A 144,179-nucleotide genomic window follows, 5' to 3' on the forward strand; every position below is an offset into this window, starting at 1 on the left:
CTGATGATTTTCCAGTGAGTATTTGTCAGGTCAGAGTCTGAACCGCCCGGCGGTCTCCTCTCCTCTCTCCCCGGGTTATTTATTACCTCTCTCCCCCGGCGGCAGCGCTGCGGCTCCGGAGCCGCTGCCAACAACTGAGCGGAGGCGGGGTAGGCACTAGGGGGGTTCTCGATAAGCGACGAAATACTGTCGCTGGCTCAGACTAGTTATATCTTATAAACTTGGAAACCATCTAAGAGTTATTGTAAGGAATATGATGAATGGTGATTCTAATCTTCTTGATTTATTTTTTCATTTTTCTAAATGTTTGATTGATAACACAATCCACCAGAATCGCCAAATAAATTAAACCCAACACTTTATTTTAAAATAAAATATGAATACGATTTCATAGAGACATCAGTTATGTTATAAATGTCTTCGGCATGTTGCTAAGCAGCTACCTCTTTTGTTTTATTATGTTCTAACTTTAGACAGCGGATCTCTGGTGTGTCTGTAATCAGGTCCCGGATACCACAACCAGAGTTCAGCTTGTCTATTTTACAACAAAAAATATACACCCCTATAGAACGAATGCATCTGCCTGTTGGGATTCAGTTTCAGTCACAATGGGTAAGACAGCAAATCTGACAGTTGGCAGTCCTGGCGTGCCGACACCCTGTTGGCAGTGTTTGGCAGGAGTTTTTTTTCTCACATGTGTCATAGGGGAATCTACTCTTTGCTAAAGAGAGGGCTTGCCTACTCAAACAGGATGTGGAAACAAACAAAACAAACTGCAGCACTGACAGCTGGTCCCGTCCACTTCCTGGTGACCTTTGAACCTGCGCTGACGCACCCAGTCGGGAACTCCTCTGTCGGCAGAGGTTTTACTGGCACCCTCATTAACGGAAAAGGTTAATCACAAGCCCTATTGCTCCAGGGGTGGGTGTGTGGTTTGGGTTTGGGTTTGGGTGGGGGTGGGGAATGCCCTTCAAGGAGCCCCATCACACCAGTGCATCTGATCTCAGGTGCAGACATAAGAACATAAGAACATAAGAAAGTTTACAAACGAGAGGAGGCCATTCGGCCCATCTTGCTCGTTTGGTTGTTAGTAGCTTATTGATCCCAAAATCTCATCAAGCAGCTTCTTGAAGGATCCCAGGGTGTCAGCTTAACAACATTACTGGGGAGTTGATTCCAGACCCTCACAATTCTCTGTGTAAAAAAGTGTCTCCTACAATTAAACATGTGTAACCCTGCAGCACTAGAGCACCTGGGGAAAGTGACAAAGGGCAAAAGATCAAGGCACACTGACTGCACTGAGTCACAAGATTCCCTCTCCTGGCAGGGTGAAACACTGCGTCTTTTTGTGCATCTGGGTGATGCAATGAGGAGGTTTTTAAAAGGGCTTCATGCAAGAAGGCTAACTTGCATCTTCCAAGCCGTAATACCTTTCTTGAAGTGGAACAAATTGAACTTTGAGATTTCAGGTCACTGTCTGCTAGAAGCGATCCCCTCAATGATTGAACTTTCTTCGGCTGTCTAAAGTTACTGTACGCCAAGCTAAAATCCCAATTAAAGTACTAGCAGTTACAGCTTGTGGCCACGAGTGGTGCTGTGTAACCAAAAGCAGTATTAAAGGACAATGCACATTTGCTATAATACAGTATAAGTGGTTGTTTTGCAAGTTTATTAGTCACTGCAACTGATTCCAGACTCTATAAACCTGTAAGCATAGCAAATATATTGTGCAATACTGTGGTACTATTGTTTCAATTTTAGTTCACTCTTGTTGTTGCAATACCCTTTTGGAAGAGTTGACAGTATTGCAATAATAGCGGCCCTCAAATATCTAATATCTGGATGGGAAATGTATGGACAAACATTGCAGTAACCATCTGCATTATTGCAACACACAGTGTAACAAGTGGCACCCACTGTATAATGCATGTCGTCCTGTCCGCTAAGAGCACCGCACACGCTGGTTATCTCGAAAGGGCTTTGAAAAGTGATGATGAGGGAAACACCTGGTGTTGAACTTCCCAAAGAGTTAGCTATCAGCTGCTGGAATAATCCTGGACTCCTAGTGCCAGTAAATATTTCCAAGGATATTCTGCTAAAATACATTGACACTCGCTGGGTAGCATATTGGAGTTATATAGATATATAGACACGATTAGACCTTTGCTGTGGTAAACTTACTGTATAATCACTGTGTATCTATCAATCGTAAAACACAATATAATACGTTTGTATTTAACTTTTTAAACAATGTTTTTTAGGAGATTGCTGTGTATGGTGTTTTTTCTCCTTGTATCTGAATATGTTTACAGCTGTAGAACAAGCAGCAATTTTGAACTATTTAAAACTATTTTAAAACTACCCTTTTTCGCTTAACTGCAAAATTGAAAGAAAATATCCAAATACGGTGTTATTAGTAAGAAAACAGATCATGCTACTATGCTTTTTGCTTTGCAGTGAAACAACGAAGGCGTCAGTCGCGCACCCCCTTGTCCATTTTCGCGCCCGCAAACCCTCTGCAGTTTAAATGGGCCAAGTTAGAGAAGCGGCGGAGAGTGCAAATTTTGTTTGGTCTGGGTCTCTGAACTAAAGCGTGACTTTAGAGAAAAATACAGGGTTAAAATAATATTTAAAAAGCCTATAAAACACCCCAACAGTTCCAGAAAGCTACTTGCGATAAGCACTTTTAAAACCAGACATTTATGGATTTGTATTGATACTTGTTATGCGAGAAAAGGGGGAGGAAATAACTTTTATAAGACTGGTGTAAATGAAAAATATTGCACGTTGCAGGTAGAACGCTCAACCCTATAAAGTAGACTGACTTGTGGTGTTATACGAAGGGACACTGACAAACAGAATTATATATATAAACACCACTGGCCAATTCGTAAGGAAAGGGAAATAAGAAGGCTATCAGTTTGAAAAATCCTTCTGCCCAGAGGTAGGTCGATGCGGGATCAATAAGCATTTTAACAAACGTAATGTCTGCGGCAGCAGGGACCTCTCCGAGATGTCAGATATTAGTCCTGAGAGCCACATTAACAGGCAGGAGTGCAGCGAAATCCACGGAGAGATCGGAGCGCTAAATCCTTTGATAAACGAACCTAAAGAAAACTGTGCGCTTAGAAATGACAAACTCCTGCTGAACACTTTCTTACAAACTGAGCCGGTACCCGGGCGTAAAAAGTGGCGCGTCTGGGAAGCAGAAACTGACAAACTCCAAAAAGAAGACGACCAAGTTGGATCGGAGGAGCTGCTGATTACTTGTTACAGGCGTGTGGCTTTGACTAACATGCCTGCTATCAAAAAGGAGAGACTGGACGGGGAGGAGATGGCTCTGGCTGCTTTTAATCAGCCCATGGAGACTCTGCCAGAATACCTGGCTCCTTTAAATGCCGCAGCTATCCCGGTGGTGACCCCCCACCCGCCACCGTACGATCAGATTTTTGCCCAACACCGTGCTTACTTGGGGCTGCATGAGACGCACCATCGCCACCACCACCATCCCGACGACCTGATGCTGGAGAGGTTTTCGTCAGCCCCTGATTTCCAACCTCTTTTCGACAACGGGGAGCACTGTATCGAGGTGGAATGCGGGGAAAACAAGGCTTTGCTGTATATCAACAAACTGTGCCAAGGCAGTAAAGGGCCATCCATCAGGTACAGGGGAGAGTGGCTTACCCCGAACGAGTTCCAGTTTGTCAGTGGAAGAGAAACTGCCAAGGACTGGAAACGCAGTATCAGGCACAAGGGTAAGCTGAAAGAATTGCGGTGTTAGAGTAATAATACGCATAGCTTTTTAATTAACAGCGATATTCTACGACTGAGTCAGAGGGGCCTGCTGTTGGAATTAAAGGGTTACAAATACAGTACCTTACGTAGTTTATCAATGAAAAGCGAGACGAAAAATAAAAAGCGCAGCCAGTTATTGTACCTTTTGGAGAAGTGCATGTGGCGATGATGAAATGCGACTGCAGGAATCCGCATTTTGGAAACGTGGAGATTATATATATATATATATATATATATATATATATATATATATATATATATATATATATATATATATATATATATATTTTGGGAAAACCAGATTTCAGACTTAAGGGGTGAAACGAAAAGGAAACCCAACCAGAAAGCGGCTGCTGTGGGGAGGTGCAGCATATAGAACACTTTGCAAACGAGTTAAACGCAAGGGATAGAAGCAATGGCACGGTAATGTGAATACCGGAAAGCGCATACATAGTGTTATTTATTTCTCTCTGGGAGTTACTTTTTAGTGAACAGAAATGAAAAAAAAAACAGGGGAAGTTATATGCATTGCCATTCGTTTGTGTGTATACAGTAAGGTAGTGCTACCCAAACACTGGAACTCCTGGGAGTTCTAATTTAGACATTATATGAACTATTAAAAGTTCCAGGCTGGAGGTATGATAAGGACTGTAAATTGATAATATTTTGTTATACAGAATTAGACCATGGACTCCAGCACAATTTAAAACAGTTTTAAGCAGGCAGCCAAGAGTTGTTGGTCTGTATACCGCGGACAGCAAAACTCCCAGTGGATGCGGCTTGAGAGACGTGACTTTATGCGGTTCATTCCGAATACAAACATTGCACCCCCATGTGTCCCGGGTACAGAGCACTGCAGACAGCCCTGTCTGGAAAAACTGGTGTTAAGACTGTGGCTGGGAAAATGGATCCAGTTTGAAATCGGGTTTTGAAATTACTTGTTTTGAGTGAGGATTGAAGCAGGAAGTGGTGAGGACCGGGTCGCTGTGAGATGGTTTAAAAGTGCTAGCGGGGTCGCGCAGCTAAACGAGAGATTGAGAAAGTGATTGGCGCGGTCTGTTCTTTATCGATCAGAAAAAAAGTATCAGTACCGACTCGAGGTATGTCTGTTTTCTGCTGTTTTTTTTTTTTTTTTTTTAATTTTTTTATTTAATAAAAGAAAGTTTACGTATTCTGGGCGGCCGAGTAGCATAGACACCAGTGAGCCGAAGTGCGTTGTGCCTTTAAAAATGTAACCCAATTCCGGACTGGCATGGTCAAAACGATTAATGGAAATGCAACGGTCATTTTCCATGAAAGCGATGTACACGGAAATATTTTTATTTATTTATTTTTACTGTGCGTGTGTGTGTGTGTGTATATATATATATATATATATATATATATATATATATATATATATATATATATATATATATATATATATATAGAGAGAGAGAGGATATGACAATAAATGTTGTGGGGTCTATAACCAAAGTTTTCAAAAAAAAGTAAAACTGTAATCTTTTCTTAAAATTTTTATCGTCGTTGTGGTTTGACGGTCCTTTTGCGGGAACTAATTGTATGTTGTGTGTCTAATTGCAATCACACTTATATTAATATATATATTTCCCTTTTTTTGTTGTTTCTTTCCAGGAAAAAGTTTGAAGACTCTTATGTCCAAAGGAATCTTACAGGTACATCCCCCAATCTGTGATTGCCCTGGGTGTCGAATTTCGTCTCCAGTGGTAAGATTATTGTTAAAACGAGTGTTTGAATCCCTTTTTGTGCCTTGTGGTGCTTTTGTGGATTTAGATTTTTAGAGACCCGTAACTTTGCTGAACCACAGTGAAAACTTAGTGTTTGTGAACTGATGGCATGCACATCTCCCATAAAGTAGAAGCATGAGAGCTTGCAGCTTGTGTATATGTCTGTGGCTTCCAATTCAGAATAAAGTTTTTAAAAACTTGCACGGTCAACTTAATGCACTCCGTATTGCGCTAGAGGTCAGCTGGATTTTACGGTATTGTTGTTGTGAGCTGGGGTGTGCAAAAAGATTTGGGGGAATGTCTGGAACGGATCTTGTCTCGTGTGTGACGGACAGTAACAAATTGATTTCGGTGGCGAGGTCAGGGCTTTGAAGGTAAACTTTCACCCCATGACCTCATTGGACCGTGTTTCATGTTTTCACTCCGCCGGTCAGGCTAAACCACCGTTATTGATCCTGGTGTGCTTGGGTGGGCCTTATTTAGTCAGCTTCTATTTGCAGGAATTAACGTTGCCTGTATTTAAAATTAGTAAGGCGTTCACTTGCTCGGATCTGTGGTTTGAGTAATACGCATGTCAACTGTATAGATGCTATGGGCCTTTTAGCTACAGCGACTCGCAATCATGCTCAATTTTACACTAATATCGTTTATCACAAAACAGACACAGTTGACAGTCCAGTTTGTTTGCATTCCCCAAAAGTTGTTTAAACTGGACTCAATTTTACCGACTGAAACTTGAGCTTAGCAGACATCTTGCAGTCATAGGAAGCCGTAACCTGTAACCCCTTCTTAAAAATGTAAATTACAATATTTCGAAACTTGGATAAAACTATAGAAAAGAGAGATGTTATTATGATACAGTCAAGAAAACACTATGAAATAATTTTAATTGCTAGGTGTTTAGTATACTCTACTTATAAGTTTGCACCATAGATGTTTTGCATTCTTCAGCAAGCCCTAAGATATGGTAATTGATAACTTGGACTATACTTGCTTCTCATATTTTGTTTCATATTAGGAGAGCAAGCTCTCAACAATTAGCCTTTTATTTGGGATGGTTCTGTTTTTATTGATATCTATTTTTGTTATGCTGGTTGTGTATTTGGTTGTTTCTGATGTTGGTAACAGAAATGTGATGTGAAATAAAGGTTTGTTATTGATAAAGACTTCAAATTGAAACGCATGGCATGTCATTTATTCTGTTTCATTTAGCATTTCTAAATTCAGCACTATTGGGTGTCTTATAAATCACTGATTTAAAAAAAAAAGTTTCAACAGATATCAGTGGATTACCTAATACATTTGACTTCATAGCATTATTGTATGAACTGGGATTTTGTCAAGTAAACAAGGAGGGAAAGTTATAATAATCTGTTCAGTTGTAAACAAAAATGTGTTTATTAAGCTTTGAGCCTTTTTGTATACAATTTTGTGGATTTTAGCTAATGATCATGGCTTAACTATTTTTTAAGGGTCTGGTACTTGTTCAACTCAATTTGAAATTAACTGTAGTTTTGATTCCTTATAAAAAGAGGGCAAAAAACTAGAAACTGCTGCTGTAAAAAAAAAAAAAAAGGTTTATGTTCAGCAATGATTTAGTAAAATGTATGTCCGTCTTCACCAAAGTAGCGTTTTCAGTCCCTGGCTATGTGAAATGCAGAAGGCAAAGCTTTGCAGTGTCACGGAGACGTTGGAAGGAAGGGGAGGGAGGGAGGGGAGGGATAGAGTCGCCAGAGATTATCGAGTAGGTTTATCATTGTGAAAGAGGTGTTGCTTAGGGTTCCTAACAGCCGTATAGAGATCCAGGGTGAGGATGAATGAAGGTTGAGCAAAAGCGCTTATACAGGTTCCTGAAAACACAATGCAACAGTAAAGAGAGATGATGCAAAAGACTGGTAATACAGTTGTAAGGTTGCTTAAATTCTCCAGAGTCCTCCATACAAACTCTGAGCAATGACCCAGGGGGGGTGTTAATTTTGTAAACATATAACATGGGGGCAACTGAGCTCGCTTCTGGTGACTATTTTTTTTTTATTATTATTATTCGGTGTTGAAATGACCTTACCACTGTATAAAAACAATTGTTTACAAACACTTTAAAAATAAATAAACAAGCATATCATGAACCAGTTTAGTATTCCCCCCCCCCTACCTCTAACGTGTCGAGTAACATCTTTAAATACCATAGTTTTTTGGGTAGATATGCATTATCCTTTTAAAAACATTGCTTTAGAGCAATGCCGTTCAGTTAAGGAATGACTGCGCATTTAAGAACAACACTTTTGGTGAGCTGTGAGGGTGAATGGGGTGCCTTCTGGACTTGGTGATCGTCTAAGACTTTCTATTGTTTGTCAGAGGTTGTGGTGGTCCTTGTCATTTTATTATGTTTTTTAGTAGGAAGGTTTTTTAGTCTCCGATCCCCAGTGGAGTCACCCCTTGGCTGTCGAGTGTGGTTGAAGTTTTATGATCTTTTTTGCTCCTGTTTCTGCAGCCCCTCCCTCTCTCTCTCTCGCTCTCTCTCTCTCTCTCTGTGCAGCTGCAGACAGCGCCCCTGTGAGCTCTCTTTCGCTCTCTCTCTCGCTCGCTCTCTCTCTCTCTCCCACTCCCACTGGTTTCCTGAGAGGCAGAGGAGCAGCGGGCTGTGTCTCGCCTGCCTTGGTGTCCCCGTCCCCCCCCCCCCCCCAGCAACACCAGCACACACTCAATAACACATCCATAATAAATACACACAGACGCACGCTCACACAGGAGGAAGAGCTCGGGACAGGAAGCTCTCCGTCTCGGTCGCAGGCGACTGTTTCATGACGCTGTCTGGGAATTCGCTCAAACAGTTCCTAGCGTTGGCTCTGTTGGAACTCCTGTTTCTCGTTGTTTCTGTAGAAGTGCGCACAGTCAAGTTCTCCTTCCGAATGGCATTGTTGCAGTGATCATGTATTCAGTTTGACAATGCAAATCCTCCCACTCTAGAATTCACAATCCTGTGATGCAGGAGATCATAAACATACTTTTCCTAAACTACATGAAGCTATGAAGATATTACAGCTTTTTATAGATTATCATCTTTCCACTTAGTCCCCGGTCCCTTTTCTTTTCAGGAGGAATAATTGCTCTTAAGTGTTGTTGACTCCTAATAATCACCCAATGTAGTGTACTCCATGTTTCTAAATGTAATGCTCTTTCCCTGGGGCAAAATAAGCATACACTGCCAATATCACATCCATAATAACAACAGCCTGCAGGCAGGTAGCCAAGACATCTTTAAAACAGTGACACTGGAATCTAAACTTGTAAAGTTTAAGTGTAGGTTAAAAAATGGACTTGTAAACTTGGCCGACCAAAATCAATGAAAGATGTACGCTAATGGGAACAGATACACAAAATCTGAACTTCATGAAAATGAAGCCAGACGTGGTGTTAAGATCCAACAAAGCAGGCAGGCTTTAAAGGAGGTTCAAGACCAGACTGTTTCTGATCATGAACATTAAATCCGTTGTTTGTTTGGTAAACTGCAAAAAAAAAAAAAAAAAAAAACCTTTTAAACTCAGGATCTGAAACTGCGAAAGGCAGGATGTCGATGAAACGTTATAGGAATGGCTATTCGTATTTTAGTAAGTAGTCTTTGTAAGCTTCAGCGCGCTGCTCTGCTAGTTTAACACGCCTTACCCCAGTTACATTACAACAAATAACATTGTTGAGAGAGTGATTTTGAAATCTATGCCTAATAAATAAATTAAATGAAAACCCTTTCAAGGAATCACCCATTCTCCAGCAACAAGAAGAAGCCAATAACATGTATATAAATAAATAAACAGGTCAGAGACTATGGAGGAGAGGGGAGGGGGCTGGCTATGTGCTCAAGCACGGGATGTGTGTAACCTAAGCCATTTAATACATTTTAGAACTGCATTAAATATTTAAGTTTGCCTTTTGTTTATTTTTTTTGGGGGGGGGATTCATATACTGTAGCTATCCATACATGTTTATTACTTTTTCTACAAGTGTCCTTATCCAGAATCCAAAACCTTGAAACACAGTGCCTAAACAGACATGCTTTTCACCTAGTTTACTGAAAAAAAAAAATGAACACAGAAACAAATAAACCGGCTGTCGTGTGAGGATATAGTTGGGAACAAAACTGAATTTGCAGACTAAACACATGGCGTGTGTGTTTGGAAGAACATATAGCCTACAGTATTTCCTTGTGCTGCTTCTGTATCTTTTTGATCACAGAAAAATCTGGTTCCTAAATTCTCTACATCCTGTACAAAGTACCTCATAATTTACCAGGCTCTATAGGATTCTCATTTCCGTTCAGTTTATACAACCTTTTTACATCAGTCGTCATTTGCTAAATAGTTTGTTTGAATTAGCCATGCCCTAGGTAAGCTATACACTATATAAATGTCCCAGAGTCTGGTGTAGTTTGTTCACCAGCGTCATGTAAACAGTGTGCAATGCAACGGCTACAACTGCCTTGATTTCACAGCAAAATATTGCTTTTCTTTTCGGTTACTGGTTCGTTCCTTTACATAACCCGGTATATATAGTTTTTACATCTTATTTTTACCTTTTGGAGGAATGTCGATTTTGTGAAAACAGAAATGCGAATCTAAATTTAAAAATGCCTGCCTTTTTTGATTTGTGTTCATTGCTTTGTGAGAAATGGAAAAAAAAAAAAAGTTTTTAAGTTGAACCTAAAATGTATGATGCAAAAAAAACAAACAAAAGGGGGGGATCTTGTCTCTTTAAGAATACTCTTTGCCTGACCAGTGCTCTCCTCCTCTCTGGAGAAATGCGTTTCCTTTTCTCTGTTGTTTCAGTGGAACCTGTGGAGGCAGATAGGAAATTATACTCTCCTCCGGACCATAAATATCTTCTGATATTGGGTTTCACTAAAAGGTGTCCCTTAAAAATCTTGGGGGTGGAAAAGGAAAAGGGGGCTGTTGCTAAACTCCCAAACTTCAAAACGGTCTACTCGAGTTTCTAAGCTGGCAACACATGAAGCCTGGGGAGTCGAGGAAAGCCACTGAATCGCAACTGAAAACGGTCAGCTGCTGCTAGCTAGTAAATCATCTCATAAAATATAAACAGCTTTCAAGTGCTACCTGTTTTTTACGAGTTCAAATCTTTTAAAGGAAACCCCAGAGATACTGAGAGTGAACAACGTTGTATTTCTCCCTGTATACTGTGATATTTTGACAAGACTGCCGCAGCAGCAGCTCCACAATAAATTCTAAATCTGAATCCACGAATGAGGTACGTAATTTGGAACTGAGAACGTGTGACACATAAGGTCTGTTCAGTCTTGTTGGCTGCAAAACGCCGACTGTGATGGGTCAGCTGACCAAGTCTTTTCCGTGCCAGGCTGTGACACTTCTGCTTGTGGTAACGCACTGACTGAGCTGTGCAGTCCCCCCCAACAGAGTTCTCTGCCTCCAGTTTGATACATGCGATGGAGTTGGTACCAAGAGCTAGAAGTCCCATGGTACTGATGCTGTGCTGCCATGGCAACAAGAACTCCTCAAGACAGGAAAGGCTGCAACCTGTTAGTATCAGTGATTTAAATGGAATTAGGTTAAATTAGATAATCCGGATTCTCAGTAGATTGACGCCAGCTCTTTATTTAATAAGTACATGTCAATCCCTTAGTTAGTACACCATGATGAAGGCCAATGCTACAAGAAGTGGTAAACCTGAATGTGCCTATACCCAAAATAGAAGCACAGTAAAACAGCTCTGAAATCATCCTGTACATGGGTGGTTTTATCATTGTACTCCTTCCGAGTAGTACTGTACACGTATGCACTGTGAATTTAGCAAAATGTATTAAATATCAGAAGTCTGTAAAGACTGCAATGGTTAAAGTTATGGTCATTGGTATTTTTTGTTTTTTACAATTTTCCTGATGTATTTTACATAATGTGTGATTAACCACCTTTCTCCTACTGCTAGTGTTTTAAGAAACTGTTTTACGAACAAACACAAAAGCACACAAACGAACACAGAAAATAGGGGTAGGAAACTAGAAAATTATTTTAAAATAATAATAAAAAATAAATCTCATGAAGCAGGTGTGAAGAACATACGCAGAGACGAGGGGAGTGAATATGAGGGCCTTTAGGACCGCGCAGAGGCCCCACTGGAACGCCTTCTCGCAGCCCAGCACCAAAGCGTGTTTACGCCTTGTGGATTTAGACTAATGAACAGAGGCGTTGGTCTTCAGATGCTTCTGTGGTTTCCAGCTATAATAACCAAGTCTGCTTTCTACACCTGGCTGCTGTTCGAGTCAACAATCCACGTCTGGCTGTTATTAAAGCCAGGTCTTAAACTTAAATCTTCGCCTTCTTGGCTGCCAGGTTACGGATGTGGGCGGGATTTATTTTCCTGATTGTCGTGTGTTTTGCCAAGGCTTGCACCTCCTTGTACAAATACATCTACTTGCACACTTTGTTTGCCCTGAACGATCTTCAAAAGATATCTATGTACTAAACAATGATAACGTTACGACAGTGAGAAATAGGCTTACTTCCCTGGTCCATTTATTGAAAGGTTACTGGTGCAATTTACAAGCATCCCAAAAAGTAAACTAATCGTTACAGTTTTATTAGTTTTTTTTTTTCTATAACGTTGGTAAACAGAAAGTCGGTAGGTGACTAAACGTAATTTTACTTTGCTTAGAAAAGAATACGGTAAAGTAGCACAGAGGAAAGGAACGTATATTCTAGTTCCTATACCTATTATTAATTAATAATAATAATAATAATAATAATAATAATAATAATAATAAGGTCATGAATTATAGGTAAACTCCTTTTACTTTCTAATATTATTTTTTTATATACATTATTTGTGTGTAATTTCCTTTATTACATATTTATTATGCTGCATTTTGCAAATCCTAGGTACGTTTCTTATTGGTGCAAAGTGATTATGACATGGACGAATTCATATTTTTAAAATGCTGCTCTCACACACACGCCTCTCTCTGAGTGTTGGACACTGTTTTGGCTTCTTCCATTACCTGTCCGTAACATCGTTTCGCTTTTGACCTTTTGGAGCTTCAGTACAAACACCCAGGCAGGCAGGCAGGCGCTTCCACGCACCACGAAGCAGCTACTGACCTCCCAGGGAGCCAGATAAATGAAGCACTGTATTTGGAAACGCTAAACCCTGTTTAGATTTGCAAACTTTGCAGCCGAAACAGCCATTTCAACTGCAGTGAGCTTCACGGTAAAAATGAAATTTACCAGGCAAATGCATTAATACAGTAATTTGGTTTATTGTATAAAGGCATTTTAATTATTATTTTTTACACGACCTAGTAGTATAATATATAATCTGCCCCAAAAGCTTTGTAGTACAAGGGAATTCTTTGCAATATAAATTGGGGAATGAAACCATAACGTTCTGTTGCAAATATGTGAATGAATTGCATTGTCCGTTTTGAACAACCTACTGTTCCCAGTAATTGGATAATAAAAAATATTAAATAATACAGCAGTAATGCAATTTTTTCTGACCCCAGCCCTTTCTGTGCGCCCTCATTTATTTAATTGAAGTACACCAGCCGGCCCTGTGTGGCAACCCCCTCCCGGAGCTCGCGCGAAGTCTGCCCGCCGTTCCGCCCACGAGCTCACACACAGAGAGGTTAAGGCCGACTGGCGCGCGTGACTCATTAAGGCATTCATCCCCCGGGGAGAACGCCGGGGGGGGAGCGTGCAAGAACTATGCAGCTGCAAAGAGTGTCACAGACTGATGCATGCGTGTAGTGTAATAGCAGTTCTGTGTTTTTAGCACATTGTACTTTTAATTGGTTATTAAAAAGAATGTACCCTAAATTTCAGCAGGTATGGGGGACAAACTAAGTTGTATTCAAGGGTGAACTGTGATATTATGATACATTCTTATTGAATCACAATAAAAGAAAATGGTGAACGTTTCCAGTCTAGAATTAGAATGTAACAGTAAATCATTTTATTGAGTTTAATGTAACCTATTTTTAAAAGTAACAGCAAATGTTTATGAACAGTACCTTTTGATGTTTAAACTGTACGTTTCCTGTAAGTTTTAAATGCAGGGCGACAGGATGCAAAATACAGTATATACAGCTCTGGAAAAAATTAAGAGACCACTGCAAAATTATTAGTTTCTCTGGTTTTACTATTTATAGGTATGTGTTTGGGTAAAATTAACATTTTTGTTTTATTCTATAAACTACTGACAACATTTCTCCCAAATTCCAAATAAAAATTTTGTCATTTAGAGCATTTATTTACAGAAAATGACAACTGGTCAAAATAACAAAAAAGATGCAGTGTTGTCAGACCTCGAATAATGCAAAGAAAATAAGTTCATATTCATTTTTAAACAACACAGGTTTTCAATGGGGTTCAGGTCTGGCAATTGGGCTGGCCATGACAGGGTCTTGATCTGGTGGTCCTCCATCCACACCTTGATTGACCTGCCTGTGTGGCATGGAGCATTGTCCTGCTGGAAAAACCAATCCTCAGAGTTGGGGAACATTGTCAGAGCAGAAGGAAGCAAGTTTTCTTCCAGGACAACCTTGTACTTGGCTTGATTCATGCCAAAACTGCCCGATTCTTCAAGGTTGTCCTGGAAGAAAACTTTCTTCCTTCTGCTCTGACAACTCTGCTTCCCCAACTCTGAGGATTGGTTTTTCCAGCAGGACAATGCTCCATGCCACACAGCCACGTCAATCAAGGTGTGGATGGAGGACCACCAGATCAAAACCCTGTCATGGCCAGCCCAATCTCCAGACCTGAACCCCATTGAAAACCTCTGGAATTGATCAAGAGGAAGATGGATGGTCACAAGCCATCAAACAAAGCCAAGCTGCTTGAATTTTTGCGCCAGGAGTGGCATAAAGTCACCCAACATCAATGTGAAAGACTGGTGGAGAGCATGCCAAGACGCATGAAAGCTGTGCTTGAAAATCAGGGTTATTCCACCAAATATTGATTTCTGAACTCTTCCTATGTTAAAACATTCGTATTGTGTTGTTTAAAAATGAATATGAACTTATTTTCTTTGCACTATTCGAGGTCTGACAACACTGCATCTTTTTTGTTATTTTGACCAGTTGTCATTTTCTGTAAATAAATGCTCTAAATGACAATATTTTTATTTGGAATTTGGGAGAAATGTTGTCAGTAGTTTATAGAATAAAACAAAAGCGTTCATTTTACCCAAACACATACCTATAAATAGTAAAACCAGAGAAACTGATAATTTTGCAGTGGTCCCTTAATTTTTTCCAGAGCCACATGCCGTGTGTGTGTGTGGTGTGTGTGTGTGTGTGTGTGTGATATATATATCACAGAATACTGACCACTTACCACTAAATAGAAAGACAAAATAAGCATAATTACCGTTGCGCTATAGAAGGTAGGTAATGTACGACCTAAAGCATTCACATATTGCAGTGCAGTGTAATGCAAAAATGTATGAAAACGGAAATACAAAACAACAGCTTGAATTAGCCCTGGCAAAATAGGGGGTCTGGCCTCTTAGCGGTTATGTTGGTTAATTATTGAGTGGTGTGTGTGTGTGTGTATAAATACACACACACACTCACATCCCACTTGACAACTTTTGCATGTACTTAAAATGTGAGCGGGCCTATTTGTAGCTCTATAGGAAAGTTTTTTTTTTGTGTGTTTTTTTCCATGTCCGTCAAAACGTTTGACCACACTCTACAAAACAAAGTTGAGATTGTAATCGTTCTTTTTTTTTTTTTTTTTTAATATATAACTGCACAGTCTCCATGTGTGGGTAGCTAGTTCTGGTTTTAGTTTTCTGTTTTAGAGAGTCTTTCTGTGGTGGAAGTGTTGCCGGAAATAGAGTGAAGCCACCCCCAGCGGTGCGTCATTGCAGGGAGAGGAGAGGAGAGGCAGGTGGGTGGCCGGGCAGGCTCCCCCTCACTAGAGCAGTCACCGGCTCTCGGTGATGGAATGAGTACCGAGCATCCTGCCTCCTCAGTGTTGCTTTTCACAAGGGCTCTTGTTTTGGAATATGCCCCCCCCCCCCCCCCCCCCCCACACACACGTTTGTTCTCACTGAAGAAACACAACATCAGTTGTTTAGAACTGTGTTTTCTGTTGCTTTCTCTCTGATCTGACTGCTTTAGATTTAACATTCAAAACCATTAAATATATTGTTCCAGATTCTTGAAAAAAAAATTATTCACTTGACAAATTTTGTGACGCGGTTAAGGCCGTATAAATGTAAAAAGGCTTTTTAGCTGAATTTTGAAAATGGCCTGGTCATCTTTTTAATTAGTGTCGTTCAAATGCACTTTAGGTGTTTAATTTCTTTCAAAGCAGATTTTAATTAGTAGTAAGATGTGGGAATTACTTATTCCACACTGATAACACTAGTAGTGTGGGTATATTCTTACACATCTTGCCAAATCCTACTTCTCACCTAAGAGACTATAGGGAGCTTTATTTCCTAGGGGTACAGTTGAATTGGTAAGGCCTTTTTTTATTGAAGTGGTGCATAACTGAATATGCTTTAAGCCCCTGGGACTTTACCAGAGCTATTGTGTGGTAGACAAGAGCTCATATCCCTAGCTATGACCTATGGGCCAGCCCATCACAGCATAGCCCAGCATGCTTATAAAATATCCACTTACATGACGCTCATCTCCTCAGATCGTCGCCAGAGCTGCTGCTGGAATCGTGGTCCAGGGTTTTTATTGGATTGTTAATAGGGCGTGTGATTGGTTGTAGAAACCAATTGAAGAAAATTAACTCCTATTTTTTTTAAAGGAGAAAAATTAATTTTGCAAAATGAGAAAAAAACACACACAGCTTGAACTTGGATCATGTTAAGCTGTTTGGTTCCAGTTTTGTAAAATTAACAGTCAGTGTTGCCTCTATCAAAAAATAAGGGTCCATGAAAGACTGGAGTTGAATGCTTTGAAAATATGTCAGATTTTAACGCGACATAATATATCAAGATCAAAATGGCTTATTTATTATAAATGAAAAAGTAGCTAATCCTCTTCTAAACTTAAAAAAAAAAAAAAAAAAGATTATCTAAGTTAATGCAAATAAAACTTTAAAATTACTAATACACTGGAAATAGCTCGCATTTCATTTAAAAAAAAAAAACGTTTCTTCTGTCAGAATTGTGGCTACAGAAACATAAAGGTGCAGAAATGAAAAAAGCATGTGAGACATACATGTAATCCTCTTTTCAATGGATTAATTTCCACATTATGGCTGAAAAGTGAATCCCATTGATTTACTCCACACTGGCGGTTCTCTTTTGGTTTTAAATATAAAGAAAGGGCATACTGCATACCGTGGTCAAGGGGGCATCAGAGCAGTTTTGTTATTTCGACTTTAACAAGCTACCGCTCTTGAAGACCTCATCCAGGACTTGTCGTTTATCATGTGGGTTTAATTAGAGCAAGAAATGCAGCTAAGCCTTGTTAATAAGAACGCTTACACCAGAAGAAGCTATTATCTGCCATGTGAGCCTTTTGAGGTTTCACCATTTATAAAACTACAGAGGATGTTGCTTACAGAACCCCATTGACTGAGCTCCTATTAAAGAGAGCTATTTAAAAGCCCTGCTGTACAGTCTTGCCTTCTGGAAGTGTAAATTAATCCTTTCTGAGATTGCAGAATCTTGCAGTGAAATGAACAGCTCCAAATGAGCGACTTCCTTCAGATGTGGAAAAGATTTTGCATTTCCAAAAAAATTAAAAGGGGCATGTTTACATCGTCCTTTCGGTTCCAGAGTCTGTAGCTTCCTAGATTAGTGAAACTTTTGTAAAGCAATTTACTTTTAAGCAGTGTTCCTGCTGTAGAAAGTCTGCATAGATGAACATCCTTGGTGTGTTGTGTGTGTGTGTGTGTGTGTTGGTTTTCAAAAAAAATATCTGCTGGGGCTGCACCTGTTTTAACTGTTGGCTAGAGTTTCTGTTCCCTCGCCCTTCCACTCCTGTCATTAAATAGCCTAGAGGACATGCCAGGCTGGGGAGCTCTGCATCGCAGAGAACCACTCGGAACACGGCAGGAATAAGCTTCAAGCCAATCCGTTCCAAAATGTGGCTCGGCCTCCCTGCTTGTAAAGCTGTTCAGCTGCATCGACCTGTCCCTGTGGGTTTTTCTTTTTGTTTTGGCCCCAGGGTGAATAGTTCTCTTGTTTTTTCTTTCTGGGGCGTGACGTAAAGAAAAGAACATCTTAATCTTGCATCTTTACTTAAAGAAGTGAAGCTGGTGGGGGGTGGGGTAAACTGCCTATATCCCCCACTAAAGTGGGCACTAAGACCCATTGAATCTTGAAGTTTGCAGGAGGTAGAGCAGCTCCCTCATCTGCAAATCATGTGACAGGTTTAAGGGCTGGATGTGCAGGAGTGAGGTTTTTTAAGGTGACGTGGTGAGGCTACGCTCCAAGGCAAAAGTTTAATAAAGTTGTAGCATGTAGGAGGAAGTGATGTAAATGAGAAGACTTTCAATGCAGAGCAGTAGACACATTCCCCTCTGTTAGAGAGAAAAATACTCAGGGTCTTTCTTGTGTATTATAAAATAGAATTAGGGCTGAATAATAAATCAGATGTCAAAATGAGACCAGAAGCATACTGTGTGTGTGTCTGTGTGTGTGTGTGTTTTTATTGTTTGTAAGAAATGGAATTTGATCTATATTGCATTCTCAATAGTGATACAATGTCTGTTTTTTTTTATTTGGATTGGAGCAATGTTACACCCTAGCAACTTGTTATTGATGTGTACACCATATAGAGTAGAACTGTCCCTTTACAGTTCTTGTGTTATTTGCTTTGTTTTCAGCTTTTAGGCGGTTTGATGACGGTTGGACTAAAGATTGTAATTGATTTGCATATAATACTTTTGTACTTGGCTTATTTGTTTAGCATTAGGACTCTGCTGATCGCTTCTGGCTCTAGTTTCTGAGGCGTTGTCAGCATGTGGATGAATGGTAGTAAATCAATCCTGGTATTATAGGTCCCAGGTCGGTCATTCTGAGTAAGTAACTGTCTCAAAAGTACAATAATGACCATAAAGTGATTTTATTATAGGCCGCAAATTTGTGTGCTTGTCTGCTGGGGTTTCCAATTGGAAGCGGAAATCCCAATATTTTGGAAGAAATGTTTTATATGGTAGTATCTTCATGTTTTCAAAAGTATTTACTTGGTATTTTTTTGAAAATAAATAGTAGAGCCTGCTGTTTTAGAGGTGCGAGAGAGTTCAAGGTGCTCAATTGAACAACATTGCCCATTTTACATTGCATTTCGTAAGAATTGTCTCTAGTGTACTTCTTTTATTGGTTTAGTCACTGTGCTGTATTTGTATTGATTCATTTGCCACAGAATAACTGCTGAGCTGCTGTTACCTTTATCTAGGCCTTAATAGAAATAATGCATGTTATGGCCATTCCAATAAACAGTAACGTTTTCTCTTTAAAATGTTTACCTGAAGTGTTTTAGTTAGTTCAGGTAACTTTTTAAAATTCTTTTGTCTTCAGAGATTAGCCTAAACTGGAGTGAGACTACTACTGCGAACACACCCCAGTAAACGTTTCATAAAACAAAATGACAACAGAGGCTTTGCTTTCTGCTGCCTACCATACTGTACAACATCAATGCAAGGCTTTCAAATGAAACCTGCAGGCTGTATGTGTGATCTGTAGGAGGACTGAGTGGAAGATGACATGCTGAGACCCTGTACCCCTTTTTAAAATGTCCTTTTCAGAATCGTGGGCGCTTGGCGGAGAAGAGAACGATCCCACTACCCCCAACCCGAATCCCTAAGAGAGAGCTGTCTTCAATCTTCAGCAGCGACGAGAGTGAAGAGAGTGAAAGGGCAAATGGTGACAACGCTGAAATAAAACAGGAGGACGATATCCACATCAGTATAATGAAAAGGAGGTAATCTTTCAAACCCACACACGCTACAGCGTGCGCTTTCTTTACTCCATCGCGGTTATTACATTTGTCGAGGTGTGACTTTAAAAAAGGAGCCCTTTTACCCTGCTTTGCATTGCTGTCTGAAATCAAAGTTTTTAAACGATTCCTGGGTTTTTCAATGAATTTGCGTTAACTGTCAGCATCAAAAGGTTAACCCAGGTTTACTGTGAGATTTCTGTCTGGAATGGAAAGTTTAGAACATTTTCTTCACCTCATTTTAACCTTATGCTGCCACTGAATCTTAGTATAAATTCATCACAACATTGAGCTTGATTTAATTAATGATTTGACAGAATCAGAGAGAGAAAGCAGGTATGCTACAGAAGAAATGCATTTGATCCAATTCCCTTAGCTACCACAGCAAATGCTATGTTCTCAAAAACTTGCTTACTAATCTAGTACACATCCCAGATTAATTTATGATGGCATACGTAGACGCTTTGGAAATATTCGTAATCTTGTAGACTAAATGCATTATAAACGGTGCTGTTTGCACTTCTTATTTGTGCCAACTTCCCAAAGCAGCACAATCCCAACTCAAAAAAAGTAAACTACCAAGAAATAACTCTGCAAATTTCTTACTACATGAATTGAGTGGTTGATATCTCAAGCCTCTCCACTCTAAACGTTTAGCAGTAGTCCTCTAATCTTTTTTTATTATTATTATTTGTAAACAACAAATAAAAAGACAATTGAAAGCTAACAGTTTAATTTATTTCTAAATAATAATAAAAAAAAAAAAAAATAAAAAAAAAAAATAAAATGGCTAAAATCACCACTGCATTATGGTTCTCTTAAAGGGGATGTCGAACCTAGATTTACTTTTATTTTGTCGCTCCATATGTTTGCGTACGATATTCAACCAGACCTGTCCCCGCTCACGCAATAGAAACACAAGCAGTGCTAATAAGAAACTCTGTATTGCATTCAGGCAGATGCTGAGATGAGAAGTATTAATGTGTTATAAATAAACATAAATCCGTATACAGGCTTTTGACACGAGATGCAGGGCAAAGCAGCGATTGGGATGGTCTGTTTTGAGTATGGGCTGGAAGTAGGCCAGGGCTTCAGGAAGCTCCGTTTGATCTAATGAGGATTAAAGGTCAGTAGGAAAAGGAAATGGCTACTTATTTGTTAGCAATAGCCCAAGATTAAAATGACAGACCGTGAAACAACAGGCTTCCCTGTTGGCGGAATAAATAACTGGCAGGCAGTGTTGGGGTGGGGGGGCTGGGTAATAGGATAGAGCCGGGACTATGAGATGAATAACACTTGAACACAAAAAAAAAAGAACATACTCCGGAAACCAGAATGATGTTGTTTGCTGAATTTGTTTGTTAATCAGACAGAAAGCCGGCCAGAATACATGACGTACTTCTCAAAGCGTTTCTTGATCACCGTTATTTGTCTGATTTTTTTACAAGCAGGTTTTTAAAAAAAAATAAAAATCTATCTTGTTGTCCTTTCTGTGTACCTGCAAGTCATTAAGGTGTTTTTAGAAGTTTATATTATTAAAAAAATAATAAATAAAAAAATAAATAGCTAATCCCAAAGCTGCCTTTTCCATATGGGACTTGTTCTTAATTGCAGCGAGTTTTTAAATAGCTAAATGAAGTAAAGACACAGTGGGGTTTCCCTAGACACACTCCTTTGAAACGCATGAACCCATCAGCTTCTGTGAACCACACAATTTTGAATCGAATAATAGAGGAAGCAGTATTCCATTAAAACCGTGGCTAACCTTGTTAGGCTCATTTTCGAAACACCTTTGTTGCTCACAAGTAAAGATGTTAATGAATTTACCGAACACTTACTGGCACTAATCGCATGGGTTTCGTGTGTAGGAGACGGCGGGAGTTATGGTGCCGAGGCTCCAGCACATTTTGAGAAGCTGTTCTTTGACCGTACGATGGGGAAAATAAAGGGCTGGCTGGAGAAGATAATAGGATGTACAATCTATGAAATTCGATTTGCATTGAATTTAGACCAGCAAGTGAGATGCAGAGAGGTCTGTACAAATTGAATTTGTTTGTCGGATTGCAAAAAAAATAAATAAAATAAAATAACTCTAAATGGACTTTTTTTTTTAAATAGCAACATAATTTGTTACAGCTACAATAATCTTGATATATATTTGTATCTATTATATATATATATACACACACACACACACACACACACACACACACACACACAACACACACCAGCTAAGTGAAAGGGTAACCATACAGAAACTTTTTTTTGACAGAAGTTTTGAAGTACAGAATACTTCACAATATATTTTAATATAGAAATGAAATGGCTGTGGTGACTGAAAACACACAAGAGCTGTTACAGAACTTATGTTTAGCTAACAACTACTAAAGTATCTACACATATCTAGATCATTAGGGTGTTACATGTAAGCTTATTTCAGTGGTAAGGTGACAGCATTCTGCTACAGCAAGAAGATCAAGGACAATATAGCGCTGATGGTTTTAAATGCCAAGGTTCTCAGCTTGAAACTGTCTGCAAAGTTATTTATCATTTATTTTACAGAGGGGGGGGGGGGGGGGAAAACCTGCCTGAACAGAGTTCCAATGAACACATAAGATTACACAGCTTCAATTACAATTTGCTGACGGAATCTTTTATGTGTCCTTTTTATGGAGCAATAACTGAGCTTCAATCATTTCTACTTCCTGACGCTAGGACGTCCCTTGGACACAGGTTTAGTTTCCGAAGATGTCAAAAGAATGTATGCGATTATGTAGGCTGTTTGTTTATCTGTTTTATTAATATAGATATATATGTATATGTTTATTGTTCTCTCTTCAGACCATGTGTAATGTCATTCTGTTCGATTTTAAAAATTAGTGAGGTAGGTGCTTGCAGAAGTGGGGGTGCTCGAGTATAGACTACGACTTTCCTTGTCCCCTGAACTTGTACTGCTACTCGGACACCAGCTCTTAAATCCTTGCTATAAATCTAGCTGCGTGTCGGAAGAAGGGTTTAACCTGTCTGCATTTTACAGGCCTGTGGGGTGTTAAGAGCTGAACTCCAAACCGCAGAGGCCCGCTGGCGCTGCCCTGCACCCAATGGCTGATGTTAAATGGTGTTTAAGGCAGAACCTGGAGAGAAGCAGCTTGTGTTCTAAGACCAGGCTGTATCCTTGGTTACAGGATGTAGCACTGTGCCTGTGCAGCAGAGGTCCAGCATTGTGCAGAACTGGATTTAGTTTTTGGTTTTGTATACTTGAGCTGTTTAGCACACGCTGCTCAACTGGCACAGGGAATGCGAAACCGGGGGCTCTTGAGGAGATTGCGTTTGTGAATAACCTTCTCGGTAATTAAAAAAAAAATAATGTACATATTAAAGGAATGTTTTATTTTTTTATTTAGCAGTCGCCAATTATTTGTATTATTTTCTCCCAATTTAGAATATCCAATTATTTTTAGGCTCAAATCACCGCTACCATCCCCACGCTGGGAGCGGCGAAGACGAACACACGCTGTCCTCCGAAGCGTGTACCATCAGCTGATCGCTGCTTTTCATGCTGCACACTGGCCATGCAGCCTCCTACAGCGTCAGAGGACAACGCAGCTCTGGGCAGCTTACAGGCAAGCCCGCATGTGCCTGGCCAGACTACGGGGGGGTTGCTGGTGTGCAGTGAGCCGAGGACACCCTGGAGAAAGCACTTGTTATTTTGTGGGCTTCAGTGTTTTGTCCTTTATTCAGTTTTTTTTTCTAGTTATAACTGGAATTGACAGCCTGTCTTCCGTTTTCAAATGCATGCATTTATAATTGGCAGTGATTCCTAATAAAAAAAGGATTTAGGATACAGGAAGCGGTAAATCCCTGCAAAAACTGAAAGGCCAAAATATGTGGGAGAAAAGAACAAAAAAACGCTCTAGCGGTAATTAAAGTTCTAGCAAACCATTTTTTTCCCTTGCTCTACGTTTTATTAAGGGATAATTTTCATGGTGTTATTGAGATTTTATGTTTACATCTGATAAAAACTGAGCCGGTTGTCAAGATCCAAGCAGGTTGTTGCATAAACAATGGTGGTGCCGCTAGGCGATCCGATAATTTTAAATCATGCGTACAAACAAAGATTAGGCGTTATTGCAAAAACAGAAATAGCTAACTTAGTTCGTATCCCTTACTTTTGATAACCAACAGAGTTGAAGTGACTAAAGAGCTATCGTTCCGGAGTAGCACTGGTTTACTGAAAATGGTTTTGTTGAACACAGCTTGGTATTTAGGGCTCTTGAGTGTGTAATTGTAGTAGACGGGGAAACGCAGTCGATAACATTGTGCTGCTTCGTATCAAACACATCGAAATGCATCTGATTCTTTACCCCGTTTTACTTCTTCGGAAGCCCTTGAAGCATCTGGTATCTGCCACCCTGCTGTTGATCATCTTCTGAGTTTTCATGTTTATTTTTAGTTGGAAGCAGGGAAATTACCGCAGTCTTGTCAAATGGAAAAGACCCAGTTTCATGACTACTCCCACGTGAAGAATGCCTCATAGGAAGGATTCCCCCGTCCCTTTGATGAGAAATCTGCTTCTTTCAAGTGGGGATCCCCCGCCTCCGCCCCCACTCCCACCCTCAGATTTAAGGAAAGTTTTTTAAACTCTGATGCTAAAAGAGGTTAGGTGGGTAGAAATTATACTGTGTTTTGTTGGTATTTTAAAAGCTGTTTTGTAGAACATGCTGTTGAGGTGTTTTATTCCGAAGTGCAATTTTGCACCAGTGTGCAAACTCTTAATGTTGCAGAATAAGTAACAGTCCACTAAAAAGGTTCATGCATTCCCTGTAGCCTACCTTTGTCAGACAGCTAATTATTACCATTCTGAAACAGTCACACTTCAGGTGGAACAGCTGTAAGATTTCTCTGCGTGGAGAAAAAAAAACGAAGAGGAGCGGCTTTTATTACTCATAACAGGGCCCGTGAGTAGTGGCTTGGCTGTTCTTGCCCTATTCTTTTCTTACTTTGTCATCAGATCAGTAGAACTGTGATGAGTCAAAGGGATTTTGGTCTGTGATTCAGCCTCCCGACAGTAGATGGCATCAAACCAACTCGGGACTTCCCTTACCAAGATCTCGTGACCATGGCAAAAGTCATCTTTGAGGGGCGGCACCTTGGTGAGGGGCGGAAGTACGAGTATGTAAATTCCAGCCACTGGAGTCAAGTGAAGGATAAGGACACTTGTCAGTTGGGGATTGGTGTTCCACTGACTACAGAGGCGGGACATTACATACTAAAGGGAACGTACTACTGTGTTCGGGGTTGGTCTGAAAGTAAAATAGGAGGAGTAACGGGTGGAGGGAGAGACTAGTTTGGCGCAGCGGGATTTTAAAAAAAAAACACTAACATTTCTTTTGTCTTTTTTTGTTTATGTATGGTTCGCCACGACAACGATTAAAGATGAGTTCTCACGGTCTGTTTTGGATTTCACCCCTGCACTCCTTCCCTCACACCATTTTGTTTTCTTTTGTTATTTAATTATTTTGTTGTGTATAGATAATAAAAATAAATTATTTTATTTCTGTACACATAAATTACTGTCTGGACATTCCATTTAATACACTCTCGCCTCACAAGAACACTGAGGGGCAGATGCACTAAAGTGTTGCGCTTGTCACAATAGTCTCAAACGAGTTGGAAGTCTAGGGTGAAATGTACTAAACAAGCACAATGCTGTTAGCGACTTTTTATGAAATGCTTTGCAACAGCAGTTTTTCTTTGCGGTTCAGCCTTAGATGAATATGGAATTCTGGGCGTTCCTGCGGACATTCGCAAAAAGGGGGTGGGGATAGAGCAAATGAGGGTTCTTAAATATTATAATGAGATTCACTAAAGCTGCCGGCAATTGCGACACTTACAATTGCGTCAGTTTAAGAACTTTTTGAAAGCATGTTTTAAACAGTGGCGACTGTTGCTGGCATTTCCCAGTCTACTTTTTCTCGTGTGTTGCCAGTTGTGCTCAATGCATTTGAAGCAAACACCTAGATACCTGTTTTCCCACATTTTCCACATTTAAAATAAAATACATTGAGCATTATAAGTGCGTTTCATGTGTCTGCCTCTCGTCATTTATTCGAAAAACAGGCCTCGCTAAGATGACACAACAAATATTTAAATTGGTGTAGTGCGGCTGTCTTTATTAACATATTTTCTCTTCATACATACGACAAAATGTATACTTTTGCGAATTGTTGCAACAGAAATGCATATTGCGGTTTGTTTGTGCTGCGACTGGCCCATCTTAGTACATCTACCCCTGAGTGCCTCACATTAGCAAGCCATTGCTTTTGCTGAGGAAAGAGGTTTATGACAAAAGGTGCCTGGCTACCCGTGAGATCGGCTCTGCTGTTGGAAACATCAGTGTGAGGACTGTAAGTGGGCTGCCGTGCTTTCTGGTAACGAGGGAAACATTCTGTTATTGCAACTACAACTGAGAGGAACAGCAGCATTTGCTGGGTATGTGGCCCAGCTCTGAGTTACCGATAAGGGATGGGATTAGAAAAGAAAGAGAGAAAAATGGAAAGAATTAATTTTCTGCTATTAGTGAGGGCCTCCATTGAGCTGTGCTGTGAATATGCCCATAGTAAACCATTCCAGATATACTGGGAGAGAACTAATGATCTCGGCACCCAACACTGTACTAAACTAGAATACATTCAATTACCTTTAGCAGAAAATACCTCTGAGAGATTGATTTTCTTTTTTTGTGCATGTTGGCTGTTTGTGGTCCTAAGTGAAATGAGTTTAGTGGCTTCATTATACTTTCTAGTGGGCTGCATGGGCTGGGCACTAATGCTTAGAGCGTCTTAATGTTAGTCATTCGTTGGATCTGGTTGATATGGCGGGGGTACAAAACCACTCTCTTATCCAGTTGCTTTTAACAGTTGTGGTACGCTGGCTTGGCAGTGTGACCATGATAGTGTTTGACATGGACTGCAGTTTGCAACACTGCAGATCAAATGCTTTTAGCAAGCATTACACATAAATCAACAAACATTTAAAATTCAAAATAAATAACAATTACAACAAAAAAGACCCAGATCCCATTGCCTATATAGAAAAAGAGAATACATATTTAAGTTAGCTATTTTTCTTTTTTTTTTTAAGGTCATATACAGGGAAAATACTGGCTCAGACTAGTAACAGATGCAACACAGTGTGCCAATGCTATGAAATCCTATACATTTTCATATGTGTTGCATTAGCAGGAGAACAGTTGTGTCCATAAGTGCCGGGTATTACATATTTGTCTGGATCGTATATCCTGGGGAAATGTCTTTATACATAATTTAGTGGAATGAAATCTTTTCAGTCACCTGATGGGCTCGAGTTACTGAAACAATCACTCTGTTGCCTGCACCTCCTTTCTGAACAGGCTTAGGCTCGTTAATATTGAGGTCGTTATGTGCGCTGGTTGATTTGGGATGAAGGGTATTGACAGTTTAGGATGTGATTATGAAGATTTTCTCATGGTGTGCATGGTGATAAGACAGCTTGATCGGCCTTAGCTGTCACTGCCTTGATCCAGATCCTTCCCCCCTCTGCTGAGTCAGGGACCCGGGTGTTACCTGCTTTGACGCAGATTTTGACCTTGTCTGACCGTCCGGGCGCTCTCATTAGCAGCCCGACAGCAGGAGGAGGGACAAACTGGGGCAGCACAGTGAAAGTATGTTAGTTTGTCCTCTATTAGCTTACTATATATATAAATATGTGCACAAGAGAACATTTGCCTTTTTTGTTGTAACTTTCTGCAGTCTAGACAGTCAGGACTTTATTACAATATCTTGTTCGACTTTAATATTTTAATATTTCTCTTTAACAGATGTCGGTGCACATGGACTACAAGAGTCAATCGTTTACCATGCTTTTCATTTTAAATGGCATAGCGGGCAGATTGACCCTTGTAAGCATTCAGCTTGTTTTAATCTGCTGAATTAATGCATATTATTTTCCACCGTCATTTTTTTTTTTTTTTTTATAAATCAGGGTGTAATGAGACACAGATATCTGGATCTGTATGTCTGTTCATTTTTACTTATTTTGCCCAGTGATTTATTTTACATTATAGTCTTTTTCCTCATGTTTTTTTGTGCTTGCTGATTTGAGGGATTCAGGACATTAACTCAACAATCATTAGAGGAGCAGCAGCAGCTTCGGAAACTAATTAAAGGGGCTGCCAATAGCTGTTCCCAGGAGATGCTTTTAGGGCTTTAACTGGTCCAATAATAAATCTATTACATTTTTTTTTTGCATCGACAGGATTTAAAGAGACAGTACAGTGCTACATAGCACTGTATATTCCAGCTACTGTTATAAAACAGTACGTGCAACAGAAAACGCTATTTCTAAAAAGGTTCTTTGTGTGTGTGTAATTGTAGAATTGTAGCTTTGGCCATGCTGCTTTATAATTACTGTATACTGTGGGATGCTGTCTTGCAAACGACAAGAGCCTGGTAACCAGACTTGGTCTGAAGAAATGTTTTTCTTTTTTGGTCTGAAGAAATGTTTTTCCTTTTTACAGCATGCAAGCATGATGGCTATCTATTACCCCGTTGGGTTTGTGAATTGCATTTTGCGAACAAGAATTCTGGTTGTAATAAAGTGCTGCAGCTGGCGTATTAAAGAACAGCTTGGGATCCTGTTTTAAAATTCAGCTTAGTACTTTATTCCTTTTGCCGTACAGAGAAGACTTTAATATCTGCTGTTTTGTTTTTTCATTACCCTGTGAGAGATGCTTCCTAATATTAACCCATAATCCGGTATTTTATAACATTATGCTAGTTAAGGGGATCAGTGTTATAATCTGATTTTGATCAAATACCCCTATGACACACTTCTTAGTACTTGACAGGACATCATGGTGGTGCAGCCTTGCACTGTGAATATCCCAGTTTTAATCTTTAAACCCAAGTTCAGCTTACTAGTTAGAGCTACAGACAGGCAGCATAAAGAGTTTCAATTCTGGCTAACAGTCGCTTATTCTTCATTATGCTTCAGTATAACCCCAGCTACAAAACCTAAAGTTTCACTGTTCATTTTGCATCCTTTGCTTGTTTTTGCATGTAAAGAGTTGCTCTCCCCTTTAGAAGCTTGCGTGTTATAATTTGTATCTAGCAGGGCTGAGGGTTCTTCCGCTGCAAATTTTCCCAAGCAATGCAAGAGAAATGTTGAGCCCAGATTTCCAGTTTATTTCACTAGGAGCACCTGCATGTTTTACGTGACCCCCCCCCATGGTGCTACAGCGACCCCAAAGCTGTTTGAGGTGCACTCCTGTGCAGGTGGCATAATGTTGATAATGTTCTCCCCAGCATGACCAGACCAGCCCTTGTGTCTACAGTAGGGGTTCTTAACCCTGTCATTGTATAAGATTGGCAGCATACGTTATGTATTGCATGCACAGTGAATGAGTCATTGACAGTCGTATTAAAGCAGCCCACAATGAAAAATATTTTTCTAATTGGAATAATAACTCTTGCTTTTCTTAAACAATATCTTTCCTAGATGTTTTTTTAGTATGAAATAAATGATTTGAATACGGCATATTATAATGTGTAGCTCTAGTAATACGCTTGAAGTATTTAACACTTGATTTGCAGTAACAATCCTTTTTTTTATTATTGCCGATATCTTTTTAAGATGACTCTTATCCAAGCTTGTCCTCTGCACTTGACATCCAGTTATTGATTGGGGTGATTAAAGAACCCATAATCATTTCATTTTAAGCTCCTAAACTTATTATAAACCCTGCATGTGTTGATTAACGCATCTTAAGGTGGCAGATAAGATGGGATAACACACAGAATTGCTTGGTGCAGGAGTCTGTGTTTTTCCTTAAGTCCATTTATATGATTAAAATTATGCTTGCATTATGGCTTTTGAAAGGAGGCGTCTGTTAGCAAAAACGGTTTAGCATGTGCTGGGAGATGCATTCTCCTTAAGCAGCCACTTTTTAAAACGACAAGCAGGAGGCCTCAGACGTTGGAGGGGGGATCGCAGTGCTGCGAATGGAAGACAGTCTGCAGACAGATACCAGCTAAATGTACTGATTGTCTAGAGACTTTGTCACTAACATATCTGATTAACAGAGAGCTAAACAACAGATTAGTGGCACTCCGCACCGGGTTTAGAAGTGTTTAAAACGGCACGGGTCGGGAATATTTTCAGCACGTTGCACTAAGATGGTGTTTAGGCGCAGCGGTCTTATATAGGGCAGGAGCTGACATTGAATAGATCGTTTGGGTTCACTGCCATGTGTTCTCTGATGGTCAGACGTGAGCAGTGCACACTGCTACTGTGAGTAAGAGTTTGTGTGCCAAGTTTGATTTATACTGTCTAAGGATTTACCTTAAGGTGTCCAAATGAGTATTTCCAATGGAAAATACATTATTTAAAAAACGGCTTTTGAAGTATTAATCAACCTTATTCTTTTAAAATATTTGTTGGATGAAAGTTTTTACTCTACATCAATAAAATAAGGAGACGAGCTGTTTTTTAAAACTGGTCTCAGTGAACAAGCATGATTTAAATGCTCAAACCTTAATTGCTGATACACGATAAGAAAATGGAAGGCTTTGCCCCTCGTTACTGGAGGATGTAATTACACTGCCTTTAGATGTAAGCAAGGTACTAGGAGTGCACCATACAGCAGCAAGTTTAGGTTGACGGGCGGATGAAAAGATTATAATTTTGTCCTGAAGTGTTTGATACTTGTCAAGAGTACAGATAGCTTATTGGAGCCCTAGCTTATGGGAGGGGGGGAAGAACTATTGAACATATGGTCAGAGATTAGAATTTCTTACCTGGATACTTCTGTTTCATTGCAGCCGGGACAGTGATCTTTCGACTATCATCTCCAACCTGCATCAGAGCCGACACTTCGTTATGCCAGAGAGCCAATCCCGCAGCGAAATCAAAAGGAATTGCATTGATATTGGCTCAGGATCAGCAGGTAGGACACAGGGCTTTTAATATCTTATATATTTGTATTTCCTTTTTCTTAAATATAGATCTGTTTGCTTTTTAGCTGTTTTTTCAATTTGCTGACTGGTCGGTTTGCTGTGTGTGTTTTAATTTGCATCTGCAAACTTTAAAGGAAAGGTTAGGCCACCTAGAAAGCAGTGCTGATAGGAGGGCATAGCTGCTGTTTGGCACTCTTAAAAACCATAGGGTACAGAGTAAGTAAAGTTTGCCCCCATAAAACTATTTTAATGCTGGCAAGAAAAGTACAGGTAACTGCTATTTACCATGTCCTGCCTGCAAAGTTTTTTTTTTTTTTTTTCTGAAACAAATTGGGCAAACTTTTAACCTTCAATGTGGGCCCTAAAGGTATTTGGGTGGTGATAGTGGTCTATGACTTGCAACACAGAATGGATGTTTTAAAAATTCTGCTAACAGTTTACTGGTGTTATACGAGCCAATGTAATACTGTCAAGTGTGGGGTTAATTTCACAAGCATGATGGTTATTCAAGACGCACCGATTTGTCCGTTCGTAGAAAGTATAATGTTTCCACTTTAAAATAATGTATGCGTCTTGTATCTGAAAGATTGCATGTCTCTGGGTCCCTGGTTTCGTTTGGTGTCTGCTTATGGAATGAGAAAAATAAGCAGAAGGCCATGTGTTGATAAAATCTAATTGCTCTATCGATCTGCCTTGGAGCCAGTGATCGCAACCTTAGTAATTGAGATATTCCTCTGAGTGTGTGTTGAGTGGTGCCTTTTCTCTGTACGCACCTACTCTGTCTTCTCAAGGAAGGTCTATAAGAAGGTCTAAGGTCTTCAGAAAAAAAAACAAACAACCAAAGCAATATTTTTGCATTGAGCATGGGATGAGAGTGTTATGACATTGTGATTTTAATGGTGTGATGTGCTGTAAAAGACAGAACTTCATTGTTAATGTATGTTTAAACGGAGACCATCTTATTATTCAGTCAATCTATAAAACTGTAAAAATGTTGCAAGGCTTTTCTTGGGTTGCCAGTGAGAATGGAGGGATTGTGGAAAAATCTTAATTTAATTTAGAAACAAACACACAAGATGAGCGGGCAGGGCTCGCTCAATGGAGTAGGGCAGCAAATCTGACGGTTTGGGCACTACCCAGCTTTAGAACCTATTTAAGTATCTGTAAAGAGGTCCAATCCTCTCACCCAGTCTGTCTAATTCTGTGTGCCGTGAATTGATGGAGACAGGGACATGACCAAGGTACAAACTGAGCGTCATTTTATGTGTGCTGCTTTCACAGTGACTGAAAGGAAGTGTAAAGAGAAGTCAGAAACCTGAGCAAATGGCTTCTTTTTAAATGAAAATAAGCTGCTTTTTTTTTTTTTTTGGAAGCCTGAAGTAATTCAAAGGACAATCCGGTTTTGATTTTCTGCGACTTCTTCTGTGTAAATTTCTAGTGGTACAAGTCAGAGCGTAGAGCTTTCGCTGGAGGCAGTAGCGGATGCTGGCACACAGCAATACAGTTTTCTAGTTTTGCAGTTGATGTGCATCATATTTTCTTTGCTTCAGACACACATACTTGTGAAGGTATAATACAGTAAATGCAAACGCACCTGTGCAGTGCGTGACAGCACACTGCAATTACAAGGCTGCCGAAGGAAACGTTGTGTCAATATTGAGGCCAGGCTGCACATTGACGGCAATCTAGGCATTAAACTTTGTTCAAACAAACCATTAGCACAGAGAGAAGTATTGGAGGTGGCCTGTTTGCACTGTATGAAGGGGCTTCCGTACGTCTTAAGTCATGAAATTGACATTGATTAGCTTTGCCCTTTTTAAAAGCAATTGGATGCCAGCAGTACCTGTCTAGCAGGCAGGCACCTCCGTGCAGACAGCGTTAATGTGAGGCTCGGAGACAGAGAGGTCCCAACAGCAGTAGGGAAGGGAAGGAGAGGCCTGATGGTGAAATATCCGTTAATTACGTTTGAGAGAAAAGACATTAGAGACGACCCAGGCGTCGGCAGTAAGTGACTGGAACGGCCTTAGTCGCAGTCTTTGGTATTGGATTGGCTGGGAGCTGACAGATACTGTCTGGAGAGCAGGCTTATCAGCGGCTTTATGGGCAGGGCTGGAGACTTTCATGGGCTGCGCAAGGTGTTGTTTTTCATGGATAGTGCCTTCCTGGGGGAGGGCTAGTCAATTAACCCCTTTGTAGGTCAGTTGAGATATTGGCTACTCTGCTGCTGCACCTGTGTGTGTGTGTGTGTGTGTGTCACTCTCTCTCGCTCTCTCTCTCTCTCTCTCTCTCTCTCTCTCTCTCTCTCTCTCTCTCTCTTTTATCTCACTGTGGCCTGTCGCAGGCGACAAACTGGTAATTGCTTCTCGATGTCATGGGATGCCAGCAAGCATAAGCGATGATGGTAATGGTTGACTGCAACCTCATTTTCTTTATCAGTGTGTTAGAGGTTACTTATTTTATTTATTTAATCATTTATGTATGCATTCATTTATTCAGCTAAGGTTCATGGTAATAGACGCAAGTAAATGTTATTTTAGATATTTGTTATTGTTTTTTTTAATATCTTTTAAAGATTTGAAAGGCATTTTTTTAAGTGATTTTTTTTTTTAATGGCGAGTTCTTCCAGTGTTCTTTGGAAATATTATCAGTCACTTGTCCGAATGTGAAACTACAGCTGACTGAATTTCACTCCTGTTTGGCAGTTACACTTTCATTTAAAATTGCTAGCAGGGCACATGCGTGAGCATGACTAATTTAAAAAATAAGGGTTTGGTGGTGCTAATTTTTTTGTCACCTTTTTATACATATGTTTATGCAAATATTATAAACACATATTTATCCACATGCGTGCTGTGTGAACATACATACGCTGGGCGGGTGTATGTGTGCTGACACGCACACGGTAGAATCCTGTATCCCTCCCTTACCTTAGTTTCTTAGTGCTGCCCAGGTACACTGTATATTGTGTGTGTGTTTTTTGTTGCCCCTGACATTCTCTATTTAGCGAGTCCTGCCGCTGTCTTGTGTTTACTTAGCCCTCTCCAAGTCCTTCTCGGAGGAGACCGTTTCCAGACTGTGCCCTGTCCCAGAGGAGGTCTCTCTCTCTCTGTCTCTCTCTCTCTCTCTCTCTCTCTCTGTCTCTGTGCCTTCAGCCAATCAATGGGAGCCTCTCAACCTCAGCAGGGCCCTGCAAACATGAGATCAATAAGTTATTAGCACCATTCTGTCAGCTGTAATGTGGGGATTGATCGGGGCAGGGGCTTCTGCACGCTGCCTGGCACTCCCCCAGCCTGATAAAGATGACAGATTGAGGGAATAAGAAAAGGGAATTAAGGAGTCTGGCTGTCAAAGCTGTCACTGGCTGGGGAAGAAGAAGAAGGAGCAGCACTGCTGCTTTTATATTTATTTATTCTATTTTTCCCTTTACCCTGGGCGTTTAGAATGAGTGCAGTCAGTCTTTAAATGGTTTTAAGGGTTAGATCCCGCTGGGGCAAAGTTAGGCTTGAGCCCCTGATTGTTTTACTGTGGAATGAGCAGGAAAAGCTGAATGGGTTTAATGGAAGATCAGCAAAAACCTCTGGAGCTTATCTGGGTGTTTCAGTGTATTACTCAAGATCTTTTTAAGTGGGTGTATATGTGTGTGTGTGTGTGTGTGTGTGTGTCTATCTCTCTCTCTATCTATCTATCTATCTATCTAGCTGAGAATTTTAAGATTTTACATCATTTGCTTGTTAACCGTTTGATTTCTGTTTGGATTTGTTACACAAAAATACATTTGGACCAAATGAGTACAAGGTTCCTTTTTGGCAACCATACAAATACATTTATACTTTTCCCCAGCAACTGAGCTGTATTTTATGCACACGTGTAATATATGTGGTCCAGTTGAAACTGTTTATAACAAGCACTTGTTTTGCTTAAAATGAAGCATCTGCACTTTTAAGAAGCAACATTTAATAGGTATTAAAGTATTTCAGGCTCTGCCACGTAGGCAGATATTCCATGGAGGGGGATAGGGGAATCTCTAAAGGCTTTTGATGCTGGGCATCGCTGTCTACGTTTCTTGGCTTTACTGCCGTCAGAGTAATATTCAGTCCTACTGGGGTTCTGTACCAAAGAACCACTCCAAAGTATCTGGGACCAGGAGATTTGGGAGGCGTCTCTTATTTAAGGAGTGCTGGCAGAACTAAGTTTGCATTGGCTCAGGTATTCTAATTTACCAGGGGTGGGCATAAGAATCAGGATTTGATGATTTATTTATTTTTCTTAAACAAACAAAATCCAATCTAAATGTGCTAATATGGAAAAAGCCATCTTGGCAGAATCATACAAAAACACACGACACGCTTAAGATTCATGCAAAAAATACTTTTGCAGATTGAGACCCAGGTGAAAGCACTATATTAGAGAATTGCAGGATTTCTGTTTTGGAGAGCATTGTTCAGTGTCCTTTTGGTCTTCAGAGGACCATGTTGGGGGTTGGGTTTTGGGGTGCATTGTGTAAGGGTTAGGGGTTTGCAGCTGTGTTTTCGCCTGTGTTTATGTGAATGTAAAGCATGTGTTATTGATCAGCTGTCATTCTTATGCTTTTCACTGTATTTTGGGGGCTCCCGAGTGGCGCATCCAGTAAAGGCGCTCTGCGTGAGTGCAGGGTGCGCCCTATAGCCTGGACGTTGCCGGTTCGAGTCTGGGCTTGTGAATGAATGAAGGCTTGTGGGATGAGCTAGCAAAGTTTCAAGGGAGTCAGCAAATCTCTCTTGGTTCGAAACAGGAAACAGGCTGATTTTACAACGTGTGCAGGAAGTATTAACAGCCCTTTAAAAATGGGATGTGGTATATTGCCGATCCCGGAATTATAAGAAAGGAAACGATTTGGGGAAGTTTAAGATTACAGAGCTCGCTTCTGATCAATATGCGGCTGATCAGAATTCCTTCCTGCTTTCTTGTTCAGCAGCAGCCAACGCTCGCTTCGCTGAAACACAGAGGCGACAGCGATGTGACAAAGGAATCACAAGGCTGTGATTTTGCACCGTTCCGCATCCATCTCATTTTCCATTGCTTATTGAATGGGAGAACTAAGTGATCAGTCACTTTTTTTTTTTCCCAGCTCTTGAGCGTAGGCAAGAGTCAATCTAGCCACATTAGAAAGGCTTTCACACTGGCCTGTGCCTCGAATGGGAATAATAGTTTCCTCTTGTGATTACATCAAAAGGGGTCATTAGCGAGCCCCCCTTGCCGCCTGGCTTGCTCAATAGCTGTACAGTGTTGCGCTGTTGCTATAGAATTTCTTTATGTGCTTTTCCTATTGAAATACATTGATGGGTGGAAACTGTACTTTGCAGGGTGTTACGTGTTGGAAAACTATCAGGCGAGATGTCTTTCATTAGAACAGCATGCATGCATACTGCAGAGAAGATTGGCACAAGTAACGGCTCTGTATTGTACTTAATACAAGGCAAACTATATGCTGCACACGACAAAGTGCTTGTTGTGTCACCCGCCTCTACATGGTAAAAAGAGAGATGTCAGGTGGCTTTCTTCAGGTTCAAGATAATCATGTCCTATTCATCGAGGTAGCAGCCTGCACAAGGGGGCTGGTTTCCTGCTCTTGTGCTGCTTCTCCTTTTGTGTATCTGCTGCAAACAGCAGTTTATTCCCGAACGCTCAGTCAAAATGCAGATGCCAGTTAAAGATAATGCATGTACGGCAACTGCTGTGGCTGTACCCACTTTGAAAATGGCAAGTCGTACGTGCATCCATCTCTGTGGCTTTGTGTCCTTTTGTTTTAAGGTTGCTGCTTTTGAATTTTAACATTTTGATACTACATCATAATAAAATGGGAGGGCTCTGTGTCTTTAAGCCCGGGGTTAGTTGAATACGATGACAAACAGTCTCTTCCTGCTCACATGCAGCATCATGCTTTCAGTTTCCACAGTGTTATTAGGGGGGTATTGATTTTAAAGCTGTTCAGCGGGATGCTGTAATTGTACACTAGGCGTTTGGTGTTGCTGTGGAGCGCAGTGTTAATGCAAGGCTTATGCATTTCCATATACTCCAATGGGAGGGGAATTGCAGAGGACCTCAGGGCTTTGAGAGAAAGAAAAGGGAGGACTTGATAAAAGAGATTCACAAGGGGCTTTAGCTTTAGAAAGAGAACCACAAGCAAAGAAGCCTAAAAAAAAACAGGTAGTGGAGCATATGAGGAGGAAACTCAGTAGGAAGTGAACTGCAGCCTCAGATTGTGTAAGAATTCAGGAAAGCGTGCTTTTCTTTCCATTATTCTTTTTCAAACTTATTGTTAGACCATTTGAAGCCACAGTACTTGTGTGATTAGCTGAAAAACAGAGCTAAGCAAAATGATTTGCTGATTTTAATTTCCAGTTACCATTTTGGTGGTGTTTCAGCTGTGCTCTTGTCTAAATTCTTAGTAAACACTGAAACTGAATCCAAACTAATGGTAATTCCTTCCTTTTCTAGATGAAATCCTAGGCAAAAGAAGAGTATATTCACCTAACAGCAGCAGCGAGTGTCCTTCAGAAAACAAGAAATCAAGAAGCGTGTCCCCCAAAGGTGAGTGTGTGCGTGTCTGTGTCTGTGCGTGATGTGCTTGTGTGTTTTTTTTAAAAGGATGATGTTCGTTTAAGAGGGGGGAGGAGATTTTGATCCTATTTAGCCTGCTAATGGTGCACTTGAAGCTAGATTGACTAGTGAGCGGTGATGCTGAGGCAGCCTCCGGTGATGCTGAGGCAGCCTCCTGCATTGCTCATTGTGTGATGAAGCATCCCGAGCCTGCTTGAGTTCACACATGGGTGGGGCTTGCTAGCTGGAGGAAGTAATTAAACGGAAACAAATGTGAGTGTTTGAGTTCCACAAGGCCACGGAGTTGACGTGGAACTGGGGAGAGGGTGGGGTACAGGACTGTTTCCAGATCGATCTCCAAGTTAGTGCAACGTCTTGAGCATTTCAAGTCTGTGTGTTGGGGTTGCAGTAGCATGATCTATATTCGTGTTTTGGTTTAGTGTTTTGGTCAGTGCTCTTACCAGGACAGAGGTTGCTGCTGGGCGGTTGAGACCAGTTTTATTGTGGCTCTTTGCATGGAACTTGTTTAGCTGTTTTGACACTATTATATTGCACTGATATGTTGTTTTTATATATATTTTTAGTTGATATGAAAACTTTTAAACACACATTATAATTAATGTGTGCTCTCATTTGACTACAGTTTAATGTTTTGCACATGTTGTTGTTGTTATTATTAATAATAATAATAATAATATAAATAATAATAATAATAATAATAATAATAATAATTTTAGACGTTTTAAATATACTATAGAAAAAAAATGTATCTAGCACTTTATCACTTAATATAATTTTTACAGTTTATTTTAAGAAGGACCTATCCAGTCCCAAGATTATAAATGTCTTTGTGATGTCCCATAACTGACCATTCATTTTAATGAAGCTGCCCCAGGTCAGTCTGGAAGCTGCTTCAGCACACCCTATGGGTTTGCTGTTGGTGTGCAGGCACCACTTCCCTCAATTAAGAAGTGAGGTCATCAGCATGTGAAATGAGGTCATCGGCATGGCTGCCACGCCTCAGAATGTGCTGCTGTGCAATAATTCATTTTTACTAGTAATTATTCTTTGTTGTTTGACTTGAAATGGACAGTAAAATACATCTACTGCAGTGCAGAGTCACACTGCCACACTGGTATTGTCTGTAACATTAGCCTGGGTCACAACTGAAACTACAAACTGGCTGAAATCTTTTCTGCTCCTTCACTAATTTTCACTTAAAGTAAGTCAACTATCTGAAAGAAAAAAACAGTTACAGAAACAGTTACTATCCAGTCAGAATTATTATTATTTTTTTTTTAATTCATGTTGGATACAGAAGGTCGATACTATGAATCCATTACTAATTTGTAGATGGAATTGCCACTTCTCTGTCTGAAAAGTTGTTTGTAAGATGTTAAGCCATCACAAGATTTACCAGTATGTCTGACAAGGGATTTAAGTCTGAGCATCTGAAGTTGGAGTCAGATTTAATTGAACCAGCGAACTGGCGACCAGATTTCAGCTTAGAGATGATTAAGACCCTAGCCCGACAGATCTTGTAAATCAAGCCTTTTGTTGTCTTAACGACTGGTGAGTGCTTTTCACAGTTATTACGATGCTGAGTGTGTTATGGACAGTTTGTTGGTTGTCTGAAAAAAAAATGTCCAATCTCCTTCACACACCTCATTGAAAGACAGCACAGAAAAGGGCAGCGCTGTAAGTTCAAACCCCAGAATGATTTTAACAGCGATGCTTATAAATGAATGATGACTCTTACTATTTAGCGCTATAAATAATAGATGATACAAATTTTAAAAGCATTGATTGGAAAGTGCGTGTGAGTGTGTGGGAGAGGCTGGGAGGGGGTGGGGTGATGAATCAAATGTTTAGGCTGGTATTTTACGCTACATATGAGGAAAAACAATGTATAGACTGATGTGTAAATGAATTGCTAGGATAGAGCACAGTTTGTATATGGGTTTTAAAAGAGTTCTGCAGTAGAACACCTGGTCAGTAGCGTTGTACTAGAGCACCATAAAGTAATCCCATTGTAGGTAAGAACTGTGACTGGAAATAATGCATATGAGATGCTGGCTTGCAAATAATACATATACACCTGTATATTTGCAATGGCTTGATTTATAGTGACTACAAAAGGTAAGGTACAGAAAATGTTTAGCTTTAAATAAAATGTTCAGGGATAATGTAAAGCATATTGGATTAACTAACAATCCTTTTAATATACAGATTTATACTGAGGTTTGAAACACATCCTCTTAGGCAGTACACATGCGTTAATAAAGACAGAAAGAAGGGTACATAGTGTGTGTGTGTGTGTTTGTGTTCTGATCCCTGTGTGTTAATAAGTGCGCTCCTTCGATTTTTCTCTACCTGCTTTACATGTTAAATAAATTGTGAAATACTGAGTGAATTAGTGAGCGGTCCTTGCATGCTGAAGTATACTAGCTGTACAATTTACTCAGCATGATTGACAGAATTTGAGAACTATGGAAACAAGGGAGTATTATTATTATTATTATTATTATTTTATTATTATTATTATTATTATTATTATTAGTATTAGGTTTCATTTAAAGTTGTGCAATGTGTTTTTGCAATAAGTTTGCGCTCTAGCTAAAGGACTAGAGCAGATTATAAAGCAGCTATAATGATCTAAACTCCCCCCACCCCAACAGTTCTGAAGAAAACATTTTCTGTGCAAAGGAGGCAGGAGGGGAGACAGGCAGATGCTGCTGTCTGAGTTCAGACTATATCAAGCGCATCTTGCATCACACCTGGTTGACGGAGAGATTTAGTAGGATCAGAGCCTGGTATGACAGAAGCAGACAAAAAAGCTACAATGAGCTGGAATTATCACTGGCTGAGCTGAGCAAAATCTTCCAACTTTAACGTGGAATCCAACTTTTTTTTTTTCGGCGCCCCGTGGCTCTCTCACACACACACACCCGAAACCTGCTCAGTCTGCCCGGCTGCCTGATTTAGACGTGGTTAGAAGTAAGCGGAGAGGGCGAGCGCTGTTCCCTTCCAGCCAGCGACATGTGTCGGGTTTCAGTGACTATGCTAAAAATAACCCTGCCGGTAAAATCCCTGGTTGATTTACCGCTGCTGCTCCTCCTGCTAGTCACTTATGTGCAATACGACTGATTTGCATGATACAAAAAAAACCAAAAAAACCCAAAAATATATATATATATATATATATATATATATATATATATATATATATATATATAAAGTTAAAGGTACAAAAGTTCTGTTATCTCCTTGAGAGACATGACTGCCCATGTGCTCTATTAATTTGACTTTCATGGTGTGCTGCAACACGCACACGAAACAAGGTTGTTTTTTTTTTGTTTGTTTGTTTTTTGTTTTGATCGATTTTTATTTTTCTAGATACTTTAAGCTTACCTAAAGCAAGAAAGCAGAAATGAGTGTGGATTTACAGAAAACACACATGCTATGAGCACAAAAAAATAATGGTCTTGCATTCTCATAATTAAAAAAAAAAAAAAAACTGTAAATGTTTACTTCTTGGTGTTTTTAAACTTGACGTTACTCCCACAGAAATCTCCCACACTCCTGTGCATGAGGAGCTGGCGTTTCAGATGACCCCTGAGGAACACTACAGGCGGATGATGTCTGCGTTGAACGAACATGGCTCGTACGAGGAGCAGCAACAGCGCTTGTACCAGCTGGCAAACAGCATGGGCGTGCCCAGCCATGGAGGTAAGGGACCACGCCTGGGCTCACTTACAATCGCAACGATGCAATTCCTAATTCAATGCAATTGCAATGTAATTGTAGTTGAAGACCCTGACACACCTGCGTAATTGTAATTGTCATGTAATTGATGAATTATAGTTGAATTATGCTGGGTAGAATATATATGTTAATGTGGGTAGTTTATTCTACTTTTGAGTAGATTTGTAATTGTAATTGAACACTGTAATTGTAATGTCAGTAAACAATTCTGCTGTAATTGATTAGAAGTATAATTGACCCCTGTATGAGACTTTTTAATTAACAGGAAAAAAAAAAAAAAAAAAACATTTCCTACCAGTTATCGGAAGCCCCAAGAGTGGAAACGCACAGTATTTTGCTACATGATTAATGACTCTATCTGGCTTCTTTACAAGGAAACATCAATTTTTTTATAGGAGGACAAAAAAAAAAAAAAAAACACAACAATATATAGAGTAATAAAAAAAGAGTCTGCAGAAAAGAAAATGCTTGCGTTGGGGAGTGAAGGGCATGACAGAGCTTTATAACAGCTAATTAAAGCATGTGAAGGACTGAAGCGAGAGGTGCCAGCACCACCTGTCCATTTTGAACAGGAATCCTTTGCGTTGGCGGGTTTGCTGGGAGCTGTTTGTGGCGCACAGGTTCCTCGTGGGGGCTCGGTGTGGCGCGCATTGCTGCAATCAGGGTGGTGTTTGATATGCGCTGATGGTCCTGTTTAAAAGGGTTAACACTGTGCAGTGCTGAAAGGTGATTGCAACTGCATTTCTGTTTGTTCATTCTCGTAGCTAATAGACGAGGCTCTCTCTGTCCATCAGTCCTGAAGAAGCCACCCAGTGAAAATGTGCTTTAAAATGTATTACCCATTTCTATTCCTGGAGCCATCCTACCCAATGTCAAAATGTCAATCAGTGTGATTTCCTACTGTCAGAGTGCAGCGTTGTAAATAACAGACCCATCTGGGGTTTGTGCTGGTGAAGGATCGATGTAGCCTCTCTAATTGGCTGCAAGCCAGTCTTCTAAATTACCGATGCCATAGCAACTCCAAGTAGAGCCGTGCACCCCCTCTCTCTTCATATAATTAATTTATTAATACGGAAAGGGGGGGGGGGGGGGGGGGGGGGGGGGAGGCTTGGAAATTACAATAAAATACAAATTCTGATTCCAGAAATGTTAGCACCACATTATTTGGGCTGGAAACCTTCACCTCCCCCTTTTTTAAAACAGTATATATGCTTTTTTTTATTGTTTTAAGCATACAATCCCTGTAATCAATCCAAATTCCATTAAGATATCACTTGACATTAATTTGAAAAGCCTTAATTGCTTAACAGAAATCATACTCTTGATTTGCAATTATATTTGGAAACTATTGCATGACCTTTTGAGTGACGCTGAAATACTGGATACAAAGTCTGCTCGTGTAAAAAGAACCCGTCTAGCTGCTCTCTCTCTCAATCTCTCTCCCGACCCCCTTCCTCTCTGCATCCTTGTGCTGTGCTGTGTTTGCGTGCAGCCCCTTCAGAGCGCACCTGCATTCCGGCTAAAACTCTTTCATAAGAACATAAGAACATAAGAAAGTTTACAAACAAGAGGAGGCCATTCGTCTGGTTTGTTTTGGCAGGTGCTCCTCCAGCCCTGCCGTAGGGAAGCCGAATGCAGATTATTCATGCTGCGAAAGAAACTTCAGAGCGGCTGGCTGAGCCCGCAGAGCAGACTCTGCGCCTGTGCTGAGAGGGACGTGCCACTCCGAGCTGCACTGAGCCTTGGCTGAAGCAGATGTTTCAAGGGTGGTGGTGATGACAGAAGACTAAACAAAAACACTTGTCAAATTTAAAGAGACCAATTTGATCATAAACACATTGATTTTTAAAGATATTAGACACAATAACGAGGAGATTTATGAGCATTCAGGTCTGCTGAACAGTGGACCCTTAATTTTAAATAGCCCACCATGCCTTCAGGCTGTGTTTCCGTGAAGCAAATGGCATTAGCTTTGTTGCTTGTTAGTGTCAGGCACGTAATACACAGTTGGGTATGTCTCCCTCACACCCGACGCAGAAAATGTTGCGTGTAGTTTTAAGCTTTTAAACGCAGGGTGTTTCTGAATGGATCAAAGCAGAACTTTGCCGGTATCTGCCTTTACCGATTTGGTATCTTGTTCTTTGTTTTAGCAACCTCACTTGTGATAACACTGCAGTTTATCTTTTCACTTCCTGCCACCTTGTCCCAGCATGTGGAGAAGAGCTTGACAGCATTTAAATAGATAGGGATCTGGGCAGGGTGCCGCAATGTTGTCCCAACTCTCATGTGTACAGTACCTGCACCTGGGCTTGTGATTTAAGTCAGAGTAATCTTGATCTGGTGGCCGTCTGTCTCTCCTTTCTTTCTTTCTTTCTTTTTTACACGTTGAAATTTAAATTCATTCCAGTGCTCACGTCAAGAGGATCTCCACGACAGGCAGCAGCCACAAGGAGAAATCTGTATTTATTATTTTAATTGGTATTTAGAATTATATTACTGTAAGACCAGAGGGGGGAAAAAAGACACAGATCAGTATAGATATAGATTTGGATGGTTTTTGACCTGACCAGCACTTAAATTGAGCAATCTTCCAACTTCAGTTCTATTTTTTTAAAATACTTTTTAAATTAACTTCTAGTTGCAGGTTCAAATGCACATTCTCATAACCTTGTAATTCTGTGCATAAAAATACCTTTTGAGTGTGTACAAAAGTGAGCGACATATAGTGTGAGTTTAGAGCATGATTGGGGTATTTAAAGTTGTCATGAATGAATAAACATACATGTACGTAAAGACAAGGGACAGCAGTTGAGAATAGCAGGCAGTTGGTAGCTGAAAATACATGTAATTAATGGCTCAAATACAGGATCTGATTCTAAAGGATTCCTCACAGCACAAGACATAATGCATGACTACAAGGGCTGACCACAGTACCCCAGCCTCCCAGAGAACAGCAGGCTCTGCAGCACAAGTTTTCCATTGCAGATCCCTACAGAGCATCCTTTCATGCTTTTGAAGCTCAGACCAAGTTGAAAAGCCTGCGATGGATAGAAGTGATCTGCAGTGCAGTGTGCAGTACGCTCCTCTGTGGTGCCAGTACTGAGGGCCCCTGGATGCAGGTTGAAAGGGAAAAACAGTCTTGTGTGAAGGCAGGGAGGTCCCACAGGTTTAGTGTAGCTGAATCCCCTGGGAGAACGAGCCCAGCGCTTGATTCTGCCGGCGAGACGCCGAGGCAGAAAGTAAAACCTGTGGCTTACAGGAATAGCGGCATGCAGTGGGGGAGGGGAATCTCTCTCTGTGGTTACAATGAGGAGAGCACCTACAGCACAGGCTTCGTGGGTCTCTTCCCCAGAGGAGGGAGGGCTGGGGGAAACCAGTAAGTAGGTTACTTACCAAGGCGCTTTCCCTTAAGTTTCAGCCAACAAAAGCAATATTCACGTTAGAATATTACCATGAACAAGTGGGCACCTGTAACACATACATTACCATTGGTTAGTCTATCAACTATTCCATTGTTTAAAAGATACAGAAATAAAGACAGTATACTAATCACAGGTCCTTTTAAGGACTTAATAGTAAGTTTAGTGTTGTCACTATTGAGGGTATTACTCTATAATGGTGTGTGTATATATATATATATATATATATATATATATATATATATATATATATATATATATATATATTATTTATTTTTTTAAAATTCATTTTAAAAGATTTTCATGTATTATTCCAAGTTGGCATGTGTAGCTGGAACGAGTGACGACAGTGCTGCACACACAGTTCAGTTTCCTTGCTGAAAACGCTATGCAGGTGTATGTTTTCGTGTTCAGGGAAACCAGAGATTATGGGATAAATTCCTCAGTAATGCTGGTTAAAACGGATGAAGAAAAAGACACGAGAAAGAGGATGAGCAGAGGGTATTGGAATGCACGAGCCAAATCCAATAACCCTGGACAATGCTGTGAAGAAATGGAAGCTGTAAGTCCCGTGGCTTTTCATATGCAGGAACGGCAGCAAAAAAGAGCTCAAGTTGTCAAAAGAAATGCAGAAAGGGAAATGAGGTCTCTTTCAAGTCGCTGCGTTTTACCTTTCTTGCAGGCAAGAACCATCAACAGATATTTGCTGTGCAAAGATACAAAAACAGCACACTATTTATATCATTTTCTACCTTGGTTTTAATTTCTGGATTTTTAAAGGCCCAGACTCAGGAAACAAACTTCATAGTTATGCCATGGATTTTCTTTATAGATGTGTGTTGCTTTTTGGACTCTGAAGCTGTACAGCACAGGTTAATGGGAGAGTAAGCCAGAGAGGAGCGCTGACTGTACAGTCTGCTCACTGTGGAGGCGGAGCAGCTTTTTAAAGGTTGCCCTTTTTGCTTTCGCAGCTCAAGGCTAAGACCAAGGCATAGCTCTGAGTAGTGCAAATGAGTCACTGCTATAGATTAAAGAGAATAATAGAAATCGCTGAAGCTGCCACCAGCAAGGCACGAACCAAGGGGAGCAGGGCTTTTTAATTGAATTTTATTTTGAAGCTAGCGAACACCTTTTTAAAATAGCAATTCCCATCATTAGTGAACAGGGTACATACACATTGTATGTTCAGCAGGGTAGTGATAATGTATAGACATCCAATATATAAGGCTGATTTTTCTTCCTCGATTTTCTATATTGTGGATTGTGTGTGCTGTGCAAGGTGCTGGAGAGGTTATTGGCGCACTAGCCAACTTCTGCCATTAGTGAAATAAAAAGATCAATATCTGGGGTTCTGTACTGTAATATTTGTGTGCTGCTGGAGCCAATTCGCTTGTCTTTTTATATGCGTGGTGCGGAGACTCTGGAGTGCCTGTGTGCCTGTGAGATTTCCCAAATTAAAAAATATAATACAGAACAGGGAGGATTTTCCATTTAACGCCCTTTTTATTAGCTGCACAACTTATTTTCTTTGCAAGGCTAAATGGGTAATTATCTAACAGTGCTTCATACCCGGGCTCCTCTTCACCAGTAGACAAGCAAGTCCATTTATAAATCTTAAAAAATTGAAAATGACTTTTTGGCTTGTAAACTTAATTGAAACATAACAGCGCATCTTCTAAAACTCCTCTTTTTAACCGCTCCGTCTTTTTATTTTCTGAAATCTTTTTTTCATTTGCGCTCCGATGCAGGGATTTACTATAATACCCGACACAGAGGGAATTTGCAAAGATAGAAAATCGAAGCCCTTTCTTGTGGTGCGTTGGATAGGAGGTTCATAATTGCTATTATATTATTTAAATACAGCTTTTATTATTCTGCTGTCCTTGCAGTGCTCTGAATGTCCATAGGTTGTAATAATGCATTAAAATGAATTCATAGTACTAAGAACTAGTAATTTAGAATACTCTGGAAAAGCAGTTTGATTGTTGCCTGCCTGACGTGCAACTGTTTAATGCTTCAATTAACAAGAAGTGGGTTTCACGCATTCAGTGTGTTCTTAGTGTGCACCTCTGCATTAAACAGTAGGTGTGGAAAACCCCTGTAATCTTCTTTTGAAAAATCAATGTTGATTTACAAAAATGACTCAATTAAACAGAATTGACATTTAATGCAGGTTCAGATGTTCTGTTCAACCCTGCATGAAGGTGGGGAAGTGGGTTATATGCACAGTACTTCCAATAAAATCAACACAGAGGTGTGAAATCTGGGTTTACAGCTTGGACAAACAAGTCCTCCAGACTGCACAGTAAATACATTCGCGACCAGAACTGTTCATGTCATTTGGGTTTAGGGCAAGCTTGGCACGGAGTGAAGGCTGGGAATCTTATATAAATGAAAAGCTTGGTGGGGTTGTGGTTTGGGAGGTAGCTATGAAAATTGCCCTTGATGGTATATCCATGCGTTCTGAATGCAGTTGTAATGTGGTTGACATACAAGGCAGTAATGAATTGAAATTCCACTTCTCTCTCTTCTAGACATCTTGCGGGCCCGTCAGGAAGCAGCGGTAAGGAACTCCAATGCCATGGAAGCTCATCTCCCTTCGGGCACCAACTCATCCAGCCAGAGGAGAAAGCAGGGTCTGCCCCAGCACCGCGACGCACACTTCTCAGAACGGTACAGCTTCACACTGCTTTATTTTACCAGGTGTTGCCTTATTTGTCATCCACATGTCCTGACCGAAGCTTTCCAGATCTCTGTGCGAGGTTTGTCAGATTGCATTTAAGATCTAACACCATTTACATGTATTAGGACTTGTATTCTGGGATGCAGTCTTTAATATTGTGAGAACCTGTAATATAGCTGGCTTTTGCATTTCAGATGTGCATTCTATATACAGTATATCTTATTTATCTTATGCCATGTTGTATAATATGACTATTTAACACAGTACTGCCAAATGCATCCCTGACATAAACCATCTACTGAAAATTAAAGAGACGTTAAAGCTCTCTTAAAAGTTTTGATTTCAGCATGTTTATGCAAAAAAAAAAACAATGCAGCGATCCTTAATTTGTATTCTTGTGCAAGTGGAATTCTATACATATAATCTGTACCTATGATCAATGTTACATACTGGAAGTTATACATAATGTATTATTATATACATATAAATGGCCGAAACAAACAACAGTAAAAAAAAACTCCAGTTAATAGGATGTGCCAGTTGGCCTCTCCACTCTGCATTCCTGTTCAGTTTCATCTTGTCCAGCTGTATTTATAAGACTCTTAACACACCAGTGCTTGGGGCAATATGCTGACAACTAGCCCCCTGTATTAGTGTGTGTCAGGCACTCAGAATTCTCTCTGCCTCTCCTGTACACCTCCTGAACAGAGTAAATGCAGCGGGAGAAGCTGGGTAATTGTCAGTCGATTATTTATGTAGTGCAGGGAACGAAAGTATCAATAATGGGAGAAGCAAGGGGCTGTGAGCCGCCCAGTGTGGTGGTGTTAAATTTCCATTTGTGCTTCCTGTCGGCAGCTCTGCGGGGATCAGGTTGGGCTGTGAACCGCTGCGGGTTTGCTGAATAGAATAATTAGCCACATAGGACTTTGCTGTATTAGCTAGTGCTAGAAAACTGGAGGTGGGAGTGAGAGCGTTTTTTTTTTCTTTTTTCTTTTACCCTTTCAGCGCCTGGCTTTTGTGAACTCTTTGTCCAAATGGGTTTGAAAAATGAACCGTTGTCTACCTTTTTACTATATAAACCAAAGACAAGGCTTGATTTTGTTTTATTGTTTTGTTTTTTGTTGTTGTTGAACAGCGTGAAGAGAACCTAGTTTCCAAGTTACAAATGATTTTAGAAATATGTTCGGTACACATTTTGTTTACCCGTTGGGGTTGGTCATTCATGTTTTTTTTTTAGTTCCGCAGACAACAAAATTAACATTTCAGTCTCTTGGATATAAGGACTGCAGAATTTAATAAAAAACACTAGCCATGCTCTCTCTTCAGAATGAGTTGTACCTTGTTCAACTGTGGTTACATTGGATACATTTATCCAATGTAAAGTGGACCATATTGCCACTCATCTGCATGAGGTAGTAAAGATCTAGTTAGTGTCCGAGCTGAGCAGCTTTACAGTGAAACGTGTGTTTGAAAGGAAGTGGAAGACTGGTATTTAGATGGTTAAAGAAAGAAGCTCTCTTCCTATCCTTCACCAGAGCCTAACCTGGCATTGATTTTTCGCAGTTGATTATCTGAAGGCCATTAGCACTTATTGTTAAAAACAAATCATTACAGGAGTCAATACTTTTTAAAGCCATGCAAACCATTTGTCTCGGATTAAATGGCATATCGCATTTAACAACCTGCGGGCAAATCCTAATGCATTCAGCCTGTGAGCTAGCAGTTTAAACACATACTGGTCCACCAAAACAACACAAAAAAAACCTCAGACATTTTTATAAGTCGGATTTCTTGCTGAAGACATGTTTTTAAATGTGTTTGTGCAGAAATATTTCTTTATACTTGGAGATTTTCTGGTTGAGGACTGTAAGCTTATCACTATAATGCCATTTAAGACTTGGCTTGACAGAGCTGTTCTGTTATATATATATATATATATATATATATATATATATATATATATATATATATATATATATATATATATATATATATATATAAATAACATTATATAATATTATATAATTAAGATTTATTTTTTATTATTATTTTAAAATAATTTTCTATTTTCCTACCCCTATTTTATGTGTGCATTTGTGTGCTTTTGTGTAAAACGCTTTCTTAAAACACTAGCAGTAAAGAAAAGATGTGCTTCAGATCACCAGCAACACAGTCACTGCGGTGAAACGGTTAAATGCTGCCTGATTCCTAAAATGCTTCCTATGAAACTAACAGCACGTCTGGCGGGGACGTCTCCCCATGATTACAGCTAATTACGATCGAACGGACGCCTCCTCGCCTCCGTCCTGCAGCTTTAATTGACCGTTATTCATCTACAGGCTGTCCGGGGCGGCAGAGTGCTTGGCAGCCCTGGCGACCGTGGCCTTGGCTAATTGTGAGGCCTCAGGGATTAGGCCAGGTGATTACACACTTCACAGTGTAATTACATAAGCATCGCTTGGCTGCTGCCCCGGCTCGGAGCCGAAGGTCATGGGCTGCGTTCCCCGAGATTAATTGGAGCTGCCACTGAAGTGCCAGCCACTGGCGGAGCGGTTATACGATTAGCATTAACATTTCAGCAGCAGTGGATCGATCGATGATTTTCTCTCCCTCCCTTTCCCAGACAACAATCAGTTTAGAAGTGAGCAAGGAGGAACATTTATTATTAGGGTACAATTTGGATTCTGATGATTTTTTTTTTTTTTTTCACGCTCTTTAATTTTAAATTTTTTTAACCCAACCTAGTGGCCAGACTCCTGAAACAGAAATAAATAGCAAAGCACTTAAGTGATATGAGAAATACTTTTTAAAGGGTACTAATGTGTTAAGATGAGTTTTTTTTATTTGTTTAGAAAAAAAAGGGATTTAAACGGGGCTTGTAATGGGATTTCAGAGACGCGCACAGCTGTTCCAGGCAACTCGTCATCCACTGGATGTTGCTTTGGGGTGCCCAATTATAAACTGGCCCTAGAGGGTTAAATATGCCATTTCAGCTGTAAGAAACTGATCTTTCTTTCACTCCCCCCCTCTCTGCAAGCCCCCGGTCTCTCATGAGAGAGGCAGCTGTGGAAGAGTAGAGGAGCCAGTCTTGGGGAAAATGATTGTAATTACTGGTCTGTAAGGGACTGCAAGATACCACCTTTTCATAGGCTTAACTCAGGGGGGTGGAAAGAGTTGTGTTAATTAAGAAACCCTTAAGCTTGCAGCTTGGGTAAAGGCAGCGGCATTCTTCCTGCTGCCAGAGTATGACAGGCTCTAATTGTGTATTCAGAGCTCATTACAGGTGGTGGGGAAGGGGGGGGGCTTATAGAGGTTTCCTTTTTTTAATTTCTGGATAGGTTTGAAAACTTTGTGCATGAACAGCCTGTAGCCAAGACATGACAAAACTAATCTCCAGTGCAGTCAGATGGAAGCGGAGTCTGAGAAAGCACAGAGTCTGAATTAGAACAACACTGGAGGATCGCCTATATTGTGTTTGCTTTTCACTGTCTTTGAGATCAGGACCCATCCAAAAGCAGCACTTGAATTGTAAACCACGCACCCAGATAACTGCTTGTAGGTTCCAGTTTCCTTGAGACCAGGAAGACTGAGGCTAGCGTTTACTGGAATGAGCAGTAGATAATAAGAGGGAAGAAGACTAGCAGTCGGATCAGTGTTGACTCAGTGTGATCTACGAAAGACAGCACACTTAACCGCAGCAGTACGATTACAGTTCCATTCTTTGTATTTCATTTTTTATTAGGATTTTCTCTAAACTCAACCCAGATGTGTATGTCTTTTGGACGGTCACCTCCGCAAAGCAGTACTGTAACTCCCTGCTTTCAGCATGTTCCTATTTTACACTGAAACCCTTCCACTGGGAAAAAGTATACTTGGTAAACAAGCCAGTTTTTCTCATATTGAAATAACGAAAAGCTGTGGTACCGGGAACAATTCCCTATGGTGGCATCAAACTGATATTCCACTACGTTTACTAACAAGGGACAATGTGGCTGTAACTGGCATCTTTTAGAAATGAACCACCGTCAAGCTGCTGAATAGGAACACCTGCAAGTCTGGTACAAATCAAAATGTGTTCTGCCAACCTGATTAACAAAAACCAGGTCAAGGGTCAAGTCATGTTCTAGAGTAATGCATTATCTGCTTCTATTCAAACCCTAACCAATCAGAGTGGTCTCCCAAACTCACACTGTTCTGGAATTAACGCTTTCCTTTTTTTTTTTAACCCTCACAGAGAGATGTCACATCCGCCTCCTTTGCTGTCACCACAGAACGCTCCACACATTGCGCTGGGCCCTCATCTGAGGCCTCCATTTCTGGGAATGCCTTCCGCTCTGTGCCAGGCACCAGGTTAGTAAGGGCTGACTTTCAACTAGCACTCGAGAAACCGTTTATAGCTCAACGATTCCTTTCATGGCCAGGGGCAGCCAGATGGGAGTTGTAGTGGGGAGGAAAATTAGAAGCATTTGCCACATACGTGCACACACAGCCCTGATGAATTTTTTACGCAGCTCTAACCCCAGTGATTTTGTGATTTACATACGAAGCTTCAACTCCCTGTTGTCACAGAATGCAACAGAGCAGATATCTGAAACTCTGACAGACTCAGTTAGCAGGTGCTTGTGGATGTAAGGTTGTGTGAGTTACTGAAGTTTTACAAGAAACAGCCTAATAGTGATAACAAGTACAGCCCATTATAGAGAACAGAATTTGCTGCATGTTTACAGCCTCAGCTTCCCAGTAGGAACTGGAAGCAGCAATCACTGAGGAATAACAGCAAGTCCGTATAGAACAGTTTAGACGGTACGCAGGCTTGTCATTATAAACCAATCAGTGCTGTCCTGATTGGCTTTGGTGGCCCTACACTCACTGACAGTGAAATAAAAGCAATGCCTGTATGATAAAGTGCGTCATGATCCTGTCCCCCATGCACAGGTTATGGGTTTCTGCAGCCTGCACAGGCGGAGATGTTTGCACGGCAACAGGAGATGCTGCGGAAACAGAACCTGGCAAGGTAGGGTGTATCACAGAGAAACAAGATTCCCTTGTCAAAGAGTCTGAAAGATTTGAATTCAGAAGTCTGTGCTCCAGCAACGCAATTAAAACGTTAACATTTTGTCAACGCGTGATTTCCTGCCTAATCTAGCGGCAGACATCGGATGGTTTTATATGTTCTGGCATATCACAATGGAAATTGCAGCTGAGCTTTGCTTGCCTTATCTAGGGGCACCACCTGATCCTGCTTTGCACATTTCTGCTTCAGAGTCCAAACCTACTGTAGTAGCCCTTGCTATTTTACACAGGTAGAATATTAGGTACCATTTATAACACAAGCAGTCTAAACTCTTGTAATATCAGTTTGGTATATTTCAGTTGTAATACATTTCTTAGATGATGGAACTGTAGATTGCAGAACATAGAGGTTGATACCTGGTCAGTGCTGCCTCTTATTAGTTTTTAAGTTGGCAAAATAGCTTAACTGTCCTATATAAACATATAGTTTAAAAAAACAAAAACAAACCAAAAAAACTGCTTATGAGGGCCATTTTATTATAGAACAGTGTACTGGGTTTTTTGTGCAGGTATTAGTTGTCTACTGTGGTTAATTAATCAACAACAAAAGCCCCTGCCAATACTGTGGTTTGAAGTAAAGTATTTCATTTTGACTGAGATCTGCTTGTCTGCCCCCACCCCCCCAAAGGTTGGAGATGTCAGCTGAGCTACTGCGGCAGAAGGAGCTGGAGAACTTACACCGGCAACGTCTGATGACGGACCCCCTGTCGCTGCACCCTGGCATACCCCCGGACCACCCGGCCCTGCGCAACCTTCACGACATCCCCGACGGACACCCGCTGCGCGAGGAAATCTCCCGCCGCAATGCCATGCTCGTGCTGCGCCACAACAACACGCCGCTGCTCTCCCTTAATCACCAGGGGGTGGCGGGGAGCACCCAGCCCAAGGAGCCCAGCTCTCGAAAGGGCTCCCGAAAGGGGGGGAACCACCGGAACGAACTGCAGAGCCCCCCCGAGGCCAAGGACCAGCTGGGGGACACCCGGGCTCGAGACGGTGTCACGGACTGCAACCACGAGGAAATGAAGGACTCGGAAAGCGACGCTGAAGTCGGCGACGACAAAACGGAGGGCTTGCTAAAGTCCGACAGTGGTGCCTCTGAACACAAGGACGGCAAAGAGACAGTGAAGCCCTGTGAGGGCATGAAAGAGTTAAAGGAGACGTCTGTTGGTCAGAACGCGCCCTGCGGTTCCACAGGGGCAGAGTCACCAAGCCACCCCTTTGGTCCAGGAATCAACAAAAACGAAGTTAAATACCTGCCACCTGGAGCAGCACCCCCGCCACTGCCTCTGCCGTTTGGGTTTCCATATGCTGCCAGCCCGTATTTCCACACCGGTAAGGCAACTTTACAGTCCAAATACCAATCTGAGAGAAAATTGCTTGTGATTTTGTTATCTTGGGTGTGACCCAAAAGATACACATCTCTGCTTTAAACCAGAGCGGTGATGCAGGACTAGAAAACACATATCTTAATGGAAACTATTTCTGGAAACAGAAAACTGGTTACAGTTACTGAACATACAGACAGTGTGTTTTAGGGTTCAGATGGGCAGTCTTTAACAATATATTTTAAAAAAATTGCATTTTGGATGCCGACTGTCAAATGTGAAAATTGATCTAGTCGTCCGTAATGTAAATTAATTGCTTGGTCAGGGAAGATTGATCACAGGGGCTTTTCTGTTTCAAGGCTATTGGCTCTGCCGTTCCCAGCTTTTCCTTGTATTACTCAACTCCCTGCTAATTACATCAGCCAACGATCATTTGTGTCATCAGTCTGCATGTCAGTCATTCAGAAAGCGGGTTGGCGAGGGGATATGGTCGTGGGTCTGTTTCTTTTTCATGCCTTTTTAAAAAGATTATTCTGCTGCTGTGCTTCTAAGTATTTGATGGTGGTGGTGGATCAGGGAGGGGGAGCTCTTGCAAATTCGTTAACCACAAAAAGGACCTGGCAATCCCCCTTGGCTGCAGCTTTGACAAACCCACTCAGTTTTCATGCAAGAAGTCAGACTTGCATGAAAGGGAAACTGAAACCCAAACCCAGTCTTGTTTGGAATGAAAAAAAAAGGTCTCTGTGTATTACTGAGAAAGATACTACACTGAATCTCTCTCTCTTCAAAAAAGTCTTTGGACACACTTCTTAGAGAATAAAATATTTGGCACTCCATTATAATAAGGAAGTAACTAATTTTGAAAGCTGCAGCCAGATCACCTCGGAGACGCACCGACTTCAGCCTCCGCTGGGAGTCACAGGAGCCGAGTTTAATCCCACTCCCTCCGCTCACTGAGCCGTAGCGCTCCCTCTCCGTTTAACCCTTCAGTGAAGCTTGAAGCTTCAAACAGGAGAGGAAGGCAGGCTTTAGCTAAGAACCGAATCTTTCAAAACATCTGTGCATTTTTATTCATTTACCCGCCGTTTGCCCCTCACCGTGTTTGCATTCACGTTCAAGTGTCTTCCTTTGGTTTTGCAGTTGGTCATTTTGTGCACACTGTGATGAGGGGGCATGATTTTAAGAAACAGGAGCGCTCGCACAACACTAACCAATTTCAAATGGCATAATAAAAAATAAATCTAAACATTTTGAAAAAGCAGCCTGGCCCACATGCCTTTTCCTTGGCCTTTGAGCCGGAACAGCCCTTGCTCTGCAGCTGAGGAACATTATCCAGATGAAATCCATTACGAGGATTCTTCCAGAGCGAGACCTCCTGCAGGAAGAGGCTCGGGAGCTGACCTTTCCTGAACCCTCTAATAGAGGGGGTCATTAACGTGGCCGTGTGCTGGATAGAAAGCATTCAGCCTGGTGTCTATGCGGGCTCCTAATGATTTACACTTCCTCTCTCCCTTCGCTCAGGCGCCATGGGAGGTCTCTTTTTAGACGGAGAGGAGAGCTCCATTGTGGAGGACATCAGCAAATGGACAGTTGATGACGTCTGCAATTTTGTGAGCGGTTTGTCTGGCTGTGCGGAGTACACTCAGGTGAGTGAAGCACAGGCATGCTATTCCTGTTAAAGGGATGGCAGTGCCCCCATACTGTTTTGAAAAATATTTAGGGAGAGAGATTTGGTAAGCCCATAGGAGGGAGGCCCATGTGTCTACACAGCCAATACTACTATTGGGGATTGTAAACAAACTGCATTAAACCTGCTTCAAAGTAGAATACATAAGCATACACGATGTAGTAAACAGACAAGGACTAGCATGTTAAATACAGGGTGGTTACACTGTTGCAGATGCTGGTATTAGACACAATTCAGCTGTTTTAATTTGGTAGGAAACCATTTTTGTGTGCCCAACTGAGCGATTTAATATATAATATATATATATATATATATATATATATATATATATATATATATATATATATATATATATACTATATACTTAATGATTTGTTGGAGGCAAAATAAGAACCATAAGATCCACTGTTCTTGAAAGCTATCGACGGAGAAACGTTGCCTCTCCTATCAGAAGAGCACTTGCTGAATAACATGGGGCTGAAACTTGGACCTGTACTAAAAATAAGGTCGCAGGTATGCATTTTAGAAAACACATCACGCTTTCAGTAATTTTACTAAATGAGATTTACAAATTCTCTCATAGCACGTGGATGCATACATAAAAAAGCAGCACTCTTCCCATCTGCATTATGAGTTTCATAATGAAATCGCCAGGGAGATGAAATGACCCTGAACCTTTCTTTATTACCAAGGGGAATCAGTGTAGAATCGGCTTATAAGATTCAGAACAGAAATGCAGAACACCAACCCTTATTAGAAAGGATTCCGAGTGTTAAATCTATGTGTTTCACACATTTATACTTTACCTTGGCTCTCAATCAGATGAAACCTTGTTAAAATCGCCTTTGTTTTATTGCAAAAGTCCCATAGTGGAAGGGGTCTAACTTGGAAACACTATGTACAATTTCTTATCTAAAGAGCTAAAAAGCTGTTTTGAAGCAGTGCTGTACATGCATGTGGTATGGCAGTCCTGCACGTTTTCTTATTTGTAAATCCCTTCTGCATGTGGAGTAGTGTTTTCAAAATGTGGAGCAACATACACTGTGCTGTGTATCTCTTGTACACATCATAGTGGCACCAAAGTCACCGGAATCTTCCTGCGAGAGAGGATTTGGTTTCTGCGCTGTAGCCTACTCCCTGCACTAGGGCACACTGTATCAGGCACACTACTGAGAGTCAACATTTACCCTTCCCTTCCCCGCCATGCCATGGGAAGGGTTTTAGAAAGAATTGGCACTACAAAGCACATGTTGTATACAAGTCTTTTAGAGCTAGCCTGCACCGTGCTGTTTTCTTTACTGACTGGATGCAGGAGACACCATTTCCATTGTACAACATGTTCTTTGTATTGATTGCAGCTGCTGCGCACAATATAAAGTAGTGTTGCTCCAAGACAGCGTGAGTATTCAGTATAGCTGGTTACAGGGTCACTTTCTTACCACAGGAACGCCTTCATATCTAGTTGATGCCCCGATGCACCAGTAAATAACCTACCACTACAGGAAGTGGTCGTTTTTTGTTAAACACTTTCTGTACACCCACTTCTAATGAACAGACAGTGATTATCTGCAACACAGCTATGCTAAAGCCAATTCATCTGTGTGTCTCACACACTGCTGTTTCTGTATTCCGCAGGTCGCCAAGCGCATTGGCAGAGTGCTCTACATGACTAGCTTTCCCTTGGCATTCCCGCTCCAACCATCTGCTCTACGCCCCCCAGAGCGGGAGCTGCCTCCCCCTGAGAACAGACCCTCCTCGACGGGTAGCGTGTCCTCTCCCTACAGCAGCCTACAAGCCAGTCGCATCTCGCCAAAGCAGGAAAATGGAAACTCTTCCTCAGCAGGAATCAGCGACACCACAAAACCACCATCTTAAATCAAGAGATGGCTTTTCAAACTCCGGCCAACAGCAGCAGAGCAGCACTCGGAACCGACCCACAGAGGAAAAATTAAACACAAATCAAATCAGGTTTGTGTTTTGACCGAATTCCTTTCAAAATGACTTTCGTAACTTTCAAAGTTCAAGATGTTTTTTTTTTTTTTTTTTTTTGAGGCAGCAGCACAGGTATAGAATCCAAAATTCAGTGGGGATGGGAATGAGGAAAACAAGCAGACAGGAAGTGCGTTCCAGAGAGAGAGAGAGAGAGAGAGAGCAGACAGCTGCTCTCCAACAGCTTGCCAAAAAACTCAAACTGTTCTGTCGGGCAGACAGAAGCTAAAGGGATAACTTTGCTGACGGGAACTGCACTTGTGCTGAATATTCAGCATACAAAGAGAGCCTTGATTTATTAGATTTTTTTTTCCCCCCTCCTTGCCCACACACAACCATCTGAAATGGAAAAGAACTCTCGCAACATACTGGCAACTATGCATTCCAAGGATCTATACCAAAGATTGAAGGACATGATCCAAGTTTACACCATTGTGGTACAGACTTCCGTGGTTGTCGCTGACTATATGAACACTGGGCCAACACTTTTGTTTCTGGACAATGCAGGGCAAATAAGGGGCCATGCTGTAACCTGGGACTGCTAGCAGGTACAAATATTATTCAAAGACTGATCAGCAAATCAGCAGGTGTCCCTCAGACTCAATAGTCACCAACCGTGGCTTTTTTACTTGCCTATACACAGGAAAGAAGAAAGTGCCTCATCACAGAGGTCATTGATACAGCACAGCTCTACTATGGATGACAACTTAAGATTTCTAGATTATAAAAGATAGATATCTTTACCTGGACACATTTACTATTGTGGGGAAATTAACAAAATAGCCTACTTGTACAGCAGTGTCCAAAACAAATCCTAAACGTTACAAAGTGGTACTTTTTGTTATGTGTAGTTGCACGTTTAATTTTTTTTTTTTGTTTAAGAAAATATGAATTGCTAGCTTTGGTTGGTACTAATTTCTATTGTAATAAAATCCCACCTTAAATGCTGCTCTTTATGGCAACTCAAAAAAATAAATATATATTTAACTTTTTTTTTTTTTGTGTTGTAGGTTGGCACTATACAGTAGATATTCATTCCCTAAAGAGGATTCCAAAGATGAACCTTAAAAACATTTGTTTCACTCTAATCAGGAGATGTACGGCACAAGGCTCTTTATGCAATTATCTTTGAATTTGACCTAAATGTGTAAAAAACAGTGGAAATGAAATGGTCTGTAAATTTACCCAGTTGTTTGGTCTGTTTTCGCTTTGTCATTCACTTTCGGTGAAATAAATCCCTTCAATAAACAAAGCCTTTGACTCCTTACAAAAGCCGTTCTGTGAACTTAAGCAACACGCACAGTAAATTACTAAGTGTATTATACAGGAGTCAGATTTAACAGTGCAGTATGTGAAACATGTTTAACTAAGTATATGCATGTGAAACCTATTTAAGATTCCACAACCTTTTTTCAAATAAATGTAACTTGACATCGGCATGAAACAAACATATGGTTGCATGCTACAGTGGGTCCTAAACACTGCACAGTATATTACTGCAATTTCATATGCATACGGTACTACTTACTTCAAGGTCAGTAAACGCATTATAGAGCACCGACCTTCTGTATCCCAAGACTGCTAACACTGCATCAACATTCAGGGGATGAGATATGAAACTTCCAAGCAGCACAGTGTGTTTCTTTAGCAGAGCTGCGCGCAGCAGGGGTCAATCTCCTTCGTGATTAAATAAACAGTTACCCTCCGGAGGGAATGAGGGGAAGAAAACAAAAATAAAATTAAATAGAACCATCTTTGGTCCTTTGCCACCTCTGCTCTACGGTTGGCTGCAGATCAAAGCTGTCATTGGCAGACTATTGCTGTAAGGAAGCCTACAGCTATTTTGACCCACTTCTTCCAGTGTCCCGAGGCAAGGACAACCCTGACAGGGATCTATGTAGTGAAAGAATAAAAATTAAAATAAAAGCTACCAAAAAAACAAAAAAAAAACAAAAAACACACATGATTATTCTGGGTTCATTAGAAACATTCTCACAATTATAAAAATGTGTCATTTAGTGCAGTTAGGCCTTAGAAAATGCTGCTGCATCTGTATTTACTTTTTCCTCCAGAAAAAGCAGTACTTGTTTTACATCCCCACTCCTGAACTGAAATGCATTACCTGCTGTGCTGGCTGGAAAATTTTAGCGCTTTCTGTTGAAAACAAATACACTGACTATTAAGACAAACTGCAGTTTCACAGCCGTACATTTTACTGTTGAAAAGTCAAGTCCCTTCTGTGAAGTACACAATCTTCACAGATTGAAATTAAAATGAAAACTAAAAGTCTTTTGAACAAGATAGTAAAGAATAAATTCATAGTTTACACACATTTCGTTGAAGACAACCAAAATGCATTACCATGTTAGGCTGGTTAATTTCAGCTCTTGTCTGAAAAAGCTAGAAATAACGAATGTAGTTAGCACCCGCTTTTACACGGTGTGTAAAGTTCTTTTTTTTTTTCTTGGTAAAGTAAAGCCTTGTTAATCCTCATCTGAAAACTCCAGGTCCTCCACGAGATCTTCATCTCCTTCTGTGAGCTCTTTCAGGTCCAGCTGGCTCAGTTTCTTTGGAGCTTTGTTCTTTGATTTTTTGGACTTCTTTCTTTTACCAGCATCATCTGTTGATTTACAAGTTTGTATATGTTATTAAATAAGCATTTTAGAAGAAAACATCTTGTTTTAAAAAGAACCCTTTTACAATCCCATGAAGTAGACAAACACAACACGCGATAAGACATTATCCAAAACGCGTTTCTTATGGCTGGGGTTTCACTGACCTGGTTAGCACTAATCTGGGTCTACCGTACCCAAGGTAACAACAGACAGTTCACATTTAGTGCTATCTGAAGGTCTGTAAAACCTGCCATTATTGGTTTACCCTTATAAAGCAAGGAATAACTAGCTCTTCATAGTTTCATAACAGCAAAGTAAAAAAAAAAAAAGTGTGGTTTGTTCTGTACAGCCATACATTACTGAGAGTCTATTTGTGAGGGAGGGTCTCTGATGTCATGGAACCTTTAAAGAATAACTTGGCATGGCTATTAAATATTATAGTACTCTTAACTAATGGATTCTTCTTGTTGTTTAGAACCACTTTGTATGTTGGTTTCCGTTTCACTCTTCACATCCTGGTGATTTTTGTAAAACTCATGAGTTTAAAAGCACCCCTGTATCCTCAACAGAGCTCTAAGAAGCATATCTGATCTGTGAGTATAGCTGGTACACCACAGTGTAAACACTCTCTCGACCCCCTGCACCACTCTGCCCCAGAACACACCTGAATCTTCCACGATGGAGTCGTCCTCATCACTCTCTCCCTCCTCATCCTCATCGCTCATATCCGACAGATCCTTCAGGAAATCTTCATCCTCGGACACTCCCTCCTCCTTTCCTGCCTTCTCCTTGCCTGTTGTAAATCAAATACAAGGATAATCCACTACATTTGCTGCCTTTTATATTCCCTTTGGAGCACATTATGGAATAGATTCTAGAACTTGGAACACATACACTCAGAAAATGGAAAACAGATTTCTTCCCGAGAATTTCATACAATTATAATGCTATACAGTTCGATCTACTAGTCAAGATGCACAATAATTAGTTTGTTTCAAAGTTGTTTACATATTTAAAAAAATAAATAGAAAACATTTGTAAGTAGAAATGCTTTTGTTCATTCAGGTTTTCAAAATGAACCAACGCTCAATCTCCCACACAACAAACAGCATGATGCACACCTTTATTTATTCGACAGTGCAGAGCTCCCTTGTTAATTCTACGATCAGTCTTTTACAGTAAAAGTACAGTGAATGTAGACTTTAAATAACTACAAAAAAAAACAAAACTTAACAAATCAAAGTTATTGTCCTGAAATCTCTTAATATAACAGGTCTAAATTATGAAGGAGTTTCTTTTTAGGGTAATCTAAAAATTCTAGAAGTACAGCCACTTTAACAGAAGTGTATGGTGTTTAGTTTTCGTCCTTTATCACAGACATGCCTAAACCTCTTCCTCATATGTTGCTATTGCATGCAATTCCCCTCCCCTCAAATATCAGGTGTTTTTCTTTGAAAACACAGAAGAAAGTTAAACTGTGCATCTGACGGTGTTTTGATCTCGCAAAACATTTTGTCAGCATCCTGCGCTGCATGCTCTGTTGATTGGCTGGGATCCCAGAGGCGTTGCCTTTTGGTAAACATTAGAGGAAAGAGGCTTTTCTAAGGTATGTGGAAGTAGCATCCTGTGTGTTGGCTCTCAGCAGCCCTACCGCTCATCCCAGTAAAGAGAATCGGACACTCATTATCAGCAGCATCTCACAGCCCGGAGAGCTCTCCTCTCCAGCACATTAGTGCAATGCTGCTGACAGGGTCCTGACATATCTAAGAGGAAAATGGAACAGCTGCAAGGGGGTTCATCTGGCAGGAGCATGTTCCGACTGGCTTAAAGGCAAAAGGTGTTCTCATGGCTGATGTGTTCAATGAGAAACTACATTATCCACAATGTGACTTGCCATCTATAACATGCCGTTTCCTTAAAATATTTCTGCCACTGCTTTATGAAAAGCGTGGTTCAGTTAGAAGGTATGCAACATCCGTTCTAATGCGGTACTGTAGCATAATATGAAATTACCCCAAAATAAATTACAAGAAATTTGATATCAGAGGCAAACCCCTGGTCTCCTTTGAGAATGCTAAACTGGATTTTACATTCAAATCTAAGATGTCTGTTCTAAAGGATGAGCACTCCATACAAATGAAACAATAATGGTTTACAAACTCCAATGTCCGATTTATGTTTTGATATTGAAACTTAAAGTTCAGATCTGAACACAAACTAACATTTTGTCAGCTGAAAAGCACACAAAATATCTCCTTAAATATAGTTAGCCCAGGGCTACAATGTCTCAGTTACAGACAATAAATAATACTCTTTATATTGCAAAACAAAAAACTAATCTTTCACTGGTCCGTAAACACCACCCTCGCGTTCTGGGATGATTGCTCCAGTTAAAAACCACTTCAATGTTATTGTCCTCAATTTGGTTACAAGAATGTGAACTGGCAGCTTTGATATAGAATACAGTGCACATAGGTGAATACAATCTAATTAGCCCATTTCTGGTAAATCCTCATGGAGAAAACAGTAAAGCAATACAAAAACAATCCGTGCTGGGGGATAAAAAGTCTGACCCTGAAACTAAGATTAGAAAACTACTGATAATAAGACGCATTAGAATTCTCTTTACTAATAATAATGATAAAAGCATGTGTTAAATTGTTCTGTGCATTACCTGTAAGCAAATATGGTAAATAAATCACAATAATTAACATTAAGATTAAATAATTATGTGACCTATATCAACTGTCAGGAAACTCATTTCCAGACAAACGTCAGTAATACTCTAAAAATGTAGGCAAGTTGTTCTGCTCGGCTGCTGTTTCATGATGAATGCGTTCCACTACACGCAGTACAAACGCTTCTTTCTTTACAATCACCTCTCTTTCCTATTACCATTTCAAACAATCTCTGCTTTTGAAATACGTTTTATGTTGTTTCAAATCTAACAAATTAAAAGGACATTCGCATTCTGTTTTCTAGACCGTGGGTTCGTTTCGCAGCTCGCAGATACCATAAGCCATTGCAGAGCAGTTTTTATTTAACTTATCAGGAGGGCTTTCAGACTATGCAGCAGAATCAGATGCTCTGGTCCTTCAACATTAAGCGCAGTGGTTTGGTATGTCGAAACAACATTTCAAAGCTCCCCCTCTTTCCACACAGCTGAATATCCCAACACTCCCTTTAGACGTGTCTCTACCAGAGAATATCTTTTCGCTTTCCCTCCCCTAACTTCGTACCGCACAGAGTCCCTAATTATTAGCTGCCGCCCCCACAAACCAGAGAGCCCAAAATCAGAAGTTCCGTAAGCTCTCACCAGGCGACGGCTACATGAAAGCCTTAATTGTTTTCAGAGCAGTGCTGGAACATTTCCGAATGACAGTTTGCTGTTCTCAGTTAGACAGGGGTCTGGACAGCGGTTGAGAAGCAACGTCTGCCCAAACCCGCATGAAAACAGGACGGACGGGTTCACTGGTAAACAGAGTATGGAAAAACAACTCCAACTCCTTTCCTTGCCTGTCTGCTTGCTTGCTTGCTCGCTCGCTCTCCCTCCCTCCCTCCCTCCCTGCGGTATCTATGACAACTATTTGATCAGCCTACCACCTACTGGAGCTCAAGCGGCTGCCAAGACGGAGGGTGCTATGGATCACAGAGAGGGGGGAAGCAAATCCATTAAATTTCGTGCAGCAGGAGTGGAGCATGGGGCGCGTAGATCTTTCCGAGCCAACTGTGTTGAATTACGAACCCCCACAGGGATCCAAGCCTACCAAAGAAAAGAGCTTCCTGTGAAAGCGAGGGCTGGAGTGAGTGTCTCTCAGGCTGTGCCTGAACGTTAGTGGGGACTTCAGAGAATGGTTACCAGATGCAAAAGAGGTGGGGGAAGCACAAACACTGGCCTGGGTCTGTGCCCTGTACATGACCTAGCAGAGCACAGACCTCCCGGAGCAGGGGTTAAAGACTGGAAAACCTCATTATGCCGACGTTCACAAATGACAGACGCACCAAGGAGTAATTTTATTTTTTTTTTTACTTTTTAAAATGTGATTTTAATGTGTTTTTAAAAAATAAAAGCTTTATAATATATGTATTAAAATACTTTTCATGACACACGAAAAAATCCTATAGTTTTAATTTGGCTGGACTTACAACAGCAGAGTGCAGGTTGTTAATGTGAACTGAATGTGAAGCAACACCTAAGCAAACTGTACTGTTATCTACACAATATCCAAAAGCAGATAGGACTTGTGTGCATTCTAGCAGGTTAACATACTGTATTTGCACAAACCAAACATACAATTAATGGGTTAAATGTTCTCAACACATTTTATGCACGTGCAAGTAGCTATCTTTTTAAAAAAGAGGAACCATCGCCTTCTCAAAAGTACAGGTTTTCCCCTGCATAATTACCTCTCCCAGTAAAGTTTAGATTTAAATTGCATTAAATCTCATGCTTTGAAGCTTTTGCTCGAGTTCTGGTAAGTCTGCGGTATGAGTTACAGCCCCCTAGTGGCCATCCACGAGAAAACAACCTGTAACATGAATCTGAAGTTCCTGTAACTCTGGTGGTCTCCTGTTTAAAGTCTATGGTCAACAGCAAAACAGTGTTTAGAACACAGCAAGACTCCTAACACAACGAAGACTAAGTCTGGCCTTGACTTATGAGACCGATAGAGAACATGTGCATCAAATAGACCTGGAAGGAAACTCAATGTTTACTGCTTCCCTTGTGCAGGTATCCCCTGCGCACAAATGCTGTCATTTCAAAGAACACACTACAAAACTAATTCTATGGATTTTGAACAGGGTATCGAGCATCTTGATAACTGCATAAATATGTGGCTTTTACTTTTAAAAGAAGTTTGGTTAGTTATTATTTTACCTTTGTGTTTGACTCCCCCGCTTTCATCCTCAGAGTCACTGTCTGATTCAAAGAGCTCCTTAAATTCTTTTTTGTCTCCTTCTTTGCTTTCCTGCATCTTCTTGCGTTTGATCTCCGGTAATTCCAGATCTTCCATCTTAAAAAGAGAAAAAGAGGCCTGTTTATTCCCTCACGGACTCCAATCATATTTTCAAAGAAAAAAATACCCTGGCCCCACATTAATGCACACAAATAAAATTTGGATAATATCCCTTCAACAGTGTTTATATTCCATGCTGTTCTGTGATGTAATTTTGCTGCAGTCACAAATCTACTAGGAAATGTGCAACAATCCTAAATTTTATTTATTTATTTATTTTTACATTGCACAAATGGGAATAGCACCATAGCACTGCTGGCCAAATGTTGTAACTGCTGCAGGGAAAGGAAAAATCATGTTCAAATTACCAGCACACCCCTAGTATTGTGGGATACAACAGAGGACACATTAATCTTCAAAAGTTCCTAAAAACAACCCCAAAACATTGTAATTAAGCCCAGACCCAGATCAAATCTGAAAAGTACCCGTTCTTTGCCAGAAATCTCCAGCTGAATCTCCTTCTCTCTAAGCTTCTTCCAGTGGCTGTAGTACTTGGTCAAGGGGGTACCTTCCTCTGTCGTAAATTTCTCCCACGCTCCCTGGAGAACCATGCAGAAGCACAATATTAAAGACGAGCGATTAAACTGAATACTGCAAACAGAGAAGCAGGCTATTGGCATTCCAAATACATGCGTATGCAAACAGAGTAATGGTGGGGAACAGTCAGACCTCTTTTCTTGTCGAGATAGTATGGGCAGACCTTTAGCCACAGTGTTTAAACAGCAGTAGACTCGATATTATTCGAAAGTATTTTCTTGATGTTGTACACATGTTGATTTATACAGGTAAAACTGGTAACAGCACTCAGTCTGAGGACTTCTTGTGACGGGTGTACTGAATTGCGTGAAAATGAAAAGCGTTTTAACATGTTCATTCTTGAAGTTTAAACTTTTAAGAAATTAAAAAGGACACCTAGCAGCACCAAAACCTGCCTGTACAAGAAGACAGTATTATTCTAGCTTCTAATCTGTAGAGCCCTTGGTTGCAGTTGCTGCTTGCAAATGGAGCGGGAGACGAAACAAATATCACCAAAGACAATACATCAATTATGAGCCATAAAGGTTTCACCCGACAACACTGGAGATGATGATGCATCAGCTACGCATTTTAACATGAGATTAATGGTGCGGCATATCGGTCTGTGTTCTCTGCAAAACTAAATAAGAGTATCTGTACCCTCACTTAAAAAACGAGGCAGAAATTTACAAGACAGGTTGACGTTTCAAAGAAACCATTATTGTTTCTGACAACGAAAATAATGCTGAAGTGCAGGGATTTGGGTGCGTGTTATTGCAGTAAAATCACTGGTGAAGTCATTGTTCACAACACCGTCAAAGCCGTTATCTACAGACATCAACGCCACCTTCAAAATCCCTATCGACTGTACCAATTCTAACTAGCTCTGAACTGTCAGAATGGCCTAATTAAATGTTGAAATGCAGCCATCTCACATTTTGAAAACTTAAACCAACATTATGAAATGTCAATATGCAAACAAAAGTAGCAATTGTGAAAATGTACACTGGCTGATCTGCTGCACCTAATACTGGACTGATCTACAGGGCTACCACTGCTACTTGGGCATTAAATAAGCATTGACTCGATCATGAAACTGTCGCTTGTGTGGTCCCAATGCTTTAACATGATTTGCTCTTACCTTCCTGGCACTAATTGCAATTAAACTACCGTCTGCAATTTTACCAACTGCAACTCTGAATCAGAAGAACTCAGCCAACTGGAACAGGGGAAAAAAAAAAAAAAAAAAAAAAAAGAGAAGAAAAATCTCTTCCAACTTTCCCCTACAGCTTTCCGTTGAGGGTATTGATCGGGTCAAATAAGATTACCTGACCTCCAAATCCAATAAACGGTAATAGATTGCCGCTTCAGTCGCCAGTTATCTAAACTTATTTATAACAATTTACTGCGCGGTTACAAAAAAGAAAAGAAAAATGTGTTCTGAAACAGCCAATCCTTAAAAGAGAAACACACCACGCTGACTTTCACTGACAGAATATTAGGAATACATAATAAATGTTTGGTTTCCTTTTTGACTAATCAATTTAAACCCAGGAGTTGCTAGGCTATTGTTGTTAGCAGCAGCTAGATTAATTTTTTTTTTTTTTTTTTTTTTTTTTTTTTTTTTTTAACCCTTTCATGCATGGAAACTTCATATGGGGACTGATGTATAAAAAAAACCCTCTTCTAGTCTAGGGGCATATGAAAGACACAAATGAATGATGACCTCATACAAGGCTTCTGTTTCAGTACCAGCAACGCTGGGGCAAGGTCTCTTTCAAATTCCCATTTTCAACAAGCATCTAACAAAATGTTTGCAAAACTTATATAGCTGACAACTGGTTCATATACGTTAATCAAACACTTAGAGGTGGGAGGTTTTGATGCAACGTTAAGGGGAACAAGTGTGTCCTCACAACTGTGTAGATTACAGCCGGTGACAGCAAGGTTACCCTGTAACAAAAACAGAAAGACACAGCTAAACACACTGAAGGATACCTCCTCCTATTTGCAAACCTCGTGAGACACAAAATGACCTGGTGCCGAGCTGTCTACGAGCAGCGCATGACACACCTTCGAAGATTTAGATTACACGCAAAAAGCCCTTTTAATTTCATTTTTAAATATTTATTAATGCATTAATCCTAATAGGATCGGGGTTTAAGGTCTCCAATGAAACCTGCCATTAAAGTAGTTGCAAATGCAACTGCGGATGTTTTCAAGTGTAACTCAAGTCCAGCTAGGAGCCGCGGCTCACTCTAATCCTTTAAATGTAGCAGGGCACCGAAACCTTTTTACATCAGTATTACTGTCAGGCCAAAGAAATAAATACCAAGACGGATCCACGTCAGTCTGAACTAGGACATGGATCACTGCCGACTTGCTCCAAATTCTTTATTTTTAATTTTGATATACCAGTACATGTATATAATTTCAAAATCTGTTTTTAACTGCAGAGCTTATTGATTTTATTTTATTTTTCAAAAATGAGGACTGAAGTGTGCTAGATGCAGTAAAAACAAATGGCAGCTGCTAACACTATAACCTATAATTTTATGTTTAATAATGTCCACACACAGTATGACTGATCTTGCTTTCAATATGCATAAGTGTGCCCTTCATAGGAAACTCACAGTGGGATGCTGCAGAGAGTTCAAAGTGTTTTGCTAGTGTTTTAACCCACGGAAGCAGATGTGTAAAAACAGGTGGTCAGCACTTGATTATGATGTCTGAGTACAGCGAGCTCAGCTGGTCTCAGACACATTTTCCAACAGGGGGTGGGAGGAGGTCTGGGGGAGTCAGGACCGCCTGATATTTGTAGAGGAAACCATGACTGTCTGTGAGAACCATGAACTGGACAATGGAAACCATCTAAATTACATGGGGACTTTCCCTGCAATTTCTTTCCTTCTTAAAACTTATTACTTCAAGCCTCTGTACTAAAGGTGAAACTTCTATGTAACTAAGTCAACAAGCGCTTTGACCAGCGCCTCTGTTACAGTGACACACTCTTAGGTGTTATGGATGCTTGCTGACTACTGCTTGTTAAACTCCTGCTGCAAGAAAACATCAACGGAACATTAATGCTGTTTTTCTGTGAGACCCAAAGGTTTTTTTTGGCCCCCGCCCCCCAATATACCGATCCGTTAAGTATATATCTGTGGTTTGTTGGTCAATGCAAACACGAACACAGCACAACATACAAACACGGGGTAAAGTTCTACACAATGTTGAAAAGTCAGCCTTGCAGGCGTCAGGCACACCGTTTCTTTGCAAGGGTTAAATCATGTTCTAATGCCCTCCGCTGAGGGAGCCTCTGCGGCTGCAGACTGTCCGACTTTCCAGAAAGGAGAACAATGTCAGACTCACCACAGCCACCCGGTCAGCCACACTGAACGTGGCTTTCTGTCGCCTGCTCATGATGTGGGCAGAGTTTTCCTGTATTTTGTCCAGCAGCTGCCGGATCTGCTTGCAGTAATTGGCCACTTTGCATTCCTTCAGAAAAGCTTTCAGCTGCAGCAGGGGAGAGACGGAAAGAAAGAAGGCAGTTAGCGTAAAGGTTTACTTTCCTTTAATAATTAATGTACAGGACACATATATGGTTTCCTCCCAACTGACTTGCCACCTTTGACCGCGCTTGCACTTTTTGCATATATACTGTGAAGGGTACCTGCAGTGATTACAGGAACTGATTTCCCATATCTAACGCTTGCAACTGGCGTGATGGAGCGAAATCAGACCGCATGTGCACAGTTTGTTTCTTTGTCTGTGAAAAATTCTGTTAAAAAAATAAACCCAAAAAATTCCTGTCTCTAGCATAGTCTGCCAATAGTATTCGCAGAATAACTACATAAAGATGTTCCAAATAAAACTGATGAACTTTTAAATCTAAAACAGGGAACAATAATCCCCTCCCGCACCATTTAATAACAATACAAATATTTAATCACTACACTCATATCACTGCTAAACAAAGTTAGGATTTACAGAAAATCACCCACATGTATGACTGAAGTCACTGCGTTCAGTTGTGGTCACGTGGTCCCCTGACTTTTATTTGATTGGCTAGGCGTCTGCTCGTTATGGAAACAAGCAGAAAATAGTTTCAGAATTAAAAATGAAGGGGGTGAACCCAGCATAGAGCAACCTACGCCCCTATTGCACTCACATTTACCCTATTTAATTACACACAGTCTCGAATTAACAAGACTAGTCATTAAACTACTAGAACAAACACCTAATTCACTTCCCATTTTCATTGCAATATAAATAATAAAGCACTTCAGCTGTTGCTGCATTACTGTGGAATTGTAACTGAGGGTGATACACGCTCTCACCATTACCTCTGTCATTAACCTACCTCTCGTGTACACAACATTGTGAAGCAATGGAATCAGCCATCCTTGGTTTGATACACACACACACATTTTATATATATCATATAATCCTCTTTAGTTAAATAAGGGATTTGACTATCTTAATATTCTATTTGATTACTGATACAACTGTGTGTAAAAGGTATAAAACGATAATTATCCATGTTATATATATTTTTTTTAATGGGTGACATTTTGATTACGTTTTGTAAAGTCACAACAACAAAAAAAAAACTTTAAATTTCAGAATAAAACCAAAAAACTGTATTCCTAGCATTTAAAAAACAGTCCCGCCAAATAAATGTATACACTTGCGGTATGATGTTGTCATTTCCCAGACAACCTTGTCACAACACCCCTGCAACCCTGTTCCCTGCATTGTGAAGATTTGAATAACAGGATACTTAGAAAAAGTGTTTACATATTGCATTACTCAACCAGGGGAATGCATCTTTATTTGCATGCGTTTGCTGGTGTGTGCAGCTGTGTTTACAGTAAACAAGTCAACAACCATGAACTGGAACGTATATGAAAGGGAACAAATCATCATTCCCACACAGCGCTAGTTTAAGCAACTCCACATCAGCCACTACTTCACCATCTCCATTTTAAATACAGACTAGTAAACAGCAATAGGATGTCTTTGTGATTGCTGATGTGACTTCAGATAGTAATAACCATGGTTTTAAACTTTCTTTCCTCCTATTAGCATGAGCAATATTATCAGTGTCCCCACCCCCTTCTTTTCTGCTATATACCATGTGATTCTTTGCTATCTGCAATCAAACCATGTGACCTACAGCCAAGGTCCCAGGTGCATTGATTTAAAGAACTGTACTGTATTTTTAAGAAATGTATATCCAGAACTAAAAAAAAAAAAAAAAAAAATACAACAAGCAGGAACCAAAAGCTATTTTGTTTAGTGTGCAAAGGAAAGCAGTTACCAAACACTGATGTACAAAATTTGGTAGACTGCATCATGATCCTGGGTATGTGAACAATACATGAGTATTATTTTTTAGTGCTTTCTTTTTCATTTATATATATATATATATATACACACATACACATAAATACATACATACACACACACAAGATATAAATCATTTTGTGACTGTGTTCATCTGCCATGCAAAGATAACATTGGCCTGCCTTGTTTATTGACCTGGATTCACACTTTTTTTTTTCCACTTTCGTCTCATTTGAAAAACAAACTAGAATGCATCCACTGAATGGCTAGGGAGCTGTGTAAAGACCAGGCTGTGAAACCACAAACAAGTCTCTTTCACTCTCCTGTGGTTTGAAGCTTGAAGGGCACAAGCCAACTAGCTGAAGCATGGCATGATGACCAGGCTTCTGTTCAGTATATACTGTACAGTGACACCAAAAGGAATTTAATACATCTCTGAATATAGCTTCAGATACCTGATTAGCCTTGCCTGTGAGTGAGCCAATCAAACCAACACCTGAACAGTATCCCCACCCCCTTTAATGAGCGATTCTAATGGGAATAAAGCACTGCTCCGAGCACCACAAATAAATATATGTAATGGAACTTCACTGATAGAATCACAGAACAAAACTGTAAGCCAGATGTGAAAACACTATCTCAAAGTAAGTGAAATGTCTCATTAATGCAGCAAGAGGGTAAAAATCTGTGGCAGTGAAGAGGCTGGTTTTTACTAAACCCCTATAAAAGACCTTGACAGGGTTTTCAATTAGTTTTGAAGTATGTGGCACTTGCAAGGCAGTCGGGGGCACCCATGACATCGAGGCGCGTAGTGGCGAGGGCAGAGAGTGTGGGAGGGGGGTGCATTCTGGCACATTTTTGCATGGTTTAAGCATGCGCTAGACTAGTAGAGGTCTGCTTGTAGTGTCTGATAAAGTACTTCATTCGTGCAATGAAAGGGCTTTATTTCAGCACTGCTCACAGCAAGGCAAGATCAACACAAATAACATTTTCCTTTTGGAGCATCAAGGCCCCTGCAGCACAAGAAAAATAACTAGTAATTGCTTAGAAAATCGCTGAAATGGTCTGATGCAAAATATTCTTTCACTCAACTTAAATATATCTCTACTGCTTTAAATCAAACAAGCTATTGAGCAGTGTGCACAACTTTGGGGCCAACACACTAAAAATGACCTTTGGAAGCTATAAACAAACTGGAATGTAAGCAAAGTCTCCATTCTAAAGAAGTTGAGAGCACAGACTGCTGAAATATGGAAGAATGCAGTAAACATCCATATATAAATCAACACTAGCTTAAATATTGTCTTTCAGAGATTATCCTTTCTATTTTATGAATTATCTTTTGATACTGAAGCTATTTATAAACAGTATTTGGTGATTATCATTAAATACTGGATTACGGTATTAATGAAATGTACATACATTTAATACAAACTGCGCTACAGGTGTATCATATTCTGACATTCAAGTGAATGGGGAGTAGTTGATTAAAATGTTGTTATTTTGGATATAAACAACGTATATTTAAAGCTAAAGCAGCAGTATTAACCTTTGGGTGCTTAATTATTTCATTGCAAGGAGCACAGCACTTTTATAAGTTTGAAGTAATGCTGAAAAACTAGTTACCACAACCCAGTTCCTCCCACATTAAATATACCAGTGCATGCAGAGGTCATGCTCTAGGCCTTTTCCATTGTCCCAAACCACAGTCAATATCCTATTCATTTGCCTCTCAGCACCAACTGAAGAGCTTATTTGTGGTTCTACAGTCAGCGGTGCTTTTGCATAAAACCATAGAACCTAAAAAACAAAATTAGGGCTTCCCATTCTGATGGCTCACTAAGGTATGTATGTTTTTTTTATTTAAAAAGGTGTAGTATCCTGTTGAAAACTGCTTATGGGTTTGAAAAGAACACAAAGACGAATGGTTCTTTGGTAGTGCCAAAATGTAAAATACAAAAAAAAAAAAAAAAAAAAAAGAATTACGCTCCCTTGGTTTATTTTTGGAATTGTGTTTTTTTCCTTTTCTGGCTTTAAGAGACTACTGTTGCTAAACGCGACTGCTCTGACCACTAACACAGATGCGAACATTGGCCAGTTGCATTTCCCCTTAGTTTTCTTCCCCTGAAGTGTTTCTTCAGTTTACAGGTGTTGCAGAAAGCTGCTTAACACATTTAAGTCTACCCTAGTTAAGGGAAAATGTACCCTTGACCTTAAACTTAATACTTTAAAAGTGTTTTATGCAACCAGCCCCTGGTCTATAAAAAAAGAAAGAATTCTACTAACAATAAACGATAAGAGCCTTGAAAAAGGTTTAAAAGTGCATGTAAAACCACTCTGTGGTTTAAAATCCATAACACAGTGCCCAACAGAAAGACATTTTAAACAGAAAAACAAATGAATAAGACTCCTATTGCATACCAGGTTTTAATATGAGCTTGAAAAGCCACCGTGTATATGGTAGGTAACAAGCTCAGGTGTGTCTTATTATATTTATAGTAAAACCAGGAATGGATCAAACTGATATGCACTCGGAGACTTATTTCTATTCCAGAATCTCAATATAAGAGGAACCACTCCGACTGGTAGACAAATGGCACTGGAAAGGGAGAATGTTCAGATTACAGCATTATGCTTTTAAAAGTAACCAGCCTGTTAAGACCGCCTCAGCCAAGGGTGAAGCGAGGGAGAGCTAATTTATTTCTCACGATGTAGACTCTTGATGTGGGTATGCAATATAATCAAAACGCTTAAAAACTTCCTTAGAAGCTGCACTTATTCACATGGTAACTCACAAACCAACCGCACAGGTGACACCCACACTGTTTGAATGAGAGCAGTCAGACACAAGATGCAAACACATTGAATTAATTCAACATTTCTTTGGGACGTTATTTGAGGATTACTACTATAAACCCAGACCAGACAGCCACCTGTATAACCTGAATAGCACTCATAACACCTGGGCAATTTCTAATTGAAGTTTGAGTCGCAGTAAGTAACAAACACAGTAAGAAAACTTCCACAAGTGCTTTGGATTTTTTTTTTTTTTGCAATCTGAAAATCAGACGACCTAGAAACCATGAATAAATGACGGAAAGCCAGCACAGCCACAGCTGTGTAGTTTTACTGTAAGCCTCACATATCGCTCAATAGGAACACATATGTTTGTACTTTGTTTTGGCACACAGCTGAAGGATGTGGCTGTTTGAGAAACCCAACGTGGAAAAATATCTGGATCTGACTCAAGATGCAGTGTCATGAAGGGACAATATAAGACCTTCCAGCAGGATGTGTTACAGCTTGGAACCAAAAGCACAGAATGGGAGTCCCAGAGGCAACTACAGCTATGGGCAAAAGTTTAGCATCACCTAGAATTTTAGGATGGAGACAGAATTAAAAATAAAAACTATATGAACATAATTTAGATCTTTTATTTAACACAGGCAGATATAATTGTATTTTAGTGCAGAGCTAACTGGGATAGTGGGTTTACTGTGTAACACATAAAGGTACCTGAATCACAGCAGGAAGGGCGAGCTCTGGAAACCCTATGCTGCAGGCCTGCGTGTGGAAATACTCCAGTATGAGATCATAGAGCTGCTCGATAAGACCGTCCTGAAATATGAGAGCAACACACATCAAAAAACAAAATCGCAGTACAGTAATTTAACAAAGGGCACCACAAAACAGTGACCACTGAACTGAAGGGCCTGCCCTCAATTATTTTATATACTTTTTTTTATTTTTATTTTTTTTACTTTGTTTCAATTGAATTTGTCAAACCTGTAGAACAAAGTATATTTACAAGGACAAGACTCACACTCCATAGCATTTGAATCATTCTACATTTTCCTGTATTAAACACACCCAGCCACAGAAGTTAAAAAGTACAGATGCGACTTTCTACAGATTTAAAATAAAGCTTGAAATGCAATGAGACTTTGATTTGAATCCATGCAGTCTTGCTGACTGGTGTCTGAACACCCTTACACTGTCGTAGGTTACCAATAGAAATGTTTTATTGTGTGTTTTTTTTTTTTTTTTCAAACCAACACCAATTTCAAACCGTGCATAAGCAAGCAAAAACCTTTTCATCAATAAAAACAGTAAAAAGATTCACTGAAAACCCCAAATATAATCACCTAAATAGCCTTGACCAATCTCCCGAGCACAGGAAGACATGGCAATGCACTACATTTCCGTGTTCTAATCTCCTCATCCTACTAACTATGCACTAGATCACAAGTCACAAGGTGTTGAAGGTGTGCTTCACTTACCCTGAATGCCTTCTCCTGCAGATTTGCATTAGACAGCTTTAAGACCACAGCAAAGTTAATAGGTCTCACGCTCATGCGACCAGGCTTCTTGTTAAAATCAACTTGCTGCAAAACCTGATAGAAAAAAAAAACAAAACACCACATGTGCCTACTGAATATAGATGCTGACTAATAAGAAAAAAAGAAAATAGGGAAAGATTTATGCTCCAAAAGCACGGATGTATATATTAATTGTCTCATTCAAAAGCAAGCCAGAATGCTGGGAGTTATAGATTTAACAAACAAACACAATCTGTGGGACAACTGCATATCTATATAGGAGAGATACATCTATATACATTATACAAGTTAGTTTTCCAAGTTAGTTTTAGTGTGGTACAATTTGTTATATGTATATATAAAGATTAAAATCAGAAGTATTCAGCAGTTTATCTCTTTAAGAAATGCACTGCAGTACGAGTCGAGATACAGATATTTTTGAACACGGAGCACGCTTAGTTCGGTATGCAAGTGTCGGATGTGGTGCCGGGCTGTGGGAGCCGGGAGGAAGTTGGGTGTGCAAAGTGGTAACGTCTGGACTGGGTCTGATATGCTTGCAGTGTATCAAAGCAGAAGGAAGCACGTTATCACCGACCCCAATGCGGAGATGAGAAAGAGGAAAAAATAAATAAAAACAGTTTCTGCCACTCTAGTTTTGTGTTCTCAATCTTTTTTCTTTTATAGAAAAAAAAATGGAAGGAAATAAGCGAACGACAGAAGCAAATGAGTAGATGTGCTGCAGAAGGTGGGGGCTCGAACACTCCGCTGGTTTCCAGTCCTAAAGGATGTGGTTTGCAGAGGACGCTCACAGCAAGCGCAAACCACAAGGTCCCATTCTTCATCACAATCTGGTCAAAACAGTGCGCTGTTCTCAACCCCTGCACTGACCACCCGTGCCAGAAAGCTCAGTGTCTCTGACCCTCGCTGCTTTCCGGTGGTCTCGGCTAGCGCCGTCTCAGAGCTGCTGTTCTCACGACAGCTGTGACCACAGATCTGATATCAGTGCTGCGAAGCACAGAGGTGCGAGTGCTTTCTTAAAGCCATGGAAAATGTTGACAGTTTGTAGCCCTCACCACACCTGATAAAGGTGTTGTTTATGCACTGAAGCCTCCAAAAACTGTTTATGAAGCATGCATCTTTTTTTTTTTGAACCTCAGTTTAAAAAAAAAAAAACCCAACCCATTCTGCAGCCCTTTGTGGGTGTTGACAGTCTGTATGAATGTGTTCACACAAGCAAGTTAAATATAGAGGGCTGATAAATATTTTTAAGTGCATTTTTTTTTTTGCTCTGGTGGATTTATTTTTTTTTGGTTAACTTTTTATTTTATAAATATATAAAAAAAGTAATAACATAGTAAAATAAAGACATTCTCAGCTGCTTAGAACACACATTAGGTATGTTTATGCAGTCAGCTGTGTTTTACTATACAGCACTACACTGTCCTAAGAGATCTTGTGAATAGCACTAATACCTAATGTAACCTTAGTGGCAGGTACAGTTACTGAATCAAGGACATTACTAGAAATCAATGCAATTGTGTCTAGCTTAAAAAACACTGCATGCTGCAGTAAAAACAGTGTGGTGTAGTTACCACTATACTGCCACCAGGGGGCGCCGATTGTAACGACATGCTGGGACTTGCACAATAATTATGCTGTAATTAATAATAATTGTAATAGACCTTGATGGCCACAGTTTTCACAAACAGATTCTGAATACAAAAACTTTAAAAGTCCTGTCGGCTGGCTTTTGGGAGAACAGCTCCTGACAGGGGAACACAAACGACTCAAACCTTTCACGCAACGCGCTTGACAACATCTTACCTCCAGAAGAAAGGGAACAACAGGGATGAAAGTCTTGGTGCTGTCAGACAACAGGGTCAGAGCCCGAACACAGTGCATCCGGAGAGGATAATACCTAGCTGTGGGGACCAGCCTGGTTAAAAAAGAAAACACAAGCAAGACAGCACGTCACTGTAAGAGCTGCAGTGATACTGTCTGTGTAACAAGACAGCACGTCACTGTAAGAGCTGCAGTGATACTGTCTGTGTAACAAGACAGCACGTTACTGTAAGAGCTGCAGTGATACTGTCTGTGTAACAAGACAGCACGTTACTGTAAGAGCTGCAGTGATACTGTCTGTGTAACAAGACAGCACGTTACTGTAAGAGCTGCAGTGATACTGTCTGTGTAACAAGACAGCACGTTACTGTAAGAGCTGCAGTGATACTGTCTGTGTAACAAGGCAGCACGTTACTGTAAGAGCTGCAGTGATACTGTCTGTGTAACAAGGCAGCACGTTACTGTAAGAGCTGCAGTGATACTGTCTGTGTAAACTGCCTTTATCTCAAGACCTTCAGTAACACTACAGCAAGGTAAAGAATTTAAACTAGGCGTGTGTTAATAGTGATGTGCTTATTGTTACAAGATCTTGTGATGAGTTTTTTAAATTGTGAAGTGGAGAATACTGCCACCTGCTGGTTCATTAACTTGTTATTTTTAACATATTATACTGGATACTAAAAAGAAAATGAAAAGGCGGCAAATTGGCAAAAGTTACAGATTCACACCTAAAAGCTTGCTAGACACACATTCAATAGGATTCATTAAACAAGATTGTCTTATTCTTAAAGCTTAAACTTGTCTATGGTTACAGAAGCAAAAACAGTCAAGAACAATTAGTACTCAACACAATTTAAACAAGTCACGTGTTCAAGTGAATGGGGCCGTTCAAAGTCCAATCTTTTTCAAATCTACTTACTTGACACAGCCTACGATCACTTGAGTTAATGGGTAAACGAGTGGATCCAGGACATCGCTGGGATACAGCGTGCTCAACACACGACACCAAAGGTACAGGCAGTGGATGTACTGCCAGTTATAAACAGGCTGATACGTTTCCTGCAAAAGAAACAGCATCCAAAATCAATAGGATCCTTGCTTACACAACAGCAGCCAGTGTCACAGAGCTCAATTAGCACCTGCATCACCTTACCTAACAACCTGTGCCAAGTGTGAAGTTAAAGAGGCTCTCTTCTGTAGGGACTCGTATGATTAAATTAACACACTTTCACAAGTATTTCTTGAAGCAGATTATAACACATCGTGGCATTACCATTTTCTAGTGGGTGTGTGTGGGTGTGTGTGTGTATATATATATATATATATATATATATATATATATATATATATATATTCCCATTCTTTGGTTTTGTTTAAAGGCTTCTGTGTGTGTTTACACCATGCATGTACAGCTATAGCCAAAACATTTTGAGACATAAATGATGCGACAGAGACATAAATAATATCGCAAAAGTCTACCGGAAGCCATAACAGTAGTTCAGTATTTCGGAATATCTCATTTTTCAACGTGTGTCAGTTTTTTGTCAAGTATATGGATAACTACAAAGAGGTATGTAATTCAACAGGTTACCGTAACGTTATTCAGGAAGTTTCACTCGACTTCAGGAAGCAAAATGAGTTAATTCTACAGGGCAATGCCACAGCTGTACTATACTGTGTTGATTTATATTAAATTCGATACATGACTTTGCAATCAAGTTTGATTTCCCAGTGTTTTGTTAAGTTTGCAGTTTCCTGGCTGCGCTGTTGAAGACGACATTGCACGGAAAAGTATTTCAGCGCCTCAAGCTGACAGTCAGGAATGATCAAAACAAAGAGCACAGCTATTTAAAGCTACAAATATCAGGGGAATCCGATTCTGCATTCTGCATACCGTCAACACCATTTATGAGAATTCTGTAACACCTTTACATAGAAGCATTGTATACTGAAAATGCAGAGTCAAAAATGTACAAACATTTGCCAGTTCAGCGATCAAGAGTGAACCAATAAGCAAAAAATGGAAAACCCTACTGCCCGGAATGAGCATACCTTTTTCTTCATTGTCATTGCATTACGAAGATGAATGGCCAGCTGTCTGATGTATATGAAGCCGTGCTGGTAGGAAACCTGTGTGTCGAGGGCATACATTTCTGTCAGGGTCCTTTGCATGAAGTTGATCATTGGGAGGACGCTCGGAGAGGTAAACTTGCAGTTCTTCACGTAGGCGATGTACATTTGCTGGAAAACAAAACAAAGAATGTCACTCAAAGTTTAGGGCGCAAACTTTTTCACATCAATCCCCCACCACAGCTGTAAATGTACAATTGGAGCCATCACAGCATCATGAAAAAGATAATCACAACGACCTACATCGACTACATGCACAAACCACTGGTTAAAAATATAAGCGCTTCAGTAATCTCAGTAATGCTGGCACTGTGTAAGAAATTAATCTCACAATAAAAAATGTCCAACACCACACTTTCCATGTGTATATTTCAATATATAACAAAGACTAGAAGGATAGCTTTAATTATAACCTGAACTGCACTGCTCCCACATATCTGAAGTAAACAGGCTGATTGATTTTATAGAACTTTAAGCATCAGTCCTACAAGTCAATAATGTATATATATATTAGATATATTCATATATATCTATATATGATATTATATATATATCATATTAAATTATTAATTACCACTTTTTCTTGTCTTAACAAGTCTAGTTTCATGAAGTGTAATTTACCTTGAGGCGTGACAGTAAAGGCTTTCTTGCACATGTGGTTTAAAAACTGGAAGCTTGAATTACTCATGCTACAGCAGAGCACAGGACCACAAGCTAGTGTTACGCAGCTATATTTCATTTGCGTACTGTGTATTACATTATTGCAATGTAAAGAATTACTGTAAAAAACCCTATTCGTTTAAAAGTTATTTACAGATTGTATTATGACTCTACCAGGCTACGTATAAATTACTGTACACATACAGGATGTCAAATAACTTGAACCACACGTGAAAGTGTGCCACTGACCTGATCTTTGGTTGTGTCCATTTCAGTTAGAAGGGGGCATTTAAAGTAAGATTGTTTTTTAAAGAATAAAAAAAAAAAACAATTGCAATACATATTTTATATGAAAAGTTGGAACAAGCAAAAGGACGTGAGATAATATGTGCAATATTTATTTTTTAGAAAAAGACAGTCAGTCTTGCCTTTTATCGTTTCAATCCAGGGGGCTGTGCAATGCTTCAGTACAACCCAGCAGCGGCTTAACCCGGCAAGGCACAGGCTGATCAAATCAACCCCGCAGTACAAAAACAGTTTTTTTGTTATTTTTTTTCCCTGAAAACGTACCTTGAGCACTGGATTAAGATACACATCTTGCTTGTGTCTGCAGATTTTATTAAGAGCTAGAAAAGCCAGAACTCGGACTGTCTCTTGGCCTGTACTCCACTGGGTGATCAATTGCTATAAAATAAATAAAAAGACATTTAGCACATTGATAACATAAAAAAGAAACAGCACAAAAATGCATAGCTTCCCTAATGTTATAGGATGTTTGATTCGTGCCAGCCGCCACCTGGTCGTCACATATTACAATTTAAATATTTCGAGAAAGCAAAAATGCCTATGCATCATGTACATGTGCAGCATATAATTGTGAGGCTCCTCTTACCTTTAGGAAGTGTCTGCACTGCTTAGGGAGGCACAGGTAGTACGGTACCATTTGGATGGCATGTCTCAGCACAGCACTTACAACAGAAGCTTCTGTCAAACATGATAAAAGCTGAAAAAAAAATAATTGAATAGATTATGTATTCTGTTACCTGTTTTTAAACAGTATATATATATTTTTTATTTGCTGGTGATGTAGTGAAAATGGTATCCTGGGCCTGTAATTATCCTTGATGTAATCTTCGGTAACGGCATTTGATACCAGTGCACTTTTTTAATGCTGGAAAAAAAAATGCGTCCGTTTTCAACAGGTAGGGATTAGTTCTCTGATACTTTCTGACTTGATACAATAAATACTGTACAAAGTGGGGGCTGACACCCCTTCACACATAAAGCTGATATTCTCTTCTTACCATCCAAGCCACAAATGAAGATGACATGTACAGTACTTTCACTAATGGATTCAATCTAAATGAGTTTTAATCAGAAAGTAAAATTTACCTGCACAAGACCAGCGAGATACATTTTAATGTCGATTTGAGCCTTTTGCCACCGAGGACTAGAAGATGGGAGCACAAGCCTAGGAACGAGGGAGACATTTACGTTTAAATTTATTTGCAAGTTTTAAATAAAGATATAGCGGTCTGCAGGACTCTGAATCTGCTACTGTCACAACACAAACGTTTTGGTGCACTTCATTAAGAGGGCGGTCTCATTGAATGTATAATGTATGAATTATGTATGATTTATAATGTATAAATCATTAAAACAGTCAAACAATTTCACAATAAAAAAACTTAAAACAAATGAATACAGACTTCTGCAGCTGATTTGTAGCTTGAAGTGTCTGTGGAGCTAAACATGGCTGCAGTTTAGTTTATAAGGGACGTCCCTGGCCTGAAATAAGGACGCCTTTTAAAATAAAAAACGCATACAAAGGGTCCTTTATTAATAATTAAAAACTGGTATTAATTCTGTTAAATGCATCATACTTCAAGTTAAAAAAAGCTCTTTCATTGATTAAACAGAATTTCCCAGACTTACTTTTTCTTGTCTTTATTTGGCCTTAGCTGAAGCATCTTCTGAAGAGCTGCAAAAAGGTCTCTCAAACAGAACGACACCAGGGCATTAAACACTGCAAGGGAAAGGTTTACATGGGCTTAGTGAACAACGACAAGAAAATCCCAGCTGTACACTTGCCAGCCACACTGCTGCTGCAGAGGTCAAGAAGAAAAACAGCACAGACTACAGCCTCCTGAAGGAAATCAGTGCATTACAAATGAATCACATGTGAAAATAAAGCCAAGTTTTTATCCACTGCATATCACTGCGCGGTATCTGAACGCCACCCTCATAATGGCAACAGGCTTGCAGTGTTTTCCGATGGGATTATATAGTCACTGTCTTCCAGTGGAGTACGCTTTCTTTAGATGTGTCTTACTCAATTTACTTTCATGTCTTACAGAAACCATTAACTACAGAGTTCTTGCAGACATCATAGAAATGACACCGTGCTGAGCATCCCATCTGAATGACAGACTGCAGCTTCCAAAAACAAGTTGCAGTAATTGGGATTTCCACTAGAGGCCATTAGAATTGGGGCCTTTAATTGTGAACTGCAATAGGAATGACACTGTGACGCCATGTGATGTTATGATGCAGTACGATTCAAGCACACAGTACCTTTACATTTTGTAGCACAGCATTAATTTGCTTTGCTGCATGCTAATATTACCTAGCACTGATTAAGAGGGTGCAGAAGGGTTAGTACCTGAACTGTCCTCCACTTTGTATCGGCCAAGGTCTACTCCATCTCCTTTAGTGGTAGCCACTGCTGCTTTAAAGGCCTGAGTGATCTCCCGGAACAACTTTGCAGAAAGCTCCTTCTGTTAAAAAAAAGAAAACTCAAGACTATTTTCATTCTGAAGCACCAGACCAATGTCATACTGTATTACACTGTGAAACACATTCCATTTTCTAATTGGCTTACAGAGCTGTCTAAAACCACCAATAAACTGCCTCCTCCTAAAATTCTAGAATTCTCTATTCTAAAGTTCTATACAGTAAGATACCATTCTACAACTATTTTAAAATCAACATTATTAATATCAATACAAACCAAGCTTACCTGGACAGCCTCTTTCCACTGCTCCACCATCTTCTCCGTCACCTTGATAACATCTTTTGATTGTTTAGATTTTGGTGCTGCTTCTTCCACTTCATCGTCGTCGTCGTCATCATCGCTTGCCTCCTGTTAGTGACATATTTCAAGGGCTCTTATAATGTATATATGCAATAAAAATACAAACGACAGACTGTCATACATTCAATGTTGAATCTGATTCTGCAAATGCATAGCATTTCAGGGATGTATTATTATACCTCTGCAGACAATGGATATAAATACAACAGTCAGGGATGTAGTATAGCCTTAATATAGCTGTGAGTTTAGTACAACTAACTTTGCCATTGCAGGTACACGTGCTGCAAAATATGCACCATGTAATTTACTGTTTACACTAGTTTCATTATAACAAACAAACAAAAAAGATATGGTTTAATCTGTGTTGCGCAGACCAGTATCATTACATAAAATGATAGCCAAAATCACAAAAATGATCAAGTTAAACAATTCTACCTAGAACCGCCACGTGGGTCAATTTGACCCATGCATTACAGTACATGTTGTTTTTTAATATAACATAAGATATTCTATTTTTTTTGTAAATGCAGCAAACAAGACACGCCCCTCCTCCTCCTCTAGCACACGTGTTTTTTTTAATTATAAAAACATGATTATTTTTCTATATAATGTATTTTTAAACTACATGCGAATGCTTTATTCCATTAATATGGATTAGTTGTAAAATAATAGGATTTCCAATCAAATATAAACAATTAGTATGGTGACATCATCGATACATTATGCAAATGAGTACCGTCGAAGGTTCGAACCTTCCTTCGGTAATGTGTTCCGAACCTCCGAAGGTCAAAATGTACCCTTTGTTGCAGCCCTAGTTAGCACTGAACTTGTACTACCTTACCTGCTCCTAAGGTAACACTGGAAAGTCTGTGAAGCCAGCTGTACAAATGAACACTGCGCTGCTGTGCACTGAAGCCCACAGGAGCAGCACTGCGCACGGAAGCCCACAGGAGCAGCATTGTGCGCACTGAAGCCCACAGGAGCAGCATTGTGCGCACTGAAGCCCACAGGAGCAGCATTGTGCGCACTGAAGCCCACAGGAGCAGCATTGTGCGCACTGAAGCCCACAGGAGCAGCATTGCGCACGGAAGCCCACAGGAGCAGCACTGCGCACGGAGGCCCACAGGAGCAGCATTGCGCACGGAAGCCCACAGGAGCAGCATTGCGCACGGAAGCCCACAGGAGCAGCATTGTGCACTGAAGCCTGTGCTTTCCCATCACTACGTCTTATTTCACAAGCGTTTGTTTGCTGAAATAGTTAGTAAGCATGACAACTAATGACCTAAGCAAAAACAACAATGGATATACAGAACACACATAATAGGATTTTAAAAGGAAGATATTAAATATTAGAAGACTAGTGTAGACAGTATAAAGTCACACATATAATCGATTTAAGATCTGCTTTAGCAATAAGTTAATCAAAAAGCAGCTTACCTCCAAGTGCTTCGGTAGTTTGTGGATTTTACCGTCTTCATCGTCTGAGCTGTCTGAGTCATCGAAGTTGAGCAACGATCGATCGTTGTGCTCCAGAAACTTGTAAAATTCAGGGTCCTTCTGTTTGAGTCTGGAGAGCTGGTCTTTGTGTTCTGAGGCCTTGCCTACCTTTTTCAAATGTCTACAAGAGAAAGGAAAAGGAGTACTTGCAGTTCCAGTTCAAGGCAGAATAAAATCCTTTCAGGTGCAGAAGTAGAACTCTCTCAAGCAAGATATTTTAAAATGACTGTGGCTAATTTCTAAAAACATAGTTATTTATTATACCACCAATCTCCTTCTATAACTACTGGTAGAGGAACCAACAGAAGGTTTGTGGGGAAAGAATCTGTAAGACCAGTGGACCATTCCATGTTAAAAGACAGGGATGGGAAATAAGACTCCGCCTGCAGTGCAGTTTGATCCATTTCTGTCTTTAGTATAAGTCTAAAAAGACACACCTGAGCTTGCTACCTAGAAATTGTGGCTAATCAAACTTGTAGCAAAAATGTGGAATAGGTGAAACTGCTATGCAATAGGGGTTTAATTTCTATCCCTGAATGACATGTGATCAACATTTTTCTGGCAAGCCCAAAACCTTTTAATGATCTAACTTCTGTGTATTGCCATTGCTTACCATTAGTGTGATTGAGGGTTTATCAGTTAACAAACTTGCCGCTTTCAGGAAACAGTGCTTACTTTGCTTGTGTTTTAGCTGTGGGTTTTGCCTTTCTTTTCATATCGCCATTTTTGCTGACTGTTGTTGTTTCTTCCTCCTCTTCGTTCTCACAGTCCTCCTCAGAGTCAAAACCGGAAACAAGAAACTCGTCCACGCTCAGTTCTTCCAGTTTCCTGGTATAAAACAAATCCTAATTTCAGAAAAAAACTCCAGAATCTAATATAATGGAGATGACTGTGTGGTTATTGTTGTTATTTGCAATAGGGTCAAGATCTAATGCTTTCTACAAAGCAACACCACTAAACCACGGAAAACAAAACAACAAATATCCAGGTTTTATGGTTCAGGCCAAACCCCAGTCACAAAACATAAACTTGGAAGATAATGTGACATGATAGCAGGAAACATGTACCTCACATCCACTTGGTTTAAGAGGCCCAGGTTAGGCTGGATCAAAAAAGAGTGAGTTTTTTTTTTTGTATTTTCTGAATTTGAGTTATAATTGGTTTTGAATTAAGTGGAGTAATATGTTCAATGGGCAGTCCTTCCTCCTGAACACAAGTCTCAACACTTCATCACAAATCACCAGGGGGAGTGTGTGAGGGGATTGGTATCAGGGCTCCAACGCATCTAGCTACACTAGTCTTCTAATATTTAATCTCTTCCTTTTTAAAATGCTATTATGTGTATCCTGTATATCCATAGTAGTTTTGCTTAGATCATTAGTTGTCATGCTTACTAACTATCCCATCAAACAAATTATTGTGAAATAAGACGTAGTGATGGGAAAGCACACTGAGTGAGAAGAGTTACCACGTGTCACTACAACAATGTAAAAATAGCACAGTACAGTTTATAGAGCAATTGGAACAAATAAATGACAAACATGACATTGCAAGTTTGTTCACCACCTTTGCAGGTGTATTTATCACATCCCAATACACGGTGGGTAACAACACCGGTAAGTTACTCGACAGTGTTTGCAAAACAGCAATTTTTTTTTCAATGAATTACCGTCCACTTTTTTCAATTTAAAAGCTAATCACCCCTGCAGTTATACCACCAATAGCAAGCGCTAACACATTTCACGTAGTCGTAGTCACAGCTTTGAACTACACGCAACACAGAACCGTATTGTTTAACAGTATTTAAAAACTCACCTTTTACTGCTGGCTGCCATGCTTGCTGAACGCAACGTGAGCGCTGTTCATGTCCCACAATGCGGCGCGGCAGCAGGCCGACGAAAGGGACTTCGATCTACTGTTTGACATTATAATATACTATAGAAGTAAGGAGGGTGGGCAAATAAAATAAAATAAAAACCACATTGATTCAAGCCGCTTTAAGCGGCCAACTGTCTTTATTATGTTACTGTTACATTAGCTTTAATATGTATTAGCATTACTAATGGCCATATTTACAAAGCAATTTGCCATCGTGATAAATTACCATGTTTATTTTTCTAACAATAATAATAATACAAATTATTATTATTATTATTATTATTATTCATTTATTTATTTTTAAGAGCTCCTACATGATTATTAGTATATATGTTTTTCTTGTTCTGTAACACTAACTTCATAACAAGCCACCCAGTCCAGGTTATCACAGAAATAACATGTACTGCATTTGTAACAGTACTAGTTTTACAATCTCACTGGCGGTCTTTACAATTTAATCCGAGTGGGAAACGATAAACAAAGTATTATTCCGTAGTGTCCGCCTCATTCCTGAGAGGAACGAGCTGTGTTTTGGTCTGCAGGCATGTGATGATGAAGTCCCTACATTGAAGATCGCAACAAAGAAGTAGCTTTAGAGGGTGTGGATATTACAGTATAGCACCTTTTGGTTTGGTTAGTGCAAAAACTGAAAGAAATAGTACTTTCTCTACGACAAAAGCCAAACTGAGTGTTTTTTTGTTTTTTTTGCAATCGATACTTTGTTCGGTGTACATAGAGGTGGCTTGAGTTGAAAATGACTATACGCTACAAAGATTATTAATGCTAAACTTTTGGGAAAACGTCTTAATTGCAAAATATATGTTAACACAGGACTGTTCGTGTAATGTTGTTCCACTGCCTTATAGGGAAGGAAACATGCAGAAAATGACAGTATAGCCTAACAAAGTTAACTAGAAATGAAATTTTAGCATATGAGCAAGTTTTAAATGTGTGTGATGCGGTGCCATTAATGTGTAACAATTCCTGTCCTGCATTTTATTGTAATTTTTTTTTCGTAAAAAATGCTACAACTTTGCAAATATTCAGATTTATCTTGTGATTTTTAATTAGCGACTGTAGTTTAGTAAACAGTAAAACAGCATCTTACATTTAACAAATCTACTCGCTTATTTACAGCAGATTAAAACAAACAAACAAAAAAAGATAATTTTCAAGTTTACAAAAATATAAAAACTTGTATGTGCCGGTGTTGTCATGCACGTAACCAAGAGACACGGGATAAGTTGTTAGGTCAGAAAAGACAGCCTTCGTTCTGTATACAGACAAATCAAGTGGCGTGCCGTCATGAACATCCATTTAAGGTCGCTCTGCCAGGCTGCAGTAGTTGACCTTAAACGCCCAGGTTACACAAAATAATGACAAGAAAGGCTTTTTTTATATAAAGTCAATTTGAGTATCTAAACATGTATTCTCGCATTTTTGGGCGATCCGACTATGTGGTATTCCTGCACGGTAACTGCAGCTGTGCTAAACCGCTGGATTCTGACGAGCCTCCTTAAACAGATAATGGCACTTGGTTTGCATTTGCGTCAAGCTCGAGACTATGAATTTAATTTTGCATGCATACTGAATGGACTGTATGAACCTCAGAGCGATTGGTCATTTTGTTTCATTCAGCATTAGTGAAAAGGTGTTTGTTGGCTACATTACCGGCTGTTATAAAAATATACATATTTTTTTCATAAATGTTTTATAGGATGGCCCAGTGCCATACCGCATTCTTGCTGAGTGAAGAAAGGTAAAGTCGTATCAGCAACGAAACGGGGCTAAGGGATCTCAACAATAGGAATCACATCCAAGCAATGACTGGCTTCTACTGACATATGCATGTAAGTACAGAAAAAAAAACAAAAAAAAACAATAACAATACATTTGCTCATTTATCATTTTGTTTATCTGTGACTAAGTATTTCGATTCCCTGCTAGTGATTTTTCTGCACTGAGTTACAGTGGTATTTTCCTGATAGGTAGAGTATCTGCAGTGAGGAATCAAATAATTCACGAGGAATAAAATATTTACATCTGCTTTAATCTAAAGGCATCTTTCATTTTTTTTCATAAAAAAATGACAGTAGTTTCTAACATTGATAAAAAATATATGTTTGCCTGCCCTACAATGTGTGCATCACATAGTACAGATTCAACGACACATGATTGCAAACAGCTGCACAAACTTAAATACTGTAATGATGCGGAATGTGATTATTAAAACGTCTCTGTGTTATTCACGTGTGTGTGTGTGTGTGTGTGTGCAAACTCAGGCATTCTGTTAATCTGAAGCAGTTTTTTTTAGTACTGTATGTTTTATTTATGTTTTGTATGATGCACAGTGCTTGTACTAGTTTGTACTAGGATGGATTTGTGCCCCTTTGCTTTGCACTGCACAATGAGGTACAAGCCCATAGGTTTTAGTGTGCAAGCTGGCGTACGGAGGTATGATGTCGTGCCAGGTGGGGCTTGTCACGATATAGACGTGGTGTGATGCAGTATCTAGGAATCACACTGCAGGCGGGTGCTAAACCCGTTTCTTTGTCCTTACCGATGTCCCTGTACTACCACAAACAGCACCTAAAATAAATAAATAAATAAATAAACAAACAGTAAGGGACCAGGGTCCTCATCTGACACCTGTCATGCAACCTGGCTGCTAGGAAACCACGTGTTTAACATCATCCCTGCTTTGCTGGCTCCCAGGTGTAACCTCGAGATGGCCACTGGTTCACCTCCTATGGTTAGCTACAATCCGTGTTGTAACCAGTAAACTCCTGTCGTCTTCCAATCACAATCTGTGCCAGGAGCCTGACACTTCCCTAATATGTGTGCACCAGCCTGTCTTGCAAAAGTGTGATACCTGGCACCTAGCGGAGAATGCCTTATGGAGAAAGTTTAGTTTTATAGTGTTTATTGGGATTTGGTACCCAATTTGAAACTCGGGAACAAATCTTTTTTTTTTTACTAATTGACAAATTTTGTGGCGTACATTTGTTTGAAATGTCTGTGCTTTTTTTTAGATAGACTGATAAAAAAATGTGGGGCTTGTCATTTGTCTTGTGTTGATAAACTGTCAGTATAAAATAAAAAACATACCGTTTGCATGCAATGGCCCTCTTATATTTGGGTTATAAGTGGAACACAAAAGCCACACTTAGTGATCAGTGAGATTTTTTTTATTTTACTGTTCCCCTATTTGTAAAAATGTGTTTTATTTTTATTTTTTTTCAAAGAATACTATTTTTAACTGTTCACAATACATCGACAGCAAAGGCAACATAATATTTTTTTCTTTATGAGCTCCTTTGTAGTATAAATAAAGCTGATTTCACCTGTTGCTGAGCTCACCTGTTGCCGCTCACCAATCACCAGATTGCATCTGTTTGAATTAATTGAAAAGCAGACTGCTCAAGTCATGAAACACTGGCTTTTATTACCCACTGGTTCCCCTTCATCTCTGTTCCACACGTGACACCCAAACAAGACCAGGCAATTCAATGAGAAGATAAGATTTGCTAATCACGTGGCTCCCCTAGTGAAGGCACAAGCACGCAGGGTGCAGAGGGACCTATGCGATCGAGAGCTTGCCGGTTCCAATCCCAGTTCCTGATCTTGACTGGGACCCACAGGGAGCGCTGCACTGACCTCTCTTCCCCCGTGGGCTAGGGAGGAATATTGGTTTGCCTCATCATTCCACAGCGACCACTGCTGGTCAGACGCCAGCGGAACTCTTGTCTCCAGGATTCAGTAGCTTGGAAACATCCGCCAGGTGAAAAGAGGTGATGGGCATTCCATTACGGTAGATCATTTAAAACCTGGTTTGTGACCTCAAACTGCGTGAGAGTAGGCTGTATTAGTCAGAGAACTAAAAGAAAAAAAAAAAAATATATATATATATATATATATATATATATATATATATATATATATATATATATATAATTGTTATGATAAATAAAATAGAATATGCGAGGGCTGTGTTTCTGTCAGTCTGTTAACCTTTTCAAATTAGTGCAAGTGATCAACACACAGGCGCTCCTATCCTGAGGGTTCTTTGAGGCCTCTGACTGTAAGAGTATTAAATGGAGCCTCTGTTCAGAAGCACCCTCGCAAGTGTTATTGAAACATAATGATGACATCACGTCTGTGGACAGTTGATGCTTCATGGGCTGGTGTTTGTGATTACTACACAGCACAGCACCCCAGCTATTGCACTAACCTCAGTTGCAGAAATTAAAACCTTGAATATTCTAATTATTTACAAACATGGTACACTAAAGTCATGATATTCTATCATACAGAATGTGATGGCCCTCAAGAACTTCTTTGTGTGGCCTGTAATAAATGAAACGATCATTAAAAGGAGCATTACCGAAGGCTTTAAATCAGTTTTCTTGCCTCTTATCACCATTATCACTGTATCTTTTGTAGTCTTAATTATTTGTGTTAGGTAGATTGATTCATCTTTTGTACTCGCAACCAAAAAAATCGAGTAGTGCCCTGTACAGAACAGCCACCATAACCACTGGGTGCTCCAGGAAAAAAAAAAAAAAAGAGGTTAAAACATAAAGCATGTTTTACTTTACCTTCCCAGCAGGAGTGCTGTGTGACAACTGGATCTTGTTTACCGTGCAGATCTGGAGGAGGAGGATTTATATTTAATTGGCACTAACTTGCTGCTCAACCTTTAGTTCTTTTTTTTTTAGTTAAAAGAGATGATCAAATTCACTTTGTGGAACCTGGAGCACTGGAAAACATGACAACTTACATCAGGGTAAAGGTGGGGGGGGGGGGATACAGCTAAACATACAGTAGATCTTTTTAATCTGCCATTCAAAGTCTAGCATGGCTGCACCCTGCTTTGTGGTGTCCAGGTGGTAAACCCACCCCCAGATCTACCTGTTGAAGAACGTGAAGCATATATTTTTCGATGCTAAGTACCAGCAGTTTATTTATTAGAACATTAGAGCTGTCGCATATTTTTAAAGGCTTAGGCGTATGTTTCCACAGTTGTTTTGCGGATCGTTCTTCTCTTTGCATGGTCTAGTCCCGTTAAGAACAAATTTGAAAGCCTTGATCCATGTTAATCTATGAGCCGCTGCATTGCCAGCATGCACACCCTATTTGTGTTAATCTTTTACAATGAATGGCTAGGATGTGGAAGCTTATCTGAAGCCTGTGGATTCAGCAACGGCACTGAGCTTGAGCTGGGTGAATTATTATTTATTGATTTATTTATTTTTCTTCTCAAGAATAGAATATATACATTTAACAGCGTGCATTAATACAGCACATTTTTAGACAGCGTGCACAGTTTGTATTATGGCTTGTTCCTTAACGATCGCGGGCTCTCCCATTGCACCTCGACTTTTTAAAATAAACGGATTATCTGTTTGCACCATAAGTTTCTCGTGCACTGATGGGGTCCTTTGCAAAGCATGAGCACTCTCCCTCTGCCTGCCTCTAACCAACCCTATCCAGTTGTGTAGGTTTGCATTCTTTATTCCTGCGTGGTAGACCGATCACAGCGTTAGCTATTTTAAGTGGTTAGTAGTCAGCAGTGTGCGTAGGTGAGAGAAGGTGAGAGACAGCATCACTGAGCAGAGGTAGGGTTAATGAATGCCTGGAGTATGTCCGAGTAGGAGTATTGAATGAACAAGGTGGGAGCTGCTCATGAAATGTTATGGTGGCTGTTTCTTGTTTTTTCCTATGCTGGTTCTAGCCTGACGTTGTAGTATAATGTACAGACAGTTCTGTGGAGAAGTGCTGTTGTTTAAGATGCAGTGCCTCCACATAACCCACCTCTTTAGCATGTAAAAAAAAAACAATTTGAGCAAGTCCTTCCAGTAATTAATTGTCCAACATCCACAGGTCAGATGGGTGAGTCAGGTGGTTACGTTTAGCTGAAACAAGTGGATGCACCCTGTTGGGAGATTTCAGACAGTGTGGCAAACAAAAATTGCTCCTGACATCATCTGTCTGTCCCTGTCAAAACTGAGCTATCCTGCCTCTTAGGGTATTATGTACATGGAACACAGAGAACTAACCTAATTCACATGCAAAGCTGCATGTATTAACTTGTGAGGAATATAAAGCGTGGTTCAAATAATAGATGACGTGCCCTGCAATTCAGTGAACAGCTCACAGCTTTTAGCAGTTAGCATCCCTGCAATGACAATGTTCTGCTGTACTCGGCCACAGCAGCTGATTGCAGTACATTTTACAAATAAAATATATATCACATTGGGCATTTTGCTCTGAAACAATGCTAACTTTAATAAGTAAGCCAGTCTCATTATGTTTGCTTATTTCAGGTAAGAGGGCTAGTTGTGCTGGATGGAGACATAGGAAACAAATTTAATTTGCACCAAGCATATTAGAGAATATACTTCAAAAAGCATCAGTTCTCTGCGCCCCACAGTTCTTGAAATTGTTGATTTTTAATACTTTATACAGGTAACTTCAATAATAGAGAACGATTTATTTAAAGCAGTGCATTTGTGTCGAATTAAGCATCTAAACATGTAATGATGCCTCAATGATTCCTGAAAACATGAATTGTAGACAAATAAATTGATCCTGCACATAATGAGGCTTGCGTCTGCAGTATACACTAGTAGAAAAGACCGGTTACCCCTTAAACAAATCCCTGTCTGAATGCAACAGCAATCTGCTTTAGACAGTGCTTTATTAACCTGCAGTGTGTGGGTGTCGAAAGATGTGTAGGGTCATCCGAGAGGGCGTGCAGATCGAACACGGTGTTCCCGGCGGTGGAAAATAGCAGACTGCGAGTTATTTTTAGCAAAAAAGGGAAATAAATGTGTTCCAATACTAATAAGCAAATTCTGTCAAGATTTAAAAGGTAATTGAACCTGCTGTTTTCGTGGTTTGGTCAAGGCCTGTCTTCTGTGTGCTATTTTGAGCACATAATGATTACGATAAGGAACATTGGCAGCCACTGACACGGCTGGACAACAGAAATATCAAGGGCTGAATACTGCACAGCAAACCCTCACACAGACCTTCCTATCTGGATCTATCAAATAATACCTTGTGTGTGAGCTCCGACAGAGCTTTGAGCCCTGGGTGCACATGGCAAGCAGAAGAGCCTTAACTACACATTTTAATACAGATGCTTTATGCACAATCTAATCAGATACAAGTTACCTGCTTGAGGAATTGATTCCCAAATCCTCTCTAAGATCTGCAGTTTCGTACTGGAAGCAGGAAGGGGGGTTGTCATAGTGTTTGAGTGCACACAGAAGAATTGATTCCTCTGAACCCCATTTTTAGTTCGGCATGTAAATAAACTGTGCGCTTTTTCTTTTCGAATTCAAACAAAATCGGTTCCAAAAGGATCAGTCTCTTTTTTAATGTAAACACACTAACAGCTCCGTGTTACATAACTGTTCGCAAAGAAAACTTAGGATGTGTATTTACCGTATTCTTTTGAATTTAAGATGCCCTCGAATTTAAGAAGAAGCCCATATATCTCACCCTCAACTTGAGGGGAAAAAAAATCAAATAAAAGCTGCATTTTACTCGACTGGTGTCACACAGAGTACATACAGTTATGTGCTGCTTCTCATTTCCAGTCGTGATTACTCAACACATGTTTTTCTCCCTTTTTGTGAACTGTAGTATTGCTTAGCAAGTAGAAAAATACAGAGGTCTGATTAGAACTGAACCTAATAACAAAACACTCTTCGAATTCCTCAGAAAGCTAATACGGTTTTGTGACAAGGAGGACCCTGTCGCTGGTTCAGCTGCACTGCTGCTGTGGCAAACAGGAAAGCTTGTCCGGAGCTGAGCTGATCGGGAGATCCTGATTGGCTGGGGGAGGGGGGGCGTGCCCGGGGAGCCTACGCCTGTTTAAGAACGCAGCAGCGTCAGTTCAAGGCTACTGCACTACGGTCATAGCTACGCAGACGTGCGCTGAGCAAAACCTTGCTTTGTTTACATCGAGGAGGAGAGCGTCCACTCCCCAGGATAACTACTACGAAACCTTTCAACTGCCAGTCAGTCACGTTGCTGTTTGGGTACTCGGGCTGTCGCATCTTTTGTTGGTGATTTTTAATACACGCATCACTATACTGTACTCATATTTAAGACGCAGGCCATTTTTGAAAAAAAAAGTTGGTTTAAAAAGTGGGTCGTAAATTTGAAGGAATGCGGTAAGACGTCAGTGAAGTGTCGTGGCGAGACAGAAAGGAGTATGAGCCAGGAGACTGTGTTGTGGATTCCAGACCCTGCTTAGCCTCTGATATACTTTAGTCTTGGGCAAGTTACTTGAACGGCGCTTAAGTCCTACCCAGTTTTATAGTCCTCCATACAACTTCAAAATACTGTTGCATAATAAATAGATATGCTTTTACTTCAGTAGACTTAACATGCTGCAGCACACACACACAATGCCATCCGATACTGGATACAGGAACTCTTTTCTCCGCTTGCAAGCTGCGTTGCAGTTTCAAGACCCCAATGCGGGCTTTTGCCAAAGCGCTTGTCTGCTTCTGATCGCTGTACCTTTTGGTTTTGCAGTCGCTGAGAGTGAAATCTGGCAAAGACAAAGTTCCCGAGCGGTCTCCTATGATGGAGGGTGGCATGCAGCTCCTCAACAGGGATGGTCACAGCATCGTGCACAACTCCAAGCGGCACTACCACGACTCCTTTGTGTCCATGAACAGGATGCGGCAGCGGGGAGTGCTGTGTGACATCGTGCTGCACGTGGGGGCCAAGGAGATCAAGGCACATAAGGTGGTGCTAGCGTCTTGTAGCCCTTATTTCCATGCAATGTTTACAAGTAGGTACTCAGTGTTGTTTTTCCTCTTCATTTTTGCAGATTTTCTAGATGGTAATCCTCTTAAGAGGCAAACCGGCTGTGTTTGGCGTTATCACTGTGACGTGTTAAAGTGACATTTTCTTTGGTCTGTTTATCGAATGCTCTCTCCGCAGACGAGATGTCAGAAAGCCGACAGACCCATGTGACTTTACATGACATCGACCCGCAGGCCCTGGAGCAGCTGGTGCAGTACGCCTACACGGCGGAAATCGTGGTCGGAGAGGGAAACGTACAGGTCTGTTTAAAATCCCTTTTGCGTTCTGAATTTTTATTTAACATTGATTTTAGCGCCCGAGTAACTTGCTGAGCAGGCTGTTTATAACACACTGTGCCGCTAGTTACGATTTATGATTTCTCCAGTTTCTAGAACATCAGAAATGAGAATTGTACACACTGATTACACTAATCTTTGTTCATATGGTACAGTATTTTTGGTGTTTTCAAGTAATGCAGATGTTTTGGGATCCTGGGCTGTGCATTAGTATTTGCACAGCAGAATACCAGAGATCACTTTACGTAACCTTTACAGGTGTAATGTGGGAGTGTTCAAGCCAAGCCTTGTCTTCACTGTCACCCTACCCTGGTTCTGCAAGCATTCACACACGAGTATCTTTACTTTATTATCACTCATCTTACCATTAAATTACATTGTAGTTCTGTTTATTTAAGCCGTTTAAAATACATGTGCAAATGATCAGCTGCTGCAATTTAGATTAGGAAAATTAAAATACTGTATTTCGCCATCCTGAGAGATGGAACCTAGAGGTGAACAGGCCATGAAAATGCATTGGGTTTGGTATGCAGTTAGCGTGTTTGTGCTGTTCCAGGGTTATTTGAGTCGCCTGGTGGGTTCAATATAATTAAGCCATATAGTTTGCCCAGGTCCTCAGGGGCACTGGAACTAGGGGTGCTGGGGGTGCGGTAGCACCCCCTTTGGCTTTGCCTGGCATATACAGAGGTTACAGTTTTGTTTAATGGCTTTCAGCACTCAAACTGTAAAAATTGTTCCAGCACCACTGCAGCTCCTCTGTATACACTGTGTGTTGTGCTCGCTACCTGCAGAGCATCATGCAGATTTTAATAAGGCCTTTTGCTTGCTGTTGACAGCCCGTGCAGGGCTCATTTGAATACTGCTGCAGGAGTCTGTTGTGCAGTGTCTGTGTGATTCATTTATTTCAGCTGTCCTCCTGGTGAACACAGGTTCGTACACAAGCATGTCAAACAACTTTCTTAAATGTGCTGACACTACAAAACCCTTAGAGTAAGTAGCTGCAAATGCCCTCCCCCATCCCTTCACAGGGATTGAGATAATCTACACCTATTTCTATTTCTATACACATTTCAACTATATCAAAATCACTGATATTTTTTTTAATGTAATGCGGCTTACATGTAATGTGGTCAGCAGTGATGGCTTTAAATGATACGCTGTATGCTGAGTAAAAGATAGTATTTGCAGTACGTCACGTCCTCTCACTGAAACCCTTGCTCCCCTCTCTTCTCAGACTCTTCTACCTGCTGCCAGCCTCCTTCAGCTCAATGGAGTCCGGGATGCTTGCTGTAAGTTCCTCCTCAGCCAACTGGACCCTTCGAACTGCCTTGGCATCCGGAGCTTCGCGGATACACACTCCTGCAGCGACCTGCTCAAGTCAGCTCATAAGTACGTCCTTCAGCATTTTGTGGAGGTCTCCAAGACAGAAGAGTTCATGCTGCTGCCACTTAAACAGGTAGGGGGACACGGGGGGCTAAGTAAGGTGCCTGCGTGTGTGTGTGTGTTTCTGTGTGTGTGTGTGCGTGTGTTGCAGTATATTTCTCTGAATATAGGTGTGGTACGTTATGTGTACATTTGTTTGCATAAAATAAAAAAAAAATCATACAATATGAATTTTTTTTACTGTTGATAGTTTTCTTATACGTGAATTTGGTATTGTGTGTGTATAGGTGAACTTTTGTGATGGAGATGCTGTTAGACACACTTCTTCTGAAATGGCAAACTCATTAAGAAACTGCAGCATGCAGCAAAGACAAAGCGTGATCCTTTAAGAAGGATGAATGCTTTCCCATTCCCAGGGACAGCGCACGGCCTTTGTAATGGATCACCACCACACAGCGAGAGCCAGTGCTCCTGAACGGACACTTTTAAAATGAAAACGCTTCCACCCTGACTGGTGCCTTTCTCTTTATGCAACAGACTTCCAGGTGCTTTTCCTTGTGCTCTCTTGTTTTCTTTCTTTGCTTTGAGAGACAACAAAAACCAGTAACAACTTGTATACACACATGAACTTACATTATAATGCCATACAAACACTCCTAATTGCAAACCTAATCTATGGCGCTCTTTTAAAGCCTGTATAACTTAGTAGTGACTGGTGATGTTTAAACTGTTCCAAAAAGAACCTGCTCTGCACACGTCACAGTACTGAGTTTAGTTTTATGTCCCACAGACATGACTACTAGTACGTGATGTTATTCATTTTAGCGGGATAGGAGTGTGTTTTGTTTGGCTCAATCTACATGTCTCTCTTTCAAGTTTTGAATAGAAAAAGCAGAGATGAACCAGACTTTCAAGAACCATTAGGTGGGCTGCAGAAATCAGGGTGTCAAAAGGTTTGAGCCGAAAACAAAACCAACATATTAAGACTAAAGCAGCTGTTTGATACACATAAGGGGGTGCCCATATGGCTAAATAGCTACTGTGCATATTCCTGATTTATTACCTGTATTTTAAAAGTGCGACCTTTCCCAGCAGTGCTTTCTCATTCCTGTCTTTGTCACATTCTGATGCCGTTGTAGTATTGGGTTCTAAAAAACAGAATTAAGATAAAACTGTTACCTGTTGTGCTGATAAATTTCCCGACTAGGAATGCATGCTCCAGTTCAAGAATGGCTGTTCCACTCCTGGTCTTTGAATGGTTTAAGGAAGTAGTTAATGCTCTCATTGTATCTGTTGAACCTGGAGTGGAATGGTCCTCCTGGACCGTGATTGATTGGACACCCCTGCTCCAGTTACTTGGTGCTTGCAGAGTTAAACCAGCTGCAGTTGTTGAATCTGTGTGCTTTTATATTACTGTGGTAACACTCGCTTTCCTTCACTTTATTATCTTTATTGGAGCACTGACTATATAGAGGATATCTCATGAAACCGCTCTGTAATGCAGGATCAGATACTGAGCTTGTCTGAGCATTTCCGCTGTTGTCAGATTCTGTGTATAAAAATGGGAAATCGGGAATACAAGTTGTGAATTGGTCACTCTTCACTTAGGGACCCCTGTCATGTGCGAAAATTATTTAAAAGCTGCCCAAATCCTATTGGCTATAGTTTTTATTCTGGTCCCCTGTAAATATTCTGTCATCTCAAACCCCCCCCACTAACACCTGGCATAGTGCTGACTCGAACTGAATTCAGCAGCCACAGCTCAGGGAGCCCCTTGCAGAATTGCAGATGGTACGGAAATAAGGCTGAATCACCAGAATAAGATGTCCTGGAGTTGGGGGCTGGGGGGGAGTAATAAGTGGAAAGAATGCCCCTATTCTTACTCATTCAAGCAAAGCACCTCAGAATCTCTCCAGGCTGCTTTCTTGGTCCACACTTCGTCCCAAGCTTTCCAAGCTTTGGAAAACTAATAGCTGCTCATTCTCTGTGTTTTTTCACTATCCATATATTCTGTATTATTGTATTATTCAGCACAATATATGTTTCTAACCTTGTTTATACACTTTTATGTTCCTTTAATAATAATAATAATAATAATAATAATAATAATAATAATAATAATAAAGGCTGCAGATTGCATCCTGGAGTAAAAAGCACACAAACTGAACACAGAGTCCCAATCCAGCCCTTTCTCCCAGTTGAAGGGAGAGAGCTGCATCTCCTTGCTCCTCATTCCCACTTACTGACATATTATGAGCCGACTCACTTTCGATTTATATATTAAAAAAAACAAATAGGCAATGGCAGCTGCCTTAGAACAGCACTCGCAACAGGAGGGAGGCTGGCTGTAGCCAGTTCTGTTTCACCTCCAATCTACTGTCAGTCAAACATTATACCGGACAGTGTTTAACATGGAGAGAGTGATATAACAGTATGAACTGAAGCGTGTTTAAGTAAAGCATCCTTTATTATAATGCAGCGCTGAAGGCACAGAGTGGGAAGACCTGCTTTATTCTGACAGATTGGGCTAAGTGGGGAATCTGCATCTCTTTACAATGCTGCACGCGCTTTGTTTGGGTACAGCTTGAATTCAGCAGTCTTTTTCAGCTGCGCTAGCTTTATCACTCAGCCCTCTGTGCTACTGGAGAAGGTGGTAACCTAGCAACCGCTCACAGATGTGCCATCTCTTTCTCTTGGAAGGAACAAACTCCCCCCCCCCCCCCCCCCCCCCCCACTTTAGAACACACTGAACAGCAGCCTTTATGTGTGCTGTGCACAGAGGATGCTGGTTTAAGTTTGAACCAGTGAAGTGCATTGGTTAAATGGTACAGTTGCTTTAATTCCTGGTTAAAAAAAAAAAAAAACTCTCAACAGTACTGCTGGCCTTTTGTAAAAATAAAATATAGGAGAAAAAAAGAAATAGCATGGGAAGAAAAACCTTTTTTGGAAGCTGGCTTGTGGGCTAACGTTCTCAGCTGCTGTCCCTGGTGTGCTTCTAAAACTCAAAGGGCCCTTGTTTGGAAACAAGCGCAGCGGCAATGGCGAATTTCCAGAGAGACATAAAACAAATGTAACCGTTTAGAACAAGCAAGAAACAGCTTCCAGTTACAGAGTGGAGCTTTAAATGGTTGTTCTGAATTATTTCTATACTGTTCCAGGTATGTCATTTCCCCTGTGCTTGCACAGGAAGGGAGAAGCTATATGAGGGTAGCTACATCTTGTACTGTACATCACTTTGAATACATGATTGAGCTGCACTGTTGCAGCAAGATTGAAACTTGGGTGTCCGAACTCACAACTTTTCATTTTATTTTATTAAATTTGTTTTAAAGCAAACTGTATGGCAGTGGAAAATGGAACAGAAAGCACAATAAAACCATCATGTACACAGCCAACTGACCTCACGTGAAATGGCACCGAGTTAATGTCTTGGGCGCTCTCTCTCTCTCTCTCTCTCTCTCTCTCTCTCTCTCTCTCTCTCTCTCTGTCTGTAGTAATACACAGTAAAAACGTGCACTGCATGATACACAATCACTGCAACGCTACCTTCTTGTATTCACAGCATGGCTCCTGTTTCTGATGCTGTACAAAGCCAAGTTCAGGCTCAATTTACTTTTACACCAGAAGAGAAGCCCTGAAATGCAGCACTGTTCAATGCGTATTTCAATGCAAGTGGCAAACTGTGAACACGTGGACGCCTTGTGTCACATTTTACCAGTGACATGAATTCTGGAACACATCTCCATTCTCTATAATTAACAGCAAGTTGGCTTACCATAGTATTAGACTAAAGAGCACTCAATTGGTTTTATAAATGGATTCATGCTATGACTGTAGATGTGCGGTTTCAATGAAACATTCATATTCCTGGCACATGGAACAAATCGTTTCCCTTTACTGTGGTAAAGCTCTGATTTTGTATTCTGTAGTTTTAGAGGGTTTTCATTTACATTTGCTTTAGATGCTGACATTTCTTGTTTTTCTTGTAGGTGAATTCCCAGATCAGTTAAGCTTTGTCTGACACAACCCTTATAAAATCTTCTTATAGTAAATGCAGGGTAAAGCATAGGTAAGCACCATAAAGCCCAGAGAGGTATGGTAAAGCATATTAAAAAACATGGCAAACCATGGTAGAGGTATGGCAAATGCATACTGTAACCATGGGAAAACTGCTAAATTACATCGCAAAAATACCATGGTAAAGTATAGGTAACTTATAAAATTATTTTTAATAAATTAATTCTAAATTAAGGCAACCTTCTCCCAAAAATGTAACCCTAAATTCCACTTTATGGAGCTGCTGCTGTGGTCACTGCTGTATCAGCTTCTGTCATTGCTTTGTGCTTGTAGCTGCCTTGATTACTCTGCATTCTGACACTGATGAGATTTATCATACTAGAAACGTGGGACCACAACATTTCTAGATTACAGTGTCTCTCAGCTAGTGCTGCACACAGCACTGTGTTCTATACAGAAGGTTAACTTCATTACTGCTTCATACATATTCTCATCACACTGAGGCTGGCTTGCAGCAAGCTGTGCTTGACAGCTAAAGGCAACGTGAAGGAGCTGGTGTAGGAAAAGGACTTTATTCGCTTTAATTGTTGTGCAATTAATAAAACTACTATATGACTGACACTCCTATAATAGTGTATAATCCTTTATACTGTAAAATAAGCACAGTGATGTCGGTCCTTTTGATGTACAGCGCTGGCCAGAAGTTTTGCATCACCTAGAATTTTAGGTTTGAGACAATTAAAAAAAATAAAAAAATAAATAAAAAAAATTAATAATAATAATAATAATAATAATAATAATAATAATTGCAAAAGTCTACCGGAAGCCATAATAGTAGTACAGTATTTCATGTTAGATTTCGAAATGTCATATTTCTCAATTTTTCGTTAAGTATATGGAAAACAACAAAGTGATATGTAATTCAATATGTTATGGGAACATTATTCAGCAGGTTTCATGTGACTTCATGAAGCAAAATTAGTTCATGCTGTAGGGTGATGCAAAACATGTGGCCATAGCTGTGCATAGCTGTCTGCAGAACCTGCCATAGGCAACGGATATTTATGCTGCTGCCAGCTTGTATTTGTTTATAAAGGTTTCAGTGCAACACACTTTAAAAGCTGACGAATGGTTATCAATCACTTGCACACTTGTTTAGGTGCTTGATCTGATCTCCAGTGACAACCTGAATGTCCCTTCGGAGGAGGAAGTGTACCGGGCCGTGCTGTGCTGGGTTAAACATGACATCGACAGCAGAAGACAGCATGTACCCCGGGTGAGTGGACCAGTACAGAAGAACGGAAATAATGAAACACTACACTGACACTGGACAGGAATCCAAATAATGAAACACCGCACTGACACTGGACAGGAATCCAAATAATGAAACACTGCACTGTCACTGTACAGGAATCCAAATAATGAAACACTGCACTGACACTGGACAGGAATCGAAACAATGAAGCACTGCACTGTCACTGGACAGGAATCCAAATAATGAAACACTGCACTGTCACTGTACAGGAATCCAAATAATGAAACACTGCACTGACACTGGACAGGAATCCAACTAATAAAACACTGCACTGTCACTGGACAGGAATCGAAACAATGAAGCACTGCACTGACACTGGACAGGAATCAATGAAGCACTGCACTGACACTGGACAGGAATCCAAATAATGAAGCACTGCACTGACACTGGACAGGAATCCAAACAATGAAGCACTGCACTGACACTGGACAGGAATCCAAACAATGAAGCACTGCACTGACACTGGACAGGAATCCAAATAATGAAGCACTGCACTGTCACTGGACAGGAATCGAAACAATGAAGCACTGCACTGACACTGGACAGGAATCCAAATAATGAAGCACTGCACTGTCACTGTACAGGAATCCAAATAAAGAAGCACTGCACTGTCACTGGACAGGAATCGAAACAATAAAGCACTGCACTGACACTGGACAGGAATCCAAATAATGAAACACTGCACTGTCACTGGACAGGAATCCAACTAATGAAACACTGCACTGTCACTGGACACTGGGAATCGAAACAATGAAGCACTGCACTGTCACTGACACTGTACAGGAAACGAAACAATAAAGCACTGCACTGACACTGGACAGGAATCAAAACAATGAAGCACTGCACTGACACTGGACAGGAATCCAAATAATGAAGCACTGCACTGTCACTGGACAGGAATCCAACTAATGAAACACTGCACTGTCACTGGACAGGAATCCAAATAATGAAACACTGCACTGTCACTGGACAGGAATCGAAACAATGAAGCACTGCACTGTCACTGACACTGTACAGGAAACGAAACAATAAAGCACTGCACTGACACTGGACAGGAATCAAAACAATGAAACACTGCACTGTCACTGTACAGGAATCCAAATAATGAAACACTGCACTGACACTGTACAGGAATCGAAACAATGAAGCACTGCACTGTCACTGACACTGGACAGGAATCGAAATAATGAAGCACTGCACTGTCACTGGACAGGAATCCAACTAATGAAACACTGCACTGTCACTGTACAGGAATCCAAATAATGAAACACTGCACTGTCACTGGACAGGAATCGAAACAATGAAGCACTGCACTGTCACTGACACTGTACAGGAATCGAAATAATGAAGCACTGCACTGTCACTGACACTGTACAGGAATCAAAATAATGAAGCACTGCACTGTCACTAAAACTGTATGGAAAACAAAATGAAACACTGCACTGTCACTAAAACTACAGGAATCTAAATAATGAAACACTGCACTGTCAGTACAATTATGGTACCGGTAATCGAAATAATGCTGCTTTTTAAAATCAGTATAATAGAAACTACTTGATTAGAGGTAGTCACCGAACACTTAGAAACATATAAGTCATTAAATCTAAATTTAAAAGAGACGAAAAATGAATATTAATGTATTTAATCTGTTTGTTTAGAATTCTTTGTCAATGACATTCTGAGTGTGAGGTTTACACTCTAGCAGTAGTTACTGCTAGATCAGTTCCAATGGGGACGTGACTTACAGTATGGAAATTACAATAACTCTTGAAATTCAAGAGTGTGGTTAGTGCATAGTAAAGATGAGGAAAGCTCACAGTGATCGTGCCTGCTGTGTAATTGTAAGCGGTTTAATCCTGCAGCTGATGAAGTGTGTGCGGTTGCCCTTGCTGACACGGGACTTCCTGATGAGCCACGTGGACACAGAGCTCCTGGTGAGGCATCACTCCGAGTGCAAGGACCTGCTGATCGAGGCTCTCAAGTACCACCTGATGCCCGAGCAGAGGGGGGTGCTGAGCAACAGCAGGACCAGGCCCAGGAGGTGTGAAGGAGCTAGCCCTGTGCTGTTTGCTGTCGGTAAGGAATCTCCAGCCATTGAGAGACTAGACTTTTCTTTATGAAGTGGTTTGCTAGTTTACTAAATTCAGATACCCAAAATATTCTAACTGTCTTTTAGATGCTTATTGATTCAGTGCATAAAAATGATTAGATTATATAACAAGCTCAGCTATAGAGCCACAACACAAACAAACATTCGTTGATCGTTCTTCCGGATTTCTTTGCACACCACAGGTAGTAACTTACAATGCTGCAATGTTGTGTTGTTGACTCGCTCTGTTGCATAGCAACAGTAACTTAAATGCATAAGGGAACATGGTGCTGAGGCTGGTGCAGGCACTTAAGACTCCAATGCGGTACAATTTCACCATTTCGTGTTATCAAAGGAATTTACTCTGGGTGATAGAGAAAACACATTTTGGTGTTCCCCATTTTCGGCAATTAAAAGGGCATATTTAAAGGAGCAGTCGGAAGGGGCTTGTGGCTGTCTTTGGCATTATCATGTTTTTCTTTTTCTGAATTTTGGTGCTGACTGTGTTGATTCAAACAGGGTTGTGCTCTGCAGGTGGGGGCAGCCTGTTTGCCATTCACGGCGACTGCGAGGCCTATGACACCAGAACAGACAGGTGGCACATGGTGGCATCCATGTCCACAAGGAGAGCTAGAGTGGGTGTCGCTGCCATAGGGAACAAGCTGTATGCTGTGGGAGGGTAAGAACATTGACACAGTTCTGTGTTGAGTGCTGCAGGTCAGTGCAACGCTACAACTTTGGACACAGAATCATTGCAGTTGAACATACCCGCAATGCCAAACACCCTGTTCACTGAGTTACAGAACAAGCGGGGTCTGTGTAATAAAAATAAACCGAAGCCTATATGTATTTGATGGACTAATTTAACAGCTGTTTATTTAAGGTTGTGCTCTTGAACAGTACAGCAGCCCCACCCGGTGGTTAGAAACAGCAGTGCATCTACGTTGGAATTTTCTTTTTACACTATTGTAACCAGCAGAATTATATATATATATATCTATATATATATATATATATATATATCTATATCTATATATATATATATATATATATATATATATATATATATATATATATATAGAACTATTTTGATTTTTTTTGTTTTTTTTTACAAAAAATTAATTAAATTGAAAAATAAAATATCTATGCTACCATGAAGACTGAACCGATGACACCTCTGTCATATGATCCTGTTACCAACTCATGGCAGCCTGAGGTTTCCATGGGAACCAGGCGCAGCTGCCTGGGTGTAGCCGTGCTACATGGCCTATTGTATGCTGCTGGAGGGTATGATGGAGCGTCATGTTTAAACAGGTACCAGAGTCACCCAGCATTGGTTTTGAACGACACAGTACATGTAGCAGGCCAGACACTGTTCAAAATAGCACTGATGACAGCAAGCAGTGGCTAAGCAAGTGTGAATCATACTTGTATCTAGTTTTTTTCACTAGTTTTGCCTCACCGATGTCAAGGTGAAGTGGAATTGGATATCTTTCATATATTGTAAGTGCTGAAAAGTAAGAAACACACACACACCCCCCCACCCCCCGTTACGACACCATTCGTCAATCCGTTACACCTTGAGAGACTGAGAGTGTGAAGTGAACCTGACTAAATGAATGCAGTTCCTTACAGTCTTGTAAAATGTGCTTCTGTCCAGTGCAGAGAGATACGACCCTCTCACCGGTACCTGGACATCTATTGCTGCTATGAGCACCAGAAGAAGATACGTCCGGGTGGCAACGTTAGGTGGGTAATGCATGCAGTAATTGAACAGTGGAAGTCAGGGTAGTATAATCTAGCCGCGCTACATTTTAATACCATGGTGGGATGACATGCCCTTATAAAAGTTTACCATAGTGAAACCATGGAAAGGACGGGCAGTGCAAAGTATAACCGTGGAAAAACTGCAAATTAACGTGCACATTTTATGTGGTAAACTTTTATTAGGGGTAGGTCCACTATAACTCAGTTATTTTGTTCAGATTCTACTTTAAATATGGACCTGACGTGCTAACTTGTTCTAATATGTTAACGAATATAATGTGTAGACACTTGTTTGCTCTTTGTGGACTAAACAGCGTTCAAATATATAAGAGCTCTCTTGTTGAGTGCATTTAAAAAATGCAATGAAACAACTAGGTGTGATTTTCAATGTGTTGCTGCTTTACAGATGGGACTCTCTATGCTGTGGGTGGATATGACAGCTCTTCTCACTTAGCAACAGTAGAAAAATACGATCCTCAGGTAATGCAAACGCAGGCCGCAGTATCCTGCTGACTTGCTCCAGTCTGGCGGGTAATAACTAGTTACTCTGTATTTCACAAAAACAACTGTGCTAACAATGTAAGCACACCCTGCTATCTGAAAAAGAAACAGGCATTAGCTGGCCTCTCATTATTTCATCATCCTTATGACTAAATAAGACGTACAGTGGGCACTGTCAAGACCTTTATACCCAATCCTCTTTTTCAGAAATTATTTATTTAGGAACTCAAACTTTAGCATTGAAAAACAAACGTGTAAGATTATTTTCTAATCTTCGTTAAAGCGTATACTGCAGAACAAAAGGTTTATATAAATCCCCTAAGAGATTATTTTATATTCCTGTTTCCTTTTTATTTAAGAAGTGGGTGCAGTTTGGACAGTGCCTGTGGTAGCTCACAGTGCTATCCGATTATCTGATTTAGAATGATTAAATGGACATTGCAAAATTAGGTTAATGGCACACAAATAAAAGGGGGTTAAAAGCAGAACCCTTTTAAAATACTTTTGTATTTCCCTTTAATGAAAAAGCAATACTTTGCATTCTAAGTTTACCCTACCCATCTTGAGCCTAAAAGCCTAAGTGTGCACAGATTGGTTCCCAAGCAGTTTGATAGCGTTTAGATGCATTCGTGTTTTACCGGCATGCCATTTGCAATGGCAAGTGCAGAAGTGCACAGGTGTGACCCCTGCTGTCAGGTTCTAACAGTAAACCCTTCCTTGTTCAGACAAACACATGGACCTCCATTGCTAACATGCTGAGTCGCAGGAGCAGTGCCGGGGTTGCAGTGCTGGAGGGGATGCTGTATGTAGCTGGAGGGAATGATGGGACAAGCTGCCTCAACTCTGTGGAGAGATACAACCCTAAAACAAACACCTGGGACAGCGTGGCCCCAATGAATATCAGAAGGTATGCAGAGATCCTGGGATAGATCACAGAACCTTTCCCCAGGGCTTCATCGAGGAATTCAAGGGATCTTTGGGGGCAGAGAGGCATCCTTTTCTGGAAGTAACCATTCAAAAGTAGTTTGACCTGACTCCCCAAATCCAGATCGTGCTTGAGTTAAGTGCAGTGAGATAAACAACACGTCTTTTTTGTTTTACCCGAATTAGGACTGTCAGCAGGTGAAGCTGGTATTGCTGTTTGTTTTGAAACTTAAACATTGGGATGGTTCACTAAAATGCAACCACACCTTGTTTCCACAGGTGCCCCAATAATGTCTGTATAGAAAATGAAGAAAACAATTTAATAAAAAATGACAGCTATGACATCAAAACTTTATACTGAATATGGCAATGACTGTCCAATATTACCCAGATGTTTATACACGCCAAACCACGAATCTACTGTAAGCACCTTCTGTATGTGAGTGTACCAGTTTTTATATATATATATATATATATATATATATATATATATATATATAATATACCAATTAATCAACTAAAGAGTTAAAACAGATAATTTTTTAATTTTTTTTTTGTTTTACAATTTAATCGTGCATAATTTTATTTAAAATCACCCAATGCAAGATCTGCATTTTCTCCATGGCAGTCCAATCGTAAGTGAGGGGAGGCGGCACATAAACAGCTGAACGTCTTAGTAGGTTTAACCAGTGGGAGAGATCAAAAGATCTGCCCCTTGTTATGCAGGTGTCCAATCATTAGAGAGCAGAGGTGGGACATAAAACTGCTTGGGTAAGGCTGTAAGAATAGCTGAATTTCGCACGATATTGCTTATTATAGAGACCGTTATTGTGAACTTCGCAAGTAGTATTTCGAATTGCTTTTTACAAATAAAAACATAAAATGTCACAAGACAATGGAGAAATCGTAGTCGATTTTGTTTACAAATCAATTTTCAAGAATAACTTTATCAGAATTAATGGAGGTATACATCGGAAATACCTGAACTGATACAGGATGGGAAGGAATCTACTCGCCACTTCCAACATTTAAATTATGAAAGGTATCTAGGCTTACCGGTAGCTGTCAATTACAAAAAAAAAAAAAGTATACTGCTGGAACTGTATTTTGTTCAATACAGAAAAGGTGATCTGGAACAGCACTGGCTACAAAAATCTAGGATGTCTAACAAAGTCAGCACAAAAATATGAGCGTTCTCAAAGTCACTTGCGAGCCACTGTTGCACTCCAAAACTTTTGGACAAACCTGGATTGATGTCCATCTGGATAAGCAGAAGCATAGGGGTACAATACATGACAATGAGCAAGTAATAAAAAAATCGCGATGTTCTTAAAAGCGTGATTGATTCTGTTGTTTACCTTGGCAAGCAAGAACTGACATCCATTCCTCAAACAGAGGTAACTGTGGAATTACTTGCTCTGATTTCAGACTACGACAGCATGTTAAGCAACCACTTGTCAATAGCCACAGTATTCTCGGGCACCTCTAACAAGTTTCAGAACAGCTTAATCTCTTCGGAGCCTCAGGTTCTGCGAGATGCCATATGTAACTATAATGGTAGATTAATTAACCGATAGTGGAAAAGCAGCTCAGCTGTCTTGTGTTTTCAGGTATGTGACTAACAGTGGCCCAAAAGAACGGTTGTTCTGTGAAAACTTGTTATTTTTATTAAAATAAAAATGTAATAAAAATGCTTTTAAAAAGACAAAATTCCCACTGGGCTTAGTTTTTTTCAAATTCTATTAATTTTGTAGTATTACTATGCTGCTGTAAGATCGTTACCTTTATTAAAAATGTGCATGAGTTAATCCAACGATTTAACTAATGCCCTGGTCTTTATTCCAAGCAGGTCATAAATTAGTTAATTGCCTCTCAGCAGGTTCAGTTAACTACTTTAGAACCTGGTTGGAGTATAAACCTGGACTGGACTAGATCTCGAGTGCCAGGATTGAGTAGCACTTTTAAACTACATGAATATGTGTGTTTTATTTTTTTCTTTTAGAAGCACCCACGATCTTGTAGCGATGGACGGGTGGCTCTACGCCGTGGGTGGCAATGATGGGAGCTCGAGCCTCAACTCCATCGAGAAGTACAACCCGCGCACCAACAAGTGGGTCGCTGCCTCCTGCATGTTCACCCGGAGGAGCAGCGTCGGGGTGGCTGTGCTGGAACTCTTAAACTTCCCCCCTCCATCCTCTCCCACCCTCTCGGTGTCCTCGACAAGCCTTTGACAAAGAATGAAGTCTCGCCTTACCTCTGCCGGACTCCAGTGTCTGTCAAATAGAAGGAACTGCTCAGTGTGACCCTGTAAGATGACAGGGCCTGCTGTCCGGGTTTACTCACAGTGCTGTCTCGGCAACAAGAAATGCTCTGTGGGCAACCGGGGGGACAAAAAAGCTCTCCCTCACACAAACACTGCCACTTGACTGTGGTCATCATATGTATCCTACTTACATGTACTGTAGTCCTGAATTGCTTAGTTTTAGTCGAAGAGTAAATGAATGGTTTACCTAGGGATATGCCAGGTTGTTCTGCCGTGCATGTGTACTGTAATTTTGTCTTTCTGGCAAAGTTGTAAGCGGCAGTGCTACCGAGCTCCAGTAAGGGGGAGACATTGCACACTCTGGTTGACTTGTTGTGAAACAGACTTGGTTTTACAGCCGCAGGCCAGTGCTAGTTTCGGAAAAAAGATAACATTTTCTCAGTTCGGTCACCGATTAGGGATGTTAAGGCATTCGCCAAGCAGCAAAGGGACCGCAGAGACTTCCGTTCAGCTGTTCGACAAAGTTAGTAACACATTGATTGAATGATTTACCAGGAAGTAAGCGTGACAACTTCTTTTATTTCTTTCTTTATAGTCCCAACCAGGATCCTGTATAGTTCCTACTTTAAAAAAAAAAAACGTTAACGTCTACCAAAAATCTAAATATAACAAACTGAATTCAGGTCTAACACCAAATACACGGCTGTCTGCTTAACACTAGCACACTTTGACATGAGAGGTCATTAGATCCTCTATAAATTGCACTCTTAGTGAATCTATTTGTATACATCTGAGACCAGGAATATGGTGCAGCAGCAAACACTAAACGGTTACACTAAAAAAAAAAAAAAGTAGTTTAAAGGGAGATGATTTGAGACATACATATTTTCATGTATTTATTTAACATAAGTTTTAGTGTTAACGAGACAAAGCCCTTATTAATAAACCACCCCACTGTCAATGCTGTCCTGGAGAGTGTCCCACAATATCCAGCTACATTCGCTCATTTGAAAAGGTCCCAGTGTCCTTCAGCTTTTAGGATGTTGCTGTTCAACACTGAATGAAACAGGCACGCAAGTAAAATACTCTTTACCTCTTACCTACAGCTTTGACAGTATCTCCTGATTTACTGCATTTATATATATAAACAAAACCTGTGATAGAAGTGTGCCATGGTGAGTCAATGAGAGCATGTAAGGAGATGCCTTGATATGAAAATGTAACCCAAGGGTGAAGGGTCACTGTTTAAAAAGTAACTGGACAGCCTTTTCAGTTCTTTCTTTAACTTTTATTTTTTTAAACTATATTTTTTATATATATATATATATATATATATATATATATATTAATTATATAAAAATAAAAGTTAAAGAAAGAACTGAAAAGGCTGTCCAGTTACTTTTTAAACAGTGACCCTTCACCCTTGGGTTACATTTTCATATCAAGGCATCTCCTTACATGCTCTCATTGACTCACCATGGCACACTTCTATCACAGGTTTTGTTTCTTGGTATAAGGGTAGCGGTGGAAACATTTCAATGTAATCCTGGGCTTAGTCAGATAACTGATGTACAATGTTAGGTTTGTTTGCATCTCTCCCTGTTACCCATAACTGGAATGGTTCATTTTGACACTTTCACAGATACAGGCTCCCTGAAAGTATTTTTGTTGTTGTTGTAATTGTTGGAAATTGTTTTTTTTCTCCTGATAGATGATTTCTAAGCTCTCGCTACAGGAGCTTCGCTGTGAGTCCACCCCTTGGTGGTTTAATGCTGTAAATGCATGTCTCTGTTGGTGTCTGGTATCCTCTTGGATTCAGGGTAATGAAGCCATTGAGGGTATTAAGGCTCAGGCCTGGCTTGAACAATCAGACTCTCTAGCATCTCAACAACAGGTCTGGGCGCATGCTTCTTTTTAAAAGGAGAAAAACCAAAGCGAAAGGGCCACAAGGTCAACTAACGTGATAAAAACAACACAAAGGGGGGTCAGCTGCCAGGGTCTGCTGTCTTTATGCTTCAAGGAGGCCATGACAGCAGACTGCACATTGCGTATATAGACCCCTTTGACCTGCAAGGTATTTATACAGTATGCACTGTGAGCGACTCGGTTCACACCGTCTGCCTGTGTTTTAATGCACAGGAATACAACGCACTCTGCACAGGAATACAAAGCACTCTGCTAGTTGTGTTTTGCTTTGTTTCAGTATTTCTCTTTCCCTTATACAACCACTTAAGAGGTGAAGAAAACATTCGCCACAAAGCGCTCAGACTTGCCCAGGACTGGCATTAGATGATTTTTTTTTTTTTTAACTGTATTGCTAAGTTCGAGCACTGTAAATTAGACTGTCAGTTTTATTATTCATATTGCATCTTGAGAGAATGTACTGCAAAAAGACTATGGCCTTTTGTTTTTGTTTTATTTGTGGAAGAAAAAAAAACACAGTTGAGGAGATGGTTTGTTTGATGTGGATGTAAATGTGAATTCTTAAGTTATATATTGTTTCCTGTTATTACATGTGAACTGTAATGTTTATTTATATGTAAGTTATGTTGAACATATTTATGTGAAATCATTTCATGATTTTTGCAGTGCAGTTAAGAAAAGCAATACACTCTGCTGTATAAAATAAAACGTGTTTTCCATCTACAACTGATGTCTCACTGAATTCCCAGCTAAATAAGCAGCCTTCCTGAAACTGGAGGAATTATGTCATACATATCTTTAATTACGCAGAGACTCCTGTGTGTTTGAACAAGACTATTTTTGATTTACAATGTGAATCACAGCAGCCGTTGTCCTTGGGTATACGCAATGGAAAATTATCTAAGGAGTGCAGTTAAAGGAAAGGAATAGTTAAAGAATCTAAACAGAGTTGCATGATCTATGAAACGAGATAAAGGGAGAACTAAGCAAACCTGTCCAATGATCTTTTAGCTAGGGAAAATATAAATCCATACAATAAACCGGAGAATATTTGTATTTGGAAGCCTTATGGATTTTGCCAATTAGAATCACAGTTGCATTTTCAAAAGACAATGATCGCGCATTATTTAGGTAGCGTTAATACGAGTTGAACAACCTGATAAACATAACTGCAACAACTCCAATTAAAGATCATTTCCAATCTCTTATTATACCTCTCCATGCTTAGACACATCTTACACTAATGTACAGCTCTGGCCAACAGTTTTAGGATTGAGACAAAAAAAAAAAAATTATGAACATCATTTAGATCTTTCATTTAACATCGCGTAATCATAGAGACCACAAAATGGTATTGCAAAAGTCTACCAGAAGCCATAATAGTATAGGATATGGCAAGCCGAATGATTATTTATAGATTTGTTTATAGATATCTTTAACTATTTACTAAAATACATTTAGAAATATCTGCAAATTATTTCCATATATCTTTAAATTGAGCTTTAAGTGAAAGATAACTCTAAATAACTTCCTGTTCTTTTAGAGATATTAAAATAACTTCCTGTTCAATGAGAGATATCTCTAAATGAACAGGAAGTCCATTCAAAACAGTGTTTTATATAGGAAATCATGAAGAGATACAGTATCTTAATGATTTAGAGATATCTCCAAATGAACATGAAGTTATTTAGCAATATCTCCAAATAAACAGGAAGTTATTTAGCAATATCTAAATAAACAGGAAGTTATTTAGCGATATCTAAATAAACAGGAAGTTATTTAACGATATCTCTAAATGAACAGGAAGTTATTTAGCGATATCTTGAAATGAACAGGATGTTATTTTCGAGATATCTCTAAATGACAGTTTGGCGTACCATGCTAGCAAATCGTTATTTAAAGATTTCTGTAAATCAATTTCTAATATCTCTATTTTATTTTTATATATCCCAAAATGTAATTATTTTACAGATATCTCCATTTCATTTAAAGATATCAGCAAATTACTTACTGATAGCTTAAAATGCAATGATAATTTGGCTTGCCATAGGAGGCTGCCTTAAGACTTCCTGTGGTGATTCTGTTAAGTGTATCGATAAGTACAAAAACCATGATTTGTGCAAATTGCTGTGGAAATATTCATATCGATACAGAAACGAAATGACAGTTCTAACAAAAAGGGATTATCCAGTGAGTGATGAGGAATATAGCTTGGAGCTACATGGAAAATGTGTGGAGCTGTAAAACACAGATGCTGTGATGTACACTTGCCAAACCAGCCTACTCTGTCCTGTCCTGACCTGTTTGTTTCGGAGCTATTTTCTTCTCAGTGCTGAGGCTCCAATGAAACTGCTGAAGATATGCAAATACATTTCTTATTCACTCTTCAGCTGCCCTTGTACGGTCATCCATGTTTAAACAACAAAACACGTGTTTGTGAGTGTTCCATGGCTATTTCTGATGAGAGATGTAATAACCTTTCGAGTTGCTTCTTTTTTGTCAATGGAATTCTGTGTTCGATACACTGCCTTTGTAGTTGCTACTAATATGTGCAAATGGGAATGTGACTTATAATGCCTTAACTCTGCACTCAGTAACTTTTAAAACTATTAGCTCACAGGGCAGCTTGTCTGTCAGGACATGTTATAACACTGGTGGTTAAAGAAACAAAAGCACTATTGCTTTCCTCGCCCGTGATTACAGATAACACAGAGGGACAGCTGTGTGCTCTCATTACACCCCATCTCGACAGTGACCCGAGCGCCACGGCCGCAGTGTTGGATTTCACTTCCACCTGTGCACACGCAACACACTGAAGAAAAAAGAAAAACGCTCTGAGATAGTCCAGAAACCCTCTGACCTCCATGATCTGAAGTGGCCTAACAACCACGACGGAGTCTGAAGCAAGACTTATATAACAGATTAGCAAGCAGATGGCGAACCATTCCTTTCCCCCCTCATTTATAATTCCTGCTGAATGTGTGGCTACATTTTCAACAAGTGTAAGGGTGTTAATCCAGGCTATTAACGTTATATATATATATATATATATATATATATATATATATATATATATCTAATCATATATATATATATATATATATATATATATATATATATATATTTTTTTTTTTTTAAGTTCAAAAAGTTTTAACAAAGTTTGGCAAATATCCTCAAAGATAGTCCTTTCTAAATAAAAAGCCTTCAATAGCTGCTGGTATACAGAATGTTGGGAGTTTTACCACCAAAATAAATCTGAGATTCATTTCACAGTATTTTTACACCATTTATAACAAAACGAACCAAAAACAAACATGTTTCTTTCAATAACACAACTGCATCATCAATGTAAGTAACTGAAACCAATGCAAACGGACGTTTGCATCCCTGTCTTAACATGGCAGGGCTCTGCATTCCTTGGTCATTTATCCCTGAGGTTAAAAAATAGTGAAAGAGTACGGATCTCTTGTGAGACTTGTATTACTGTGATCATCATATAACTTTGCTAATTGATCTGATGCCTTTATCCGGACACTGAGCTAATACACTAGTGATAATGCAGATAGATGTCCAGAGATTTTAATTTCTAGCTCCCAGGTTCTCTAGGACACAGTTCAATCAGCATGATGTGCATTATTAGTCATAATCCATGATGTAGCTGTTTCAATACCTGCTTTCTCCTTTTCCACTGGTGTGTACCTGATGCATTCACTGCCAGTTAACTGTCTATTTATAAAATCATGTCGCAACACAGAAAAGCACTTTTTTTGTCAGTTTGTTATGATTTCCATTCTGATTATATCATTACACTATACAAGGCTTTTTTTTGTATATAACAGTCCATGTCGTAAGTCATGTGCCAAGACATCTGTATCCCCTTTCCTTGGAAAGTATAAGGGCAACATTTGCATTTTATCACATCCATTCTGCTAAACATCCTCTTACAGATTTACTCAGAATTTCATCAAGTTTCTATTTATGATTTTCACTTGTTTACAGGATGTCCTCCCCGCCCCTCCCTTATCATGCTTTACCGTATGTTTTACTTCTCTACATTTATGTTGTACCAACACGAATGGGTTCTATTCACAAGAAGGGTTCACAACACCTCTCACAACATCCAACAAACTTGGGAAATAGAACCGTTTAGATTATTTAAACATTTAGAAATTAAGCAAAAAAACACCCTTTCTATTCTGCTGTACCTCGTGTACATGGGACGATTATAAATGAGCTTTATCAACAAGCTGAATTTCTCAGCATTGGGACAGTACTGAGAGAATAATAACTGGGAGTTGACTAGCGTGCATAAAGCACTTCTCAAGACAGGATCATCATAATGATGACACTATAAACTTTCACAGGCTACAGTGTGCGTTATCATTCCCTGTCATGCGCTTCAGGGTATAGACCTGATATTGCATATCGTGAGTCAAGAAGACAGCCCACATGCAGCAAATCATCATTTTACTTTACACTGACATCTGGGATATTGAAGCCTGTAGAGGTTTATGAATGATACATCTTCATAATGTATTTTGTAAACAAACAAAATACAAACAACACATTTGCAATTCACTTCATTTGTTTCGACACTTTAAAAGCAATACAAAATTCCACCGCTGCAGTGGATTCCACATGACCGCATCAGCATTCTATACAATTTAGAGAACACGATAACACTAGATTCATTTGCCTTAGTAAAGGAATATTGTTTAGATATACTCTTTTATTTATTCATAGAATACGCACTTTTGTGCTGGCAAATTCATAGCACTGCTGGGTACGCACTGGAACAAGAAAGCTGTAAGAGTAAAGGGCTGCGTTTGTGGTGTGTTCATTCAGTAGAAGGGATTGGCAAAGAGTACAGCCGTTTTCTGATATAATATAATCTATTTAAACATCTATGGAACAAATACTAATCAACACAAACTGGCTGTTTTTAGTATATCAACAAAGTCTGCTCAGTTGTTCCCTCTCTGATATACAGTGAGGTTGCTTTGGGTATTGTTGGCCAAAAAACATCACACTGATATATTTCCAGATATTGGTGAGCAAATACAGAAGATGTAAATTACAGTAAGTAGGTTGTTGATAGATGAAATGGAGGCATATTAGTCCAGAGATGATAGACAAAGAGAAGGAGATGTGATACCTTTTATTGGACTAACTAAACAATAATTAAATCACAAACTTTCAAAGCTTTCAAGACCTCTCTTCTTCAGGTGAAAGACAACCTACTTTCACCTGAAGAAGAGACCTTTGAGGTCTTGAAAGCTTGTGATTAATTGTTTTGTTTATTGTTTAGTTAGTCCAATAAAAAGTTTCACATCACCGTCTCTTTGTCTATCAGTTTTATTCAAAAGAGATTCATATCCCAACCGAAAGATGATCATTGCCTTACTAACTGCACTGCAACTATCCTAAAGACAAAAATATATTATTTATATATAAATATATAAATAATATATATTTATGTATTTTAAACAGATTGAATAAAGAAATTGAAAGGGAAAGGCTAGAGCATAAAGTTGCAGATTTAGAAGCCTTTCACACATCCAGAAAGGTGCAGCATGTCATTTATTTATGAGCTTATCCAAAAGAACCTGAAACCACACACAAACCTTAACTGTGTTTTGCCAGCATACCTTTGAGATAAAGCACAGGGAAGAGGGCCAGACAGCAGGGTCACATCATAGGAACACTGTTGCTATGGCACTTGAAACCAAGACCTCATTGTTCCTCCATATCTCAACACTGCATTCCTTGGCTTACAGTATACTGATATCCATTCTGCTGTACAATGCCCAAACTGAAACTAACAATGGTTTCAATACGTTTTTACAGCTGTCTGTGTTAGGCAACTTGTTTTATCGCTATAATCTGCTGGAATACTCTCTTAAATAGCAATAATAGATATATAGATAAATGCCTTTTTGAAATGTTTGTTCACAGTTTTAATTGTAATATGATTTTATGATTTTATGATTCAGTGTATGAACTTGTTATGGGTGAATTTCTTTGAGAAACCTAAATTACAGCGACACATTGTTTGTAAACCACAAGTACTCTGTTGAGATAAAGGTTTACAGGAGACTTGCCATCTTCGTGGTGTATGATTAACTTGAAAAAGGGATTGGTGGTGGAATGTCCGTATATCAATGTGGTCATTACTCACAAGAAAGCTACCTTAAAAGAATGCAGGTTTTCAATTTAAAACACAGTGTGGGGGAAGGGTCTATTTATTTTTCTCTACTAGTGACAATACAAGGTTTATCAATTTAAGTGGCACATTCTTGTTCTTACCATGCTATCAGCAAAATAAAAAAGGGGGATCAGTAACGATGCTATAAAAATATTAAATTGACTTATAAAGCATTAGAGAATTCCTGTAAAGAAATACTGAAGACATTATTTAAACCTGTCACATTGGCTTGATCCTGTAATTACTATTTGATCAGGCAGCTGTCTGTATAGGGCACCGTCAGGTTTTAGATGGGACTGTCATGCTGTGGCAAGCATGTTTCAAAGGGGTAAGCGGCATGGCTTCCATCACCTAGAATGATCAATGAGGAATGTAAACAATCAAAGTCTGCTTGCTGATATGGAGGAGTGCGTGCAATGATAAGCCATGGAAGAATGCAGTAAACTGACACACCGGAAGGAATGAGTGGACATTTAAATGACTTGGAGCAGGTAAACACTTCTTCAGTCTTACACACACCTGTCTAACTTGTTAACAGAAGCTGCAGACTGAGGAAGACTTAAACAAAGTGTTGCAAAATTAATATACTTCTGTTGTGCTATTGGTATACTCTGATTAACTGTTATCTAGTTAGCAAACGATCTGTGACAAGCTGTGAGTCTTCCCATTGTGTACAATCTCTCAGCTCTCCCTAATTTTATTAATTGCCAAATAATACTCTTTATTGATTCACACGATCCAAACAGAGCGCATTTGCAAGCCATTTGTAAACAAAAAAAAATCTAATAAAAAAGCAAAGTGTTATTGAAAAGCATACAGTAGTGTGAACACCTCAACATTGGTCATTTATCTCCTTTATATACCCACCTGCATGAAAACCTCAGGATGCGAGAATTTCAATTTCCGCTTGGTAATCAGCTTTCTGGTTTGTCTTGTGCTTTCAGGGTAGATTGGTTTGAAAAATACACCCCTCTTCCCTGCTCCCACATGTAGATGGAGAAACCAAAACTGAACTAGATTTTATCCACAGTCCGATTGATTCATTTCCAAATTTTCAGACCAGATATTTCACACTCTTAAACATTCATGTCCTGGACAACCATACCATTGAATTTGGTTTCAAGTCTTTAGAATAACTCTTGTATCCCAGATATAACCCTAACCTTATTTTCTGTAGTTCAGCACTAACAGACAGGGACATCTGGAAATCACATGTAGGTTCAGAACTAGCAGTCACATCTACTGCAAGGTGCACCTCATAGGACACCCACTACCATTCGTCTCACTATACGCCCTGGGCTTGTAGAAAATGAACCAAACTCAAATCTTGCCAATGTGGTTTAATCAGGAATACCCCCAATTGAGCATGTGGGGCAGTCTGCAAGCTAGCAGCACAACCAAGAGCCCACGTGTGAAGGAGTGGGACTGCCTGCCACAAGCCCACGTTTAATCAGTCATTAGGAGCAGGAGATCAGGCTGCTCGAGGCTGCTGCTTCTCTGGCAGGTGGACATGTTGACTCACTTTTTGTTGTGGGACAAGAATGCATTGCGTTTCAAGTGTGCCCACTTCCACGCATTTGCACCGCTCTGACTTGACATTCATTGCATTTGTTTTGTTCATTCTTTCTGTAAAGGGAGGCAGTTCAGTTTGTTTTACTGTGTCTTTTTACAAAATGATTCCACAGTGTGCATGCCTCGTTTACATTCCCCAGTGCCAGTTATTGCTGCAGGGGTAGGACAGCTTTTTGCCTTTAGGCTTGACACCTGTTTACTGTCACTACACTACATCACTATTACTAGTAAACTAAGATGTATTAGTCAACATTAAAAAGATGGGGTGTAAATACAAAAAATATTGCACCAGTGTTAAAGCTGAAAGAAAAAGGATTTAATGAATCAGAAAAGTGTGAATAGGGCCCATTATGACATATATTTTATAACATCCTTTTGCAAAAGGGCCACCTCCATATAAGGTAAATATTAATAATAATAATAATAATATATAATAATAATAATATATATATATATATATATATATATATATATATATATATATATATATATATATATAGAGAGAGAGAGAGAGAGAGAGAGAGAGAGAGAGAGAGAGAGAGAGAGAGAGAGAGAGAGAGAGGCAACATGTACATCTCATCTCAGCGACTGAAATATTTCAACCTAAATAAAATAAATACATTTGTCCCTGTAAAGGTGTAATAAATAGCAGCTTTAACTATCCATCCAATGTAGTTGATTACTATACTATCTTGGGTTTACTCAAGAAATGTGAACTTTGGTCTGCCCTGCCCCGCCTCTCCCTCAGTACACACCCACTTGTTGTCTGTGTGCACAGGCATGTCTAGTGACACACTAAACATACATACATAAGGTAGCTAGCTCAGCAGCAGCTTAGGCTCAGTATCTCTCTCACACCGCTTGTGAAAGCAACTCTGGGATTATAAAGGAAACTCAAAATGGGGAGCAGCATGTCTTGCATTTCCCATCCAAACTGCAGGTTAAAATATTCAAACAAGGGCTTCATGCGAAAGAAAAGGTATGTACAATTATTAACAGTTATGTTTCTTAATGAATGAACGGATTCATTTATGGAAATATGTTTTACTTACAATAAACTGATAATGGCTTCTTTGGGCTTTCTCTTGATTCAATATTTAAATGGCAACAAAAGTTATTAACTTTGAGGAGCAATGTAGGTTTGAAAATGGAAGTGTTTTTTTTTTTCTTCCAGATTTAGTTAAATAGGACTTGCATTTGGAATTTACAATAGATACTATTAGCAACTAGACTGTCTCAGCATTTGACTGTGTGTTGTATTTTTTTTTTGCGGTACAACCGTGACAGCTTATAACTGTAACTAACACTAGACAGGGAAAACAAGTCATATAAGAAAGTGATTGTTTTCATTCATGAGAGAAAAACAAACAGCTCTGTGCTTCTTTGCCAGAACAAAAGACAGTCCCAGCCGCGAACAGTAAAGAGCATCTAGGTTAAACATAAGAACATTGATTAATTTATTCCTAATATGGTGCGTTAATAATGGGTAATTACTGCTTCTTTTTCTAAACATTGCTAATAAATCAGTGGTAGTTATTTAAACACACGCACACGCATACACACACACACAAACACAAACACACACACACACACATATATATATATAAAATATATTTATTAATACCCTTTTACGTATTTTAATTGTTAATTTTAAATCAAACCCAACTAAACTGTCAACTTAAAAATAAGAGATAGCAGTCCAATCTGAATTAAAATGCTACTGGTTTTGAATAACAGGTGTGATGTAATTCAGATAATGTCATTTAAATTCAATGCTTTTTTGTAGTCAATGGACCCAATTAACTTTAACTCGCGCGTTAAAGTTGTGTACACACGGTCCACCCTTTCAGTAGCACTGCATCATTTTTTTCTAATGTTCATTATTATTGAGGTAACATATCAGCTGTATTTAACACATGCAGCTGACATATGTTACTCCATGAAAATGACAATGTTCTTGTTTTAATCGTGTTTAGGCAGGTCTGATTACTGTAGGCAGACAATGGACAGCAAAGTGATTGATTCAAATGGCTTGGATTTGATTAAGGATGAAGGCCGTCAGTTGGCTTTGAAATGCAAAAGAAGTTAACAAGAATTTCCTGAAAACTAACAAAAGTAGAGGCAATAAAAAAAAAACAATAATAATCTGGTTCAATGCAACAGAATAAACAAAATCATCTGACTTAAAAGGATATGTCAGGGCAAATTACCTGTTGACTAGATATTGGAATGCAAACGTTTAATTTACACAAGAAATTTGGCAACATGGCAACGACAAAATACCACACTACAATACTACAAGTGCCAATTTACCATGCGGACTTTTAAATAACACATTTCAGTTCGCGGTACAACAAAAGAGGTGCTAACTGATGTCTGTTTACCTGCAATGGTACTAACAAACATTTTCTCCAAACGTGTTTACCTAAAATATCTGTTTGTTTTTACTATTAGGGAAAAATTGACTATTTGCTTAAGGTATTAGTTATGGATGAGCCACCTGTGTTTGCAGAAAACAAAGGAAAGTGGACAGTTTTTGTTCAATATTTATTCTTCCTCTTAACAGTAATGGACTGTTTCGTAAGAAATATCCCCAGGAAGGACAAGTGAAATCAAACAGTATTGTCAACATACTGTGCTATATTTCGCCTAAAAAGGTAAGGCGCACTGTGTATCGTAAAAAACGGTGTATAAATCGCACCAGTGTATAAGTACCACCCCCCCTCTCCACTCCCCCATTTTTAGGACCCCCTAAAAACACCTAGAAAATAGACTTATACAAAGGTTTTTACAGTATTTATTAATAAGTGTTACAGCGTAATTGTTTTAGTTACGATACATTTGGTTCCCAAGGAATGCTTAACAAGCCGTAATGCATTTTTTTCTCTTTACAATTATGACATTAAATGTATTGTATTACTTTTTCTTTGAAAACAAGTAAAACAATTCCTTACATTTCTGATAACAATTTTCTCAAGACGCTGTGGGAGTCTAGGTACCTCGTATCTAATTGAAATGTCTGCACCTTTTCCAGGACATGTCTACTAAAGACCTGCAAAAAATAGAAAGCATTAACTGGGACCAGAAGCTTGCATATGATCCGAACAACGGGTGGAAGAAGAGCAGCACAAGCGTGAAGAACTTTGGGAAAATGATCTTCAGCTCCCCAGTCAAGTTCCGATTCCTGCACTGTCAGGTAGTTATTGACACGTACATGTGCTTGTCGTTGTAAACTTGCTCAACTGAAATAAAATAATACCGTACTTGTATTTCAATATATAAAAATGACAAGAACAATAATACAACACAGCAGGATGTTATTGCCACTATGAAACTGCAACCACCAAACAAAGGTTCTTGCAATGAAACATCACTTGGGCAGTGATTCACTCACAGCTGGGTACTTTTGACTGTGCCAGAACATGCATGTGAACTTTCTTTGCCAGCAGATTGCACAATCCTGCACTGATCCATACTTAACACAAAGAAAAACCCCTTTATGATAAGAGCCAGTGCAACTCACAAATATTCATTAGGATCATAATGAGACTGGGACAAGCAATTTGTCATGCTGGGTGGGTGTCAATGTCTAACATATATATATATATATATATATATATATACATATATATATATATATATATATATATATATATATATATATATATATATATATATAATCAAACACATCGTGGGAAAGTGAAAGCTAGGTATTGCTTTCAGCCTGTTCACACAGACCCTGTTTTAATATTTCGAGGAGTGCATTCCATTCCAGTCTGAAGCACCTGAACTTGTTTATTTGTGTCTGAGAGTGTTTTAACCCAACTGCTCTCTTTTCTGTTCTTGCCCCAGGACATACATGACTGCTATTTGGACTTATTCCAGACACACCTTCATTTTCTATCAAACAGCTCCACTGGCTTAACCTATCAGGTAAGACGGTTGAGAGATGACTTCAGCAGTTTTAACATCTGTACCCCCTTGGTCATGTAATTAATCTTCATAATGCATCAAGTTATCCTTTAAACAGGTCGTTCAATCGTGGCCATTATCGTTACCTCTCCGGGGCCAGTTTATACTTGATAATATACAATATGGCTCATGTGACCCAGGGCATTCTTTATGCATGTTTGCTTCTGAGATGTCACCTTAGATTCAGATGTCATCAGATTCCGGAACCTGCACAAGGTTGGAATGCTCAGAAAATTCCAAATAATCTACTGTAAACTGGTACAAGAGATACTCTTGTGGCGCACTGGAGACTGAACTCAACAAGTGCCACCCATGCATGGCGGCTGTGGGCAGTACTGGGTTGTTTGGAGATCTTTTGAACAAGACTTTAAACAATAAAACCCATGTTACAGAAGAGATTCCCTGGCTAAATGCCAACACAGTTCAACAATTCTAGCGTGGTTGAATTTTTCCTGGCCCTCTTCTGACATGCCTGGGAATCTTTAAATACATATCAAATAGATAAATGCACCAAAGACTAGTACGAATCCTCCTGAACTGCAGTGACACTTGTACAGTCATGCAGATTTGCTTGTTTCCAGTCATTTCTGTCTGGACCAGATTCACACTCCAGCCTACAGCTGAAAAGATTGTTACACACAATGAGTCACTGCCCCACCTAGCTGGGCTCCTCATAAACTGGATTACACTTGTTTTTTTTTCACTCACTAAACCTAGTTGTAAACCTGTGTTTTTTTTCCTCATAATTATGTTTTGTTTTGCGTTTTGCGCAGAGAACATTACCCCTGAAGGAGATCAACGTGTGCAGAAGTGAGAGAGATGATGAACATGCCTTTCAAATAGCAGGTTAGTAACTCTCCAGAATGGCTTGAAGGTGGTTAGAAAAAAGGGAACAATAGGGTTAAAGATCTCACACAGTGATGCTGCGTCCTATGCACAATGCCTTATCTCTTGAGGCTTTGAGAATGTTTAAAATTCAGGACTGGTCTACAGAAGCATTTTGTCAATATCAAGCATTATTTAATAAAACAACCCAGTTATACACTGGAACACAGCCCCAATACACAGAACATCCAGCATGCATCAGAATGATTTGCATGTTTTTGTGGTCAGGTGACACGGTTTCCTGGCAACAGCAGAAAGTAGTTATTTAGCAGTGCTGGAAAACTCTAAAACAGGAGTACTGTATGTTAAAACGGCGTTGCACTTACCCACTCCCTGTGGTGCACCCCATGACAAATTCCTAATTTAACGCATCCTGAACCATTTGAGCGGTAATAGCTTCAGGGATTTGTGTTGCTTTCCGGTTAAGTCTGTGCTAAATCACCTGCATTATCAGGAAGCCTTGTGGGACACTTGGCTTGGGAGTACCTACATGCAATCATCGCAGGCTAATAAAGCCTATTCCTGCACGCTCAGCAGTATGTATTTCTTTGTTTTAAAGGGACTGTACCATAATCATTTTTAAATACCAGATTAACGTTACTGTTGACATTGAAAGGCCCACACTGTGTGCAGAATCTTTTTCAGTAGAATTGTTTTTTTTACAACATTAATGACTGCCATCTCTAATCAGAAGCATTAAACAGTGGGACTGATGACTTATTTATTGAGCTTTGTCATAAAAATACAAACAACAGATCATTTACTGCTGCGCTAGTTAAGTGGCGGCAACAGATGCCGTCAGAGTTCATTTACATGGTGCTGACTGGTTATGACAGATGTTTATGTTATTATTGCCTCTTCACTGAAGCTCAATGTGAGAAAGTATTGCATGGCCTTGTTTTCAGACACAGGCCCCCTTGTTACCCGGCAGGTGTTTTGCCAGCTGAACTGTCAGGTCAAAAGGCTATCGTCCACCAAGTCATCATTAACTCCAGCCTATGGCAAATTCCTTAGCAATAGGTTTAACTCCAGCTTGTTATTGCTGACGTTCATGCTTATAACCCTATTCATTCGTTATCTCTGAGCCCTTGAGGTGAATCATGGTGACATAAAAAATCTTTACTTCCTCTGAGACAAGAGCCTCTGTTTATGTTCTGCAAATAAATGCCGCGGCGTTACAGCTCAATGGAATGCTGCTTTATACCTTTGGAATGAGCAAACAAGGGCAGGCACTTAACTAAGAAGCCCGACTGGAACCTAAAAAAGAAAGAAAGGAAAAAAAAAAAACTCTGTCTCAGCCAGAAAAAAAAGTTATTTGTGGGTCAAATAAAGTTGGTATTCATTCAAGATTTTTTTTGGACAAACGAGAATAAATTTTGTGTAGAAGAGGATTTGTACTTTGGCTTCGAAATTATTTTTCTATTTTAACCTGGGCTATGTGATTTGTAGATTCACCGACATCTACGACCAAACATTCTGCACCACCCTATAGAATGAACTAATATTGCTTCATAAAGTCGAATGAAACCTGCTGAATAATGTTACGTTAACATGTTAAGTTACATACCGCTTTGTAGTTTTCCATATACTTAATGAAAAACTGCCAAATTTTAAAATGTGACATTTTGAAACCTAACATGAAATAGTGTACTACTATTGACTTTTGCGATATAATTTTGTAGTTTCTTCGATTACATGATGTTAAATAAAAGATCTGAATCATGTTCATAGTTTTTGTATTTTAAATGATGCCTCAATTCTAAAATTGTAGGTGATGCCAAATGTTTGTCAGTAGCTGTAGCTAACCCTGTGTGCTTTGTTTCGTAGCTGTAGCTCTGCTAACCCTGTGTGCTCTGCTTTGGAGCTGTAGCTCTGCTAACCCTGTGTGCTCTGCTTTGGAGCTGTAGCTCTGCTAACCCTGTGTGCTCTGCTTTGGAGCTGTAGCTCTGCTAACCCTGTGTGCTCTGTTTCGTAGCTGTAGCTCTGCTAACCCTGTGTGCTCTGATGTGTTTTAGACTCGTGCTTAAACTCCACTGTAGTCTACTGCTCCAGCGAAGAAGAGCTCCAGACATGGCTCGCACAACTTAAGAAGCAGGTTGAGCTGAATGGAGGGAGTTTTACTTCAGCAGATACAAAAACCTACGCTAGGCTTAAGGTATATATATTTTTTAAGACATCTGATAATAACTTTGAGACTATGCATTCATTACATGCCAAATGAGGTGAAGCGTGGGAATAAAGAATGTGCTTTGTTAACATGGAATGATGCATGTGCAAATCCTTCTATGGGTTAATTTGTACCAGGGAGTGCCAGGTCCTGTGAACAGTGCAGTCAGACTAAAGAATCCTCACACATTAGCTAAACATGCAGTAACCTCCTAACCCTAAAGTGCGTGCTCCGGGCAGTGCAATATCCCTTTTCAAAGATGCATTCATTTCAAATGATGGGCATATCGTTTAGTTTTTTAGTAAAGAAATTCCTACTCCTCTAGCTATTGAGATTTCTCTGTACCTGAGCACAGCACTGACTTTAAAACACTCAATCATAACAGAAGTACTAAAAAATAAACTTAGTAACTTTGAGACAAATGTTTCATTTTAGTCAATGTGTAAAGGTTATTGTTCGTAATTTAAGAGTACTGAATGCAAGCCTTTTGTGCATTTTCCTTAGAATGTGAAAGAGCATGGTAAAGAGAAAGAGGAATTGAGGAAGTCTGTGGAAAATGAGATGATCTTCGAATGGGAAGGATCGCAGAGAGAATCTTTAGGCCAAATCACCTTTGTGACAAAGACCAAGATGCAGCATTTACCATGCCAGGTAAGCAGCGGTGTTCCAGCCTCTATAATAAGCATGCCAACGCGAAATATAACAAATATGTGAAAGTGAAAAAAAAAAACCTTTCGTAAGGGTAGAAAGGCATTTCGAATTCACGTGTGTTGAATACAATGCCACGTCTGTCATTACACTGCCACATAACAAACACAGGTTTACAGAAATGGAATTTCTCTGTATTGAACAAGTGAGATCTAAAATACCTACCCAGGCTTGATAAGAAGTATAGAGACTGGTTTAGCATCCCACCTTGTGTGCATACCCGCGACTGGTTTTTCAACTGCCCATCCATTTTATGGAGTCCTGTGGCAGTAAGAGTCAGCTTCTGCACCAGTAAAAGCAGCCAGCAGGTTTTATTGAGAGCGTCTGTCGAATAATGCTGCATTTTCAAATGTTGTCTCTTACAGGATCAGTACGATCGACTCCTGGTCCTGTACCCTGCAACTCTCATTATCCTATCTGACGAAGACGACGGACTTTTCTACAAGGTAATTTAAGGCTTTAAGTTTTCAGGACACCAGCTGGATAAATAGTTAAATGGGCGTCAGCATTTGGCTATATCGCAGTTTAGATTAGAAGATGACTGTAGAGTAATTATTACCCCAGTCCGTTCAATTAGTCACATAGTACTGAATAGCAATAAAGTACATGCAAGAAAAGGAAAAAAAAAACAAAAAAAAATAACATTCTATTGTTTTATTACAGGGTAAACTTCCTCTCAATGCGATAACAGTATCAACAGGCAGCAATGACGACAACCCTAACACATTCAGGATTGAAGGTAAGTGAGAACCTTGTGTGTGTGTGTGTTTGGGGGGGGGGGGGGGGGGCTGGTTTTGTATATATTGATAGCCAGTCACTGATGGGAAATCTCAGATTTTAAAACAATTCTCCCCGTCTCCCTTTAGGCAAACTAATTAACCCTATAATTGTAACGTGCTTGGATCAGTGCGATTACCAGGAATGGCTACGACATCTCCGCGCTTTACAGGTTGCAGTTGAAGGGCCTCCAGCAAATGTTTATGACGTCATCTACACACCCACTGAAAAAGAGGTGAGGACTAAAAGTACAGCTACAGGCAAGAGTTTTGCCTCACCCTATAGAGCTAACTAATTTTGCTTCATGAAGTCGAGTGAAACCTGCTGAAGAATGTTACGTTAGCATACTGGATAACTTATCGCTTTGTAGTTTTTCATATACTTAACAAAAAACCGGACAAATTCATAAATGTGACATTTCAAAATAGACGTTTCTTTGATTGCACAACATTAAATAAAAGATCTCAATTATGTTCATATAGCCTATTTTTTAATTATGTCTCAATTCTACAGTTCTAGGTGATGCAAAACTTTTGGCCACAGCTTTATAGTGCATTTGTTGCAGTTTTGAGATGTTTGGTTTTTTGGGTGAAAGGTGATTATCCAACAGCAGGACAGTACATACACACCCTACAGCTGAAGATTATTACAAGTCAAGCCTAGTGCAGGAAGCAACAAATCTGAACTTGCCTGTCATTCACTTGTAAATGCATTTCAACATAAACACCTTGTAATACTTCCTCTCCATGCTTCTCATTGTTCTAACTGATGGTCAAATTCCGCGTGCATTCTTGTGATACAAAAGGCTGACTAGAAACCGGCCTAAGAAAACCGCTAAAGCTATTTTAATGAGCTTCGTTTCACAGAAACCAGGGCGAGAGGTCAGGCAACAATGCCAGGTCCCAGGGGTAGAGGGTCATTTGACCAGAATCTAGTATTGTTATTATATTTTATTAAGTATGGACTACTTAGAAAACTACATATTAAAAACATGTCAATGTTTCCTCCGTTTTAGCCCCCTAGAGACAGCAGAGCCTCAATTCAGTCCGAGCGGGGGAGTAATACCCGAGTTCAGGCTCAGAAAAGCCATAGCCGGTCTAAGCAACCGCCACCCAGAGACTCTGGAGCAGGCAGGAGCGCGTTCGATTTCCCCATTGAAGACCACGAGGACCAGCTTATGTCACCCGAATATGCAAAACCTTTCTGCGTAAGTCTGTCCGCTCTCAAAAAGCTTATCAGCAGATAAGTCTATATGCTGATTATCTGACAATCAGCTGCTACAGGGTTCAAAGTACGCATTTAAATTGTGCCAGAACCCCCAACAAACAGGTCAATATAAACTCTTATGATTTGCATTTTTGAAGTTTCAAAAATAAAACAGACGACACCAGGTCAGTGACAGTTACACAATTACCTTTGTGTAGTTTTCTTTATCCCCCCAAAGTACAGAGAGCACTTTTTATTCAGTATGGTATCTATATTCTCACATTTTGACATTACAGCTGTGTTTATCCAGTTTGTTTTATGATTCATAGCACATTTCAAGTTGCCCCGCCTCCATCAACATGCAGCAAACATGCAGATTAAGTGGAAGAAGCAGCACCCGGTCATCAAATGTACAATCTATAATGGAGATCCACCCGCCCCCTACAAGGTTCTCTGTTCCAGACAGAGACTCCTATGCCTCCATTGAAGACCCCCTGTCTCCTGTCTATAACATGCCGTACAGCTCTCTGCCACTGGAGTGTCCTGCAGATGATGTGAGCAAGCTACCACTTATAAAGGTAGGAACGTCTCTCTGTATTTGTCTCTCTGTGTTTGTCTGCCAGCCTTCATATAACATTACAACCAGCTTTTTAACTAGTGTTATTATTATTATTATTATTATTATTATTATTATTATTATTATTGATCAGTCGTTTAGCAGATGCTTTTATCCAAAGCGACTTACAGAGACTAGGGGGTGAACTATACTGCTGCAGTGTCACTTACAATAGGACCTCAGTTTCACATCTCATCCGAAGGACGGAGCACAAGGAGGTTAAGTGACTTGCTCAGGGTCACGCACAGTGAGTCTGTGGCTGAGCTGTGATTGAACTGGGAACCTCCTAGTAACAAGCCCCTTTATTTAATCACTGGACCCCCATATAAAATACCAGTATTCTTCAAGCTATCTGTAACTATTTTTTAGAGTTATAACAGGGGAACCACTGAACAAACCCTGTAAAAAAACAAACCCATAAGCTAAGAAACAACAGTGCCGAGTCTTATGAACGTGAACTTCACATGGTTCTCATAATCCTGCTGGAGTTCACTGAACTGACTGCTGTGTTGTTTCAATTTTTCAGTCTAATAGCTGGAGCACACCTCAGTCATCCATCCAAAACCATCAGTGTTCTGTCCTACATAGATATTCTGATATGTGTGCTCCAAGAAAGCCACTGACCCCTCTATATGATGATCCGTATACACCAAACGACTGTCTTGACAAAGGCACCAGCCTGGAAGCTGAAGTAAGTTTGTCACAACTGGCGTTTAGTTTTTAATACTGAACATTAATTCTGTAACCTTCAAATGCCTGTGCTTAAATATGAATTATGTCTCCAAATATAGGGACTTTAAAGACGTGCCAAATAACAAAAACTGTGGCAAAGATATTGACAGTTGTATTAACACCAATGCAAGTTATAATTTTCATATGTTTTGCACGTTTTATTCTTCAAAGCCATAATTTAAATACATTCATAGTAAGAATGCAATTCCAGCAAAAACTGAACATTAATTATTGGAGATTTATATTTCATATAAATATTTCCTGTTATTTAAATATTAACTGTTATACATGTTTAAATTAGAATTCTTAACCAGAAGTTTTTTAACCATAAACAAGATTTAATCATAGAAAGCATTTAACCTAAGTTTAATAATATAATTGTATTTTACAGTGTTCAGACAACCACAAGCACCCTGCACTCGACAGACTGGACAGCGATTACGCATTACCTAGGTCCTTCAAACTGTCCACCCCTCCCTTAGGAAATAGGAAAAGGAACCCACCCTTAATAAAACAAGAAGCACGAACTGAACTGTTATCGAGACAGGACTGCACCAGAGACCATTCGACGGTGAAACTCCTGCCTGCACCTCCAGCACTGCATGGCTGTAACACAGAAGTATGTTTGCTTGCTGTTGTAAATTTCAATAATCGATGAAGATACAAAATAAATTAATTTTAAACAATTAAAAACACAATCTTATAACACTATGATAATTGCATACAATGAAAAAAGTATAATAGGTTCCAAATAGGACAGAGTATCTAATACTGTACTTTGTTTTTCGCCCTATTGGATTGTAGAAGATTGAATTTATTCATGATATTATTCTACTAGAATACTGAAAAAAAATGGAAACAGCAATAGACAAAAAAAAAAAAAAAAAGTGTGTGTACAGAACCCATTGACCACACTATAGATCTCTAGAAGGGATGTGTCTGAGGGTTTGTTGACACCTGAGTTCTACCACACTTGGATAACAATAAAAACAGCCTGGAGTTTTGTGACGTTTACAGCAATATCTGTAAGGACAAAGAATTACTGACCTGAAAGGCTACGGTGAATTATTCTAAATAAACTTTTCTTTTCTTTGCAGAAAAGCTACTTGTTGGAAAAAGCTCAGATTTCTACGACTCATTTAAAAGGTATGTGTTTAGTGTTTCCCTTAAAAGTGAACATCATGTGATTCGATTAGCGTGAGAACGGTCTATAGCCAATCATCCTGATTGAAGACAAGTAATAATGATGGACAACACAATGCAAATATAGCTCCAGAAAGGCACTAGATTATCTTAACAATGTACAATGTTTAACTAGTGTTACCATACGGCTCTGTGTTCACTGGGACCTTTCAGCCTTTTCAACACATTGCAATGCATTTTGGTACATTTTACCTGTCTCAGGTACCTTTTTTCTTTAAGAGAAGCAGGACTACGTTTACCAGAATGCACTGGGGTGTGAGTTAAAAAGCTCAAACTGCCCCAGTGATAACGGAGTCATATGTTAACGCTATCTGTAATGATAAAGCACTCTTAGCATGAGGCACTTAGCAATACTACAATAAAATAGAAAGGTCTGGCTGAGCATAAAGGGCAAGAGCATGTCTGAAATGAATAGAACTGTTTTAACCCTATAAAACCATCAGGGAATGGCCCATAACAATAACTTGCCTGTTCCTAGCTGCAACTAAGTTTCTCTCTAGTTTTATACCATCAAAATGGGTTTGTTCCTTTCAGAAAACGTTCCTATAGCCTTCCCCTCACTGTTAAATAGAGCCTGCATCTACCGCAGCAATATATCTTACAGCAAATGTATTTTTAAACTTTTTTTTTTAAAGATTTGTTAAGACATAAAGCAATACGAAATCTTCCAAAAATATGTTGGCTTTTTTTAGGTGACTCCTCTGGGCACAATGTGATTATATGTCTTATTGAAAGCTACAGAGAAAGCCAGGCGGGTACGTCAAAAGTGTGTGCCAACTACTGAAAAAATAAAAAAAAATCAATAACAATCAATAATAAATCACTGTGAAATGGCTCTTAATCATTACTACCTGACTGGTAGACTTTAACTATTTGGGCTTTATGATTTGGTTATTCACAAAATCTTACAATGTCGTCAGCATTACGAAAAACGTTCTTGTTTTGGAAGTTGTCTTTTGAATTGCAGCGCGGGGCTATCAAGGTGCATGCCCTTGTTCATGACAGGGCAGGGTGTGTGCAATGCAAGATTGTACTTGTTACAAAATTAATTTAATACACAAAAGCTTAAATAAAGCTAAACAAATACAGTCTCATAATAATAACAATTTAAAAAAAAATACAATACCATAATCTTTAACTTTACTGTACATGGGCTTCATAGCATGCTCTTTTTTATGACTGCTGTATTTAATCAGTTTGGATTACAGTATTTGAATAGGTTTTGCATTAACAGTATGCTGCTATGGTACATGATACTAGAAATATTATGGTCAGGACCTGAAGACTTTAATGAACAGATCTTTAAAAAAATGATGCATGTCAGTCAGTTGTATAACACTTAACTAATGTACTCGATTACATGACTGAATCTTAAATACACAATTATCAATCATTACAGGGAACACTAACCTGGATCCCAAGGAACATGATGATCTAGATTATGACAACATTTGGGACTCTGACTCTCACAGGAGAAAATGATTCATCCACCCCTCCTGGAAGCTCATCAATCTGTGCATGGAAGACGTCAGCACAAAGTCAACACAAAAGAGATGATCGCGATACCATGTATCAGACATATACAAAGAAACAAGTAAAAAACTTTAATAAGTAACCGCTTCACCCATTCCTGAAGATCGTGAAACAGGAGCCAAGAGCAATGTCATTATCAATCAGCAGAGTTTCCAGCAGCTGCTGTGCAGCCCACACCCTTTTCATGGTATGAATTAGTTAGCGCTGGATAGGGCTCGGGGGACTCAATGGAGGTGTCTGGAATAGACGTTTCCAGAGGTACAGGAGTAAAAGCGACAGACTCACAAGGCCCTTGTAAGTGCATGGTGTTCAGCAGGAGCCAGTTGATAACACATCGAGATGGGCCAGAGAAATGATTGCATTGGATAGCCAAGTTTATAAGGAGTATAAACACCTCTGAGCCGAATTCACCCAACTGGTGATAAAGTAGCAATGAGGTTTTCAGCTGTGTTGTTAAGAATGTGAAGTATTAATTCAAACTAGAATAATGAGGAACATGTTATTTATATATGTATATATAGGTATATATATGTGTGTGTATATATATATATCACATCATATAGACTATATATATATATATATTATATATATATATATATATATATATATATATATATATTCCTATATAATATATATATATATTAAAAAGGTACAAAAAAGACATAAAATCTTTAGTTTTGTATTTTAAGGGATATGTTCAACCCAAGGAATTTGTTTGACATCTCCCCAACATGTGGGTTACCTTTAAACAAAGTCTTATTTAAATTTAAATACACGGTACATATTTATTTTTAGAACGACTTCATTAAAAATTTTGCAAAGACAAAATTTTAAAAAGTGTTGTTCTGAAAGGATAACCACGTAAGATTTCTCTTTGCAATAAAAAAGAATTGTACTTTAACAGGAAAAGTATTGACTTTCATTTCGTTTTATTTGCATTCCGAAAACGATGCAATAAGTACAGAGACCGTTATGAGAGAGGTGCAGTCCTGTGTAATATATAAGCACAGTGAATAATTTGCATATTTATTTATTTATTTATTTGTATTTAATATTCAAATGTTGTATTGCTTGCACTTTATTTTTTACTTTGTAAATACCTTTGTTGTAATGTTTGAAAATGTGTTGTTGAAATAGCCATTGAAAATAAACCTGTGAAAAGACAAACGTAATGCTGCAGTAGTGTTTATAAAAATCTTAACAACAAGAATGTCATGCAACAGATATTTTTTTAAAACAATGGATTTAGAGTCGTGACATTTGATAGCATTTTTCACCAAAGCACTTTCTTTTAAAATGTATGGCTTTTCTTATTAAACACGACACAAGCTTGCTCTGGCTGAGAAGTGTTGCTTTGGCAGTAACAAGCCCAGACAATTCTCTCTGATGTTCAAAACCAGATCATGTGCTTTACAAAAGAAAACTGAGCATGAGACATATTCCCCGATTCAAATTCAAATCTACACTAACATCAACTAACGCAATCTGTCTTGCAGTGTTATGTTTAAAAAAAAAAAAAAAAAAACGATTTTTTCCACACACTCATAAATGTGTTTATCATATAAACCCATATTGAAAGCCAGCTCTACATAACAGCAAATCGAGTGTTTTAAGAATTAAAAATAACTGAAACAATGATAAAAAATATATTTAAAAAATAAACAGTTTAGTTATCCTTACACTACATGTGAAAGCAAGCTAAACTGGGGGTCTCGTGAAAATAAGTTGGCTGAGTTGATCACGAGTGTGTTTTATTTTTACTGTAAATTTACTTTTCGAAATAAACATGTTCTATTATCCTTTAGTAGTGATCCAGTTATTCCAAACTACATCATTTTAAAACAATGCCGATTTTCAATCCTTTAACCTTAGCACTGTCAAGAAGAAAACAGGTACAGATTTATTTATTTTTGTTCTGTTGAGCAAACATTGACATTTAATTTAAAACGGCAAACCTTAAGCATACGTTATAAATTATATTGTTGGTACATTTTCAATTTCCTTACACGAATTAAATGAAGGGAAACAAACAAACAAACCTTATTCGTAGTTTACACCTTATTTCACCTTCGACGATATTTCCAATGCGCGGTGTGAAAATAGGCAGCTATTGCTGCACGTGCGTTTTGAATTACTTTGATTAAAGGTTCCATTTAATCCGACAGTACCCACCTGGGGTAACCCATAGTAACAGAATGAGTTGGGGGGGGGGGTTGATTAGTACTGTTTATTATTATATTTAAATCACCCCCTCCAAAAGCAATACAGTAATAGTTTTTCATTTTAATTTATTTAAAAAAAAAATTGAATTAAAATGACAATAATTTCCTTATTCAGTTAAATACCTTTATTCTTGGCTTTGTGTATTATCCACGACTGGTAAATAAATACTGACAGACTGGGAAGAAGACTGTACAGCAAAGCCAAAGACAGACTGCTATACTTTCATAGCACCTGTTTGACTTTTTCACAGAGCATGACAAGGCACAAGTGCTGCAGATTTTAAATATTAAAGGCGCCTATGCCAGCAAAGAGGCAGTGAGGCAAGGGTTTGTCTCAGAGGAAGCCTGGGTCCTATGGGACAAGGATCCCATCTCACTGAAAAGGACAGTTGTGTTGTAAAGGCACGTGGTTCTTCAGTTCTGCAGGGCCTTTTCATGAATCTTGCTCTTCTGTTATAGGCTGTGCAAGTTAAGATCCCTTAGCTGTTAAAATATTAGGATAATATGAAGAAGCACAGATTAATTAACTCCACTATAGGACCATGCAGTCAATCTATTGTGTTGTTTTTTTTTTATAATGGAGGTTTGTTCAATGGATCTAAACTACTGTAGAGTTGCAGATCGCATTACTGCCACAGAGATCATTTTGAATTTGAGATACAAGGTTATGAAAATCAAACATCCAACAGTGCATCTAAGTCTCTTCAGTGCATTTCTGTCTGTGCAAATATGTAAAATGTAGTACAAAGTGGCAAATGATCTGCACACAATTGAAAAAAAAACATTTAGTTTTTTTTTTTTCTGGAATGCAAATTGCACAAGTGGTGTTTTATAGCACACAGTACTTTGTTTTTAGCTAAAGCATGTCGACGGCATGCAAAGCCAAGAGCCTTTTAAAATAAAAGAGCCATACTGTACTATCCTCTGGTCGAGCCTTACCTTCTGTCTGGGTTTCCAGCCTGCTGCCACTGCAACAGTTTAGGCTTGCATGATTACAAAGACATCTCATCAAACAAAATACATCTGCAGGTCCTGATCAGTCAAAAAACATGATGTAACTGCCCCTTAACAGTGAATTCTGGAAACCACTGTAAAAGTAACAATAGCATCAACACAAAAGTTTAAGAATGGTTTTCAGTGTCACTTTATTATTATAAAGGAAAAACAGCACATAAGCGTATACGCTGGATAATGTCAGAGGGTTTATAATCATTCGAACGCCCAAGGTTTCTTCTCAGTCTGGACAACATTATCATATTTGGACAACTTTGGGATTCCAAATGGCTCTGATCATTATTGTATATAGTGTTCAGAAACGGGAAACCTGTATAATTACAACTTTTATCTTGACAGCCGGTGATGGCCAGAAACTAAGTCACTTTCTAGCAAATACCTGTAGAGTGGGTAATGAGGCTTCTGCTGCCATCTATTGAGAGCCCAGGGATTTGCACTTGACCTGTACAATGGGTTCTGCTCTGTTACATGACTGGTTGAAAGCATTAATCATGTACACAATGAAAACAAATGCAAATCTATACAGCTGTGCACAAAAGGCAATACAGGGTGAAGAAGCCCAATGTGGAGGATGTGCAAAATATACCAAGCTATGATGCAGAAATAGTTCAATGCAAAAACAAGACAAACTGTCAAACTGTCTGGTAGCGAAATGTTCTGAAGCCTGTAACACAGTCAGTCATTACATTCAGAAAACTTGATGCACACACAATCACAGTTAGGGGATATTGTAAGACAGTGTAAATCTTCTATCTATCTATCTATCTATCTATATATATATATATATATAATATAATATAACAGATAATGCATAGTTTTCTCCAAAATACTTACATCCTTAACCGCGTTTTCAAATACCCACGGAATCCCTGCCAACAACCCCATGCAGATGTTCCTTCAATCCTGCTAACCTACCTGGTGCAACCCATAGTGAGCCAGTTACATAATAGAGCCCCACGTTTTTCTAATAATGCGATTTGTATTTTATTGAAAGTTCAACAAACTTCTGCTGACCTGGCTGGACCACGTTAATCCCTTTCGGTTATTTCAATTCCCGTTATGTTTTTCTCTTTAGTTATAGCATTCAGAACTATTCAGACAATCCTATGTGTAGTGCGGAATGTAGAAATACTAGACCAAACTGAAATTCAATGACAAAAAAGGCTTCTAGTCGAAACGTTATTGAATTTAATATCAATATTTCTAATCCCTTCAGTTATAAACACATTATTCTGTTAATTAAGGATTTAAAATAGAATACTCTAAACAATGCAGACTTAAACCCATCTCCGAGCACCATTATTTCAATAAATACGTACATATTGCATCACACAAATACCGTCATCAAACCTTTCTGAACAATGTTCTTATTTTCCTAATATAATCATAACTTCATACAAAAATATACATTTGGCTGATTTAAGAATTTGGACACATCCTGTATTACAAATTTCTGTTTTTACAAAAATATTTTAGCTATACATATATTTTTTTTAACTCTATACACCTAATAACATGAATATAAACTTAACATGCTTCGTTATTAAAAAAAAAAACAAGCAGTCACACGAGGGGTTAACAGTTACAAATACTTTGGGTTTTCATCCTTCCCATATCTTCTGAGGTATTGAATTGCAGAGATCACACTAACATTTGCCAGCAAAGCTGAAAAAAAAAAAATGTTTTGAATAAAAAAAAAAAAAAATGCTTTTCTATACTTCCAGTCACACTTTTTTGAAACTCTGGGGGCTATCTCACCCATCATTTAAATTGATGAAAACATAATCAATCACTAACTGTATATGCATATCTCTTGCAGTAAAGAAATCCACTAAAAATATATGCAGAGTACAATATTGGTAAGAACATTTAAAAAAAAAAAAGACGAAAAAAACATACTGCATATCTTTAATGATTTGATGAAACGTGGGGAAAACTAAAGCACCAGAGATGCACTGTAGAACATTACAGTAATAATAATAATAATAAATAATAATAATAATAATAATAATAATAATAATAATAATAATCATCTTACATACCAGTTTTCCACAAGTCTGGAGAATGTGGATTAGCAGATTTAATTACCCAGGATGCAAAGGCTATGCAAACTAAACCCATGTCAGACGGATCAAGAGTCATAAGGACATTTCCTTTTCCTGAAAACAAACAATAAACAAGAAAGTACTGTTAATTCAAATTTTAAATGACTGTTTTCAAGTAGCAGTAATTATTTAGACAAGCTCATTGTTTTAGGCTCCAACGTAACTTTGATTGTTAGTTGTCCATAACGCTGTGCTTAGTGTGTCTCTAGTTTTCTGCAACTAGCCACCCAGGGCAGGATTAGGGTCTGAACAGATGGGCAGTAACAAATCCTGTGAAAAAGTAACAGTTTAAGTTGACCAGAAAAAGAAAAAGGTTCAATTATTATTTTTTTACAGGGCAAGTCTAAACTTTTGGTGGTAATTTTAAATAGTTATTACTCTGACCACTGGCTGTTTTATTTAAGTTATTGGAAGGCTGCAGACTAGTGTACCAGTAGAACAGAGAGCAAAAATAGACATTAAAGCACATGTCTGTCAGAGAACAGAGCTGGCAAATTCTAAACTGTTCCTTCCAGGTTCCAGTATAAAACTGGGCGTCTTGGATGAGCTGTGACTTTCCAGTAGGAGGATGGCTCTTGTTCAGTATGCTATGTGCTCTTACTCAGACAGCACATGCCTGCCAAATACACCAACAGCTAGTCATTCGTGGAAACCTGTTCTGTGTGCAAGTGAATGTGTGGTTCAATGTGTTTCAGTAACAGGATATAATAGCCTGCACATATACTCTACGGTATATTCAAAAAATGTGCATGCTGTGATTTATCCTATGGGCATGTTTAAGCATTATGGTATGGTAGCACAGAACCCCTTATGGAACAAATCTATAGTATTCCTATAAGATACTACAGGATTCATATAGTGCCCTATAGTATAGTACTGTACTATATTATTATGTAACTTTATAGTATTATATAGTGTTTCTATAGGATTCTATAGTAGTTTATAATACTATTGTAGAATAATTTTGGTCTTCTAAAATACTACTATAAATACCAATTACATTATATACTATTGCTAAGTCTGTAGTAATTTTATAGTAACTTATTCCATGGTTGAATGTTTATAGTTATGAATGAATTTCTATAGGTTATGGAGATTTAGGGGTATGCAAGCACCACTAAACTTAAATATAAACCGCTGACTAAGCACAAAATGTAGTTTGCTAAATGTATTTAAATCAATAAGCTCTCCAAAATATATATAAAAAAGAATTGTAAATATATGATGTAAGTATATATATATATAAGGGAATAATTTTAGCGCAACTACATTAAAGACAATGATAGGCGTCTCGCCAAACTGTACTAACTGAGTTGAGACCTTCAATGGAAACTGAATCAAAACTAACAGAAAACATACAAATGCTTACTTGGTACTGCTGCTGCCACTCTAGCCTCAGCTGACTTTCTTGTTTGTTCTTCAATATATCTCAGTACCTCGTATTCAGGGAATTTTATTTGCAGTGCAGAGAGATCCTGGTTTTCATTCTTCCCAGCCCTGGATGGATGCAACTTGTTTTTGGGCTGTTCCTCTGTTTTGTCCCTCTGCACCATGCACATGATGCCTGCAAGGGCTTTTTTAATCCCTGTAGTGAAATGTCTTCTCCGCAGCGATGTGGTGAACATCCCAAATAAATCTCCCTCTCTTTCTTTGTTACTGAAGAAGTAATCATACGCCTCTGGGACAGACACGAAAGTGGCTTCATGATCACTATGGTCAACACGTGTCACTACATGTATAGGGCCAGAGTCTTCCTCGCTTTCGTCTTCATGAAGATCCTCTCCGTCTTCTTCAGGGAAAAAGTAATCGTACATCTCGGGGACGGTCAGAGCCTTGTCGAACGACCTTGAGAGTGGGAAAATAGGTGCAGGTGTATTCCCCTCACTCCGCACCTCACCTCCTGCCTCAAACTCAGAGAAAAAGTAATCATACATCTCAGGTACGGAGAGATTGCACAGCTCCTGATCCTTAACTGACATGGTTGAGTGTTCTGTATTAGAAACAGGGCATGCATCATTTCCATGTCGACTGCGGCCGAAAAGATACCCAAAGATTTCGGGTATTGAAATCTTAAAGCTCTCTTTGTCAGGTAAGTCTGAGGCAGAACAAATAAGTGGAGGAACTACAATTGGGTTACTGCTGTCTTCAAGGCTTGGACGATTCACAGCAGAGAGACAAGCATTTTTAGCTTCATCTTTGCAGGACTGCAAGAGAAGACATTCGTTGACATTGCGTTCATTTTGTTTACTTGCTTGGATTTCTAATGCTCTTAATGACTTCACGCTTATATCTTTGCAAATCCCACCAAAACATTTTTCATCCACAGATTCTGAAGGAGCTGTAGTCGGGTCAGGGATTCCAGCTCCTGCAAACTGTGCTGCCTCTTTCAAACCGGTTTCTGATACTCTCCTCCACAGCTGAGCCTCATCATTCTCACTGAAACTGGAGGTTATGGGAATATCTTGCGGTTCTACAAACTGCATGAAGTCTAGAATGCGATCTGCTTTAGTTTCCTGCATTGGTAAAAAGTCTTCTGAATCTGAAGTAACTGAGATATCATTCCCATAAGATGTATCACGCCTGTCGTCTTCCAGATGTGTGGAATACCCACAATCTGCTGTGTCTGAAACTTCTGGCTTTGTGTTTTCATGCACAGGGACCTCCCTTGCTTGCTTACTATTGTTCAGCTCCTTGATATATAAAATATCATTTATTGTCAGCTTTTCCATCACGTCCCAGAACCGTGAGATTGCATGAACCTGGGGTGGCTTCGCTACATTTGAATGCTCAGCTGAATTTCGGCGCACTGCTCTGTCTTGAATGACAGCACATGGCTTTGAACCTGGATTACTGGCAGTATCATCTACTTCACTCTTGCCAGCATTATGCTCCTGAACATAGGAATCGCTGGAATCCGCAGAATGTAAAGTATCTTTGAAAGATATGTGATTCTGCTGGACTTCCTGCAGGTGCAAAGAGGCCCCTTCTGCTGCCTTGCTGAACCCGGTTGCATTAGCTGGTTGTGGGTGCGTTGGATCACTGGGTGCTGGGGCTTTTGAAATATCTGGATTTATAATCTGCATGGGGTGCTCACCTTTAAAAACTGTTCCATCGATTACATGGTCTTTCCTGTTACTTTCTTGCACAGGCACAAAGTCACTCGTAACTGAAGCCCTGAATGTAATGTATGAGCTATCGCCTGAGAGTTCATCAAAGGCAACTTCATGGGTCATATCACTTATATTCACGCCGGCTGTAACTGCACAATCCATTGAATTTTGCTGACATGTGTTGTACTGTGCAGAGCTATTTGAAATGGGAGCCCCAAACGTGACACACAAGCTGTCATTCAGATCAGAACTGTGTGAGCTTTCTTCTGGTTGTTTATCTAGAGCTGTGGGATTACTGGACACTGCTTCACGTATGATATCAGTAACATAAGCAGTGTTTACTAAGGTATTTTGTTTTGCAGTGACATCTGGCAAAACCTTTCTGGGTGCACTGTCTTCATCTCTGGTCTGGCTTTTGTCTAAAGCAGAATGAATGCTCTCTGTCGGAACCATTTCAGTAGGGCAACCTTCTCTCTGCAGCCCTTCACTCCTGTCTTCACACTGGGGGTTATTGTTAACAAGTGTGGTTAATCCAGACACTTCTATCCAAGTCTGTGACTCTTGAACAGTGTCATCTCCAGCTCCAGCTGCTATGCCGGTAGGTTCATCTTTTGGGACGTCTGTTTGTGGATTTGCAGAAGGCGGCATATTGTCACTACAGGTTAACTTCATTCCTGCATGCCAACATTCTTCTTTTTCTTCTTGCATTTCATTTCTGTTTCCACACTGGTCACCATTAGTGACCCCTTTTGATCCAGACTGCTCTGTCCAGCTCTGTAAATCTTGACGGTTTTCACCTGTAACGTCCCCAGAAGCCTTGGCTATCAGCTGATGATTTGTCGGGGCTCCTTGTGTATCCATGTTCTCTGTGATGTCATTACGGGCTAGTTCCATCCCGACATGCCAACATTCTTCTTTTGGTTCCGGAGTTTCATTAGAGTTCTCACACAGGGTGCTTCTATCAGGTCCCTTTGACACAGAAAGTTCTATTTCAGCTGCACCCTTTAATGCATTGCCTATCGATTCTTCTACTGGAGGGTTTGTTTGCGCATTTGAAGAAGTTTTAACATTCTCAGTGGAGTCACTGTGAATTAGTTCCATTCCTATAGGCCAGCATGCTTCTTCTTGTTTGAGCACTTCAGAATAAGTACTGTTTGCACCTTGTTCATTGCTGGCTGGCACTGCTGATCCAGACAGATCTGTCCAGTTCTGTAAGTTTTGAATGGCTTCTCCTGTTGAAACATCCCCACATACATGATCTTTTAGCTGATGTATAGTGCAGTCTTCTTCTGTATTCTCTGATATCTGAATGGAGGGGTTATGGGTTGGTTGTACTTCTACAGACCAACAGTTTTCTTCCTGTAGAAATTCATTACTGTTTCCACTCTGGTCTTTACTAGCTGTCCTTGTGGATCCGGATGCCAGCTCTGTCCAGTTCTGCAAACCAGCCTCATCTCCTGCTGAAGCATTCTCTTGAGTGAGGTCTTCTTGTGCATTGGCCAAACACTCAAAGTTCTCAGTTGAGTCTTCATAAGTTAGCTTCAAACTCATTGGCCAACATTCCTCTCTGTTAGATGTCCCTGTTGATCCCGACTGCCCTAATTGTGATGTCTCTACACGTTCTCTATGGGAATCATCACCTTGCTTAGTATATTCCTCCTCACAGGCTGTGTGACATGGTTTATCATCGTAATTACTAGTCTGGGGTGAGCTTGGCTGGTTCCTATAACCATGTACCAGAAAAGATTGGTCCTGCATTGCAGACTTCTCTTGACCTGTAAATTCCTTAAACTTTTCCAGGAACCTGTTGACAGTCTCCAGGTCCATTTCCTCGTCGCTGCCCGACAGGACATCTTCCCCTGTGTAGCTGCCATATTGGGAGGTGTAGAAGGGCTGGTCTTGCTGACTGGGAGAGCCTGAGAAGTCTGGAGGGTCGATTATGGAGAAGTCAGGCAGTGTGGTTTCCACTGAGCAGGTGTGAAGCCTGACTGGCCTTGTTCTGCTGGGGGGCGTGGCCAGCTCAGAATCATCAGCATCACTCAAACACGACTCTTCTAACCCGGCCAGGGAAGGCTGTGATAAACTGCATTCCTCAGATTCTGTTAGAAAGGCGTCCCAGTCTTTGTCAGATATGTGAACGCTGTAGTCAAAGTCATCCATTCTGTGGGAAAGCAGTTAGCCAGTTCCGCACCTACAAAATTCAATAAAATATCATATTTAATGCGCGCACCTGTGTAAAATACCTTTTAGTCCACTTGTCACTGTACCAACAAAAAATCATTTGTATAAGAGGTTCTTGTCTGCAAAATCGACTTCTCTACAAAATCATGTTGTTATTGCTGTCATTTTGATAAAAACATGTGAAGCTGAACCTGTGTTCCCTCTTTCAGTCTGAAATTCCTTTGTGTAATTCCAGTTACTCTGTACTGTTTTTACAATAGAACACTTAGGGACACATTGTAATTTGTAATTATTTCTTGTGTTTTCCTATTAAAAAAATAATAATGGGAGTGAAATCATCATTTTGTAGAAAAGATGCACATGCTGTAGCATAGCAAATATAGTACAGTGTTTGTACTAACTAAATAAGCTTATAGATTAATAACGTTTTTCACCTCTGCTTTTATAATGTTAACAGGGGCAGTAATGAGAAAAGGGCAGAATGCAATAGACAAGGGCTGGAGTGAGTGTGAGATAGCATTGCTGTGTGGGAACTGAAACATGAACACTCCAATGAAGTGACGTTCTCAAACCAAGAAAGCGTGATCAGTGACCTCCTTCCAGCTGATCTTTCACTCTACTTCTGCATTACTGTGCTGTCCCCTTGGATCCAAAGAAGTAGCATTCCTTAAACACGATACCTTTTTTTTACATGCAACAAAGACTTTTAGGGTTTTTTTGGTTCATATTTGGTCATTAGATACATTTATAGAGCTTTTT

General features: G+C 39.6%; 5 protein-coding genes across 7 annotated transcripts in view; 3 read left to right on the forward strand and 2 right to left on the reverse strand.

The window, feature by feature from the left end:
• Positions 1–2,325: 2,325 nt before the first annotated feature.
• LOC121329100 (sterile alpha motif domain-containing protein 11-like) lies at positions 2,326–59,077 on the forward strand. 2 transcript variants are annotated; one of them, XM_041274439.1, is made up of 13 exons: positions 2,336–3,755; positions 5,431–5,522; positions 19,286–19,461; positions 30,336–30,460; positions 36,948–37,040; positions 40,617–40,778; positions 46,768–46,906; positions 51,151–51,266; positions 51,852–51,930; positions 52,618–53,321; positions 54,836–54,988; positions 55,420–55,514; positions 56,637–59,077. In XM_041274439.1, the coding sequence occupies exons 1-13, from the start codon at positions 3,014–3,016 to the stop codon at positions 56,874–56,876; spliced, it is 2,916 nt and encodes a 971-aa protein (XP_041130373.1). In that variant the 5' UTR covers positions 2,336–3,013; the 3' UTR covers positions 56,877–59,077. The 2 variants fall into 2 exon arrangements, with proteins under 2 accessions (XP_041130372.1, XP_041130373.1); XM_041274438.1 differs by lacking the exons at positions 55,420–55,514; positions 56,637–59,077 and having other exon boundaries at positions 2,326–3,755; positions 5,431–5,471; positions 54,836–55,286.
• Positions 59,078–59,180: 103 nt separating this feature from the next.
• LOC121329101 (nucleolar complex protein 2 homolog) lies at positions 59,181–85,919 on the reverse strand. Its single transcript, XM_041274441.1, has 19 exons — positions 85,843–85,919; positions 84,703–84,855; positions 83,968–84,148; positions 82,456–82,578; positions 82,099–82,213; positions 81,372–81,462; positions 80,829–80,907; positions 80,329–80,439; positions 80,007–80,120; positions 78,699–78,887; positions 77,566–77,705; positions 76,629–76,740; positions 74,766–74,879; positions 74,002–74,103; positions 68,509–68,652; positions 65,049–65,162; positions 64,485–64,620; positions 60,270–60,398; positions 59,181–59,610 (listed from the first exon to the last, which is right to left on the reverse strand). The coding sequence occupies exons 1-19, from the start codon at positions 85,860–85,862 to the stop codon at positions 59,474–59,476; spliced, it is 2,304 nt and encodes a 767-aa protein (XP_041130375.1). The 5' UTR covers positions 85,863–85,919; the 3' UTR covers positions 59,181–59,473.
• A 629-nt stretch (positions 85,920–86,548) lies between these two features.
• On the forward strand, positions 86,549–110,533 carry LOC121329264 (kelch-like protein 17). The gene is given in 12 exon segments (XM_041274792.1): positions 86,549–87,755; positions 94,459–94,720; positions 94,873–94,994; positions 96,265–96,486; positions 101,590–101,706; positions 103,608–103,821; positions 104,369–104,535; positions 104,994–105,148; positions 105,495–105,583; positions 106,008–106,081; positions 106,828–107,009; positions 109,029–110,533. Coding segments are annotated over 12 exon segments (1,839 nt in total). The 5' UTR covers positions 86,549–87,749; the 3' UTR covers positions 109,258–110,533.
• Positions 110,534–119,805: 9,272 nt separating this feature from the next.
• LOC121329325 (pleckstrin homology domain-containing family N member 1-like) lies at positions 119,806–133,303 on the forward strand. Its single transcript, XM_041274881.1, has 16 exons — positions 119,806–119,968; positions 121,556–121,646; positions 122,024–122,185; positions 122,842–122,922; positions 123,735–123,807; positions 125,862–126,001; positions 126,518–126,664; positions 127,087–127,167; positions 127,385–127,460; positions 127,588–127,733; positions 128,514–128,705; positions 129,034–129,282; positions 129,847–130,011; positions 130,444–130,671; positions 131,150–131,198; positions 132,655–133,303. Exons 1-16 carry the CDS (start codon positions 119,889–119,891, stop codon positions 132,735–132,737), a joined length of 2,043 nt encoding a protein of 680 aa, XP_041130815.1. The 5' UTR covers positions 119,806–119,888; the 3' UTR covers positions 132,738–133,303.
• A 2,835-nt stretch (positions 133,304–136,138) lies between these two features.
• Positions 136,139–144,179, reverse strand: part of LOC121329392 — an 8,624-nt gene continuing 583 nt past the window's right edge. Inside the window, exons 2-4 of one of the 2 annotated variants that reach the window (XM_041274977.1) lie at positions 139,499–143,430; positions 138,067–138,183; positions 136,139–137,689 (exon numbers count right to left, since the gene is read on the reverse strand). In XM_041274977.1, the coding sequence (XP_041130911.1) occupies positions 137,607–137,689; positions 138,067–138,183; positions 139,499–143,399 (4,101 nt within the window). In that variant the 5' untranslated portion in view covers positions 143,400–143,430 and the 3' untranslated portion in view covers positions 136,139–137,606. Of the gene's footprint in view, positions 137,690–138,066; positions 138,184–138,248; positions 138,400–139,498; positions 143,431–144,179 lie in introns of those variants that run through there. The other variant, XM_041274978.1, reaches the window with a different exon arrangement.

The sequence above is a fragment of the Polyodon spathula genome, chromosome 16, assembly GCF_017654505.1.
Source record: "Polyodon spathula isolate WHYD16114869_AA chromosome 16, ASM1765450v1, whole genome shotgun sequence".
Taxonomy (NCBI): Eukaryota; Metazoa; Chordata; class Actinopteri; order Acipenseriformes; family Polyodontidae; genus Polyodon; species Polyodon spathula.

What these genes read in the sequence shown, in the direction of transcription:
- LOC121329100 (XM_041274439.1), top strand. Translation starts at nt 3,014, where the DNA reads ATGTCAGATATTAGTCCTGAGAGCCACATTAACAGGCAGGAGTGCAGC. An exon ending in ATCAGTATAATGAAAAGGAG is followed by an intron (nt 19,462 to 30,335) that starts GTAATCTTTCAA and finishes GTTTCATTGCAG; the next exon opens with CCGGGACAGTGATCTTTCGA. An exon ending in CGCTCTGTGCCAGGCACCAG is followed by an intron (nt 51,267 to 51,851) that starts GTTAGTAAGGGC and finishes CCCCATGCACAG; the next exon opens with GTTATGGGTTTCTGCAGCCT.
- LOC121329325 (XM_041274881.1), top strand. Translation starts at nt 119,889, where the DNA reads ATGGGGAGCAGCATGTCTTGCATTTCCCATCCAAACTGCAGGTTAAAA. An exon ending in GCTATATTTCGCCTAAAAAG is followed by an intron (nt 121,647 to 122,023) that starts GTAAGGCGCACT and finishes CACCTTTTCCAG; the next exon opens with GACATGTCTACTAAAGACCT. An exon ending in AATATGCAAAACCTTTCTGC is followed by an intron (nt 128,706 to 129,033) that starts GTAAGTCTGTCC and finishes TATGATTCATAG; the next exon opens with CACATTTCAAGTTGCCCCGC.
- LOC121329101 (XM_041274441.1), bottom strand. Translation starts at nt 85,862, where the DNA reads ATGGCAGCCAGCAGTAAAAG. An exon ending in AACTACCGAAGCACTTGGAG is followed by an intron (nt 82,579 to 83,967) that starts GTAAGCTGCTTT and finishes TGTCACTAACAG; the next exon opens with GAGGCAAGCGATGATGACGA. An exon ending in CCCTTCCTGCTGTGATTCAG is followed by an intron (nt 68,653 to 74,001) that starts GTACCTTTATGT and finishes CCCCTGCTGCAG; the next exon opens with CTGAAAGCTTTTCTGAAGGA.